The sequence below is a fragment of the Prionailurus viverrinus genome, chromosome A2 (genome assembly GCF_022837055.1).
Source record: "Prionailurus viverrinus isolate Anna chromosome A2, UM_Priviv_1.0, whole genome shotgun sequence".
In the NCBI taxonomy this organism is placed as follows: Eukaryota; Metazoa; Chordata; class Mammalia; order Carnivora; family Felidae; genus Prionailurus; species Prionailurus viverrinus.
Genome location: NC_062562.1, coordinates 114,231,551 through 114,370,252, shown reverse-complemented (window position 1 = coordinate 114,370,252; position 138,702 = coordinate 114,231,551). Strand labels below are relative to the sequence as shown.

Sequence of the window (138,702 nt, the reverse complement as noted above, 5' to 3'; positions counted from 1 at the left end):
GGCTGTTTCTAGCTGTGGGACAGAAAAAACACAAGTTGGTTTTGGAACATGCTGTAATAGCAGAAAGCAAGGAAGCTATCAAATACTTATGAGAGTGTGACAGAATTTTTCAGAAGCCAACTTGAAGAGGCTTCCACTACCTTAAATTTGAGCTCCGGTGAAAATAAAAACTACAACAGCTTGAAATGTTTCAAGTATGTGGCAGTCCACGAATATGTGATGGAATATGCTTCCGGCTTCTGCTTATGATATAGAAATTTAAGAAGAACTTCCCTCCCACCCTTATGACAACAGTGACAAAATATGTAGAGAAATCTGCAAAAATCACAACGTTGCTTGAACTCATCAGAGACCTAAGATTGCAGGGCGATGAACTACACTGAAGAGATGGGGCATGAGTACTTGATTACCTAGAGGTGATACCTCTAGAATACAGAGACTGTTGGGGCCACAGATGTGAGGAGGATCTGTAGCCACTCACAGGCTTCTTTCCATGGACATGGCAGAATTCTCACTAAAACAGTTTGGTGAGAGCCCTGAGATAACATCCTTGCAGCTCAGGCCTGGGGAAGGGAAGCAAGACCCCATTTCACCCCATCTCTCCTGTCTCTTCTGTGCTAGTTTCCACCAGTATCCCTTATCCTCCAAAGAAAATCATATCATCATATATAAAGGTACCAAATCAACACACTATATATCTAAAACTCACACAACGTCATATGTCAATTACATTTCCATTTTTATATACAAATAAATACCCTCCCTTGACCCCCACAATTAATTAATTAATTAATTGATTATTCAACACCCCTTCTATCCAAAAGATGTAGCCTAATTCCCCTCTCCTTGAATCTAAGACTGCATTTAGTGACTCTTGCATTGAATAGAGTATGGCAGAAAGATTGAATGGTGAGGCAGACGTTGAAAAATACTTTCTGGCAAATCAGCTCCACCCTAAACACAAACTAACATTACAGGAACTTGAAGCTTGGGGTGTCCTAAGCATAATCAGAGCAACATTAAACCTCAAGCCAGGTCAATTACACACACCATAACAGAGCTGAAGAATGCTTATGATAAATTCATCAGTAGACTTGACACATCTGAGCAAAGAATCAGTGAACTTGAAGATAGGTCAATAGGAATTACCCAAAATGAAACACAAAACGAAAAAGGAGTATAAAAAGGATGACAGGACATCCAAATGCTGAGGGACATTATCAAACAGTCTCAAACATGTTGTTGGAATCTCGGAAAGAGAGAGAGAATGAGGCCAAATAAATATTTCTTTTTTTTTTTTAATTTTTTTAAACGTTTATTTATTTTTGAGACGGAGAGAGACACAGCATGAACGGGGGAGGGGCAGAGAGAGAGGGAGACACAGAATCGGAAACAGGCTCCAGGCTCTGAGCTGTCAGCAGAGAGCCCGACGTGGGGCTCGAACTCACGGACCGCGAGATCGTGACCTGAGCCGAAGTCGGACGCCCAACCGACTGAGCCACCCAGGCGCCCCCAAATAAATATTTCTTAAAAAAATGGCTGAGACATGGGGCGCCTGGGTGGCTCAGTCGGTTAAGCGTCCGACTTCAGCTCGGGTCACGATCTCGCGGTCTGTGAGTTTGAGCCCCACGTCGGGCTCTGTGCTGACAGCTCAGAGCCTGGAGCCTGTTTCAGATTCTGTGTCTCCCTCTCTCTCTGCCCCTCCCCCGTTCATGCTCTGTCTCTCTCCGTCTCAAAATAAATAAAAATATTTTTAAAAAATGGCTGAGACTTAATTTTTCAACATTAATGAACAATGCTAAGCATAGTTCTAAAAAACTCAAAGGGCAGCAAGCAAGATACATACCAAAGTAAAACGAAGCAAAATAAACAAAACCCTACATACACACCTAGGCATATCCTACTCAAAATGTTTTAAGCAGAAGACAAAGAGAAAAATCTTAGAAGCAACCAGATTGCGGGGGGGGGGGGGGGGGGGGGGGGGGGGGAGGTGGTGGTGGTGTGGGGAACCAAGTGGCATAAAGGAAAGAAGTACAACAGATTTACTTTCAAGCCATAAGATAGTGGAGTGACATCTATGGGAGAAAAAAGGGTTAAACCAGAATTCTATAGCCAGCAACAATATCTTTCTAATTGAAGAAAAAATTAAAAAAAAAACGTTCTCAGATCAACAAAAACCGAGAGAATTCATTGTCTGCAGACCTGCATTACAGGAAGGTGGCAGAACAAGATAGAAGAAACCTGGTTTTCAGGACAAATTGTTGGAGCAGTGCTGGAGCAGTAGAGCAGTACTGTCCTCAAAGCTTTGAACTTGTACATAAAAAACAGAAATAACTTTTTTTTTTTTTTTTTTACTGTGTTTTGGGCCTCTGTGTTGAAGCGTTTTAGTCTACATTCTAATGTGTGCAGATGGGAGCCAATAAGGGTTCTTTAAGGAAAAGAGTGACATGGTTTCACTAAGGTTTTAAAAGGATGATTCTCTCTGTTTGCTGTGACTAGGCAATGAAGAATCAAGGATTATAGCAATAACCCGGAAGAGAGATAATGGTGGTGATATTTAGCAGTGGAAGTGGTGAGAAGTTATGAGAAGTGGTTAGATTTTAAAGGTGTTTTTAATTTTTTTTTTGATGTTTGTTCACTTATTTATTTATTTATTTATTTTGAGAGAGAGATAGAATGCTAATGGGAGAGGTGCAGAGAGAGAGAGGGAGACACAGAATCTGAAGCAGGCTCCAGGCTCTGAGCTGTCAGCACAGAGTCTGACTCAGGGCCTGAACCCAGAACAATGAGATGATGACCTGAGCCAAAGTCAGATGCTTAAACAACTGAGCCACACAGGTACCCCTAAATTTTTAATATGTTTTGAAGATGAAGCCAACAGGATTTGTTGAAAGTGTGGATGTGGGATATACAAAAAGAAAAAAATTATGGTTTAATAGGATTTTTTTTTCTGACAAGAGATTTATTCGAGATGTGCTAAGATAAAGGAACCTGGAGGTAAAACACATTTGAGGAAGGAAACCAGGACGCTGGGTTTGGACATGTGAAATGTCAGATGTCTAGTAAATGTCCAGCTGGAGGTATTGAAATGTCCGTTGGATATATAGTCTAGGTTAAGGGGACAGGTGAAGCTACAGAAATAAACTTGAGAGTCTTCGGCATAGGGACAATGTTTAAAGTTATGAGACTAGAAGAGATCACCTGGGGTTATCTGAGGACCAAACGCTGGGACTAAGGAGGAACCAGCAAAGGAGACAGAGAAGGAGAATCTAATGGTGCAGGAGGAAAAACAAGGAGAAAGCAGAGTTCTAGAAGTCAAGACAGGAAAAAGAAAAAAAAAAGTTTCCAGAAAAAGGGAGTAGCCAACTATACCAAATGCTTCCGACAGGCCAAGTGAGGTGAAGACTGAGAATCAGTTGTTGGACTTACACAAAGTGGTCATTAATGACCTTGAAAAGGGGTTTGTCAAAGGAGTGATGAAGTCAAAAAACTTGGTTGGAATGAGTTTAAAAGAGGATGGAATAAGAAAATTTGGAGACAATGAGTACAGGAAACTCTGTTTAGGAGGAGCAGAGAAATGGAGTAGGAAGTTGGTGTGGGAAGAATTTTCTTTTTCTAGATGTTTTCTTGTTTTCTAAATATATCATTGTACTTTTTTTTATGAGAATGGTTTACTAGAGAGGGAAGCGCTGATGATGGAGAAAAAGGGAAGGGATTGCTGTCTTTGAGCAGGAAAGAAGAGGATGGAATCTAGCGTTACATAGGGATTTGCCTTAAATAGGAATGCAGAGATTTCATCCACAAAAGCAGAAGAAAAGGCAATAAGATATGGGTAGCTTGATACATGGAGGGATGGGAACGTATGGAGGCTCTCTTCTGAGTGCCTATTTTCTGATGAAGTAGCAGCAAAGTCATCAAATGAGAATGCCAATGAGGGAGGAGATGTTCAAGGTTTAATTAAGATCAGTGAAGGTGTGCAAGAGTGTTGGGGAGACAGGAAAAGTGAATCAAATATGGAAGTACAGTAGGTTTGCAGAGCAACACCAAGGGCCCACTTGAGTTTAATTGATATGATTTTCAGTATTTCTTTTCAGCCATATTCAACTGCATGGTTTTTGAAGCTAACTTGCTTGGATTTTACCATGATTGGTTGGTTTTTGTCAGGATAGTTTGATGAAGGGAGATTGGGGCAGGAGAGTTGAGGGTGTATGGAAATTAGTCATTAATATTTTACTACAAATGCAATATCACCTTACACCTGTTAGAAAGTCTATTTTTAAAAAAGATAACAAATATTGGAGAGAATGTGGAGGAAAGAGAATTCTTGTGCACTGTTGGTGGGAATGTAAATTGGTGCAGCCACTACGGAAAACAGAAGTTCCTCAGAAAATTGAAAACAGAACTACTTGGGATGCCTGAGTGGCTCAGTTGGTTGAGGGTCTGACTTCGGCTTAAGTCATGATCTCAGTGGACATGGGTTCCAGCCCCATGTCAGGCTCTGTGCTGAAGGCTCAGAGCCTGGAGGCTGGTTCGGATTCTGTGCCTCCCTCTCTGCCTCTCTCTCTCTCTCTCTCTCTCAAAAATAAATAATTAAAAACGGAACTACCATATGATCCTGAAATCCAACTTCTGGGTATATATCTGAAGGAAATGAAATCACTGTCTATCTGGAAGAGATATCTGCACTCCCATGTACATTGCAGTATTATTCACAGTAGCCAAGACATGGGAACAACCTAAATGTCCATCTATGGATGAATGGATAAAAACAGTTGATACACACACACACACACACACACACACACACATAGACATACACATAAGCACAACACACATATATAAAGAAGGAAATCCTGTCTTTCAAGACAACATGAATGGACCTCGAGGGTATTACGTTAAGAGAAAAAAGTCAAATAGAGAAAGCTAAATATTGTATAGTATCACTTATATGTGGAATCTAAAAAAACTGAACCTATAGAAATAGAGAGTAGAATAGTGGTTACCAGGGCTGGGGGTTGGGGAAAATAAGCAGATGTGGTCAAAGGGTACAAATTCCCATGCATAAGATGAATAAATTCTGAGGATCTAATGCACAGCATAGTGACCATGGTTGACAATACTGTCCTGAACACCTGCCAAGAGAGTAGATCTTGAATGTTCTCACCACACCTAAAACAACAACGGAAAAGGTAATTATGTGAGACGATGGAGGTGTTAACTAACTTCATTATGGTAATCATTCCATACCTATATAGGTGTATCAAATCATGACACTGTACATCTTAAAGTTACACAATGTTACCTGTCAATAAGGCTGGAAGAAATATTTTATTAGGGTACCTAAGCTAAGTAAGGAGAGAAACGAGGGGCAGTAAAAAGGTAATAGAATTAATGGATTCTGACATGGAGAAAAGTGAAAAGTTTGCCTAGAATATTCAATTTCTCCTCTGGGAAAGTAGGGTTTCTGCTAAACACCTCCAAGGATGAATTCAGACTTAGCATTCAGGACCAGCCTCACAAGTAAGAGTATGTGACTGTTTTCAATCTCCTAAAAAGGTTTCCTCTACCGTTTGCCAATGCCTAAAGTCCCCTCATTTGCTCCAATCACACAATTATTCTGTGCAGATAAGTAACACATTTTCACAACTTTTTTTCAAGTAAATAGAGTACTTAAAAGAGTAGGGGGATACCCAACAAATGAAGGAGAAAAGAGCGCCCTGAGGAGAACAGTAGAGGGAAACAGTGAAAATGGAAGATAATTTATCGATCCCCTGATCCCACCAAAAGGATATGTCAGGAATGCTTCAGTTCCCAACTGCAGTTAACCAAAACCCAACTGACAGTGGCATACTATAAGGACGTTTATAACCTCACATAGGTGAAAATGTCCAGAGGTAAGAAAAGGAAACATCTTCATTTTTGAGCGGAGAAAACTTTCCAAAGCCTTCCACAAGACTTCCCCTTACATCTAATCAGCTAGAATTATATCTCAGGCCCACATCTAATCCTTGCACTTCTCCAGGAAAATGAGAACTTCTTGGTTAGTTAAGCTAATCAAGATCCACCTCCAGCCTCTTCTTAAGGATATGGCCACTAGGAGGAGCCTGAACAAAATCTGGGTTCTGTTAGTGAGGAAAAAGGGAAAAGTGTCCATTTGGTAGTTAACCAGTAGACATATTAACCGTGTTTTTTTTCTCAGATGCCACTAATAACATAAGACATTATGGGAAATACCACCTTACACTAACGCAATTTCCCATGAATTACAAAGACTTTAGCACTTTTTTTTTTTTTAATTGTGGCTGAACATTAAAAGAAATTTACCTTGGAGAAACCCTTGACTGAGGCCATCTTAAGATTTTGGAAGGAGAAAAAAAAAAAACAGGACAATACTGAAAAACTATGCAATTTGAGGGATTTTATTATCTGGATATTCAGAGATATCGAGGCATTGAAACCAGTTGGTGAAGGACAAATAGAACAAGAAACTGCTAAGCCCTAACATACGAAACAGGGGAGTAGAGAAGGGTGATACACCAATGAAGAGACAAATGCAAATCACAGACAGGAATATCAACTCATAAGGTCAAGATTATTCAAAGCAGATATAAAACAATAGTTTAGTTATATTTTCTTAAGACTGTTGGTTTTGATTTAAAAAAAAACAACAACTTGGGGCGCCTGGGTGGCTCAGTTGGTTAAGCGTCTGACTTTGGTTCAAGTCATGATCTTGCGGTTTGTGACTTGGAGCCCCACATCAGGCTCTGTGCTGACAGCTCAGAGCCTGGAACCTGCTTCGGATTCTATGTCTCCCTCTCTCTCTGCTCCTCCCTTGCTCATGCTCTGTCTCTTTGTCTCTCTCTCTCTCTCTCTCTCAAGAATAAATAAACATTAAAACAATTTTTTTTAATTAAAAAAAAAAACAACTTAAAATCTTAGCGGAAAGAAATCTTAGCAGCATTACAATGGGTACATCAGCAATGTAAATATAATAGGCAAAAGGAGATTTTTCTGACCTAAATATATGCATGAATTTTCTAGAATATATGCATGAATTTCAGAGTCAAAGGGGGGAAATACAGTAGAAAGCCAAAGGATTTGCAGAAAGAATCATCTCATAGTATTTAGGCAGAAAATACCAAGCTGTACTGGAAATGACTGACAAAAACAAGTAAGCAAGCAAACAACAACCACAAGGCTCTCAGGAAATCCTCACCCGGTACTTGGTGTAATCTCTTCCTGTACCAGTACAATGCACTCTACTTAACATTATAGTTACTTGTGCAGCTTTCTTCTTGTTTTCTCATTAGCAACTGAGCCAGTTGAGGGCAGGAACTGTCAGGGCCTGTGGCATTTATTTATTTATCTCCTACAGCATCCAGCATTGACTCTCTAGCAACACTTTTGTTCAAATACTTGTTGAATTGGAGCAAGCCCTTCAAAACAAGGCCAGCAAAAGGAAGGACTTCTGTTCTCGGAGAGATTTTATTCAGGGCAAACGTGAGGGTCTCTGAAGGAAGACCAAAAAAATAAATCTGTGGAAGGAGATTAATTAAATTGCAGGTGATCCGAACAAGAAAGCAGCTTTATTCTAGGTGCACTCGTTCCAGAGAAGGAAGATTTAGAGATTAAATAAATTCATCACAAGAATATGAAAAGGAGTGAAGCTGTGGGGGGTATAAACACAATTATTCCTGAATATCTTCTAAATCGTATTAAACATTATTATTTCTATTCCTGTCTATCAAGCCTTGCCTTGAAATGAGAGATGAGGAGGAAGCCCAGAGAAGGTGCTGGGCCTCGGGCACAGGTGGGAATTCAGTGAGGATTAGTGACCTCTCCCAGCTCGGAGGCAGCAGACATGTATAATTAAGCCTCGAGTTGTTTAGCGCATAACAGTTTACAAAGCCCTTTCCTAGGAGCTATCTTACTTAGTGGAGAAAGATGTAAGGAGGAGAGCCGTGTGCTTTAGGTCAGAAAAATCTCCTTTTGCCTTTTATATTTACATTGCTGATGTACCCATTGTAATGCTGCTATTTCTTTCTGAACCAGTAAGCATTGCTTGCTTTTCTCCCTAAGTATACACATGTATATATACACATTCCTAATATGTTGGTAGTGAATTGTTACAGGATATAGAATTCCACATCAATCTAGAACATTCCCAAATTCCCAAGGACCAGCGTGTCCTCTTTAATGCCCAAATTCTGTCAGCACCAAAAAGCCGCCACCACTTTCCCTGCAATTCCAGTCCCTTACAAAGAGGGCATCGTCTTTGTGACTCTCTGGAGGGCTGCTAGGGCTGGGACAGGTTAGAGATAATAAAGCATTCTTTCAGTTCACACCAGGGGCCCCTTTCTCAGCCACCCAAGCCCAGCACCCCCCCCCCATGCCAACGAGGATGCAAATACAGTAATCCTCCATGAACCTCAGTACCTTTGTCCTAAAATGGTCAGTAAAACTGTCATTGACAAAATCAAGATCTTTAAGAAAACAGTGTGTTTTTGGGGTGGGGGGAGTGGTTGGGGAAGGCAGAAGGGAAATCGCAAAAATAGCTTAAAGTGTAATTCTTTGTCAATTCTGTGGTACGCGTTTTGCTCACATCTCTAAAATTGGGGCATGTCTTACATTTGTGGTCTGCCCAGAGTCCTGTCGTTGTTACTCATGCCCCACCATACATCTGCAGCAAAGCTTGCAGAGAAATTCCTGGAGTTCTTTTATGAAATGCTGCATCATTAGTGCCGTTAATGTCACAGAAGATGATACTGGTTGAAAACTGAGGACTCCTGGTATGTTAGTTAGCTATTGAGGTGAAACCTGTCCCCAAATGTCGCAGCCCGAAACAACAAACACGTGTTACTTAGCTCACAGGGTCCCTGTTGGTCAAGAATCTGAAGGAGTTTAGCTGGGTGCTGTGGCTCAGAGCCTGTGAGGAGGTTGTAGTCAAGATGGGGTGTGGGGCGGTAGTCATCTGAATGCTTGACTGGGCTGGAAGATGCACGTCAAGCTCACTTATTTGACGGTTGTCCAGAGGTCTCAGTTCCTTACCACGTGGGCCTCTCTCGACGACTGCTTATACCATGGCAGCTGGTTTCCTCCGAAGTGGAGAATCCAGGAGAAGAATTAGAAGGAAGCCACAGTGACTTTCTATGTCCCAGTCTCAGAAGTCCCACCTGGTCACATTCCACTTTATTCTGTTCATTAGAAGCAGTCACGAAGTCCAGCCCACACTCAAGGGGATAGAATTAGGCTCCACTTATTGAAGGAAGGAATATCAAAGAATTTATGAACATAGTTTTAAAATTACCACTCTTGGGCACAAACATGATTGAAAAGTTAGTCACTGAATATGAAGAAGCTGTTTCATTTAGATTTTTTTGAAGATTTTATTTTTTTTAAGTAATTTCTACACCTAATGTGGGGCTCGATCTCACAACCCTGAGGTCAAAGGTCGCATGTTCCACTTATTGGGCCAACCAGCCCCCCCTCATTTAGATTCTTAATGTAGGTACAGGAGAGATGCATGGGAAAATACCTGTCTAAATAAGTCTAATAGAGCTCTCAAGTATAAAAGAAAAATTTTAAGAATAATAAATCATTGTATTGTAGTGTTATTGGCAGGGGTATTTTAGTGATATACAAATTAATATATATAAATAACTGATCATGTCTCAGATTCAATAAATATTATTAACAGGCTTTTAAAGACCAGTGAAAATAAAGTGTAGGAAGCAATCACCTTTGTTGATGTAACAAACCCTTTCTCTTTTAAAATTCCTTTTAAAATTATTTAAGGGGCCCCTGGATGGCTCAGTGGGTTAAGCATCCAACTCTTGATCTTAGCTCAGATCTTGATCTTACGGTCATGCCCTGAGTTGGAACCCAATGCAGGGCATGAAGCCTACTTAAAAAAAATTACTTACGGGGCGCCTGGCTGGCAGGCTCAGTCAGTTGAGCGTCCAACTTTGGTTCAGGTCATGATCTCCCGGTTCGTGAGTTTGAGCCCCGCATCGGGCTTTGTGTGGACAGCTCAGAGCCTGGAGCCTGCTTTGGATTCTGTGTCTCCCTCTCTCTCTGCTCCTCCCCACTTGTGCTCTGTCTCTCTCAAAAATAAACAAACATTAAAAAATTTAAAAAAATTACTTAAGTCATCATAATCCACAGAAACTGTATCTTACACAAATATTACAAGAAGTTTTAAAATCAGTCCTATCTTTAAGTGAAATAACTTTTCCACTTGTATTTGTCTTTGATTTTGTGTGTCTTAGTACAATGCTTATGTAACTGCTTGAGCTTTTTCATAAATTCAGCAATTAAAACGATGTTTTGGGGTCTGGGTTTTTCTATCCCTATATTGAAAGTGTGAAGAACCCACTGTGCAGGGTTCACATTCAGCTGTATAGCCACAATGGTTATTTGGATATTGAAATAATTCCATGCCAAGAAGTAAATAGGCACTGTGGTTCCTGATCTCTCTACTTCTATCCCATGACTTCCCCAGGATCCAGCAACTGAAAGAGTAAAGGCCAGCACTGAGGGGTTGGGTAGGAGTGTGTGGGGATGAAGGGTCAGGGGGAACTCTGGGGCCTTCCTCCATCACTATGTCTAGTATCCTTTCTGACCTGATACATGCTGTGCTGTAACTGTTATAAATACTGTGACTATCAAACATGTATCTATGCTAATGAAAACCAATAATTACTTTTATATTTTTGTTTAAGGGGAATGAACTGAACTTAGGACTAGGGTAACTCTTAGTTTGATATCTGAATATGTCTGAATTTTGATTGAGCTGTTGATTCTGGAAAACAAAGCTGTGTCCCCTGGATTCATAAGCTGGATGTATTTTAAGCCAAGTTATATCTCAGCTACAAAAAATTAAAGCAGGAGGGTTACTTGATCTTTTTACAGCTCATAATTATTTTGGGGAGTATTCTGAACAATGCTTGAATTTAAAAACACCTTATATATTTCTAAGTAAGAGATGTAAGTACTCAAATCATAAATCTGACCAGTATTGCCATTACAATGAAATGTATAACGTAAAGATGAATATTTTATTTGAATATATTCTTTAGTGATTATCAGCTCTTTTCTCATACCATTAATTCTTTATAGAATTTTTCAAGATCATGGATTCAAATAAAGATAATATTTAAAAGAAAACTAATATTTTAAAAGCATTTGACAAACAAGGTAACACTTCTCCTGAAAATGCAGAACAATTATTTTATATCTGCAAAATGATCAATTTAATACAATTCTTTAGGTAGGTTTTCCCTTTTATCCTTTTTTTTTTTTTTTTTACGATTTTATCCTTAAGTAATCTCTATACCCAATGTGGGGCTTGAACCCACAACCTCGAGGTCAAGAGTTGCATACTCCACAGCAAAGGACACAATCAACAAAACTAAAAGGCAACCAAAGGAATAGAAGATCTTTGCAAATGACATATCACATAAACTCAACACACAAAAAACAAATAATCCAGTGAAGAAATGGGCAGAAGACATGAATAGACACTTTTCTAAAGAAGACATCCAGATGGCTAAAAGACAGATGAAAAGATGCTCAACATTGCTCATCGTCAGGGAAATACAAACCAAAACCACAATGAGATACCACCTCACACCTGTCAAAATGGCTAAAATTAACAAGTCAGGAAACAACAAATGTTGGCAAGGATGCAGAGAAAGGGGAACCCTCTTGCACTGCTGGTGGGAATGCAAACTGGTGTAGGTACTCTGGAAACTAGCACGGAGGTTTCTCAAAAAATTAAAAATAGAACTACCCTAATCACCCAGAAATTTCACTACTAGGAACTTGTCCAAAGGATACAAAAATGCTGATTCAAAGGGGCACATACACCCCAGTGTTGATAGCACTATCAACAATAGCCAAAGTATGGAAAGAACCAAAATGTCCATCAACTGCTAAATGGATTAAGAAGATGTGGTATATGGATATATAATGGAATACTACTCGGTGATTAAAAAGAATGAAATCTTGCCATTTGCAACAATGTGGATGGAACTGGAGGGTATTATGCTAAGTGAAATAAGTCAGATAAAGATATATGATTTCACTCATATGTGGGATTTGAGAAACTCAATAGATGAACATAGGGGAAGGGAAGGAAAAAGAAGATAAAAACAGCAAGGGAAGCAAACTACAAGAGACTCTTAAATACAGAGAACAAACTGAGGGTTGCTGGAGTGGAGATGGGTGGGGGGGGTGGATTAAATGGGTGACGGGCATTAAGGAGGGCACTTGTTGGGATGAGCACTGGGTGTCATATGTGACAGATGAAACACTGGGTTCTACTCCTGAAGCCAAGACTACACAGTATGTTAACTAACTTGAAAATAAATTAGGGGCACCTGGGTGGCTCAGTCGGTTAAGCGGCTGACTTCAGCTCAGGTCACGATCTCACGGTCCGTGAGTTCGAGCCCCGCGTCGGGCTCTGGGCTGATGGCTCAGAGCCTGGAGCCTGCTTCCGATTCTGTGTCTCCCTCTCTCTCTTCCCCTCCCCCGTTCATGCTCTGTCTCTCTCTGTCTCAAAAATAAATAAAACGTTTAAAAAAAAAATTAAAAAAAAAAAAAAGAAAATAAATTTAAAAAAAAAAAAAAGAGTTGCATACTCTACCCACTGAGCCAGCCAGGCATTAACCTTTTTTTTTTTTTTTTATGTCAAAGTGTACATTTGTAATTAGATACAAGAATAAAAGCAGAATAAAAGGAATTGGTGGACATACTTATATAGATTTTTAATACAAATTGCCATCCCCGTGTTTTGAAAATCATAACAAACAGAAAAACATAGAAAGACCTGAGACTCTTTCCATAGGTCTCTAAACCCTGTTCTACTCATGATTCATTCTATAAAAATGGGAAGTAAAATAAGGTTATATATTGTCATCAGCATAGGGCTTATTTTTCTAACAGTCTTTTTGTTCACATAATTATAGAAGTGAACTATAATACAAAACCACGGTAACTTATAAATTTACTTATGACTTATGAACTGTAGTTAGAAATAGACATGATGCTTCACCAAACACGCACGTGCTCGCACACGCGCGCACACACACACACACACACACACACATTTCACGTATGCATATACAAATTTGACAAAGAATAAGCCGACATAAAGAAAGCTTCAAAGACGTAAAACAGTTAAGTTAAAGTTGTAACCATTTGCAATATTCCTGAACTGAGTTGGAATCTTTTTTCAGTAAGCTTCCTGTTTGCCTTTAAATTATTTTCCTCAACAGTGTAGTTCAAACTTGTTGTTTCAAACTCAGATTCTCAGAAGCCATGATGCCCTTTACATAACACCATGAATTACCGATGTATTTAATTCTAGCATAAAATTATACAAGCTAGGAACGATTTTACCAGCAGAAAATATAACCTTTATTATGGCTCCCACATCTCAAAAATAATACTACTATCAATAAAATATTTATTAAACCACATTTCATAGCAAGGTAATAAATAACACAATTTAGGCCAAGCCAACCATCTAGAAAGGCATGATTCAAAGATGGATGGGTGATTGAGACAACTTACATTTAATTTCCTCCTCTTCCCTGTATTTGCTTTTGTCTGATCTTTGCTCCCAGGGTCTGACTTCCTGGCTCTCTGACTCTGACTTGAGATGAACCTGTTCATCTTAACTTGGCCCAACATGATCTGAGCCTTGGCTCCTCCCCATGGATTCAGGCTTAATACACTCCCATATCTGCAAGCTCTGGCCAACCAGTCCCCAGGATTGTGGCAAGAGGATCTTGAGGTGCTCTAGAAATCTAGCTGAGGTAGAGATCCAGGGAAACAGGGTTAGTTCAGAAAAGAGGAACAGCATCTCTTGTGCCTGAACCTGGCATGCAATAGGTGGTCAGTAAAGTACCACCTGATTGGAAAAAGCATCCCCAAAAGTCAGCTTGGGAATGAAAAGGCAAGTCAGAGTTAAGAACAGGATCTGGAAGCCAAGGTAAGACACTAAGGACAAGGTGGCCGGAAGTGGAGAGCAGGAAGTAGCCAGAGGTGCCCCTGAGGATGGCAGGACACTAAGCCAGTTTGGACAATGCATTTATTTATATCCTAATTCCACAAAGAAATCAGAACAGCTATGTGAAAGTAGCTTGGAGCTCATAAATTCTTTTTCTGAGAGACTGAAAGGTAGCTTGTTTAGAGTAAGAAAACCTTTGGAAATCAAATTGCACATTTTCTTTTTTGTGGCTATAAGTTGATAGGAAGCTGGAAAACATAGGAGTGCTTTTGCCTTGAGGGCTCAGATTCATTTTGTCTATTTAATAAATGTAGGAAATGATTTTAAATATAGAAAACTTTCCATTCATGTCTACAAAAAAGTTGTTGAACACATGAGCAGCTGTTTTTGTTTTTCACCAATTGGTTTGCTTCTCGTTCACTTGTTTGGTTGTCAGCTATCACTTCGAGGTAGGCAAATTGTAGTTGGAACGAACATTTTAAAATTAGGATATAACTGATTTGAAACTTTCATTTTGTTGAATAGCATTGGGAAAAGACGATTATCCTCTAATTTTGAGATAGAGCACCCCAAACTGGCTCATAAGCAGATAGTTTGAGGAAAACATGCAATTGAATCAAGAAATTCCTACTGAATTTCTCCCTTTTTCCTCTTTGGGAATTGAGAATTAAGTTTTCAATGCATTGTCCACTTCCAAAACTTTTCAGCTTTTCAGCATTGGTCCAACTAGGAAATATTCCATGCTCTTCCCCCCCCCCCACCTTTTGGATTAACTTATAATTAACAATAACTTCTACTGAAAACTGTATCAGAAGCTTGGGAGATTTATTTATTTTTTTTTTTTTTAAGTTTGTTTATTCTGAGAGCACAAGCTGGAAAGGGGCAGAGTGGGGCAGAGGGAGGGCAGAGGGAAAGGAAGAGAGAGAATCCCAAGCAGGCTCTGTGCTGTCTAATGAAGCTGGACGCTTTAACCGACAGAGCCGCCCAGGTGCCCCTTGGTAGAGATATCTTATTTGGTCCTCTTAACAGACCTGTGAGGCGTTATCCTCACTGTGCCAAAGAGGAAAAGAGGATGCAGGACAGTTAATTTGCCCAAGGTTGTGCAGTTAATTAAGCGGCCAAACCAGGAATGAAGCCCACAGTCCTCTGCCTCCTAGTTGGTGATCTCTGCATCACAGGGCTTTGCTGTTACCAGGGAGATCAACCCGCCCCACCGTCACCATCACCGGGCTTTTCTACTCCAGTGGTGAAGATTACAGGGTCTACAGGATGTTGCTGTTCTGCCACCTTACCTCTCTCCTGCTGCCTTTTTGGCTTCTCTAGACTGTCATGCTTTAGCTACAATCCAACCTTCAGGCTCATCCCTCTTGTTGGATTCCTCTTCCTCCAACTTTTCCTCAGATACTGATTGGCAAGGCTCGTTTCCTCATTTCACGTTTTGCTCAGGTATCACTCGGGAAGGCTCTCCGGACAATCGCAGCCTTAGCACTCATCACCTTTTTTCTGCTTGTCCTCCCTACTCTGTAATACGTGTGACCTCTATAAGGGCAGGGATAGGGCTTTCTGTTGTTCTCGATCTCTGATACCCAGATTTGTGCCTGGCACCAAGTAAACAGTATTTGTTCAATGAGAGGAGAATCAAAATTTAACCTCTTACCCTTTGCCACTGTTAAGTTTTATAGGAAATTCAGGTCCAGAAATGGGGGGTGGGGAGGAGGATAGGTAAAAATGCAATTTCATGGAAACTGTTGGTACAAATCTTCAGAGCATTTATTTTAGGCCAAGTGTGTACATTTAGGCCTATCTGTAATTTCTTACGGATTCTTCTTTTTGTTTAAACAGCTTTAGAAACAAAAGTTTTGTTTTGAAGTTTGAACTTCTTAACCTACCCCAAATGTTATGCTGATATATATCTACAATGCTACACACAGCATATATCTTTAAAAATGTTAATTTCATTAAGATCTAGGGAAAAAACCCTCTATGGATTGTGTTTACATTGAGCAAAAATTTTAAATAGTGCCAGTTATGCAAGGGGAGTATTGGTAATTGGGGGAAACACATCTATTGTTTCCTTGAATTAAATTTTTTATTATGGTATTTTTGTTTTTATGAAATATTTCAAAACAAGCTTATGTGAAAATTTTGCTTGACTTTCACCCAATTTTCCTGGTTGACTTCTCTAGGAAATGCACAATGTACTTAAGGCTTCAGTATCTGCACATAATTGTAGGCCGGATAGTGATACATGATTTAGCATAAACATGCCTTTTCTGTTTAAAGAGAACAGGTTTTATGTCACTATGGTCTAATAAATGTACTAATTCAAATCCTTACTATAAACAGTTGCACTCTATGTACATGCAAACATAAATTGCTTTTCTGGGCCAAAGTATTATAAGCAGCATTGTGTTTTTTGTGTTTAAATACATGAAAACTTGGAGTATAATTAAAATTCTAAAATCTAGTAATAACCCTATTAATTGGAACATTTTTTTTCTTCCAGGAGAAATTATCCCAGCATTATCCAAACTATTAGCTCAGACAAAAATGAAGGTTTTCAAGATCTGTCTTCCTTCCTCTCTTCTCCCCTCCTTCTTTCTCACTATTTGTACTTGAGATTACTCTCAGGTATCCACAAATAAATGATTTGATTGCCACCTGCTGCTAGGAGGAACACAGCTGGAGGCCTATGCTAATTAGCTACTCTGCAAAGAACCAAAATACAGTACCTTAAAAATCCTGCGACACAATTACAAGTTGGTTGTGTGCACAGTAAAGTTATTATTGCTTGGGCAATAAATACAGTTAACACATGATTCAGATATATTGAATAAAGTATTTTGTGCTTCTTGCACATACCTTAAGTTCTTGCATTGCTTAAGCATCTGAATTTTTATTTTTTATTTATTTTTTTTTTCAACATTTATTTATTTTTGGGACAGAGAGAGACAGAGCATGAACGGGGGAGGGGCAGAGAGAGAGGGAGACACAGAATCGGGAACAGGCTCCAGGCTCTGAGCCATCAGCCCAGAGCCTGACGCGGGGCTCGAACTCACAGACCGCGAGATCGTGACCTGGCTGAAGTCGGATGCTTAACTGACTGCGCCACCCAGGCACCCCAAGCATCTGAATTTTTAAATAAAAATACTCAACACGTGATCCTTTCTTCTGGACTCGAAATCATCCTCACCAACAGCACTGTGAACCACACTATATTAGTCTTGCTCCCAGCACTGCTTCACCTTTCCCTGCTCATTACCCCAAATGTTTTACATCAATAATCTATGATAAAAAACATTACTTTCGATTTTCTTCCATTCAGTCTTGTTCATAGTTATGTGGTTGAAGTCCCAAGAAGTCCCAAGAATCAAACTGGTATTATCATACTAAAAATTAAAAAAAAAAAAAATTTTAATGTTCCAATTTCACAATCATTTCTTTTATGCAGTATCATCCTGAGGCTTCCAAATGTGACTTTTTCTGGTAATTTTATCATCTTTAATTTGACACAAATTTCTTGAACAATTTATTCCGTAACTGGTCTTGTTTGGCATAATAGCACAAATTTAATCGTTTCTTGATTCAGTTATTGTTATGAACACACAGATACTACACTACACTGAGCTGTAACATAAACATACCTTTACCTTTGGGCTCTCCTGTACAAGGCAACCTATAGAGCTAGCTCCGGATTACTAGATGTAAAAAGACTCTTTCTGGAGTCTTCTGTCAGTGAGCCAGGGGACTTCCCCTGCTGCCTAACCGCACCCCCCCCCCCCCGCCCCTCACTTGGCCATATCATCTAATCTGGCCTGAGCTTGGAAATCTGATAAGTGAAGTTGTTACAATAATGTATTCATCATGTTACTAAGGTTCTTTATGAGATCTGTAGGGCTCTCCCCGGAGGAAAAGACAACAGCTTTTGCTTACAGATTTTGTGGCATTTATGTGGCATACTCTGCTTCTTAGTATTTCTGTGAGCTTAAATAGTATTTTAATTATGTGTTCATTTTTAGCTCTTCCTACAATTTCCTAACATTTACTGCTTTAAAAACATTTAAGTAAAAAATGTCCTAAATCAAATTTTAATTTCCATAAATGTCTAGGGCAATGGCTACAAATTAACATGAAATCTGCATCGGTGTTCTCTGGCAGTATGTTCAGAGAAATGGTGACCAGATCTTATACCAGGAATTATGAAGAGTTGCCAATACGTTTTCTAGTGAGAAGCATTTACTTCCCAGTGTTCACCGTGATAAGAAGGTTGATACTTCAAATAATTTATTGCTGCTTTATAGTATACATAATTAAATGAAGAAACATGTTAAACTCAAGGGAATTTTTAATAGGTTACTTGCAATTGTTATTGCAGGCAACAACTTGTACATGATTTTATTTCCAAATCCACAAAAAACAAATTTTATACAAATCAGCACTGTAAAAATGTCAATTACAGCCCCAGAGGCTTTGCTGGCAGAATAATTGTCTAAATTCTAGGATATGGGAAACAGGTTTTTTTCTGGATTCATCTTTTTTTTTTCATTTTCCTTTTTTTTTTTTTACAAAAAAAATTTACAAGTGAAATGTTACTACAAAACTTTTTATAAGGAATTTTTGCAAAACATTTACATTTTACCATCAACTATTTCTGTTTTAAAATCATTATGTAGATTTAATACCCTATGCTGCACATCAATTTATGTGGGATGACAACTTAGTGACATGCATAAAAAAACACCACAAGGCATTAAAATGAAGACTTAAATACAAATATTGTTGCAATAAAACAGTTATAAAATTGAAAAATAGGACCTAAACATCATGCTTATCTAAGTTTGACAAATTAACTTTTTCTCCTAGATTACACACTTTTATTACTGCTCTCATGAGAGTGTGATAAATAATGACTTAACATCAAGTTCTAATGTAATCAGCAACACATACACAAACCTAACCAAAGAAAGTATACTGTAAGAAAAAACTATTCTAACACTGGAGTTCTACCATGATAAATACATAGCTTTGCACTGATAATTACAATAAAGAAAAGTTTTATAACGGTGGCAAAGGGAATGAACAGTGAAATGCCATTAAATATGACTCTACTGCACATCTGTGCCCTATTACTTATAACAGCTATATCCCACTGAGTCAAATAAAGGACATTGAAATTTACGATTCTTATAAGACAGAAAAGTGGATTCAGAATGGTATGCAGAACAGACTGTCAAAATAGTTCTCATTTCAGTGGTGAAATGTGCACCTGCTAACACAAATTAATGTATTTTATATGCTATAAAGCTATCCAGATTCAGTTTGTTAAATTTATAATAGGCCTCATTGTTGATTAAAAAATAACTTCCATTTCTGATGAGCATACACAGGTATGCATTAAAACCGGTTCATGGAATAACGGTGCAGAGAGCTCATACTTGGTATTAACAACAACGAAAAGTGTCACTTTGAGGAAACATGATTCAAACATTAGGAAAGTTTCTTTGCATAAAAAAATTTATAGCACTGATTGTGTAGCATAATGATAGATAAAATATATATTTGATGTTTCAGCTCCTATATAATAAAATTAAAATTCACACGACCAAATGCTCCTCTGTACCAAACAAAACAACAAACTGATTCTGATGTTTTAAAGCCAGATACATCAGTTGTTAAGAGTACATTAAATAAAATATACAAAACAATTTACAAAATCCAACTAAAATTTAAAGACTTTGTTACAAGTCTACAAAAGCTTTAAGAAACTTGAAATTTATAACCACAGTGTAAAAATTTTTTTTTCCTTTAATCTCAAAGCTTTTTTATACAAACTGAAAGCACAAAAGGCCTCCAGCTTTACAGAGCGCTACAAAGGGCTGGCCCGAAGTGTGCACAGTGTAAACAGTGATCGCTACAGTATTTCTCCTTCATCGAAAAGACAAGAAACACCACGATTCTGGAAGAGAATTCGCAGGAGTAGTACTTTTCCTGAAATAATAGAGAAATGCACAAGAAAACACGTACCTTTATTCAAACGGTCCCCAAACTAATAATGTTAATAAACCAGGCAGTTAAAAGTTTTAGTTTTCAAATGGTCAATTCCAATTCCATTATGTTTCCAGGTAAATACATTTTTAAAGTGAGAAATATCTTACTAATACTTAAACTATTGGTATAATCCAAATTTGTTTCATAGGAGACTTTTGGCCACCTTTCCTAGAAGATCCTTGCATAAACAATAAAATATAATTTTTTTCCTTAGTGATTTATTTGAAAGTTATTCTGATTTTTAAAAAATAACGTGCTTCATAGTATCACATCATTATATATCTGTTAGGCTGTCTCTTTAGGGAAAATTCAGTTATTGGCATAACATAAAGATATTTCTATGTTATAAATTCGTAACCAGCCTTCTAACACAGTACTAGAAATAAAATGGGGTTGGCGAAATTTTAGTAGAGAGGAAAACGGAAATTGTAACGTAGTTAAAAGATAATTTTCTGCTGGCCTTAAAAAAAAAAAGTGTGATAATTCTTTCTTTGGCTACCAAGTCAAAGCATAAAGAATTCTGCACATTGTCAACATAACTCATATTTACAGAATATGAAACTACAGAATGATTTATACTCTAGGCAAATATTTCCAATATAAACATTTAAAATGAATTTTGTGGTTCAACCTAGGGTTAGGAATATCATCAATCCTAACTTCAAAACTTACATATGTTAGGTTGCCTCATTTTATTTTCCTGAAACTATTATGAGTTTGTTTTAACCACCCTCCCCACCCCAGTATTTTCCTAAGGTTTCAATCTAAAATTTAACCTAAAGTTTAGCTCTAAGTTCCTCTTGTGTCTCCAAATGGAGAAAGTAATTGGACTTCACTGATTGTCTGCATACACACTACTATAATGTAGTGGTAATAAAGATCTGAGATGCATCTCAGATTACTTTTGTGGAACTTACCTAATTCAACTGTTGAAGAATTTCTAACATTTAGAAAAGACGGCCAAAACTATTTTCAGTTGATTTTCCAAAAAACAAGCTAAGGAAATAAAATATTATCCCTATCATCAGTTAACTGTTTTCTGTGCTATAGAAAAAAAATCTACATAAAATTATTACTGACTGAATTTATAACAAAGTACTTCCAAAGAAAACAAGTCCACTTAAGGTCCAGCCTGCAAACTACTGAGGTCTGTCTTTTTAAACATGTTAACACATGATGTTAAGAGAGGGGAAAATTCAGTTTAAAGATTATGTGATATATTTCCAAATGGCTACAACTTATAGTATGGAGGAAATAATTTTCTGTTACCAGTACATCAGTTTGCTTTTTGTATTTCTAAAAATTCAACACTTCACATGTTGACCCCAAATCTTGGAATATATAAAGAAGCCAAGAATGAAAACATGATTGATTTCCTACTCTGTAATCCACTTGACCAGCCCATTTCCAGATTTTCAAAGGTGTGTAAACTTAAGTGCAGCACTAGAGGTCTCTGTTATAAATAACTTTTCAGAATTCTTCCATGTTGGTTGAAACATTGGGAGTTGCTGGGTTTGAATCTTGAGAAATGGCTGCAACTGTGACAATTCTTGGGGAGCCAAGCACCTCTGTAACAGATGAGTCCAGTTCTCCCGAGGTAACAATGGCAAGAGCTGTCCCACCACCTTTCTTATTCTGGTGCGTTTTGACATGTTTGGAGAGATGATCACTCCGCATAAACCTTTTAGAACATTCCGGGCATTCAAACCTCTTTTCACCTAAACAAAAAAACAGTGAATGAAGTCATACATACTTTATTTATTTATTTTAATTTTTTTTAACGTTTATTTATTTTTGAGACAGAGACAGAGCATGAATGGGGGAGGGTCAGAGAGAGAGGGTGACACAGAATCCGAAACAGGCTCCAGGCTCTGAGCTGTCAGCACAGAGCCCGACACGGGGCTTGAACTCACAGACTGCAAGATCATGACCTGAGCCGAAGTCGGACACTTAACCGACGGAGCCACCCAGGCGCCCCAAATACATACTTTATTTAAATGAAATAATAATGTTAAATAATTTCTCTTCTGGTCATACCATACTTTTGTTTAACTTTTGACCAGATGCAAAATACTTTCATTCTGTTTTATTTTAAAACGCTATCAAACAAGTAGCGCAGAACAGGAAAAAGAGCATGTGACTAGGAATCAATGAGTTGAGTTAAAGTCTTGGTTCTGCTAAGAACTGGACGTAAAAGCTGAAGCAAGTTAAAAAGCCACTCTGTGCCTCAGTTTCCCCATTTACGAAATGAGGATTTCTTTCTTTTTTTTTTTTTTTTGAATGTTTATTTATTTTGGGGAGCAGAGAGAGAGGACAGAGAATCCAAAGCAGGATCTGGGCAGACAGTGAGTCTGATGCAGGGCTCAAAATCCAGAACCGTGAGATCATGACCTGAGCCGATGTTGGGCGCTCAACTGACTGAGCCACCCAGACGAGTTGAAAGTAAGAGGATTTCTAACAGAATCTCAAAAATCTCTTCCAGGTATAACAATATATAGTTCAAGGCTCATGTCTACTCTTTCCTACCTACTGTCTCTGTTTCAATTATAATGCCTAGAGGCAAGGGCACCTGGATGGCTCAGCCGGTTGAGTGTCTGACTTTGGCTCAGGTCATGATCTCGCGGTTCCTGAGTTCAAGCCCCGCGTTGGGCTCTGTGCTGACAGCTCGGAGACTGGAGCCTGCTTCGGATTCTATGTTTCCCTCTCTCTGCCCCTCCCCCACTCATGATCTGTCCCTCTGTCTCTCAAAGATGAATAAACGTTAAAAAAAAAAATTTAATAATGCCTGGAGGCAGAAAAACTATCTTAGAACTACCTCAAATAAAATCAGTTAATAATTTAATAGTGCACTGAGTTTCTTCACAAGGCAAAAATGAGAGGCGAATACTGCGTTTCAAATTTAATAATCTGTACATCTCACAGAATAAGGCTGTCAGGTTCCCCTATACAAAGTGACCCTGAAATATGCTCTCCTTAAGATGTAAGATAGCTACACAGGAACTAACTACTTCTCTGTTTTGGAATAAAAACAAATTAAATGTTACCTTAAAAGAAAAAAGACATTTCACTTCTGTGTATAATGGATGGAGCACAAAAAAATGTGGTTAAGTGGTGTGTCCTCGTGTTCACAACAGATCAACTATTAGCTTCAGTCCTTTCCTCTAAGTTTGTTACTTAAGGGAAAGAAATGTTTTCCAAGTCTGATACTAGAACTTGAATAATAAGGAAATTCAGTTTGGCTGACTTCTTTACTCGGCCTTGCTTTTGACTTACCAATAGAAAATCTATAGGTTCAAGTCCATCCATATCAGATAATTCCCCCACATCTTTGTGTTTGCTTCTATTTTCTAAAAAAATTACATTGGCAATATCTCATTTAAACTTTCTCTTTCAGTCTTGAAAAATTAAATGAAAGGATAAGTACATGATTTAGACAAAATTCTCAAAAACATTTATTCTTCCTGAATGCTGATACATAGAAAAGGCCAAAAAATGATTAAATGAGGGTGTTAAGATCAACCTTGAACTCCTCTATTTCAAGTCTCCCATTTTACTTCAAAAGAAAAATTCATAATTTACAAATTTTAAAGCTTCAAGATCTTATTTCACATTTTCATTTTATAAATGTGTGAGCTGAGGCTCAGAAATTAATTAATCTTCTTGGGAAATCAAAGAACTTATTAGTATCACAGCAGGATTCAAGGCACTGTATTTCTAGTTTGGGTTTTTAATGCTACACCATCAAAGTGCAATTACAGTCCTCTGTTCTTTTATAACAACAATGGCCAGTAATAATCACAAGAAATCAGGTGGTGATGGCTTGAAGACACAAGATCATTTAGTAAGCCCTGAATCAAATGGGTGATCAACCTGTACACGGTAGTTGTTTAGTAAGTCTTTGTTAGCTGTGGTGATGTTTGTGAACTCATTTTTCAACAAATATTTGTTCAGTATCCACAATGTGCCAAGCAACAGTGATACAAAAATGAACAAGTGAGAGTCTCTGACATTTTAACATCCCATTATCTTAAGATAGTCATTTGCAGCCACATGGAGCTATCAGTAATAATTAAGAAATTCAAGTCCTAGATACTCTAGTGGCAAACTGTAAGATACGTGAGATATCATGGTGACAGCATTTGTATGAGGACCTTTTAGTCTGTCTACTTCTAACTGGTGTGGGTGTCAATTAATTTTAAGCAATGAAAGTTGGCTAGAATCTCAAAATAAGTAAATTACGCTACGCAATTAAACTAATGTTAGGGAAATGATATTTTATTGTGCTATCCTTTTCCACAAAGAAGTGTTTTCTGTGGTGTCAATTTCTAAGTTTCTTATTGTTGGCCAAAATTATCATTACTCTTTATTGCAAGGAAGTCAGAGTTCCTGTACTAATGTAATACAGTATCTTCCTTATATTTATAATTATGTTATTTTATAATTATTCTTAGGAGATTAATACTTTTATAGTTAGCACAAATAAAAACTGAAACTTGATACTAGATTACTTATGACGGGCAGGAATGGCTCTCAAAGGTGTCCATGCCCTAATCCCTTGGAACTTGTGAATATGTTTTATTACACGGCAAGGGATGTAACAAAGATAACAGAGGTTAATACGGGAAGATTATTCTGATTTAACTGAGCGGGCCCAATCTAATCACATGAGCTATTAAAAGCTAAGTTTTCTTCAGGTGGAGTCAGAGTTGCAGAAGGAAAAATCAGAAAGATTAGAAATGAAAGGGATTTGACCTGCTATTGGTGAAGGGTGCCACATGGAAAGTATGAGAAAGAATGTGGACAGCCTCCAGGAGCAAACAACAGCCCACAGCTGAAAGCCAGCAAGGAAACAGGGACTTGTGTCCTTCAAGAGCAAAAACAATTTGGTTGACAGTGTCAGTGAGTTTGGAAGCAGGTTTTCTCCTACAGCTGTCAGTAAGGAATAGCCCAGCTGACACCCGAGTTTGACTTTGTGAGGCACTAAGTGGAGGACCCAGACCAAGCCTACTCAGACTTCTGACTTAAAGAAATTGTGATACAATAAATGTGTGTTCTTTTGAGCTGTTAAATTTCAGACAGTTTGTTATGGCAGCAATAGAAAACTAAGAGTTACTTAAGTCAGAACCTCGAAAAAAATTAAAGCCTAATAAGGAAATAAATGATGGCTGATCTATATGGTTCAAAATCTGTGAAGTATCTTCATTACAGGTACCCAAAGCATGTTAAGGACAAATTCCAAATTTCATTTCTTTTTTATTAAACTTTATTTATTTTGAGGGAGGGAGAGAGAGAGAACGAGTGGGACAGGGGGAGAGGGAGACAGAGAATCCCAAGTAGGCTTCGCACCTTGTCAGTGTGAAGTCAGTGCAGAACTTTAACTCACAAACTGTGAGATGATGATCTGAACCAAAATCAAGGGTCAGATGCTTAACCGACTGAGCCACCCAGATGCCCCCCAAATTTTATTTCTACCACAAAATATCAAGAACATAACTCAAACAATTTTGGTTTAACTGAGTATAGATAAAAGAATTGCTTCTTTTACCTAGGTTATTAAGAGAAGGCCATGTTGTATTACATGATTGTTAAAATATGGTAGTCTTTTAAAAGGATTTAAGTAGAAGATTCATATTTAGAAACTACATTAGATTACTTCTTAGCATAATATTCTCTACAGTAATCTCTCTCAGAAAAAAACCTGATTGTCAAATGAAATCACAGATGTGAATGAATGCAATAAATCAGCTCTTTTAAGCTTTATTTGAAGTACCATCAAGAGCCAATTATCTTGCTATCATAGTTCTGCCTTTCATCTGTTTTCAACATGTTACCCTCAAATCTAAGCTAATATAATGCATAAAACATACTTTATGAATTAATGTTATTTCTAAATTTGTCATTTGATAATATATTTAGAAATTAAAATTAGTTTTTTAGGGGCGTCTGGGTGGCTCAGTCAGCTAAGCAACCAACTCCTGATTTTGGCTCAGGTTATAACCTCACAGTTCATGGGTTTGAGCCCTGTATCGGGCTCCACACTGTCAGTGTGGAGCCTGCTTGGGATTCTTTCTTTCCCTCTCTCTCTCTCTCACTCTGTCTGCCCCTCTGGAGCACGCTCACTCACTCTCTCTCAGACTAAATAAACTTGAAAAAAAATAAATTAATTTTTTATATTTAAATTAAAATTAATTTCAGGAACTAAGTGACTGTATTAGTTTCCCTGGATTTTTGTAAGAAAGCCCATACAAACTGGGTAGCTCCAAATGACAGGTATCTATTCTCTCAAGTTCTGGATGCCAGAAGTCGAAAATGAAGGTGTCAGTAGGGCAATGCTCCCACCAAAGGCTCTAGAGAAGAATTTTTTCTTGCCTTATCCCAGCTTTGGTGACTTCTGGGAATCCTTGGAATTCACTGGCTTGTAGCTGCATCTCTCTAATCTCTCCCTCTGTCTTCACGTGGGAAGTGTCTCTGTGTCGTCTTCCCTTCTCACAAAGACATTACTCAGTAATTGGATTTAGGGTCCACTAGATCCTAAATCTTAGTCACTGTGTGTAGTATGACCTCATCTTTATTTAATCTGCAAAAAAACCTATTTCCAAATAAGGTCACATTCACCAGAGGTTAGGACTTGAACATATCCCTCTGAGACACACAATTTAACACACGACAGGGACATTTTTAAATGTCTGGCATTTGTTATAAGTAAAAAAACATACCCCTTTGCTCATGAAAAACTTTTATCAAATATCCATGTGTAGCATATACAGTTTGACCCTTGAAAAACAGAGGGGTTAGGAGCACCGACCCCCATACCTGCACAAATGAAAATTTGCGTGTAACTTTTCACTGCCCCAAACTTAACTACTAATAGCCTATTGTTGATCAGATGCCTTACCAATAGCATAAATAATCAATTAACACATATTTTGTGTTAAAAAATATTAAATACCGTATTCTAACAATAAAGTAAACTAGAGGGACGCCTGGGTGGCTCAGTCAGTTAAGCATCTGATTTCGGCTCAGGTCATGATCTCACGGTTCATGAGTTCAAGCCCAGCATCGGGCTCTGTGCTGACAGCTGAGACCCTGGAGCCTGCTTCGGATTCTGTGTTTCCCTCTCTTTCTGCCTCTCCCCCACTCATGTTGTCTCTCTCTCTCTCTTAAAAATAAACATTAAAAAATTTAAAAAGTAAACTAGAAGAAAGAAAACATTATGAAGAATATCATAAGGAAGAGAAAAATATATTTATAGTGCTTTACAGTATTTATATATAAAAAAAAAATCCACATATAAGTGGACCTGAGCAGGTCAAAACTGTGCTGTTCAAGGGTCAACCATACACAATTTCTTAGTAACAATAACACCATTTATTTACAACCCACATTAAATAAACAATTTTTCAATTTTTTTCTAAGAAGGCTAGTTATTCAAACTGGGAGGCCTGTTGGCTCCTGTAACCCTTGCCTCCAACACCTTTATAACCTATTGGTCCCTCTGGATACTCTTTTTTACCTACCCAGCCTAGAATATCTAAATGAATCTTTCATGAGTACCTTCATTTCTCCTCTGTCATTACCGGCAGATAAAAGTAAATTAAAAAGGGGAGGAAAAATAATTTCAGATAAGTCATGTGGCTTACATCTTCCCAAATTAGAGAAACTAGGAGTAAAGGGAGGTTGAGTATGAAGGACAATGGAAATAAGACTCAAAAAGACTGAGATGATGATTACTATTATTAAGATTTTATTGTTAAGTAATCTCTACACTCAACACAGGGCTTAAACTCACAACCTGAGACCAAGTCACATGCTTCACTGGTCAAGATATCCAGGCGCTCCAAGTAGATTTAGATAATTATTAAAATAATGTGGAAGCTGGGGCATCTGGGTGCCTTAAGTCGGTTAAGCATCTGACTTCTACTCAGGTCACGATCTCACAGTTTGGTTTGTGAATTTAAGACCCGCATCGGACTCTGATGTCAGCACAGAGCCTTTTTTGGATCCTCTGTCTCCCTCTCTGCTCCTCCCCTGCTCGCACGTGCTCACTCTCTCAAAAATAAGTAAACATTAAAAAAAAAAAAAAAAAGTGGAATCTGACCCCCAAAAAATAGGCTTGCAAGGCTGTTCTGAGTGATGGGCTGAGACTTGAGACTTATAAGGACATCAATTTGCATTATGAGTAAGTTTTCATTTCTTCACTCAGCAATTATCTATTTGAATATAGGAATCATATGGTCAATTTTATCACAAATGCTTTTTTAAAGCAATCTTATCTACTCTAATAGTTTTAACTGTGATCTATAAATGAACAATGGCATCAAGATCCAGATTTCTAAACCCAACTGGGAATTCAACATCTCTGAGATATGCCATTTACATCATTTAAAATATCACAAAATTCATCATTGTTTATTAAAAAAAAAAGATGAATCTTGATTAGAACAGCAAATTTTATGGTATTTTAACTTCCCTAATTCCATCTTAAACTCCCCAGAAGGCCCACTAGCTACCAGAGGGAGAAGAGAGCTGGAACTCTTTCAAAACCTCATTTCCAAGGAATTGCCTTATGTGACCTGTCTAATCTGTCTAGTGGTTCTTTGGAGGGCTTCACTTGAAAACTATTGTACTGAACCTGACCTGGAGGTAGTCCAATGTGGAAAGTCTTTTCAGGGCCAGAAAGGAACAGGTGTTTGTCTAAATAATTGTAGGTAAGTGTTTTAACTTCATGGATGCCCCAGGCAGTGGATTAACACTTGGGACAAACAAAAAGACTGAACAAAAAGCTTAAAAGGAGGAGCTGGGAGATAAAATACCATAGTGGCTTTGAAAAAAAGCTCTGTCATTTCCTTGGAATCTAGATGGCCACATATATACTTTAAAGCGTGAGCCTGGGGGCACCTGGGTGGCTTAGGTTGAGGGTCTGACTCTTGATTTTAGCTCAAGTCATGGTCCTCAGGTTGTGGGATCGAGCCCTGCAGTGTCCTATATGTGGAGTGTGAAGCCTGCTTGAGATTCTCTCTTCTTCTACCGCCCTCCCCAGCTTACACACTCTCTCTCTCTAAAACAAAAAATGAAATGAAATGAAAATGGAAATGAAAGCTGTGAGCCTGCTCAGGAAAAGCCTGAGAAGGCCCAAACTCTCATGTGTGCTTAACTTTTGAGGCTCTGCATAAGCAGAAAGTAAAGGCTAAAACAGAGTCGTCAACTGTCTGGGTGAGTATTGAAGGGCACTCCAACATACACACAAAGAGTGAGAGATTTACTGTTCCAAGATATATAAAGAGAGAATATATGCAGAAAGGATAACTGAAAACTTCCCACATCTGATGAAAAACATTAATGTACACATCTAAGAAACTCAATAAGCTCCAAATAGGTTAAATGGAAAGAGATTACCAGTTAGACATATCACAAACTGCTTAAAGTAAAAAACAAAGAGAATCTACAAAGTAGCAAGAGAAGTGATGCATTACCTACAAAGGATTGTCAAATAATAGCAGCTGATTTTTTTTTTTTTTTATCAGAGCTCATAGAGGCCAGAAAGCACTGAGATGATACAAGGAAAGTCCTGTCAACCAAGAATTCTATATACAGCAAAACTATTTTTCAAAAATGAGGAGAAATTCAGATATCCCCAGATTAATAAAAACTTGAAGAATTTATTGCTAGATTTGTACACCTAGATTATTGTAATATGTGAACTGTAATCCCCAAAGCAGGCAATCACTAAGAAAATAATATATTAACATTATTATAAAGAAATGACATTAAAATAATACACAAGGTCTATTTATTTAACACCAAATACCAATAACAGAGGAATACAGGAACAAAAAAGACAGAACCATACAGAAAACAAATACCAAAATGGTGGAAGCCCTCATCAGTAATTCCATCAAATGAATGTATTAATGCTCCAATTAAAAGTTAGAGGTTGCCAGAATAAATTAAAGACAAACATGATCCAACTATTATGCTGTCTAAAAGAGGCTCACTTTAAACTCAAGCATGAATGGGCTAAAAGTAAAAGGATGGAAAAAAGATATAACATGCAAACGAGAGCTGAAATAGTTGTTTTAACAGACCAATATGATAAAAATAGTAACTACAAACAAGGACACTTTATGATAAAAGACTCATTCCCATCAAGAAGATATAGCAATCATACATATACATGCACATAACAATAGAGCCCTGAAGCATAAGAAACAAAACTGAGAGAAGTGAAGGGAGGTAGAAAATTCTACAATATACTTATTCTTCTCCTGTATTCTCCATTTCATTTGGTAGCAGTTATCATTGGTACCAATTATCTCTTTTCTCACATTTAATAATCACCATGTCCTGTCAATTTTATTACAGGACATTTCCTGGAATGGGTCCCTATATATTGTTACAACTTCTGTTTTACTTAGGATCTTAACAATTGTCTTTGATAATTGGTCTCAATATTACTCCCTGTGAATTTATTCTCCATACAAATACCAAATGGTCTAAAATAAAAAGATGACTACCTGATTAACTGCTGGAAACTTTCAGTGGTTTCCTATTTCTTATGACTGTGGAAAAAAAAATTAAATAGTATATAATATAACATCCTACAGTAACTGGCCTCTGCCAACCTTTTTTGTTTAATCTATTGTCACAAATATTATGGTTCCCAAACACTGAACTGTTTATAGGTCTTGACATACGCTACTTTCTTTTTTTGTATGAATTGGATCTTAGATCAGGATAAAAATTTTTTGATTTTGCTTCACCTACTAGCCATGAACTTTGGGCAACTTCTCTATCCAATTCTTAGTTTCTTCATTTAAAACTAGGAATAACAGAGATACCTATTTTATGTTATTGCTCAAAGGATTAAATTAGAAAATGAATGCAAAAAAGCATTTAGAAAAATCCCTGCACACTGAAAGGACCCAGAAATTTTAGTTACCACATTTACTGCCTGTCTCAATTTGTTTACTACTCCCATGGCTTATTCTTATTAATCATGAATCTCTCAACTTGGCTCAAGGAACTAAGTTTGGGCCTTAGTAAAGAAATCAATCAACCTCCTAAGACTTCAGGTTAGTCCTTATTTATAAAATGACAGGGTTGCACATAATCCTTTTTAGAAGTTCCTCTGGCTCAAATCCTATTATCCTTGGAAGAGTTAAGAGAAGTGTATGATATTGAAGCATATGTATGAAGCATATGAAAATGGCTTTGGATTCTTAAAAAAAAAAATCTCCCTTTTTTTCAATTTAATTTCTCAAAGATAAGACTTTGTCTCACACTTTAAAAACTTTGTTTTAGGGGCGCCTGGGTGGCGCAGTCGGTTAAGCGTCCGACTTCAGCCAGGTCACGATCTCGCGGTCTGTGAGTTCGAGCCCCGCGTCGGGCTCTGGGCTGATGGCTCAGAGCCTGGAGCTTGTTTCTGATTCTGTGTCTCCCTCTCTCTCTGCCCCTCCCCCGTTCATTCTCTGTCTCTCTCTGTCCCAAAAATAAATAAACGTTGAAAAAAAAAAAATTTAAAAAAAAAAAAAAAAAAAAACTTTGTTTTAATTTATATACAGTAAAATTATTCTTGGTACATAGCTCTGTGAATTTTGACAAATGTATTATGTCATTTAGTCATCAACAAAGTAAACATATGGAAGAGTTGCTATCACTTCCAAAAATTCCTTCACAAAGCCTTTCTATAGTTAAATTCTCTTTTTCACCCTTTTTCACCCTAGAAAACAATAATCTGTTCTCTGTCTCTATAGTTTTTACTTTTCCATAATGTCATATAAATGTAGTCATATAATAGGTAGGCTTTTGATGCTAGGATCATTCACTTAACATAATGCATCTGAATTTTATCCCTGTGGTTGTGTATATTAATAATGCATTCCTCTGTGTTGAAGGGTGGTACTCTCTTGTATAGATATGTGTTGGTTCACAAATTGGCCGTTTACACAAAGCGCAAGAAGAAACCAAAAGAGGCAGACCATTCCACATTGGTAGGTGCAAGTTTTAACTTACAAGAAAGGGAACTTACTTATGAGGCTTGTTTTGGATCGCCTTCAGATGAATAGATCTCTACCTACTTGCCAAATCTTAAAAGTTTACACAGAAGTCTTAACTGGGTTCAGTGACATACACTGTCCAGATGGTTTCAACACGGCTCTCTCTCAAGGCTACATCCTTAGAATAGCTCCCAGTGTGGGAAGAGTGGGCACAATGTATATTACAAGGACATGGGAGGGAGGTGAGAAGCCTCTGATTACATAGGTTCAGCTTGCAGGTCAACCAGCAGTCAAGTCCTCTCAATTACCTCTTCCAACAATATAACACAGTTTTTTATCCATTTACCAGTTGAATATTTGGATTATTTCCAATTTAAGGTGATTATAAATAAAATCTGCTATACATATATACATAGCTTTTTGTGTGAATATAGTTTTTATTTCTTTGGGGTGAATACTCAAGAGTAGATTGCTAGGTCGTATTTGCTAAATATATGTTTAACTTTATAGGAAAATTCCAAAATGTTTCCAAAGATGCTGTACCATTTTGCATTTCCAATGGCTTGGCATTCTTGCCAATGCTTCTAATTGTCAGGATTTTGGTGTCCTTGTCTTTAATTTTAGCCATGTTAACAGAAGTGTGGTGGTATTTTGTTGCAATTTTAATTTGCATTCCTCAAATAACAGGTGATGTGGAATATTTTCATGTGCTTTTCACATGTATATCCTCTTTGGTGAAATGTCCAAATCCTTTGCCAATTTTTAAAAACTGGGTTTTTTGTTTACAAATTGTTGAGCTGTGAGAATTCCTTATATATTCTAGATGAAAGTAACATGTCAGATGTTTTTTTTTTTTTCCAAATATTTTCTCAGTGTGTGTCTCGTGTTTTCATTTTCTTAAGAAAATGTTTAACAGAGCAAAAGTTTTTGTCTTTATCAAGTCCAATTTATCAGTTCTTTTATGGATTGTACTTTTGGTGTTGTATTAAAAACATTTATTTGTATGAACAGCCTTTTTTATAGATACCAGGGTTTTTCTAAATAGACAACCAGGGTGTCTGCAAATAAAGACACTTAATTCTTTCATTACAATCTATATGTCTTTTCCTGCTTTAGTGTACTGGGTAGGACTTCCAGTACAATGGTGAAGAAGATTGATTAAAAAAAAAAAGAAAAAGCAGACATCTCTGCCTTGTTCCTTATCCTATGGGTATTAGGTCCTCCATCATTAAGTAAAAACTTAACTATAAGTTTTTAACAAATACCCCTTACCTGGTTAAGGATATAACCTTTAATTCTTAAGTTTGCTGAGAGTTCTTATCAAACCAAATGCAGATTTTCCCAAATGCTTTTGGTGTATTTAAGTAATCATATGATTTTTTTTTCCTTCTCTTGTTAATATGGTAAATTACATTGATTTTGGAATGTTCAATCAGCCTTCATTCTTGGAATAAACACAACTGAGTCATGATATATTAGTCTTTTTAATATATTACTGGACTTGGTTTAATATTTTGTTGAGGATTTTGACATTTGTATTTATGAGGATACTGGTCTGTTAAGTTTTTTTCTTCTTCACTAGTAATGTCTTTCTCTGGTTTTAGTATCAAGTTAATGAAGGCCTCATAAAATACTTGAGTGTTCCCTCATTTATTTTCTAAAAATGACTGCAGAATTAGTATCATTTATTGCTTAATATAGTAGAATTTGCCAATAAGGTTTTCCTTCTGAGCCTAGGGTTTTGTCAAAAGTTTTTAGTTAAAATTCAATTTCTTTAATACATATGGTGCTATTCATATTATTTATTTCTTCTTGAGCAAGTATTGATCATTTGTGTCTTTTAAGGAGTTGATCCACTTCACCTTAGTCATCTAATTCAGAGTGTAGAATTATTCATAGCATTCCTTTACTATTATATTGTCTGTAGGAGCTCTAATAATATCTCCCTTTTCCATTTCTGGCATTGATAAATTTTCTTGGCCAATCTGGCTAGACTTCTCAATTCTACCTTTTCAAAGAAAACTTAGCTTTGGTTTGAATGATCTTCTTTATTAATTTTTCTGTTTTCAATTTTATTTGTCCTCTTTATTGCTTTGTAACTTCCTGTTTTGCGTTTGATTCATTCGTTTTCTAGCTCTTTAAGGTACAAGTTCATTCTATTTAAGAATTATTGACTTAAATGGGGCGCCTGGGTGGCGCAGTCGGTTAAGCGTCTGACTTCAGCCAGGTCACGATCTTGCGGTCCGTGAGTTCGAGCCCCGCATCGGGCTCTGGGCTGATGGCTCAGAGCCTGGAGCCTGTTTCCGATTCTGTGTCTCCCTCTCACTCTGCCCCTCCCCCGTTCATGCTCTGTCTCTCTGTGTCCCAAAAATAAATAAACGTTGAAAAAAAAAATTAAAAAAAAAAAGAATTATTGACTTAAAACCTTTGTTACTAATAAAAGCATTCAATGCCATAAATTCCCTCCAAGTACTATTTTACCTACATCCCACAAATTTTGATATGTATTTTCATTCAACTGAAAATATTTTGTAGTATCCTTTGAGATATCCTCTTGACGCACAGGGTTAGTCAGAAATGTGTTGGTTAGTTTCCAAAATTTGGAGGTTTCCCAGATATTTTTGTTACTGACTTACAGTTTAATTCTATTATGATCTGAGAACATACTTTGTGTGATTTCTATTCTTTTAATTTGTTAAGGTGTATATCATGGCAAAGAACATAATCTTCAAGAATGCTCCATGTACTCATATATAAAATATTCTGTTGCAATTGGCTAAAGTGTTCTATGAATGTCAGTGCAATTTGACTGATAATGTTCTATATCCTTTCTACTTTTCTGTCTACTTGTAACAATTACTAAGAAAAGAGTATCAACTCTACAAGACTAATTGTGGATTGGTCTATTTTTCCTTTTAGTTCCATCAGTTCTTGCTTCATAGATTTTAGAGCTCTGTTGTTAAGTGCCTATTGTATTTAGAATTGTTATGCCTACGTGGAAAGTGAGCCATTCCATCATTAAGAAATGTCTTGTCATATCCAGTAATTTTCATTGTTTTATGAAGTCTATTTTGTCTGTATTATACATAATTATTGATTATATTTAAGTCTATCATTTTGGTATCTGTTTTCCATTTCTGTCCTGTTTTTCATTTTTGTTTTTCCCTTCTCTCCTTTCTTTTGGGTTATTATTTAGCATTCTATTTTAATTTATTCTCCTTACCCCCCCCCAAATCTCTGTATTTTCAGTAGCCGATAAAAGGGATTACAATATGCATATCTAACTTTTCATAACACATATACCAAGTTCTAGATTTTCACAGTAAAACAAGGAAGTTTCAACCATATAGACTCTTTACCCTCTCCACTTCACACTGTATTTACCACATATATTACATTCACATACAATGAAATATACCTGTATTAAGATTTTTATTTTAAACAAACATTTTTTAAAAATTTAAGCAGAGGAGTAATAGTCTGCTATATTTACCCAAGTATTTACCATTTATTTTGCTTTTTTTTTTTTTAAATTAAATTTCTCTGGTATGATTTCCTTTCAGCCTAAAAAACTTTTAGCATTTTTTTGAGTAGATAAATATAAATATTTAGCAGATAAAGATCATAAAATGTCATAAAACATGACAACAAATTCGTAGATTTTCTTCATCTGAAAATCCCTTTGTTTTGCCTTTCTTATTGAGGATACTTTCACTGGATATAAAATGCTGAGTTGGCAATTCTTTTCTTTTTCTGGCCTCCATATTCTCTGAAGAGAAATCATTCATCGTTCAAATTTCTGTTCTTCTATACATAATGTGTCATTTTTTCAGACTCCTTTCCAGATTTTTTCTTTACCTTTGACTTTTAGCAAATTGATTATCATGTATCTGGGCATGATTTCTTGTCAATTCCTGTTTGGAATTCAACGAGCATCTTAAATCTATAATTTACACCTAATAATGGCTGAAGTCTCAGTTCATTATTTTGTCAAAGATTTTTTCTACATCACACTTTTCCTCCTCGCCTTCTGGAACTCCAATGACAACAAACTTTGTAAGTTCCACAAGTCCTTGAGACCTAGTTCATGTTTTTCCCCTGATCTTTTTTCTTTTCTGTTCTTTACACTGTATAATTTCTAGTGAACTATCTTCAACGTCAGTGACTCTTCTCTGTTATCTCTATTTGCTGTTGGGCACATATAACGAATTTTTAACTTTGCATAATGCATTTTTTTTCAGTTCCAAAATTACCATTTAGTTCTTTTTTAGAGTTTCAATTTTGCTTCTGAAAACTTCTGCCTTTCTTTTTATTTCAAACATGTCTACCTTTAGTCCACGAATGATGGTTATAATAGCTGCTTTAAAGTCATTGGTAATTCTAACACGTGGATCATCTTGACACAGTCACAAAGTCACAAAGTCACAAAGTCAACTTTACTTGAGTCACAGTATGTTGAATAATTTTGGGTTGTATCCCAGACATTTTGGATATTACGTTGTGGTGACTTTGCATCCTGTTAAAGAATCCTCTGGGGAACGTTAAGTTTTTGTTTTAGTAGGCAACTGACCTATCTGGTTTCAGACTAGTTCTATCTTGCCCTCTTTACGGGTTCCCATATTAAATCATTTTCAAAGACTTTGTTATGTTTAGGTCTGCTCAGCACATTCTGGCAATCAGGTAGTGGTTTATAAGACAGTTCACTTCTTGAAGCGTTTGCTATGGTTCTTTGGGTCTATTCTGTGCATGTGCAGCTCACGGGTGAGCCCAGAATTTATTCTGTTCCATACATGAAATTAGGGAATCACCTTTCACAGATCTCTCCAAAATTTCCCTCATACTTTCCAACTGATATCCCTTCTTCTTGGTTCCTCCTGCCAGAAAGCCAGAATTTTTGAGGCATCCTACACTATTCTGCACATACACAATAGTGTCAGGGCCTTCAGATTAAAATAGCAACGGAGTAAAATAATAGTGACCCTCCTCATATTCAATAGAAACCAAGGGCCCCATTTCTGGGTTTCTTTGGCCAGAGATGGCAGGTATTTTCTCAGGTTTTCAGGTCTCTGCTGCCACCACTGCAGCACAACCTACAAACAGAGTTGGCCTCAGGGTAGAGAGGCCTCTCTTCTCAGTTCTCAGGCTGGATGTACATGGTGTTTGCTATGTATTACAGCTATTCAGTGCCCACAGGGTCACTGCTAGGAGACAAAGGAGGAAAAATTCCTGTGAAACTCACTTGTGTTATGCAATGCTATATAAGTTTTGATTTTACCAAATTTCTGCAGACTAGAATACAGATTATTAAGGAAGAAGATATATCTAGAAGAGAGCCAATCTGTCTTCTATAGAATTGTGTAGAAATATTGGACTCAAAACGGTGAGAGGGAAACATGGAACATAAAAGAGTAAATTGAAGTCTGTACATAGATCATTAATCCTACTATCAAAAAATTGGGTCAAAACATTTGATGATTTTTATCTACATAAATGTGCCCCCACAAAACATAAATGACTCTTAAATATAGAGAACAAACAGAGGGTTGCTGGAGGGGTTGTAGGAGGGGGCAAATGGTCTAAATGGGTAAAAAGGGCATCCTAAATTCATTGTTGCACCATATGCTAACTAACTTGGATGTAAATTAAACAATAAATTAAAAAAAAAAAAAAAAAAAGAAATGTTGCCCCACAGTACATTACAGTATTTTGGTAATTAGGTATCTTGCATTATAACACAGTATCCCTGCCCAGTTGCCTAAAATGAAAGCCACCAGTTCATAAAACTTCCTTAATCTTTCATTCCAACATAGTTACCAATCACCATCATCAACTTGAATAAAGGCCAAGGACCAGTGGACAATTCAGGAAAGCCTATAACATGGGAAAAAGCAAGGTACAGACAAAAAAAAAAAAAAAAAAATTACCTTGGAGGAAACATAAATATTAAAGAAAATACTTAGCTGGAAAACTCTGATTTTCAGCAAACTCCTGCATCCATACAATGAGAAGAGTATGCTATAAAAAAGAAACAGTAGAAAAGCACTCTTGGAAAAAAAAAATCAGAAGACATATCTGAATATAAACTTAAGAAATCTCACAGGAAATTAAAAGGTAAAAAGCCAAAAAAAGCTGTAAGATGTTAAAAAAAAAAAAATCAATGTAGGGGCATCCCACTTAGACAAAGTAAGACTGCAAAAAGAATAGAGAATAAAAAAGGGAAAATGAGAGAAAAGGTGGAAAGGGGATGAAGGTGAACCCTGAGTGGAAAAGTCCAACAGGTCTGCACAATAAATGAAAAACTATGCAAACATAGTTTTAATTATGCAATTAAAAAAACAAAGATTAAAAGAGGCTCTTACAGTTAAAAAAACAAGACAAAACAAAAGAATGGGGGCATGTCAAAAAGGATAGAGGCAGCAATCTAAAACAACTTCCAACTGGCCAAAGATGGAACAATGTGAGCCAGAAAATAATGACAATATTGGATTATAACCCACAAAATAAAATAAATACTCATGAGTCCATGCTGGATTACAAATAAACAAATAATTGGGGAAGAAGGTATAAATCTTCCTTGTATAAGAATCAAAACTAAAAACTGGAGAAGCAAAAAAGGGAAATAAAAAATGGCCTTTAACACAATAAAGTAATTGCTGCAGGCAAGAAACAATGAGGAATACTAAAAGGGAAACAGGATTTTCTTTACAGAGAAACAGGATAATTGCATAGCCTTGAAGAATACGACCTTCCCCCTGCCCTACCCCCTCTCGAGAAATATTTAGTCATTACAGTGGTTGTTTTACAGTACATCCAAAAATTCTTTGTCACTCTTCCCTCCAAGAGGTAGAGTTTACCTCACCGCCCCTTTAGTGTAGACCGGACTTAATAACTTGCTTCCAATAAACAGTGTATGGAAAGAAGAAACAACTTCACAGTGGAGCTACCTGGCACACAATATCTTAACCAATTCACCAACAATAAGATACACGGACATCGTGTACTTCCTGATGCAATGTGATGAAGAAGGGCAATGATACCTGTGATATTCTTCCCAACAACATTTCGTAACTTCACTCTAATCATGAGAAAATACCAGACAACACAAATTGAGGGATATTCTACAAAATACCTAACTTTCAAAAGTGTCAAGGTGAGCCAAAAAAAAAAAAAAAAAGTACATAAATAAAAAAAGAGTAAGGAAATTTCAGATTACAGGAGACTCAACAGCCATGACAAATAAATAGAATGTGGTGTTATGGATTGAATCCTGGAACAGAAAAGGTATCATTTGTGGAAAAGTCTGTAATTTAATTACTAGTATTATACCAATATCAACTTCTTAGTTTTCATAAATTACAGGAATATGGAAGAGGTTAGCATTAGAGGAAGCTGGGTGAAAGGGATGTAAGAACTCTCTATGCTATCTTCACAACTTCTTCTGTAAAACTATTTCAAGGTAAAAATTATAAGTAAATAAGAAAACAAGCTTTTAAAAGCTAACAAGGGAAATTAGGTCACCCACAAAAAAGGAAGAGAAGAATAACAATGGACTTCAAATTAATAAAACAAATGCAAGAAAATGATAGAGCAGTGCCACTAATGTTTTAAGTATCATTTTCAACCTACAATTCTGTTATATTAGCCAAGCCATCTATTAACTGGGAAAGCAATATAAAGACATTTTCAGACAGGGGTCCAGGATGGCTCAGTCGGTTGAGGATCTGAGTCTTGATTTTGGCTCAGATCATGATCTCTTGGTTGTAGGATCATGGCCCATGTTAGGCTCTGAGCTGAGCGTGCAACCTGTTTGAAATTCTCTTCCTCCCTATCCCTCCTCTGCTTGTGCACACATGCGAGGTCTCTCTCAAAAACTTTTTTTTTTTTTTTAATGAAGAAAAACATTTTCAGACAAATTTACTTCCTAGAGCTTTACTGTAGGAAGCATTTCAAAATGTTTTCTGGCAATCAAGTAAACTAAGAAAAATGAAGAGAGGAGATCTTGAGAACACTGGATCAAAACCAATACAGCAGGGAAGAAAAGTCTCAAGATTATAGTGTGCAGCAGCCTTACAGAAGAATCCGACTGATTAGAAAGCTGGAACCTCCAAGTGAAAGGATAAATTGGACAGAATTAATACTATTTTTGAAAAGGCTAAATAACAAAAGGAGGTGCTAAAGTTAGCCAATGCAAGGGTAAAAAAAGAAATTTAGGCACTTGAAGAAAAAAACAGGAAAAGATATATAATCAGACTCATCACATCACAGTCATAACATTATTATTTATTGGTTTTCTACTTTAAGAACTAAGCTACAAAAAAACGGAAACAGTGCTTATTTAAGAGAAAGTAAACATTTTAACATGAAGAAAAAGAGAAGAGAAATAGGTAAGAGAAGTTAAGAGGTGAATGCTAGTATCTCTAACACAGGGTAGTAAGGTCAAGAGACAGTGTCAGGCCGGCCCTCAGTTAAAAAAAACCTGAATGTCAAAAGATGATGTAAAGTGAGGTAATTTCTTAACTCTTAATGTAAGAAGTCAAGAGACAGTGCCTAATATTGACAGATCAATAACAACATAAGCATATTATTTAGATATACAACAACCATCAGAAGAAGAATAAAAATGTAAGAATAGTTAACAAGACTAAATACAGTCCTCTCGGGGTTAGAACAGGGGATGTGGCAAAGATTCCCCTTAAATGTTTGTAAATGATGTATCTGATGAGGGGGTTAACATCCAAAATATATAAGGAACTCCTACAACTCAACACCAAAAAAAAAAACCTTATTAATAAATGGGCAGAGAAACAGAAAAGACATTTTTCCAAAGAAGACATAGAGATGGACAACAGATAACATGAAAAGATGCTCAACATCACTAATTGTCAAGGAAATGCAAACCAAAACTCCAATGAGCTATCACCTCACAACTGTCAGAATGACTAATATCAAAAAGACAAAAAAATAATTGTTGATGAGAATGGAGGAAAAAGGGAACTGTTGGTGGGAATATAAATTGGTGTAAGCACTGTAAAAAATAATATGAAGGTTCCTTAACAAATTAAAATAGAAATACCATACAATTCAGTAATTGCACTTCTGGGAAGAAAAAGAACACTAATTTGAAAAGACATACACACTCCTATGCCAAGATCTGAAAGCAACCCAAGTGACCACTGATAAAGAGGATATGGTATATACTGACAATAGAATATTACTCAGCCATAAAATAAGAAAGAAATCCTGCCATTTATAAAAGATGGATGAAACTAGATGGTAGTATGCTAAGTGAAGTAAGTCTGATCAAAGACAAAATACCATATGATTTCACTTATGTGTGGAATCTAAAAAACGAAACAAATGAACAAGCAAAACAAAACAGAAACAGACTCATAAATCCAGACAGCAAACTGGCAGTTGCCCGAAGGGAATGAGATAGAGAGATGGGCTTAAATGAAGGGGATTAAAAGGTACAAACTTACAATTATAAAATAAAAAGTCATAGGGAGGTAAAGTAAAGCACAGAGAATATAGTCATAATCTTATACAGTGACAGATGGTAACCACTTACTATGGTAAGCATTTCATAATGTATACAAGTGTCAAATCACTATGTTGTACACCTGAAACTAATGTGTCAACTATCCTTCAAATAAAGATAATTTTAAAAATAATCCCCTTAACATTGTAACCTCTTTTACAATTTAACTTTTTTAAAATATTTTTTGAAGTAAGCTCTATGCCAGGCATGGGGCTTGAACTCATGACCCTGAGATCAAGAGTCAAGTGCTCTACCAACTGAGCCACCATGGTAACCCTATGACTTGATTTTTAAATACCATATACATGTGACATTTGGAAATTAAAAAGGGGTGCCTGGGTGGCTCACCCAGGTTAAGCGTCTGACTTCACCTCAGGTAATGATCTCACGGTTTGTGAGTTCAAGCCCTGCATCATGCTCTGTGCTGACAGCTCAGAGCCTGGAGCTTGCTTTGGATTCTGGGTCTCCCTCTCTCTCTGCCCCTCTCCCACTCATAAATAATAATAAATAAGCTTTAAAAAAAAATTCCCAAAAAAGCAAAAATAATTGGCACTATTTTCAGCAGTAAATAAAAATAACTCATATATTCATTTATAGTAAGGTACTGAATTTCTACTTAGTGTAGTGGTTGCCCCTTAAGAAAAAAATAGTTCAACAATTTTGTGCATGATGTACTGAAGATGTTCGAAACACTGAAAGTAAGCTTAAAATACATTCAATTCTGATTATTCAGGCTAGTAGGTTACAATGGTATTAATAGTTAAAAAAAAAAAAAAAAAAAGAATATATGCCTCCAAATCATTAATTTGGTTTTGAAGTATATGTGTATTAAAGTCCCTGAATAAATTTGTTTTGTATATCTGTATGAATGTGGATATGTGAGACAAGACTTTAGAGACTCATTATTTCTCAAATAAAATGATGAAATCACAATGTGAAGTTCCAAATTCAAAGAAAGCGGCAATTTTTCTTGGCTTCTCTAACTTGTCCCACTGCTAATCCACAGCGGAAACATTGCATCCTGTCATACTGACATAAATGGCAGAGCACTTTTTTAAAACAGACATCAACACTATTATGGGATTAATCACACCATATTTGCCAATATCAATGGTGAGGTGGCACTATTAAAAGTCCTAATGCAGGAGCACCTGGGTGGCTCAGCTGGTTAAGTGTCTGACTTTGGCTCAGGTCATGACCTCACTGTTTGTGGGTTTGAGCCCTACATTGAGCTCAGATTGTGTCTCCCCCTCTCTCTTGCCCCTCCCCTGCTCACATTCTGTCTGTCTCTCTCGCTCTCTCTCACAGAAATAAACATTAAAAAATGTTTTAAAAAATTAAAAAAAAAATCCTAATGCAATACCATATGGAAACCTTTTAAAACTTTTTTCAAACTATGCTAACTCAGGGACTCAGCCAGTATTACTAAGACTCTGCCTACTAATTTATGTACATATCAAACTAAGTAACTTTATCACTTAAATTTAACTATTTTTTCTTCTCTGACACTATTTTCTAATCCATACAATGGAGCTAATTTCTATCTCAGTGTTACTGTTAGAATCAAATGAGACAATTTATTTCAAACATGTGATGTATGGTAGCTGATCAATACATGCCAATTCTATTTCCTCTTTTGTCCCACATGTACCTTGGTACAAGTTAAAGGTTAGTCTAATTTGAAAATTTATCCAAATTACTAATTTATTCAACAATTAAATACTGAAACCCAGATGTATACAGGCATTCTAAGTAGAGAGGGTGGTTGTTCTATGCAAAACTTAGAAAAAGAAGATGAAACTTACACGAAAACTTTAAAACCATTAGAAGAAAATATTTTTAAAAACTTTATGATCTTGGGATAGGAGAGGATTTCATTAAAAGTAAAAAAAGGAGGGGTGCCTGGGTGGCTCAGTTGGTTAAGTGTCCGACTCTTGATTTCAGCTCAGGTCATGATCTATCTCCCGGTTCATGCGATTGAACCCCATGTCTACCTCTGCGCTGGCAGCACGGAGCCTGCTTGGGATTTGCTCTTTCCACCCCTCTTCCGCTTATGCGCATGCTCCTTCTCGCTCCCTCTCTCTCAAAATAAATAAACGTTTAAAAAAAATAAGAAAAGCAAAGGACAAAAGAAAAAACATATTTGACTAAAAAATGTAAAACTTCCATGTGACAAAAAATAGCAAGAAGTTCAAATACTAGCAATATAGGGGGAAATTACAACACATAAATCAGTAAGAAAAAGAAAAATAACCCAAAAGAAAAGTGAGCAAGGAAATAAATCAACAGAAAGTGAAATATAAATGATCAATCAACAAGAAAAGATGCTTAATCTCATGGATAACCGGGAAAACTGCTACTTAAAAAAATAAGGAAACCAGGGACACTTGGGTGCTTGGTCGGTTAAGGGTACGACATCGGCTCAGGTCACGATCTCACGGTTCGTGGGTTCAAGCCCCGCATCAGGCTCTGTGCTGACAGCTCAGAGCCTGGAGCCTGCTTTGGATTCTGTGTCTCCCTCTCTCTCTACCTCTCCCCTGCTCGTGCTCTGTCTCTCTCTCTCTCTGTCTCACTCAAAATTAAAAAAAATAAATAAATAAGGAAACCATTTTAGATATACAAAAATTTTCTTTTTTTTAAAGCAATAAGCATGTTTTTATTTATTTTTTAAAGTACGCTTCACAGCCAACATGGGGCTTGAACTCACAATCCTGAGATAAAGAGTCACATGCTCTACCAAGTAAGCCAGCCAGATGCCACAAACTGACAAAAATTTTCAAAAGTCAACACCAGTCAGTACTGGTGAACACACAGCAAAGTGGAAACTCTCAGTCACTGCTAGTGAAATAGAAATGGTTACCAGCCACTTTAGAGATTCTTTAGCACTTATTTAGCAAAACACATTAAATTCTCTGTGATCCAAAAATTCTATTTGGCACACATGTTCACTGTATGTTCACAGTAGCAAAGTTCATGATAGTAAAAAAAACTAATGATAATTTAAGCAGCACAAGGAATGGATAAATAGTATGGCAGTCATATAACAAAATACTACATAGCAAACATGTATACATACATTTGTATGTACACATATGAACTTGGATAGATCTCAAGACATAATGATAAATGAAATTATGATACTGTATCATTTATGTGAAATTTCACAACACACAAAACGGTATTTTACATACACATGCATGAATAATATATGTAAGAGTATTAAAACTGTACTAGAAACCTACATTTTAAATGCATGGGGGCTGTTGTCTTTGAGAGGACAAAGACGATGTCAACTTTGTAGGATTTGTTTTATTAAAAAATAACAAATATAACATCAACAGCTGTCAATTCTGAGAGGCGTATATTTGTTATATTATTCTTGATACTTTAGTCAATTTTCTAAATTGTAAAAAAACCAAAAACTAATAAAGGTCACCAGTAAGATCAGAATTCAACTCTCTTCACCTATGTAAATACTGACGAAAAATAATATATGTGAATTCAACATGCTAAGAATACAACAGGTTAAGTAAACGGAATATATTCCTTGTTATGTAATTACTCTAATAAACCTCACAAAAAGTGGAATAAAACGTATCCTGGAAATGAGGTAACGATTTTGATTTTTTTTTTTTTTTAACGTTTATTTTTGAGACAGAGAGAGACAGAGCATGTACGGGGGAGGGTCAGAGAGAGAGTGAGACACAGAATCCAAAGCAGGCTCCGGGCTCTGAGCTGTCAGCACAGAGCCCGACGTGGGGCTCAAACTTACAGACTGTGAGATCATGACCTGAGCTGAAGTCGGACGCTTAACCGACTGAGCCACTCAAGCGTCCCACGAATTTTGATCTTAAAGAACTTTCATAAAATCAGTGAAGTGAATTGTCTTTCATTTGCATATTTCCAATTTTCATCTAAGCATTAAAAACATACAAACCCTGCAATAAACCAACTAACCTGTATGGGTTCTTCTATGTCTCTGGAGTTCATCACTCCTTGTGAATCTTTTGCCACAAAACATCCAGTTGCATACAAAAGGTCTTTCTCCAGTATGCCAGCGAAGATGTGCTCGTAGGTGAGATGTTTTGCCATAAACTTTTCCACATCCTTCAATATGACAGATATGCTGTTTCTTTTTTCCTGGTTCATTACTGCCTCTAACAAAAACAAAAACCAAACATTAATTATACTCTTAGACACCAAGCTTATAATTACAGAAAAACAAAAGGGAATCAACGTTCTTAAATGATACACTTCTGAATGGGTTTTTAAAATCATGCCACAACTGTAGTTAAAAATCAGAAAAATTCTAATCAAAAAAGGGTTATGTATGAAACTCAAAACTGTTATGAAAACATGTTAACCTCAGAGAGTTCGTGTTCTACCACGGACTTCATGTTCCTTCCCTAACAGCCTCTTCCCTTTGGAAAAAAATCTCTAAGCTTTTCAAGACACTTGAAAATTCTTCTCAAATACCAAAAAAATGGTAATCTCCATTTAAAAGTGTACGGTTCAGAGTTTAACTCCCAGTAGGAAAGAAAGCATGAAGAGCTCCATTGGCCTAGTCCCTAGTGAAACCAGTGAAAAGTATGAAAACAAAACAAATAATATGTACAGTTCCTGGAAATGGCTCTATGAACATATAGCAAATAAATAAATACTCAAGAAAATTAAGAGTTGGTAAGAAGAGTGAGAGCCTGTGCTATTTGAACCAAGACCCAACCCTCTCTCCCGATTTCCTATCACTTCCCTTGACACATAAACACTGCAGATTGGCGCAGCCAAGAACAGGGTTCCCTTTTCACACCTCCTAGTTTGAGCTTATCTCCCTAGGAAGGGGCAAGAGGTCAGCATTTCTTATTCCACCCCCAGTTACCTGCTGCTGAGGCTGTTTCAGGCAAGTGTGACTGACAGGTAGGGAACTCTCTTCTACCCAAACCCAACTCCTGAGACCTTGGCTCTACCTTGGACAGGGCACAGTGAAAACACTGCAGTCCAGTCACCTTTGACTCAGCTCCTTTGTAGTGCATACATCAGAACTTCCAAGCCAGCAGAGGCAAGTCAAGAAAGCCTGAGGCCATTGCTGCTGCCCTGCCACCAAGCATTTAGCTCTCAGAGCAGGGATGCCACTCAGAAAGAAATGTGCCACTATCCCAACCCTATGTTCAGGAGCCATGACAAAGAGATGTTGGCTAGAGACAGCACAGCATATAACAGAATTCCAAATCTCTTCCCAAGGAACTGAATTCATTTGCAAACAAAGTGTGGAAAAACTTCAGCCTATGGGTGCTCTTAAAATCAGTGGAGGCGGTTGCAAAATGAAGTTGGGAGAGGACTAATAGATACAATGGAGAAATAGGCAAAACTATGCTCACTAGGCTGACTGAAAGAAGGGACGGGACGGATGAGGCAGCTGGGAGTAGCCCTACAGAGTCATAAATCTCAAAGCACAGGCCTGTTGATCTAGTCCTTTAAAAAAAAAAATTTGATTGGATCACTTTGTAGAGCAATATACATTTCAGGGCTTTGAAAACAATAGAGCAATCAGTGGACAATTAGTGGAGGTTAACAACTGGGTGTGGTTAGGGACAGGACATTAAAGATCTCTGCCCAAACCACTGTCCTCCAGGGTCACTGTAAGCATACCCAATTTTGCATCCACTGAGGAGCAACATACTTCATGGCGACAGTGAGCAACATGCTTCATGGCGAGTTAAGGGAAGTTCACCAAAATAATCCAGCCAGTCACTAAATAAGCAAGCAAACAACAATAAACCAGGGGTGGGGGGATGGGGGTGGGCAGTACTAAGAGTTGCTACAATGTATTATCTAAACCATCCAGCTTCCAACAAAAAATCTAAGACATGCCAAAAATAAAACAGAGGAATATGACCCTTCACTAAAAAAAAAAAAAAAAAAAAAAAAAAAAAAAGCAGGCAAGTGAAACTGGGAGAGCAGATTTAACAAGACTTCAAAGTAGCCATTTATAAATATGTTTAAAGAACTAAAGGACACCATGATTAAAGAAGCAAGAAGATATAATGACAATGTCACATCAAATAGAGAATATCAATGAAGAGTTACAAATGGTTAAAAAAACTACCAAGAGGAAACTGTGGAAATGAGAAGTACAACTGAAATGAAAAATTCACTAGAGGGACTCAAAAAAGGGAAGGAATAGTAAAATTAAAGATAGATCAATAAAGACGATGTAACTTAAAAAGAGACAAGAAAAAGAACAAAGGAAAATGAACAGAGTGTCTGAGAAATGTGGGACATCCAAGTATCGGTGAGGGAAGGAACGGGGAGGACAGGGGAGAGGAGGAGGAGGAGGGAGAGAAGGAGAGAGAGAAAAAGTGCCAAAGAAAAAATATTCAAAGAAATAATGACTGCAAACTTAATTAATTTACTCAAAAACATGAATCTACACATGCAATAAGCTCAACAAACTCCAAGCAGGCTAACTGCACAGATCCACAAGTAGACATCTTACGTACTAAAAAATCCTGAAACCCAAAGACAGGACAAAATCCCGAAAGCGGCAAGGGAAAAATAACTCCTCACTTACAAGGGAACTGCAGTAAGAATAAGAACTTGCTTCTCAGCAGAACAATGGAGCTTAGAAGGCAGGGTGAAAACATATTCAAAGCATTCAAAGAAAACAACTCAAACAAGACTCTATCTAGCAAAACTACCTTTCAGAAATGAAACAAAGATATTCCTGGGTACCCAAACACAGAGAATTTGTTTTGAGCAGACCTGCTTTGCAAGAAATAGTAAAGGAAGATCTTCAGGTTGAATCAACTGGATGCAGAAAGTAATTACACAATTAAGATGCACACAAACAAGCAAGAGATCACCAGCAAAGGTAATTATGTAATTACAAAGGACAGTGTAAGTGCGTATTGCTTGTCTTACCTGATTTGAAAAGTAATTTTAAAAACACTACGTGTAAAATGTATTGTTAAAGGCCATAACATTACAGAAATGTAATATATTTAATATATTTGCCATTAACAGCACAAAGCAGGGAGGTGGGAGCAAAACTCGACTGGGCTAAGAAAATGATGCCAGAAAGGAACTCAAATATCCAGAACAAACAGAGAACTACTGATAAAGTTAACATAGCAAAAGTTATATATGCTTGCTCATCTTCTCTCAATTTCTTTACGAGACATTATATAAAATAATAATTATAATAACGTATTATTGGGTTTGTAACACAGGTGGATAATATATATAATAACATCACAAAAAGAAGTAAGCTATAAAGAGAGAACATTTCTATAATTCACTGGGATTAAGTTACTATAAATCTTAAACTGATAATGATCAATATGTATATGATAAGGCCCAGAGCAAGTACTATGGAAATAACTCAAAATAATATAAGTGAAAAAATTATTAACAAAATTAAAGTGCTATAGGGATGGCTGTGTGGCTAAGTTGGTTAAGCATCTGACTTCGGCTCAGGTCATGATCTCCCAATTTGGGAGTCTGAACAGCTCAGAGCCTGGAGCCTGCTTTGGATTCTGTGTCTCCCTCTCTCTCTGCCCCTTCCCCACACATGCTCTGTCTCTTTGTCAAAAATAATTAAACAATAAAAAAAAATTTTTTTAATAAGTAAAAAAATAAAGTGCTATATTATATTCGCTTAATGAAAAAGAGAGTAACAAAGGAGGAAAAAAGACATGGCACACACAAAAAACAAGCAAACTGAAAGACAAATTCAACCATATTAATAACATCAAATGCAAATGGATTACACAATCCATTCAAAAGACAGATTTTGTCACAGTGAATTGAAGAAAAAACAAAAAAACACTAAGACCCAAACTACATGCTGTCTACAGGTGACATAGGTCACAAAGACTGAAAGATACAGGGAGATTAAAGTAAAAAAGATGGAAAAAGATATGCAAACAACCACCACAAGAAAGCTGGAGTGGCTGTACTAATAATACCAGACAAAATAAACTTTAAAAACAAATGTTACTGAAGACAAAGGGGGAAATTTTATAGGGCTAAATGGGTCAATCCATCAGGAACATATAACAATTATAAACATACGTGCACTTAGAGTAACAAGAGAACACCTAAACAGATGAAGTAAACTGACAGAAATGAAGGGAGAAAGAGACAATTCAACAGTAACAGTTGGAGATGTCAATACTCTATTTGCAATGATATTTTCATAAAACAATTAAGCAGAAGAGCAACAAGGAAAGAGCACACTTGATAAACTTGACCTAACAAATATCCATAAAACACTCCACTAAACAGCAGCAAAATACACATTCTTCTCAAGTGAACATGTAATGTTCTCCAAGATAAATCATATGGCTTGGCCATGAAACAAACCTCAACAGAAGACAGAAGTAATGCAAAATATGTTTTCTGACCACAATGACATAAAACTAGAAATTATAGCAGGAAATTGGAAAATTCACAAATACCTAGAAATTAAATAATACACTCCTAAACAACCAATGGGTCAAAGAAGAAATCGAAAGGGAAAGCAGGAAAAAGCCCGAGATGAATGAAGATACAACATAACCAAATTTAAGGGATACATGTAAAGCAATGCTTAGAGAGAATTTTTTAATTTTAGAATTTATTTATTGGACAGAAAGAGAGTACACACATGTGCACAATCTCACGTGAGCAGGGGAGGGGTGGAGAAAGAGGGAGAGAGAGAATCCCAAGCAGGCTCCACCCTCTGAGTACAGAGCCCAACTCTGGGCTTGATCTCCTTAACTCCAAGATCTTGACCTGAGCCAAAATCCAGAGTCAGACACTTAACTGACCTGAGCCACATAGGCACCCCAGAGAGAAATTTTTAGCTGTAAATGCCGACATCAAAAAATATCTTAAATCAATAACCTAACCTTCCATCTTAAGACAACGGAAAAAGCAAATTAAATCTAAAATAAAGCAAACAGAACGAAGGAAATAATAAAAAATAGAGCAGGAACTAATGAAATAAAGAATACGAAAACAACAGGGAAAAAAAATCAATGACACCAAAAGCTGATGTGACTTGACTTTTGAAAAGGTCAACAAAATTGAACAAGCCTTAAGGTAGACTGACCAAGAAAAAAAGAGAAGACTCAAATTACTAGAATCTGAAGCGAAAGAGGACATCATTACCAACCTTACAGAAATAAAAAGGATTATACAAGAATACCAAGAACAGCTGTATGCCAATTACTTAAATAACTTAGATGAGATGGACAAATTCCCAAAAAGACATTAAGTACCAAAAAGTGATTCAAGAACAATCAATCAGAAAAACCCTTAAAAGTAAACAGATAAATTAGATGAATTAGTAGTCAAAAAATACCCATAAGAAAAATACCCACAAGCCTAGGACTTAGTTTCACTGATAAATTCTACAAAACAGATAAAGAATTATTCTTCACAAACAGTTCTTCACAAACTTTTTAAAAAATAAACTGGAGGAAACACTTCCCAAATCATTCTATGAGCCCAATATTATCCTTTCCAAAAGCAGACAAAGACATTACAAAAAACTACAGACCAATATCTCTCATGAACACAGATGCAGAACTTAACAAAATACTAGCAAACTAAATATAACTGTGCGTGTGTGTGTGTGTGTGTGTGTGTGTGTATAAAATTACATACCATGACTAAGTTGGGTTTATTCCACAAATGCAAAAGTACTTTAACATCTGACAATCAATTAATACCAATAGAAAAAATATAGAAACTACATGATCATCTCAACAGATACACAAAAGCATCTGAAAAATCCAACGTCCTTTCATGACAAAAACAAAATGAAGTAGGGATAGAAGGGAGCTTGCTTAATTAAAGGCATATAGGAGAAAGCTCAGAGCTAGCAACATACTTAATGGTGTAACACTTAAGATCAGGAACAAAACAAAGATGTCCACTTTTGCTACTTCTATTCAACATTATACTGTAGATTCTGGATGGAACAATTAGGTTAGAAAAAGAAATAAAAGTCATCAAGACTGGAAAGAATGAAGGAAAACTATCTCTTTTTGCAGATTACATGATCTTACATATAGAAAAACCCTAATGAATCCACTAAAAAAAAAAACTATTAGAACTAATAAAAAGAGTTCAGTAAGGTTACAGATACAAGATTAATACACAAAAATTAATTGTGTTTGTATACACTTGCAATGAACAATAAAGAAAAAGATCCATTTATAATAGCATCAAAAAGAACAAAATACTTAGGAATAAATTTAACAAAGAAGTACAAAACTTATACTCTGAAAACTACAAAACAGTGTCAAAAGAAATCAGAGAAGATCTCAAACAAACTGACAAGCTGACTGATTCTAAAATTCACGTGGAATTGCAAGTGTCTCTGTACAATCAAAACAATACTGAAAAAGAATAACAAAGAGAACACATAGTGCCTGATTTCAAAAGTTCAGAGAAGGACAAAGTAATCAAGACTGTGTGGTAGAGGCATAAAGACATATAGTTCATTGGAATAAAACCAACAGTCTAGAAATAAACCTATTTGGCTTATATGGCCAACTGATTTTTGACAAGGGTGACAAGACCATTCAATGAATGGGGAGGGGAGAGTCTTCAACAAATGGTGTTGGATGGATCCTTACCTCACACCATACACAAAAACTAACCCCAAAACCGATCAAAGACCTAAATGTAAGAGCAAAAACTATAAAACACTCACAAGAAAATGAGGAATCTCTGTGACCTCAGATGTGACAATGGATTCTTAGACAGGACACCAAAAGCAGAAGCAACCACACACAAGGCTGAATTTCATCAAAATTAAAAACTTAGGTGTTTCAAAGGACACTATCAAGAAAGTGAAAAGACAACTCTCAGACTGGGAAAAAAATATTTGCAAATCATGTATCTGATAAGGGACTCGTATCTAGAATACATAAAGCTATTACAATTTAACTTAAAAAATCTAATTTAAAATAGGCAAAAGATCTTAATAGACATTTCTCCAAATAAGACACACAAATGGCCAATAAACACATGAAAACACACCTGACTAATGAAGTCATCAGGAAAATGCAAATTAAAACCATACTGAAATACCATTTCACACACACAAGGAAATCTATAATCAAAAAGCCAAATTATAACAAGTGTTGGCAACGAACTAGAACCCTCATACACTGCTGGTGGGCACATAAAATGGCACAGTTACTTTGGAAAATAGTCTGGCAGTTCCTCAAGTGGCTAGACTTAGAGTTACTACATGGAGCATTAATTCCACTCCTTGTCCACTCCTTGTCCATTTCAAGAGAACTAAAAACCTATGCCACACAAAAATTTGTATAAAAGTGTTTATAGCAGCATAGGAGCCAACTGGTGGAAAAATTCCAAGTGTCCACCAAAAGATAAATGGGTAAGTAAAATACTGTGCATCCATACAATGAAACGTTCATTTGTTCATTAAAAAGAATGAGGTACTAATATGTGCTAGAATAGATAAACCTTGAAAACATTATGCTACGTAAATGAAACCAATCAAAAGATCACATATTGTATGATTCCATTTATATGCATGTCCAGAATTGCAGAAAGACAGAAATTTGTTCAATGGCTGCCTTGAGTTGGGAAGAAAGGGGGCCGAGGGGGTTGAGGGCTAAAGAAGTCAGGGTTTCTTTTGCAGGGTATCAAAATGTCCTAAAATTGTGATGATGGATGCACAACTTTGTGAATATACTAAAAACCAATGAAATGTACACTTTGAGTGAAACTGTACAGTATATGAATTTTATATCCATAAAATTAAAATTTTTGCATAACAAATGAAACAAGAAAGCCACTAAAAAAAAGTAGAAGGCAGAAAGTGGAGGACCGCTAAAACTCCATTCCTAAACTAGCTCAATTTAATCCCTGTATAACAATATTGTATCTCAACTTCTGGGCTACAGAGCCAGTGACATTCTAGTGATCCAAGGACCCGGCCAATGGCTTGGTTTACCTATTTTATGCCTTCCAGAGAGATAAAGTTGGTAACAGAGCATTTACCTTCCTTCTCCTTCCCTACAATTAGGACAGGAACAGGCAACTCTTCGAAGCCTCTTGCCAGGCTGCACCTCTTGATCAGAAGCTTGCTGGCCTTGCTGCAAATGCACTTGTGTGAGTTGGTCAGGACTAACAGCACCTATCGTTGCGTTAGCAATTCCTCCAACTGCTACAGTTACAGGAGCTATCGTGGCTTGCTGGACCTTTACTCCATCTTGTCCTTGCTGCTGACCTAAAAATTGGGGGTGAGGGGGAAAGAGTATTATAATGTTTTCTATTTCTAAAGAAAGGATAAAAAAAAATTCCATGTGGACATTTAAAAACTACCATATTTGTTTTAATAGTTAATCTGTGTAAAATACAACAGCAAAGGGGTTAATGATTTGTATTATGCAAACCCTCCTAAAATACAATATTCTTATTAAGTAGTTCAGGCTGCCTCTCTGGTTGGTGGGACTACACATAAATCATTTAACCCTCTCATGGCTTTAATTTCCTCATCTGTAAAAATGAAGACAACAATACTTGCCACCTACCTACCTCACCAAAGTGCTGTGAGGATTCATGAGACATTATTTGAAAAGCACTCTGAGATCCTCAGATGAAGGATGCTGTATCCATTTCCACAGTAAACAACGTATCTCATTCACTCCAAGAAAATACAGGAGTAAAAAGTAACTAAACGAATGATTAAGTTTTATAGATATTTCTCATTCCGAGATACTTTAGGTTAAGCAAACATTTCTTTACTAAGGAAATCTTTTTTTATTATACACACTGAGTTACGTAGTTTTTTAAAGTGTAAAAACCACCCATGATTATTACAGACTATCACTATAATCATAAAATAGACATTTAGGACATTACTACTTTATTCACTCATGTAGCTCAGACTTCACCTCTCAGGTTAGTACATATACCAACTTGACTTCTTCACTTAGGGAAAACTATGATAAATAATACATAATATGACACAAAAATATCTCCTGTGAAATGCACAGGAGTATGCTTTATAATCATCCTTTCTCTCAACACAGTTCTTTCTCCACATCAGTTTTGGAAGGGCAGCTAAGAAACACCTATTTATAAAGGAATGTTCCCACCTGTGAGAGTTGATGTAAGAATTAAACAAGTTAATTTTTATAAACTCCTTACCACAGGGCCTGCCACAGAGTTCATTATTGGTTATTTGTTATTATTTGTTAGCTATTATTACTGCTACGAGTGTCCATTGAGTTGGGTGGCAACACCAGAATAAAATATGGTAGCAGAAATAAACACAAGAGAATTGGGTATAAAATAAAGGGTTTATTTCAAAGCTGCATATGTAGTACTTTAAACATTCAGAGCTATCAAGAAAAGATAATAAAAATCAGCAAGTGAAAACTAAACCTCTAATTCTCCTAGCCAAAGTCAATCTCATTCTCCTCTGTGTATTCAAAGCACTCTGAAACCTTTGGTGCAGCATCAATATTTGTAATACAAATAAAAAAAATACGTATTTTGTCATTGTTTTAATAAGGATACATATTTTAGTTTTCCTCCTAACAGTTAAATTTTTGATCATCTTTGAATTAACATGGTGTGATAGGTAAAACAGTGCAAGTAAAACCCAAAGTTCTGAATTCATGTCCCATTTGGTGACTGTGCACTTGGGATACCCTCAAGTTATCTCACCTCTAATAATGCTGACCTCCCTTAAATTCTTGTCCCTTATCTACTTCAGAGAGTTCTTTCTGACGATCCTAAAGGGTAAAGACTGTAAACTATAAAACAATACGTACATGTAAAGTATAACTATTATGTCTCTATGTGTCTTTTGAGTACTTAAAAGTTGTACATATTCAGTAAAACCAGATTCCTTACGGATGCCCAAGGCGAAGTAAACTTTTCAAACTACTTGTGTATCTAGAGTCACAGTGATACACATACTCCCTGTTTACTGCAAAATAAATGCACTTATAGAAACAGGAATTCTACCTGAACCAGCACTATACAAAATCTTTATAGCTTGGTCCCTATGGAGTGTGGGTATTTTAATGTGGTAAGTATTCTTTACATTCCTTAAGTCATGAGATATTTCTGGCCATAATTTTTGCAGCTATTGCTCATACAACACTTGGTCATGCCTTTCAAGTTGTAAGGGTATTAGATGCAATGGTAATGCATGTCCTTCATTATGTCAAAGAAGTGCTAGGAATCCCCTGATCACTGGCTGCTCATTTTCCTCAGTTCCTTTGATCATTTCCTCGATAGACTCCTCAAGTCTCCACATTATGGGCATTTATCTGCTCAATGCCTACACAACTTGCCAAGTTAGTCCAATGAATAATACCAAATACCTGAATTTATAGATTTAAGTCTGACCAACTCTCTTGACTTCTTCACCTAAATGTCCTAGATCATTCAAGTTCAACATAGTTCAGTATTACTTTTCTTTCATTTCCACTGCTGCCAGTCAAGTATAAGCCACTGAACTCCTTACCAAGGCTTCCAAGGCCCTGCTCAAGTTTAAACCCACCCTGTCAGACCTCACCAATTATTATTAGTCTCTCCCCTCTCACTCTGCCTCTGACATAGTAACCTTTCTTTCTAGCCCTCAAACAAATCAAGCTCATTCCCTTCTTATGGCCACTGCATATACTCTCTCGTCTGAATGGAAATGCCGTGCCACCTAAATCTTTGCACAGCTGACTCCTTAGTAATATTCTAAGTTCAAAACTCTCCTCTTTAGAAATACCATTCCTGACCACATCATCTAAAACGGTACCTTTTAGTCCATTTCTGTATCATCACCAAGTTTTGTCTTACCTGGTTTAAATTATCTTATCCTTTTTAACTTTTTTCTATCTTTGCCTCCTCATTTCTGAATGTTAAGTGCTATGAGAAAAAGGATCTTGCCTGTCAAGTTCACTGCTGTTTCCAGCCCATGGAACACCACCCAACACATAGTAGCCACTCAGGAACAAAAGCTTAATAAAGGAATTTTTAAAAATTAATTCATCTTCAAAACTGCTTCTACTAATGTTTCTGTTTTGATAAGTGCTAATTACTACCCTCCTTATTACTACACTCAAAACAGTAAAACGTCAACTTTTAGGCTACTTCTCCTTTACCATTACATCCATGTGATAGCTAAGTTAAAAAGTGCATAACAGGGTAACAGCTCTTGGATTCATCTTATCTTTCTATTACCAGAACCATAATCTCGGTCCAGATCCTTGTTACTTTGTGCCTCTACCAGCCTAAATGGGACCCACATCTCCTACCTCATCCTTCAAACTGCTTCCAGAAATTTAAAAATGCTCACTGACTTTCAGTCATTCACCATCGGCCAAAGTCTGGCATTCAAAGGACTCCACCACAAAGACTTAACTCCTGGCTCACAGACTTCCTCTTCGTAGCCAAATCCAATGTGAATTTTCCCACTGAGCAATACATGATTACCCTGCCTCATGTGACACAATCAACCACTCTTTCCTTCTTAAAACTTGACTGAAGAAGCTACCTAATTTCCTACATTCTGAGAAACCCCCTCTTCTTTGTTAGCTATTACCAGCATTTAAATCTAAGCTTCTGTCACATTTTTATTTTTAAAAGATTTTATTTTCAGGCGCCTGAGTGGTTCAATCAGTTAAGCTTCCAAATCCAGCTCAGGTCATGGTCTCGTGGTTCATGGGTTCAAGGCCCGTGTCAGGCTCTCTGCTGTCAGCACAGAGCCCGCTTTGGATATTCTGTCCCTCTCTCTCTCTGCCCCTTCCTCCTTCCCCCTTTCTCTAAAAAATAAATAAGGATATTTAAAATTTTTGAAAAAGAAAAAAGAAAGTAAAAGATTTTATTTTTAAGTAATCTCTGCACCCAATGTGGGACTCAAACTCACAACCTCAAGATCAAGAGTGACATGCTCCACCGAATGAGCAAGCCAGGTGCCCCTGTGTCATATTTTTAAAAGATTTATCCACATTGGTTACCTTTACTCCTTTCCCATTCTTTCCTCAAACTACTAAAATTCCATGTTGAACCTACCACTCTACTAAAATCATGACAGAACTAACAACTTCTTCATTCATAAACCCAAAGATACTCTTCTTTTTGATCCTGTTTCATGTCTCTGGAGCACCTGAAGCTGCTAATCCTACACACTGCTCGAAATCCTACACGCCTGTGCTTCATTGGTAGTACTCCCACTGGTGTTCCTCCTACTTCTCTCACCATCTCCACGCTGATGTCTTTCTTAGGCCACTTTCTGGTTTTCCGTCGTTTCTTCTAACTCCCTCCCTCCTTGGGTTATCTCATCCGCTTTCATAAATTTTACTTCTATTTTAAGCTGAGGTCTCTCAAATCTGTATATTTGGCTTAAATATCTCTCAAGTGTCAGACTCTTATTGTCATCTGCCAGGGAACATGGCCAACAGCTGTCTTGCAGGCGATGTGTCCAAGAATCATACAGGTTATCCTCCTCTCCTAAACTAGCTCCTTCTCATTGCCCAAACTGAACACTTGGAAGTCGTTCTTAACTCTCCTCCATCTCCTCCATCCCCACAACGGTAGCTATCATTTTATGCTTATTTACTGGACATCTTACAACTATTACTTCACATACTCCTCACATCCCAATGGACTGAATACTACTGTCCCAATTTTAAGCTAAGAAGACTGAAGTTCTGAGAGGTACATAAAACACCCAAGATCACAAAAGAGCTAAGTGACAGAGCTGGGATTTGAATCCAAGTCTAGCTAACTCTAAAAGCTATTCTCCTTCCACTGTATTACTTACATTGACCAGTAGTCTTGTTGAGTATACCTTTTCAAGTATCTCAGATTTGTCCATTTTCTCCATCCCTATTGCCTATATAATAGCACAGGTCCTTATCACCATTATGCCAGTTTTGCCCTTTCCAATCCCATACCGCATATACAAATGGGTTCCCAAAAAGTCTATGAGTCTTCAATGAATTCACAATACAGTCAACATTTCTTGGCACAGTACATAATCTAGTTTTCACTTACTTTTATAGCTTCATCTCAGTACTCTTCCTCCATTCCCATTCGCAACACCAGCTACATTGAACTCCTACTTCTTCAAATGTTCCATTCTTGATTATCTCTGGGCGTTTTGACTAACCCCCATCCCAAATCTCCATCTTTGTTGATCTTGGAAAAGCTGATTCATCTTACAGAACTCAATTCATGTGTCATTACCTTTGGGAAGTCTTCCTGTTAAGCGTCTTTCTGAATCTAGGTCAGATACCTCTTCCTTCTTTTCACATAATATCCTGTGCATAATAATCTTGTTATATCAGCAGACAAATTATATGGTGAATGCAGATACTATAAATGCTTATTTGTTTTGTCTTTCTAAAGGATCATATATTATGGTCTCTGAGGAGCTAAATACACCTCTCTGTTTTCCATTCTTAAAAACGTATTGCCAGGGTGTGTCAGACTTAAGAACAAAGGACTGGCCCATGTGCTAGTGGCTGCTGTCACTGTGTTGAGCTGAAATTTCTCCTCAACTGTCACTTTTTTTAATAGGATAAGTTGGGTACAGCATGATTTAGACACTAGACAATGAAATCCACATTAATGAGACCACCACTGCTTATAATTCAATCAGGATAATAAAAAAAAAAAAAATAAGCACAGGAAAAAGCTGTTACATAGGGAAAATGGTTGGTTTGTTGCAATGACTTTCTGTTCAATTTGTCAAGGAAAAATAACAAAGATGTTTAAAAAAAGATGTTAAATATAAGAAGCTGTGCCAATGATAGTGCTGGTAAAAATGGGAAAAGCAAGTAATTATAGAAACAAACTATACATTTATGGCTACAAAACACCTTCACTATTAAAATGTCTGAAGGGGGGCGCCTGGGTGGCGCAGTCGGTTAAGCATCCGACTTCAGCCAGGTCACGATCTCGCGGTCCGTGAGTTCGAGCCCCGCGTCAGGCTCTGGGCTGATGGCTCAGAGCCTGGAGCCTGTTTCCGATTCTGTGTCTCCCTCTCTCTCTGCCCCTCCCCCGTTCATGCTCTGTCTCCCTCTGTCCCAAAAAAATAAATAAACGTTGAAAAAAAAAATTTTTTTTTAAAAATAAAATAAAATAAAATGTCTGAAGGAAAAAGCTATTAACGCTCTTTTAAAACTCTTGTCTCTAACCTCTCTGTCATCACTTAAACTGTTTCATAACATGATCTTACAAATAACTCAGAATTTCTTGGAAATATAACTATGCATCACGATGGTACAGTGGGTGACCCTTTCTTTTCCTTCCATGCTACCATAGGTAAAAAACATTCCAAGGCTGCTTGGAACAACCAAGCTATCTTTCCTATTCCTTTCCTTTTTTGTTCTGCTCCCTTTTTCAAATGTAGGAACTGGGACAAGGGTAACAGGGACCAGTTGGTTGGCAGGTGGCATGGTATTAGAATGCTAGATATTCAAGAACATCTAGAATGGGTATTTGGGAGAAACTTTGTTTCTTGCACATTTTCCTTTAGCACCAGCTGGAATGGTCCTTTGCCTCAATACAGTACTAAGAGACTTGAATTTAAGCTTCAGAAAGGAAAGCAGATTTAACTAGTAAAGAAAGACAGCATCTTCCATATAGACTAAACCTAGCTCTCTGAATTCTGAGATGGAGGGGCCTACACCTAAGCCAATAAAGTGTTACTCTGACTTGAATTTCAGTATACCTAGCTCCCTAAGAGACCTTAGGGAGGGAATTAGAATCTGAGTATTCCTGCTGCCTCTTATCAGATAACCCTCTCATTCCATCACAATATTAATCACAAATTATTTCTAACAAAAGCTGCTCAGAACAGAGGGCCTCTGTGTGGTTTTACGTCCTTTGCCCAGCAAAGTTCCTGGCACACTGGAAGTACTCAATGAATGTTTCTTAAATAAAGTGAATGGCAATCTAAAATCCATACAAACACAGCAAGCGTTCTTATGAAAGTAGGCCAGCAGCAGATCACAAGGCCACTACTAGATGACACCTACCTTTCAAAAGACATGGAACACGGGTGGTAAGACAGTAAGAAACAGGATAAGGTGGACATTCACCACAATTCTCTCCTGCTTCATTGATCTGGAATTCAGATCATTTAGGAGTACATCCCGAAGTATAAATCACAACCTGCCACTGAAACTACTGTTTCTTTTCTCTCAGGTATCAGCTTTAGCCCAGAATCTGCGTTACCCACATTCAACAAGATCTTTTTTGAAGAATATAATAAAGTCTACTTTAAAAAATAATTATAACCAAATGACATTTAATAAAATAGGCTAAGATTTCTCCCCTTCCACATATTTTGAAGAAGGTAAACATAGCTTCGAATTACAGATACATACACTTTAAGTTTTTTCTTCTGATTTTAACAACACATGCTCACCACAGAAAAGAATTAAGGAGGAAACAAAATCATCCATATAGTCATTATCCACAGATTATCAATATTATCATTATGGTGTCTGTGCTTCTACTCTGTTCTGGCATTTTGATAATGATGCAACTCTACTAATAAACAATTCTGTTGCATTCTGTTCTTTTTTACTTAAGAATATAAGTGCTTCCAAGTTATTGCAAATTCTTTTAAAATAGTGTAATGATTGGGGTGCCTGGGTGGCGCAGTCGGTTGGGCGTCCGACTTCAGCCAGGTCACGATCTCGCGGTCCGTGAGTTCGAGCCCCGCGTCAGGCTCTGGGCTGATGGCTCAGAGCCTGGAGCCTGTTTCCGATTCTGTGTCTCCCTCTCTCTCTGCCCCTCCCCCGTTCATGCTCTGCCTCTCTCTGTCCCAAAAATAAAAATAAATGTTGAAAAAAAAAAAAATTAAAATAGTGTAATGATTGTATAATATTCCATCACATACATATACCACAATTTACAAAACCATTACCCTAGTATTAGACATTAACGTTATTTTGACACACTCCAAGTAACGCAAAAGCAACATAAATAATGAGCAACGTGAACAAAAATATTTGTTCTTATTACTTCCAAGAGATGGAGTCCTAGAAGTGAGATTATTAGGTCAAAGGATATGAAACACTCTTAAGACTTTATATACACATTAAAAAATTATAGAGGCATATATAAAGAGTTACATTCATTTACATTTCCACTGAAAGTATATAAGAGTACTTTTGCATACCATGCACAAGAGAGATTCAGTAAGATTAAGAAAAAAATTTAATAGACAAAAAATTGGTATCTCACTGTGGTTTTTAACAAGTGATTCCTACTCTCACCTATAGTATTCTATATACTGTGAAGGTGTAAGTCAATGCGATAGGGTAAATAACAAATCTGTATGAGAAAAGAAAAAGAAACTCTACAAAATCAACAAACTATTAGAACAAATAAGACATTTCAGCAAGATGGCCAAATACAAGATCAACATTAAAAACCAACAGCTTTCCTCCATAACAGCAATAATCAACTGAAAAAAATAAAAGAAAATGGGACGCGTGGGTGGCTGAGTCAGCTATGCATCCGACTCTTGGTTTACGCTCAGGTCCTGATCTCATGGTTTTGTGAGTTCAAGCCCCGCATTGGGCTCTGGGCTGGCAGTGCAGAGCCTGCTTGGGATTCTCTTTCTCCCTCTCTCTCTCTGCCCCTCCCCCACTCGTGCTGTCTCTGTCTCTCTCAAAATAAATAAACAAAAATAAATAAAAGGAAAAAATATTCCATTTACAACAGCAATAATAACCATCAATACCTAAGAATCAATCTAATTAGAAACATGCAAGGTCTTAAGGAAGAAGACATAAAGGACATAAATTAAGACCTGAATAGAAGGAAATATGTTTTTTTAACGTTTATTTATTAATTTTGAGAAAGAGAGAGACTCTGAAGTGCATGAGTGTATGCCTTCTAATGATCCTTTCTTTCAACATAGTTCTTTCTCCATATCAGTCTGGAATAGCCGGGGGGAAAAAAAAACAACAAAACAACAACCCAATTTATAAAGGAATGCTCCCAACTCCAAGAGCTAATGTAAGAATTAAACGAGTTAATTTTTACAAACCCCTTACCACAGCGCCTGGCACAGAACTGTTCATTATTTGTTAGCTATTATTATTGCTGTGAGTCTCCATTGAGTGGGGTGGCAACACAAGAATAAAATGTTACTCTTCTGAATAATACTAAAATGAGTCTTAACTCAGACTGTTGGGATTTATTTCCTCTACAGATGAAACTTGGGAGTCTGCCTAAACAAATGTCTAAGGGCCTCTAAACGTATACATAGGAAAGAATGTAAGTCTTGTATTTCAAATAGTTTTCAATAAATAATTATACTCTGAAATAGAAACTGGTTTGCTTTATAATGATTTAAAACAGACAAGCAGAGTGTATATTCCTAAAAATAAAAAGATAACCAGGTATGTCTAGGGCTCAGGGACAGGGAAGAGAAATGGGAAGTGACTGGTAATATGCCTGGGGTTTCTTTATGAGGTTATGAAAATGTCCTAAAATTAGATTGTGGTAATGGTTGCACAACTCTGAATATACTAAAAGCCACTGAATATAAATTTTAACTGGTTGAAGAGTATATGACTTATACCTCAATAAAACTGTTCAAAGTGGGGGGAGGGTAACTAGAAAAAAAAATCTACTTTTCGTGGTTCTAAATCTCTTTAAACTAGTGGTTCTCAACTGGAAGTAATTTTGTCTTCCAGGGGATATTTGACAACGTCTGGAGACATTTTTGGTTGCCACAACTGGGGGGATCATTTACTCGTATTTAGTGAGTTGAGGCCAGGGATACTTCTGAACATCTTCCAATGCACAGAACAAATTCCCCAATCAAAAAATATCTGGCCTAAAATGTCAACAGTGCTGGGGTTAAGAAACACTGATTAAAATGAGCTCCCAAAAAACTCAACTAACCTTCATGACTCTCATATACTCATAACATAACTATAACCAAAACAGAAATTATGAAAATATGGTACATTTGTAGGATACCCATAAAAACTACATGAGTCTCCATAAAAAAAAAACAAAAAACAAAACAAACAAAAAAAAAAAACACTACATGACTGAATTAAAGTCTTTACAAAGAGAGTAAAGTAAAAAAAAAATTTTATAATGTCCATAAATTTAGGAATGGGGAGCGCCCACATGGCTCAGTCAGTTAAGCATCCAACTCTTAATTTCGGCTCAGGTCATGATCTCATGGCTCTTAAGTTCCAGTCCCATACTGGGCTCTGCACTGACAGTGCAGAGCCTGCTTGGGCTTCTCTGTCTCCCTCTCTCTCTGCCCCTTCCCTGCTCCTGCCCCCTCTCTGCCTCTCTCAAAAATAAATAAACATTAAAAAAAATTGGGGAATGGGCTTTAACACATTTGGCAGATAATGGACTTGGACAGATCCCTATAGTATAGTGGCAACACAGAAAATAACATACTGAGTTTGGGAATTATGCTCATTACCTACAAAATACGTTTACTTTATTCAAGAACTGTAACAAAGTCTTGTCTATAGACGAACTGTAACTTGAGAATATTAAGAAATTATTCAGTGCTCTCTCTACTTTTTTTATATAATTTTTTAAACTTTATTGCATTCAGTATAAGCTACCATGAAGGCAGAACTTGCTTTTTAAGATTTTTTATTTATTTTAGAGAGACAGAGCATGTGTGGGGGAGGAGGCAGAGAGAGAGAGAGAGAGGGAGGGAGGGAGGGAGGGAGGGAGGGAGGGAGAGGGAGGGAGAGAGAGAATCTTAAGCAAGCTCCATGCTCAACACAGAGCCCGAAACAGGGCTTGGTCCCACAACACTGGGATCATGACCCAAGCTAACATCTAGAGTCGAATGCTCAACTGACTAAGCCCCCCAAGTACCCCTCTCTGCACTTTTTAAATGAAGATGAGCTATATTAGCCACTGACTTCCAAGATTATTTACACAGCGTGGGACATACACAATTTTTAAACCAATATTGAGGTTCTGAGTAGGCACAACAGATAGTTTAGCAGATTTAGTTATATTATAGATTTAACAAAGCTTTGGACTCAGATTTATCTCTGAATTCTAATCCTCTCTAGTTTCTTTCTTTGAGGGCCTGGGAGTGGTGGGAATTAACTGAGATAATGTAGCGTTGTCTACAGATGAACTATAACTTGAGAATACTAAGAAATAACACTTAGTATGACACACTAAGTACAATGTTTGCAATATAATAAACACTCAACAGAAATGTTAACTTCACTACATCTAAAATTGCACAATTTTATTAAGTACAAATACCTAATAACAGTCAGTCAGATTTTTATAAATCTTAGATCTTTGAATGAGAACCTAGGGTACAAGTGAGATTTATTAATTCAATAAACATTTCCTGAGTACCTGCTACGTGCTTAACACTGCTGGGTAAATAAAGATGACTACAATCTGACCTGAAACTCACCTGTAGGGATGACGAGCAAATAAGTATAAATATATATAACATTAAAAAAATGACTAAGATGCTTAAGTAGTACAGAGGAAAGAGATATAATGTCAAGAAGAAACAATGAAGGCTTCATGGAGAAGAAACCGCTTACTGGTAGAAAGAGTAAAGGCAAATAGGAGAGCCACAGGAAGAGTATATTTATTTTATTATTTAAAAAAAAAATTTTTTTTAACGTTTATTTATTTATTTTTCGACATTCATTCATTTTTGGGACAGAGAGAGACAGAGCATGAACGGGGGAAGGGCAGAGAGAGAGGGAGACACAGAATCGGAAACAGGCTCCAGGCTCTGAGCCATCAGCCCAGAGCCCGATGCGGGGCTCGAACCCACGGACCGCAAGATCGTGACCTGGCTGAAGTCGGACGCTTAACCGACTGCGCCACCCAGGCGCCCCATAACGTTTATTTATTTTTGAGACAGAGAGAGACAGAGCATGAACGGGGGAGGGGCAGAGAGAGAGGGAGACACAGAATCGGAAACAGGCTCCAGGCTCTGAGCCATCAGCCCAGAGTCCGACGCGGGGCTCAAACTCATGGACCGCGAGATCGTGACCTGGCTGAAGTCGGACGCTTAACGGACTGCACCACCCAGGCGCCCCAGGAAGAGTATATTTAAAGGCGTAACTCTGAGACAGCATATTGCTAGAGATTAAAGTTTAAGGAAGTGAGGCACTAAAGAAAGAGTTGGAGGAACAGATCAGGAAGGGCCTTATTCAATTTCTTACAACACTGACTTTTGGCGGTGGGCGAGGAGTGGGTCCTTGTTAAGGTATCACGCCCATCCCTCCCATCCCCAATTCCGACAACAGCTATAATAATTATTTATGTTTACTAAATGGCCAGAACTATTCTCAACTAGTTTACACTCACACTCTTGTCATCTAATGCTCTCTCCAAAGGCTCTGAAAGATTATATAAACTTCCCATCACATAGCAAAGCCAAGGTGTTAACCTAAATCCAGAGCCCTCTAGTCCTCTATAGGCTATACCATCCTCCCTAGAAACCAGAAATCTTATTTGGGCTTTGGAGGCAATAGAAAGTTATAAATGGTTTTAAGTAAGAAACTAATTGGTTCAAGACCACATTAAGACACAACACTGCCAATTACTCTGAATGGAACTGAGAATGGAAGTTCTATTCATCATTTTTAAGTAAGACCTATAGAAGATCTATCATATCTTCTACATTACATTACAGACATGATTAAATCAGTATGCTGATATGACCTTTGATCAAATTAGATAAAAAAGGTGCTTTAACCTGGGCATGCAAGCTGGTGCAGCCACTCTGGAAAACAATATGGAGGTTCCTCAAAAAACTAAAAATACAACTACCCTACAACCCAGCAATTGCACTACTAGGCATTTATCCAAGGGATACAGGTGTGCTGTTTCAAAGAGACACATGTACCTCCATGTTTATAGCAACACTATCAACAATAGCCAAAGTATGGAAAGAGCCCAAATGTCCATCGAGGGATGAATGGATAAAGATGTGGTTGGGGCGCCTGGGTGGCGCAGTCGGTTAAGCGTCCGACTTCAGCCAGGTCACAATCTCGCGGTCCGTGAGTTTGAGCCCCGCGTCAGGCTCTGGGCTGATGGCTCAGAGCCTGGAGCCTGTTTCCGATTCTGTGTCTCCCTCTCTTTCTGCCCCTCCCCTGTTCATGCTCTGCCTCTCTCTGTCCCAAAAATAAATAAAAAACGTTGAAAAAAAATTTAAAAAAAGATGTGGTATATACATACAATGGAGTATTACTTGGCAATCAAAAAGAATGAAGTCTTGCCATTTGCAACTACGTGGATGGAACTGGAGGGTATTCTGCTAAGTGAAATGAGTCGTCCAAGAAAGACAAAAATCATATGACTTCACTCATATGAGGACTTTAAGAGACAGATGAACATAAAGGAAGGGAAACAAAAATAATATAAAAACAGGGAGGGGGACAAAACAGAAGAGACTCATAAATATGGAGAACAAACTGAGGGTTACAGGAGGGTTACGGGAAGGTTACGGGAAGGTTATGGGAGGGGGGATGGGCTAAATAAGGGGCAGTAAGGAATCTACTCCTGAAATCATTGCACTATATGCTAACTAATTTGGATGTAAATTTAAAAAAAATTAATAAAACAAGTTAAAATAAAAAAACAAAACAAACAAAAGACACTTCAAAAAAAAATGGTGCTTTAACCAAAAATAGGTATAAACGTAACATGCGGGGTTTTCATTAACTTTTATTTAAAAAAACCCAACTAGGTCAAGCTTCATTTACATGCCAAACATCTCTTAAAATTAAGGATCAGAAATTCAACAATGCCTAAAACATAGTAGGCTGCAGTTCTAGAGTAAATACCCCAATGGTATATATATATAAAATCTGCCTATCAATTTTGATGCTTGAAGGTGCTGCTCTTTTGAACCTGGAATTAGGAAGGAAAGGCAACACCAGACACTTAGAATCTGCTACTGGTGAGGAGTGGTAGGTGTTACTTAAGCTTTTTTCTTCCCATTGAAAGCCCCAGACAAGTTGCCATTATTCGTGAAGAGCAAATGTGGACCATGAAGAACAGATGTGGATGACATTTTTAAAATGTAGGGGCGCCTGGGTGGCTCAGTCGGTTAAGCGGCTGACTTCAGCTCAGGTCATGATCTCACAGTCTGTGAGTTCGAGCCCCGCATCAGGCTCTGTGCTGGCAGCTCAGAGCCTGAAGCCTGCTTCTGATTCTGTTTCTCCCTCTCTCTCTGCCCCTCCCCTGCTTGCTCTCTGTCTCTGTCTGTCTGTCTCTCTCTCAAAAATAATAAACATTAAAAAAAAATTTTTTTAAACGTAGCCTAAACATCATGATCTGATACCTATCAAATTCAAGAAAGTGTAAGGAAGAAAGAACATATTCCTAACAGAAGGAATCACTTAGAAGGGACATTTAAAAAGAATTAAGAAGCAAGCACAAAGAGTGCTGATTTTAGGAAAATAAACAATAGTGGACTCCAAACTTTACTACATAATGCCACCAGGAAAAATACCTTAACTTCACAACCTAATACATTTATTTATAACTAACATGCATATAATAAATGCGTATCAATGAATACATTATAAAATAAACATAAGAAGTAGACACTTGCAGTTATTTGATCAGAAAAATAAACTCAATATTTTCTTCCTACTTTCTGTTTTAGAGATGTCTTTCAATACAATATGAGTAAGGCATAAACAGAAAAGTATTAAAAAAACAAACAAAACCCACCTAGACACACACACTGGCAGAAGTTTACCCATGGAAACTGCAAAAAGCTCACAGCTAAGTTTGCTCAAACCCATTGTATTCATATGGTTTGAGATGTTTATGACTGATTTGGAGATCTATCTAAAAATGTTTAAGGAAAAAAAAAAGCACTGTACCCAAGAATATGGAGAACTGGTGGCTGCCAGAAGGGAGGGGGTGGAGAACTGGCAAATGGGTGAAGGAGAGTGGAAGGTACAGGCTTCTACTCTAGAATGAATAAGGCATGGGGATGAAAGGTATAGCATGAGGGATGCAGTCAATGGCATTGTAGTAGTGTCGTGTGGTGACAGATGGTAGCTACACTTGTGATGAGCACAGGATAATGTAGAGGGTTACCTACAGAGTTGTAAGAACCACCATGTTATACACCTGAAACTAATGTAACATTGTGTGTCAACTATACTTCAATAAATAGTAAAAGCAGCACAGTCATCATGGGAGATTGTACATTTCCCAGAAATATCACACCAAGATTTGACAACACTGCTAAAGTACATCAGCATATAAAACTGCTTTGGACAAGAAGGAACATTAGATTGAAACAGTCACTGTGAAAATAATTTTCCTTACAGAATTCCACCTGCAGCATTATAACTAAAATTTAATTAATTTCAAGATGTTCTTCTTGAGGAAATCTGATGTCATTTTTTTTTAAGTTTATTTATTTATTTTGGGGGTGGGAGGGGCAGAGAGAGGAGAAGAGAATCTCAAACAGGCTCTGTGCTGTCGTGTTGTCAGTGCAGAGCCCAAAGCAGGCAGGGATCGAATCCATGAACTGTGAAATCATGACATGAACTGAAAGCAAGATTGGACACTTAACTGAGTCACCCAGGTGCCCCTGATAACATTTTTTCTGTTTGGTATAGCATATGGGAAAAAGTAAACAGTAAGAATCTATCACTATTTAATCTAGTACTATCATACAAAAAAAACACTAATTGGAAGGCAAAAATATTCTAGTTACTAGATATAGAAAGATGAACTCTATATTAACAGATATAGCTTCAGTCCCGAGGAAAATCGTTAACAACCACATCAGGTACCATGTTAAGCACTTTCACATATTTCACACATAACCTGCTGAGACAGGTTATTACTCCAAAAGACTATCTACCTCCTAATGCTCTGACTTTATGCTCACCAATTAATTCCAATTATTACTTGGTTTCTCAGGTCCCTTGACACCAGGAATAGAAGATTAACAGCCTTCCAGTAATTGGAAAGATTTATCTCTTAGCTTATATTAAAAAGAAAAAACAGGGGCACCTGGGTGGCTCAGTCTTGGGTAAGCATCCAACTCTCGATTTTGGCACAGGTGATGATCTCACAGTTCATGAGATCAAGCCCCATGTCAGGCTCTGTGCTGACAGCATGGAGCCTGCTTGGGATTCTCTCTCTCCCTCTCTCTCTTGGCCTCTCCCTACTCATGATGTCTCCCTCTCTCTCTCTCTCAAAATAAACAAACTTAAAAAAAAAAAAGAAAAACCAGTATTCTAGTTCATAAATCAGCCTTTTGTCAATCCTGATTTCATAAATCAATTTCTCTAGGATCTGAACCTGAAAAACAGTTCTTGAAATTTCAAAGACACAAACTAAATCACAGACTATTTTGACTCTATCAGAGAATACTTTAGAAAGCCATAGTCTCAAATAGGTAAACTACCTAATCATCTTAACTACAAATAATTACACACACACACACACACACACACACAAATGCTTCAATAATGCAATACATAATTTAACTTAAAAGGCTGACAACTTTTTAAGTTTTTATAAACAAGTATAGTTTGCAAATTATACAAAAACACAAAACACGTATTAAGTCAAAAGGATTTAATGTGCCTGTATAACTCTGGGAAAACAATGTTACAGACCATCAAATTAATACCCCAGGAACTGGCAATACCCTAGTCTCATGAGAAAGGTAACAGTCTTATGATAAAGGTCCCTAAATGGCTAACAAAAAATATGACGGTGGCTCTTAAATCAGTTTCAGTGTGTCCACTTATTTTCTAAAGCCCATGTTCCACAGAACACCATATATATATATATATATATATATATATATATATATATATATAACTTGGAACAGTACTGTTCCTACAATCTATCACTGGAATAATGATTTTTTAATGATTAAAACCTGACTCTAGTTTGTAATAAAAATTAACATTTTCAAAAAAAATTACATTTTCCTCTAAAATTACTTGATTACAGAATATTATTAGGCAGTTCTCGGGGTTACAAATTAATAACTGGCACACAAATAAAAGGTCTCAATTTTTATTCTTCCACATCATAATTTAGAAGGTCAATACACAAATAATCCAATGGATGAAGCAGCTCCGCTCCATGTATTCAATACAATTTACTAGTAATTGCTTATTAGTAATTACTGAGTGCCTCCCATAGGTTAGGAATACACAGATGAACAAAGCAGGAGCTGAGAAAAGCTTAGTCAAAACAAAGACATACATTTATCTTTGACTCCTAGTTATTTCGATTTATTCTGGCCTTAATCCAGATTAAGGATCAACTCTTCTCAACTCTTTGTCTACATAGGGAAAAGTTTACATTACAGAATCCCTTCCCACAGGGCAAACAACTGACCCCAAAGGATGTGAATATTTCCTTTAAAATTTCAATATTAAAAAAAACCCAAAAAACAAAAAACAATTTCCCTACATCCCATTCATTCTTTATTGAACCATACTCATTTAAGAAGGTGGTAGAAAAACAAAACAAACAAAAAACAAAGGAAAATCTGACCACTTCTACACGGAATTCTAATAGTTTTAAAAATCTGAAGTTTGTTTCAGTTCTTCAGAGGTAGACAGAGTTACCATAGATTGTCCTGAACTGAATTATAGCCATTATCACAAACTTTATTCCACATTAGGCTCTCTTACTTCTTGAAAATGAAATGCATAAAAGTTTAATAACTTGAAAAGTTTGCAATTGGAAACCTATGAAGGATTTGAGGAAGGGAATAGGAGTACATAATCAAGTCTGGGTTTTAGGAAAACTCCAGAATGTCAAGCATGTGACAGAAAAGCTAGAGGCAATGAAGCTATTCTACTTTCTAAATGACAAGGCCCTGGAAAAGAACACTGACAAGAGAGAGAACGAACTAGATATAATGATAATAATAATAATAATAATAATAATAATAATAGCTACTAAAAAAACTTCTCTGTGTTCTAAGCACTGTGCAAAGCACTTTACACCTATCATCTCACTAAAGTAACATGATTATTGACATTTTATACATAACACTCATCTAGAAAAACACTTGATTAAGGTGCACCTGGGTAACTCAGTCAGCTAAGCATCCGACTTCAGCTCAGGTCACGATCATGAGTTCGAGCCCCACATCAGGCTCTGTGCTGACAGCTCAGAGCCTGGAGCCAGCTTTGGATTCTGTGTCTCCCTCTCTCTCTGCCCCTCCCCTGATCATACTGTCTCTCTCTCAAAATAAGTAAACATTGAAAAAAAAATTAACAAAAAAAAATACACTTGATCAAGATTTAAGTGGCAAAACCAAAACGTGAATCAAGGTTTAATTGCAAGAGTCAGGCCTAAAACTAAAAATCAATGTTACGAAAATCAAATCTGTCTATAAGAATTCTAGTCTGGGACAAGGAAAAGATGATTAGCTGAGACAAAGGAACTCAGCAAGAGAAACAGGTTTGAAAAGGAAAATCGGTTCTAGGCTCAAGTTGTCTCCCAGCTCAGGGGAGCCTGGGTGGCTCTGTCGGTTGGGTGTCTGACTTCGGCTCCAGTCATGATCTCACAGTTTGTGGGTTCGAGCCCCGCATCGGGCTCTATGCTGACAGCTCGGAGACTGGAGCCTGCTGCTGATTCTGTGTCTCCCTCCCTCTCCCCACCCCCCCTCCCCTGCTCCTGCTCTGTCTCTCTCTCTCAAGAAAATAAACATTAAAAAAAATTAAAAAAAAAAAAATGTCTCCCAGTTCAAACTCTGTCACCAATTAGAACTGCTCCACTTCCAAGAAGTCACGCTCAGCGCTGTTTCGTCTTTGACTGCTATCATTTAACCTTCTACCATCCTCACTACCAACACTTTGGAACTTCATCTCCATTCTCCTCTTGTTTTCTCATCATGTGACTGGACACACATTCTCCATCCAGCAACCTTCCTGACTTCACTTGGCATCCTTAGCTAATCCGTTGCCTCTTTGAACCTCTATCCGATACGGTGCCAATTCTCCTCAGAAATCCCTCAGAAAACAATAGGCTTTCATCTCTTACTACTGCCTCAGAAAACATACTCAGTTTTCCCCTCAGCCTCCTCTCTCTCTGGTTCTTCCCTTTCCTCTGACTCTATGTTCCTACTCAACCAACCTGCTTAAAACTAGATTAGCCTCCTCTCATCCATATCCAAACTGTGCAATCCAAAATGTAGACGTGACCATGATACTCCACTTCTTCAGGCCCTCTGAAGGCTCCCCATTGCTTTCAGAATACCATTTAAACTCCATGGCAAGGAAAGAATCTCTGTAACGTGCGCTTGCCACCATGACTACAGCACATGAACTCTTGGTGTGAACACACAAAACTATCTGTGTTCCCTTCCCTGATCAAATCTGCTATTTTGTGACTCTGCCTTTTGCCTGGAATCCTTTCTCTGCCAACCTGGCTAATTTCTAGTCATTCTACCTGAGCCATCCTGTATCAATCATCTCCTCGAGGAAACATTCCTCACAAATTTCCTCATTTGATTACACAGTAGACTTTATGTATCCACAGAAGATGAGTCCTGCTGTTTAAAGCATTATCACAGTATATCCATAACTCACTGGATTTCTAACCCCCAACATTCCTGCTCCAATTATATACCTACACACGTTTTAATAACTTAAGCATCGTGGTGTCTATACCTAGGCACAGTACTTCATAAATAATATGGTCTCAATAAATATTTACTGAATGAATAAATCATAATCATAGTCTTAAAAAGCTGTTATCCCGGCACCTGGGTGGCTCAGTTGGTTGAGTGTTGGACTCTTGATTTCAACTCAGGTCATGATCTCACAGTTCACGGGATAGAGACCCAGAGCTATTAGTGCACAGCCTGCTTGGGACTGTCTCTGCCTCTCTTTCTGCCCTACTCCCTCTTGTTCTCTCTCAAAGTAAATAAACATTAAAAAAAAAAAAAAAGACTTTAAAAAGCCTTTCTCAGACCCCAAGATACTATCCTCTTCCTGTTTTCATCAAATTTTTCCAAATGTGCCCTATACTTGCTAGGTCAGTATTTTCACCACTCATTCACTTAAATGCTTTCAATTTTGCTGTAGCATCTCCTAAGTTTTGTAAAGTAGTTCTAGCCTATGCATCTTTCTGCAAGAATGAAAATGTTCTGTATCAGGGCTGTCCAATATGGCAGGCTCTAGCCTGATTAGAGAGGTCCAGTTTGTATTGGCTATTAGCTACTGAAATGTGGTCAGTGTAACGGAGAAAATGAATTTTTAAAAAAAAATTTTTTTTTATGTTTATTTATTTTTGAGAGAGAGAGAGAGCAAGCAAGCAGGGGAGGGGCAGAAAGAGAGGGAGACACAGAAGGCATAGTAGGCTCCAGGCTCTTGAGCTATCAGAACAGAGAGTGATGCGGGGCTCAAACTCGTGAACCGCGAGATCATGACCTGAGCTGAAATCGGCCACTTGACTGAATGAGCCACCCAGGCGTCCCAGTTAAATTTTAATTATAATTAATTTTACCTTAAATAGTCAAATGTGGCTGGGGCTTTCGTAATGAACAGCACAGTTCTCGGGTCTTACCAAATGATCCAAACACTATTCATGAACTCTTCCCAACGCTTACTCTCCAAGTCATCCTTTGAACATTCAACACTCTCTGAGATTCCTCTAGCTGTTGACATACCACCTGTTCTCTTCCAATCTCTCTGTTTTCACTTTTCTAGTTTTTTTTTAATGTTGATTTATTTTTTTTGAGAGACAGACAAAGCATGAGTGGGGGAGGGGCAGAGAGAGAAGGAGACACAGAAACTGAAGCAGGCTCCAGCTCTGATCTGTCAGCACAGAGCCCAATGTGGGGCTCGAACTCATGGACAGTGAGATCATGACCTGAGCCAAAGTCAGACACCTAACCGACTGAGCCACCCAGGTGCCCCATCTGTTTGAATGGACAATCTCTTTTGTCCCCAAAAGACTGAGTGTAAAGCCTAAGGCTAGTTCTCATCCTTCTGCACTTCAAACTCGAAACTGCTCCCTCATCAATTTCACACACCGCCATAATTTCAATAACCATCTGTATCTACAAGACTTGCAAAACCAGGGGCGCCTGGGTGGTGCAGTCGGTTAAGCGTCCGACTTCAGCCAGGTCACGATCTCGCGGTCCGTGAGTTCGAGCCCCGCGTCGGGCTCTGGGCTGATGGCTCAGAGCCTGGAGCCTGTTTCCGATTCTGTGTCTCCCTCTCTCTCTGCTCCTTCCCCGTTCATGCTCTCTCTCTGTCCCAAAAATAAATAAACGTTGAAAAAAAAAAAAAAAAGAAATTATTATAAAAAAGACTTGCAAAACCAGATGCCAACTCTAATCCCTCTTCTCAGATTCACATTCCAAATACAAACTGGACATTTCTAACGAATGTCAAAGTTAACAAATATAAAAATTCAGGCTCATCACCTTCTTTTTCTCAATGTCATTTCTTTTAATGGTGAAATCACTCTCACCTAAGCTCAAACTCTTAAGAATTACCTTAAGTTGGGGTGCCTGGGTGGCTCAGTGAGGTAAGCTTACAACTTTGGCTTGGGTCATGATCTCGCAGTCTGTGAGTTCAAGCCCCACCCCACATCGGGCTCTGGGCTGACAGCTCAGAGCCTGAAGCCTGCTTTGGATTCTGTGTCTCCCTCTCTCTCTGCCTCTCTCCTGCTCGCCCTCTGTCTCTCTCTCAAAAATAAATATAAACACAAAAAAAAAGAATTACCTTTATTTTTCTTCTCCATATTCATCAATCATATCCTGTCAATTGTTTTCTTGAATTCTCTTGAATTGCACACTTTACACCCAAGTTCAGATTTCCCATTACTGATATCTGAACTCACACTATGGTCCCAACACTGGCTTTCCTGTACCTCCTAGGTCTACTAGATAATAAAACTAAAACACCATTTTATAAATGAAATTTCCTTTCCCCTAATCCTTCAAAAATATACACATTCACACACTCCTTCAATGATTTGTCACCTGTCCTTAATCTGACACTGCCATTCTAAAATCAGACTTGTACCAACCTTGCCAACCTCATCTTCTACCATTTCCCTCAAAGTCGCCACTAACTTAAATGGCCTACCAATTTTTTTCTTTAATATGTAAAGCATATTCCAGCTTCCTCTTTTGCACCTCTTGTTTCTTCAGCTTATAATGTCTTCCCTCTTTATTTGTGTTTTTGGGGTGGTGAGGGGAGGCTTTCCTTTCCCTTAAGAATTGGTTCATGCCTCCAAGGCTTCATGAACCTTTCATTTCTGCCCTATCTCTCAGTGGCTTCTTCCTGCTCTTAATTTCAGTATTACTGCCTTTTACCATTCAGTCTACTTTTAGCACATAACACTGCGTATTATTTCTACATACGATCTTTAATTTTAATGAACATTTTGTCTCCTCAACTAGAACAGAAGCTTTTAGAAAGCAAAGACTGTGTCTTATACCACCCTTTTATGTTCTATGAACTTAGCCCTGTGCCTGTACTTAGTAAGAACAAAGGAATAATCACAAAAAAATAGATATGTTGAGAGGTTGTAAGTAACAAGAAAAAGTAAATCAGCAACCAAGAACACTACTAAATGTATAAAACAGGAAATAAGAGGGGAAATAAGCAGTCTAACATGAGAGCCAAGAATATGGGAAAAGGCAATCACAGAACCAGGCATTAGTGTAATAACCACCTAAAAACAGCAAAATCTTGTAACAATCATCATCAAATGCCTCTAGGTTTTCCTGTTTTACAGGCAGTTCATTCAAACAAGCAATGCTCAAAATAAATAGGTAAAACACAGTATTTGTGTTTTAAGTAATTTTTTTTCCTATAATGCTATTTATTTTAACGAAATCCTATATATTAAGGCGAGCTAGCAGTTTGTGCAGGTGGGTAGAAGGATTTCCCAAACATCAGAATGATAGCCTTAATTGCATAGAAATTTATAGCTGATCTGTCCAGCCCTGGAAATACAGAACTGGCACCCAGTGCTATGAGGGTACAGTATGCCCTGTCAGTTCTTAAGGTCACAGCTTAAAATAGTTACACAGTTCAGGGCCAAAAGAGGCTGGGCCAACACTCTTAGGCTGTCATGGATCAGTCTAACCCCACAGATGTCTATTTTAAGCTACATCTCTAAACAGCAAATTGAGCAACCAGGAAATACTAGCTTTCTACTTTCAACTGCAGATGAACAAGCCATAGATTTTCTTGAAAAATGTGGACAGGATCATTCCAACCATGTGAGACCCAACTTAGATTGTCTACCGTGCAATCCAGACGCATCTTCAGTTGTGGGGAATTTAGTTCTAGTCATCTGTTTGCACTTCCAATACAGATGAGAAAACTATCAGCACATCTTTGTGGGGAAAAGAGGATTTTTAAAAATTACATTGACTTTCTTGGTACACAAATAACTTTTAGCATGTTTGGTGGGGGGGGGGGGGTTGGTTAGAACACAGGTAAAAAAAGGTTTTATTCACTTACATGAATTCACAATGATTCTTTAAAAAAATTCATTTATATAAATAAACTTTAAGAAACAGATCAGAGAACTATGTGCATTTGATAGAAGAGACTAATTTAAATAAAGATATGTGAAGACAAGGAAAAAAATAAACTTTACTGTAAAATTTCAGTCAAAGCCTAATACTTTTAACAGAGCTCTACATTGCCTCTTCAAGTTATTAAGAACCTTTAAGTGTAACTATTTTGTCCTTTTAATTTCTTCATCACAATAAAGCTCCAAAAGACCATTAATTTACAATACCTATATTACTGTTTTAAATTAGTGGTTTACTTCATTCATTGCTCACAGCTAAGATCTAAAGATTATTTCCACATATATGCACTTGATTATGATATATGGCAATAGACACGAAATAAATTACCATAAAAGAATTACTGAAAAGAAAAAATAGTGGATCACATTTATATCCCTTTCCTTTGACCATATTAGGGAGTTTATTATTTTATATTTCTATTGTGCTGTCCCTTGTAAGAACTCAATGTGCTTTATCAGCTTGGGCAGACAATAATCTATTCATTATCAAAGAATACTCTTTGCCACTATCAAAGAATACCCTTGATGATTCTGAAAAGGAAAGGAACTTGCACATTTCTAGACTGAGTAAAGACTATATAAACTTAATAGCTTGAAAAAAACAAAGTTACATTTAATTATTTTTTAGGAAGCCTAAAAAGTTTCTGGCTTAGGTTGTTCTAAAAGGCTACCAGTAGATGTATATCACATTAAAATTTTATTTTCAACTAATAAAAATTTTGAATGATTTTAAAATCCTAAACAAAAAAGTGCCAAATTTGGCCAGATTTACAATATCTGGAGTATAGCTCTCTGGCTGAGTATCTAACATTTCAGTACAAAAAGGAACTATAGTGCTAAAACACAAGAAAAAATTTAATGGTTTAACGTTAACTTTTATTAGCAGTTACAAAACACAAGGTCAATTTAGAAGTGAACATATCAGGGGAGCCCAGGTGCCTCAGTCAGTTAAGCGTCCAACTTTGCCTCAGGTCATGACCTCGTAGTCCATGGGTTCGTGTCCTGCGTCAGGCTCTGTGCTGACAGCTGAAAGCCTAGAGCCTGCTTCAGATTCTGTGTCTCCCTCTTTCTTTGCCCCTCCTCGGTTCATTCTTTCTCTCTCTCTCTCTCAAGAATATACATTAAAAAAATTAATAGGGGCGCCTGGGTGGCGCAGTCGGTTAAGCGTCCGACTTCAGCCAGGTCACGATCTCGCGGTCTGTGAGTTCGAGCCCCGCGTCGGGCTCTGGGCTGATGGCTCAGAGCCTGGAGCCTGTTTCCGATTCTGTGTCTCCCTCTCTCTCTGCCCCTCCCCCGTTCATGCTCTGTCTCTCTCTGTCCCCCCAAAAATAAATAAACGTTGAAAAAAAAATTAAAAAAAAAAAAAAAAAAAAATTAATAAATAAATGTGATACAGATCATTACATAAGATCAGAAGATTTTATATTAGCAGAATATGGAGATTTTCATGCTACCAGAGGATTAATAAAATGATTATCTTTTATTCAAATTAATGAAAAAGGCAAAGCATTTCCAAAAGGTAAAATGCAAAGTTTACAATAAATATCAGTCCTTCAAGTAACTGACAAGTTTTGAAAAATGCCCACACACTTATGGAAAATGAAATCGAATCATTAAATATAAAACAATTTTTTCAACAGACCTACAAATCTTTAACTAAGCAGTGACTATATGCAAGGCATTGCCTATAGATACTGGAAGAAGCCAGGATGATCACAGTACTAGCAGAGGTAATACAGTGGACCATTACTTAGCTCCACTCATAGCTGTTTGTTTTTCACTACAAAAACTGAAAGCTATGGCAATAAGCACATCTTAGAGCCTCTAGGAGATCTGGTACAACAGCTGGCAAAAAAAAAAAAAAAAGGTAGACAGGAAATCTGTCAGGGAATGGAAAACTTTCTTGAAAATCCAAATGAACTCGATTATTCTGTATCACTCTTACATGACTTAAGGTTATTCTATAATGAAGTTGCTAAGTGCTTTATTCTATGATCAAAAAATAAAATTTCTCTTATTCAGAAAATTAGAGGATCCCTGGGGAGCAGGTGACATGCAATTCTAAAATAAGCTAGAATGACAGATTTTCATGGGCAGAGGTTCAACAATCTTCTTCAGTAAGTCATACCTTGTTCAATTACTTAATGTATTTCTTTAATTTAACCTAAATTTCACCTTCCAACATAATTACATTTTGTTCAGTTTCCTAAAGAAATAGACAGCAATCACTAGTATCTGTATGGAGAACCAGTTTAAAGCCACCTTTCAGGCTTTCCTTTCTTTGTTTCTTTCAAAGTGGAAAACCAAAATTGATCCAATATTTACATAAAGATCCAGCAAAACAGAACACAGCAGAAAACAATTTCACCACAAATCTTGTATATTTACTTCCTAATATTATGTCTACTGAAAAATAAGAAACCAAAAAACCCACTAAGAAAAACTCACTATAATTCACTGTTCTCTCAATTTCTCCTCATATTATCTCATTCACAATATAATTACATGACCCAGTCAAATATATCATTAAAAGTACAAATACTAGGAAAATGTGTACAAGAAAATATCTAGTTTAAAAGCCATCACAAGTTTCTAAGCTTGTGATTCTAACAACAAAAACAAAATTAAAAAAAAAAAAAAGAGCTGAGATACAACATGGGTGAATTCTGAACATAAAACATCCAGATTTGGATGTAAAATATCTGAATATCTGTGCATAAAATATCTATTAAAATAGTTTATGAAATAAATAAAATTTAAATAAATACATTAGATGCTAGGTGAAAAAAATTATATAAATAGGAACAATTACTAAGCAACCAAACCACTGCCACTTGGGACAGGAGAAAACAAAATTAAGATCTTATTCCCTTGAGAAAAGGAAGAAAAATTTGCCTATAATTTTCTTCCTAATAAAAAAACTTGTAACACTCACACATCTATTTAAACCTGAAAGAGTCAGACCTAGGTTACCCTGGGTTTGCCAACAACTATAGGTATGATTTGGGTAAACTATATATCCACTTTGGGCCTTAATCTTCTCATTTACAAACAAAAAGAGCTGAACCAAAGACGGTGTGTAAAGGTAGCTTGGAAATCAGAATTTGTCATCTTTCCATGAAGTTTTAAAAAGGTGTATATACATACATACATATTTGTGTATACATATACATACATATGCATGCACACATTTAATTACCTACACACATACATATCTCAGTATCATTCTGAATATTCATATTACTTCTTAAGAAAACTTCAAATTTAACAATATTTAATACTATTTCTTAATAAGATTCTTTGCCATAAGCATTATAAAATAAATCAGCAGCTCACTGTTTTAAATATAATGTATCAGTAGAAAATGTGAGTATAATAAGGCTAACAGATGAGAAGACCGGCTTGGAAAGACAGTTTATTATTCACAGTTCCCAAGAGGAAGGGGCAAGCCATGCCACAGGGGGCTACATAGGAAAGTACCAGGGTTAGTCAGAAGGCAGACGGAGGGATTAGAATGAAAGACAAGAGCCACAGTAAACTATGGTTTCCACAGGAAGGAAAAGGCAAGACAAGGGAAAGAGGTTTAGAATTGGCTAGCTTGAATAATTTCAGAGGGCTCAGGAGGTAGAGAGGCTGTCCCTGGTTGTCTGGTACCTGGCCCTGGGGTGGGTAGGACAGGCAGATGGTGGCCTGAAGTGTGAGGGCCTATCAAGGATAGATTGGGGAGTGGGGTCCAGATTGGTTGGTTTGTATTTGAAAAGCATACACAAGGGGGGAGTTGTTTACTATCTCTAGGAAATGATTAATCCTGGAAGGGGCAGTGCCCTCCAGGGGCAGCAAGACCCTAGATGTCAAAGCATCAGAATACAGAAAATAAAACCACAATTAACACATGCAATTAAGCTAAATAACAGAGAAGTCTCATTGCTGCTGGGTATTTATTGAACACTCAGCATATATCAGCATTGCACTATACACTTCAGATACAAAAATGACCATGTGGTAGAAAATGAGACTGCAAAATGCTAAATACACACACCTGTTAATTTAGAAGAGAAAGGATAAATTTATGATTAATAATAGTTTACATCTATTTAATACTTTCGTATTTATAAAACATTTTCACACATCACTCCTCACACATTAATCCTCAGAAAAACTGTGCAGTAAGCAGTTTAATATTCATTTTACAGGTGTTTACTAATCGCTCAAGAAAGCTGAAAGGCATCACTGTATCACAGACAGTAACTGGCAGACCATGGGACTGAAGCCAGGTCTTGATTCTTGTCCGTCACTATTTTCACCCACACCACAACGTCTCCTTCATTTTAAGTTAAAGCTATAGTATTATTGTGTAGAAAAAAATAGTTACGGATTCCTAACCACTGAGGATTAACTGCTCACTGGCCTTTACTGTAACAACTGGGCTAGCATACTGAAAAGCATGCAGGATTCTTAATAACTAATGAAACATAAATTCCTTACTGGGGTACTTGTAATAGTATTTGAGGGCACAATTCTGTGTTTTTCTTTTGAACTTTTGTGTAAGAGTAGAGTGCTAGACCTCACATAACCTAAGACATCATTTCCAAAATAGCTTTTATTTCTCAGCAATCAGGAGTAACTAAACATATACTTTTAAAAGTGCTTCCATAAATTTAAATTTATTTACCAAATAGAATCCAAGAAAATATTATACTTAAAATTGTTTTTGAGGGGCGCCTGGGTGGCTCAATCAGTTAAGCATCTGAATTCAGCTCAGGTCATGATCTCATGGTTCGTGAGTTCGAGCCCCACGTCAGGCTCTGTGCTGACAACTCAGAGCCTGAAGCCTGCTTTGGATTCTTGTCTCCCTCTCTGTCTGCCCCTCCCCCACTCAAGCTCTATCTCTCTCACAGATAAATAAACATTTTTTAAAAATCGCTTTTGAAACTTCTGTTTAAGAAAAATCCATTTTATCATTACTTAATTAAAAAAAAAATCATCACAGATGACATTCTACAAAAGCATCTTGACATTAGTACAATCCAGCATTTCAAGTAGTACTTTCTTCCCAAGGTAACAACTGGAACCTCTTATTAAACTCCATGTGCCGGTAGTTGTGATGCTGAAAATGGCATTCTCCCTGCTATAATACTTTCAAGCTTAAAATTCTAAAGTTCCAGCAGATGAAGATCCTACTGCTCTCATGAGACATCTTTGGTCTACAAATCAGCTGTCATATGCTTCACCTTCTAGAATAAGCAGTAACAAGTTTTCTCCTTTGAAGCCAAGATATTCAAAGACCCACCTAACTTCTTCTACTTCTATATTTCTAGATTTTACTTTATTGTCCCTGATGCAGGCATCTAAGTCATGAGGTAGTAAGGTAATAAAATAGGTAAGTTGGGATGATTACTGTTAAGTTGGAGAGCAAGAAGGCAACAAGGACTGTGGTGAAATTGTTGGTCTGAAGATCAGAACCTAGCTTTTGGGAAGGTTAGGAGGTAATGGATTAAAGAGCTCTCTGTGAAGTCACTGTAGCTGCAACATGAATTCTCACAGGGCTAATCTCTGCTGCTTGTTAGCTAGAGAAGCTCAGACCTAAGCAAGCATACTCCCTGGCTTAAAGGGCAGCTGGTCTTTGACCAGGCATCTTCCATGTCTATACCCACTGGCAAGGGCATTTTGAGTAGTCAAATGAGCTCCCAGATGGCAGTCTGAATGCTCAAGGGTTTAGGGGCCTGGCCCTCATTTTTGCTGTTGCTAAAGGCTAGGCATGTGCTTAGTTTAAAAGGATGGTGGCGAATCATTTTCTAAAAATTCTGTAAATCCTTACTAATAACTCAAACTTAGATAGATGACTGACCTTCAAAGGACAAGACCGTTAGACTCAGTATTAGATGTGGCCTCGAAAATTTGCCAAAACAAAAACAAAACCTTACATATGTGGAGATACTGACATATCTCATTCAGTTTTACTCCCCAAAGTAATAAACTTGACTTAAAAACTAGAAACACTGGTAAATGGTATTTTCCCTGAGTTTTCCTCTTGGCTCACTGAAATAAAATTTAAGTTCGATTTGGTTTCCACAAACTTGTGCTTAAAATTATACAATTTTAAACACTAAAAAATATCTCAAATATTTCACTTTACAAAATACACAAACATTTTATTGTAACAAAAGGAAAATACCAAGACCTCCAATCCCAAAGGTGACCCAACTATTTAGTGGCAGAGTTAACCTGCTACCCAGCAACAGAGCTCTTTTGTTAAATATATCATGGTTACCTCTGCTCATCAAACTGCTTATGGAATAAAACATGTTTGCCTTCCAGTTTGAAAATTATACATAGTTATCACTACCTGTTCAGATAGCCACCAAAGAATCTTTTCAAAAGCACACTGAAAGCTGTGAACACTATGATTTCAACAATCAAGTTTTCTTTGTGACTTGGGATAAGGGTGGGAGAGTGGGAGGAAGTATGTTATTTTTTTCCGAATTACCCAAAATGAGTTGGTAGACTTGAAGGATAATGATGAAAGAACAAGGAAGGTGACAAATAGGTCCCAAACGGAGAATATAATCTCAAGTTTTTTCTCGATGTTTATAATGATTAAATATATATATGTAAATGCATACACACACAAACTTATAGACAAAATGAACTCAATCACATCCTTTCAAAATATAGAGACTATAAACTTACCCCATTCTCGTATACTATAAATTTACTCTGGTCTATCAATCTCTTGTAAAATGTAAATTGGTCTTTAATTTTCTTTGATAATTGGTTACTTTAAAAATGGGAAAAAAAAACAAAACAAAAAAACAACCTTTTAAAAACTTTTCACAGAAAGTAATTTACCCAGGGTGCCTGGGTGGCTCAGTCAGTTAAGTGTCTTGACTTCTTGAATTCAGCTCAGATCATGTTCCCAGGGTCATGGAATCAAGCCCCATGTCAGGCTTTATGCTGAGCATGGAGCAGACTTGAAAATTCTCTCTCTCTCTCTGCCCCTGCTCATGCTCTCTCGCTCTGTAAAATGAATGACTGAATGAATGAATCCCAGTGCCAAGGAGTAAGAATTTTGAAGCCAGATGGAATCTGAGTTCTTTTCCCAACATACCCATGTATTAATTCTGTAACGCTGGGCAAATTACTTAACCTTTCCTTTACTCATCTATTAAAAATAGCAATAATCTGGGGCACCTGGGTGGCTCAGTCAATTAAGCATCCAACTCTTGATTTGAGAACGAGCCCCTTGTCAGGCTATGCTCTTGGGATTCTCTCTCTCCTTCTCTGCCCTTCACGTGCAAGGGCATGCATGCACTCTCTCTCAAAAGAAATAAACTTAAAAAAATAGGAATAATCTAAGACTGAGATAAAAAAGAACTCACCTATAATAAAGTATAGGACCCATGATTACAGAACGTGTCTATTTTGGCTCCCCACTATCTAGAACAATGTCTGGTATACAATGGCAGATATTTGAATATTTCTTATTATTTATCCACTAGACAACAATAATAAAGTTAAAGCACCATCCCTGTCAAATGAACTAACACACGAAAATGACAAGAGAATTATCTAATTAACATAAATTCTATACATATAATTCTTATTGTTTTGGGGTTTTCTTAAAGTCATTTCTTAGTATTTCCTTCAGGAAGTAAATTCCTGTCTATTGACATGTCACATGCTGATCAAGAAGCAACTCATGAGGGGCGCCTGGGTGGCTCAGTTGTTTAAGCATCTGACTTCAGCTCAGGTCATGATCTCACAGTCTGTGAGTTCGAGCCCCACGTCAGGCTCTGTGCTGACAGCTCAGAGCCTGGAGCCTGTTTCAGATTCTGTGTCTCCCTCTCTCTCTGACCCTCCCCCATTCAGCTCTGTCTCTCTCTGTCTCAAAAATAAACATTAAAAAAAATTAGAAAAAAAAAAAGCAACTCATGAAATATAGACTTCATAAAGCATACACTTTTTTACATACCTGATATTTTTATTAGTTTTTGTTATCAGCATAATATAAATAACATTAAATTAGTATAAATATTAATTACCATATACTGATTATATTTAATAATGCATGATATATTTATATTGTTACATATTAATATTACCAATATATTAAATGTTAACATTACTATATTATAAACATTAATGAAAATGAAATATAAGACTCCTCTATGGCTTATATTCTTAGACTCTGTCTTTAAAAATTCACTCAAAATTGATTTATGGTACACATATATTTAATGAAGGAAATGTCTTTGCTGGCCTCAAATTCCCAATCAACATAGGATACACAAAGTAATACAATCTTTTTTTATTCTAATCCTCTTTATGGCATTTATGCCCTGTGTCTCGAAAGGAAGATGAAGAGTAGACTGCTCAGCTATACAGAAATCAATGCCTTACTGAATACACTACAATAATTACAACAAATTACTTACAATAGTTACTTAGCTGTAAAGGTAGGTGATAGTCCTATTCACCCAGAGCAGCCTTATAAAAAGTACTTTCACTTACTAGCTGTCTAACATATTGGCTGTATGACCTCGGCCAAGATATTAACTTCTGATGGCCTTGGTTTCCCATTTTATCAACCGAGGTCACCATCATTACCTTCTTCAAAGAATTCCAAAAATTAAAAGGGTTAATATATATATAATATTTAAGCAGTGTCTGATACACAAAAAACAATGAACGAATTCCACAAATGATCACAGGAAACACACACTGTAGCACATAGAGCATATACAGTGAGAGACAATTTAAGTGGTAATGGACAAAGTGCAAGGTCCTACAGACAAACTGTGTCTGGATTTTGTGATCTTGGGCAAGTTTGTACCACTCTAGGCATTAGGTTTTGCACCTGACCAGAATGCTTAACTTTATAGGGTGTTCTGAAGAGTAAATGAGTCAATATATCAAGTGTAGGATACAGTATCTGGCACACTATAAATATGCAGTAAATGTGACCCGAAATATAAAACAAGCATAGGAGTTAAGAACTCTTTTACTTAATTCATTCATAAAAGAACACTAAATTAATTTCATTCCCCATTAGAACACTACGGAAGAGGGAGGTCAGTCCCATGTTATTTTACAAGGAACACATCAAGCCTCACAATAAAGATGCTGAGTACCTGATTGCTGAATTTAGGAATGTAGGCTCCCAGCAGAGAAGCCATGAAATGGATGAAAGCCTATCAAGAGGTTACCAGAACCATTTACCTGCCCTACCATTAAAATCAATATAGGTATTGACATCCTGCCAATGAGAACAAAAGATGACAGAAATTCTAGAAATAATAATTCAATGAGATTTAACTTTATAAAACTTCATTAATTAAATCACAACTAGGATAAAATCGTATTACTGCTTCAACAAGCACATTATCATAATTTGTAGTATTTATGACAAATAATCTGTCGAATGTTAACGTCTCCAATTGGTTCATATGTAGATTTAAATATAAGGGAAAACGCAGAAGATTTAAAAACCACTTTAAGTAGAATCATTTCTCCTATATAAATTCAATTAGTATTTGTCATCATCTGCATCTACCCTTTTCTTCTTCCCTCTTCTTCCTGAACTCATTGGCCTAGACATCCTCAACTACAACGAAACAAGGATTTTCCGCCCCCTCTCCCACTCCCACGCCAGGCATAGGTACCCACTTACCACAGCACAGATCACTATCTGGTTCCTATACTCCTGTGCAAAAGCAGCTCCGCTTCTGTGAACAAAAAGCTATGGTGACTTGACTCATTATTTACAGAACTGTACTAAACTCTCTCTGGCCGTATTATTAATTCAGAGGAACATAATAAATTCAGGGGGACAGAAACAACCCGTAAACTGTAAGTACTTTTGGATTCTCCTCAAAACTGCCCTCATTGCTAAGATTCTCACCTGCAATTTGTCTACCAAAACACAGGAAACAATCAGATGTGAGTTCCTTTTGTTTCATTTTACTAACCACTTTTCCTTTTATGATCGTAACTCTCTCGTTCCTTTTTTAAGTATGCATCTTGAATCTATTCCAAGGACCTATTGATCTCATTCTCCTGTGAAATCAAAGTTCTCCTTCCCTCTAGTTTAGTATCAGGATTTTAATGTACCAAACGATATCCATCAATACGTAAGCAGAAAAATACCATATAGCATATAAGACACAGCTTCTGCCCACAGGAAGTTTACAATTCAACTTCAATGTATGTTAATACTTCTTGATCCCAGCCTGAAGTTTGCAACATTTGTAGAAAACTCCTTAAATCAATTTCCAAACTGCATGTAAAATCCAACATAACCTACAATGGCCCTCCTCAACCTGACCTGGCAAAATTTTAGTAATCCATTCCCAGCTCAGTTATAACCCTCTCCATAAAAACATTTCCAGAACCCTAGAAGAAAGCAGAACTAGTGTTTCTTTCCTGTGGGCTTCTGCAACCTCACTCATAGCCTTTATTAACCAAATTCCATGTTGTAATTAAATTAACTATATATTCATCACATTCTATTGTCTCTAAGAAGCAGGGATTGTAAGGAAAAAAAGATTCCACTAATTATAACATGCCTTTGACTGTAAGGTACATTTCAATTTTGAAGACGTTGAAATGTTTAAAAAAAAAAAAAAAAAAAAGGATCTTTTGGCAGCAAAGAAATAAAATACAGTATGTCCCTGCAAGAGATCATATATTCTGAGAGCATCAAACATGTCTCACTTCATCCTCAGTTTCTCAATGCCTATTACGATACTTGATACAGAACAGAGAAAAAGAACCAGCAAATCTGATGTTTTTACCTAACCTGTTACCACTTCTTTCAGGTCAACATTCTCTGTACTAAAGGGAAGTTTGACAACCTGTGTTTTTTGTATTAAGCAACTTCACTGCCACAGTCCTTCTAAAGGCCACTGTAAATTCATGACTAAATCACTCCAACGACGTACTTTCTCCTGGACTCCTAACTTTTCCACACTTTCACCTAGAGAGAAACACTTTAATAGTATCATTTGCTTCCTAAATCTTTCCATTCAATCGCTTTCACCCAGAAGATTCACGTGTTTGAAACTAACTTTTAGTATTATTTTGGCAGAGTCCCTTCTTCAACTAAATGTTAGGAAACAGTCCAACAAACACACAACTTCTCTGAAGCAGAGGTGGCAGGCCGCTCACGTGGTATACCTTGAGCCTCTCTGTGAGACGGCTGGCTGCGATGGAGCACAGACGAGGGAATGCCACTCGCTGTGTTAGCCACACGCCTCCATGTGAGCGCTTTATGCTTTTCAAAGTTCAGCCGCTTGGCTCAAGACACCTCTGTCTTCACTTCTCTATCATCAGTCTCAAACGTCCACTTTCCAAACCAATCTTCGAGGCCTGGTTCAAGACCTATCTTCAACACTGAAAGCCTTCCTCGTTTACTCCAATCCACTGATTTCACTTGTCTCTGAGCTCTCAAAACTTGTTTTCCAGATCTCAAAACCTAGTATTGAAGGATAAACTCTCATATGCAACTGTAAATGCCTTGTAATTGTTTCATGAATGTAAGCCTCACATCCCCAACATGATGAGCATCCTTTTAAGACAGGTGAATACTTTCGGAGTCTAACACAGACTGAGCATGCAGCACTTAGATCTCGTAAAATTAACATACTGCTTTTTTTTCCACCTATAGATACACCTCTCTCCATCCTTAGTTGCACTGCAAAGGTTTCTGATATTCCTTTTATACAACTTTCTTATCTGCATCTGATATTTAACTCCAGCTAATATCCGTATCAAAAACTACTCATTCTCCCACTTTACTACTTCACATTCAAGTGGATGAGAATAGAGACTTTAGCAGCTTCCAACTTTCATATATAGTTGACCCTTGAACAACATGGATTTAAACTGCACGAGTCCACTTACACACAGATGTTTTCAATAAATTCAGTACTATAAATGTATTTTCTCTTCCTTATGATTTTCTTAATAACATTTTCTCTGGCTTAAGAATACAGTATATCATACATACAGCATAAAAAATATGTGTTAAGTGACTCTGTTTATGTTGTAACTAAGTCTTCCACTCAACAGTAGGTTATTAGTAGTTAAGTTGTGGGGGAGTCAAAAGTTATATGCAAATTTTCGACTGTGTGGGGTCAGCACTTCTAAGCCGGATGCTGTTTAAGGGTCAACGGTATAGTTTTCTTCATAATAGTTAAGCTTTTTTGTACCTATTATGTCATCTCATCTTTGCAACTCTACGAGGTAAAAAGCGAAGGAATTAATATGACCATTTTACAAATGAGAAAAGGAACAAAACTCCAATTATAACATGTTTGTCCAGCATGGAAAAGCTAATGGGGAGCAGCACCCAAGCAAAAATGTCAGAGTTCTAATTCTTGGTCCTGTTGTAATATAAATTTTAAAATGTTTTCCTGCTGCCTGCACATCTCCTCAAGCAGGCTGTGAGCACCCTGCCCAGGCACCCCCAGTATGATAAGGGGGTGGCCCCTGCCTTGAGTTTCCCTTCCTACCATCCCCTGACTGGGACCTAGTAACATTTACGTGCCTTTTCTTATGTACTCCATCCTGACCACCCAAGAAAAGCATCTGCCCATGGGTCCTCGCTCTCTCTGCTCCCCACCTGCTTGGCTGAGCCAGCTCCCTTGGTCTCCTCTCCCGTGTGATCCCCTCTCAGTGTACAGTGACAGTCTCTCTAGGACATGTGAGCATAATAAACTTTTTTTCCTGTGCCTCTCCTGTGTCTCCTCTTTGGGCCACACCTGAATAGCACCTGGAACACAAAATACCTGTGCTCTAGGAAGCCTCTCAGTACTGATGTCTGCAGCAATAAAACTACTACTTACACACCACTCATGAAACAGATAATCGCTACTCCTAACTTTATTATTGTACCTAAGGAAAAGAGAACCTTCATATATCTCAAGTAACACTTTCTCTATTTAAAAGAGTCTCAAGTCTCAATTTTTTTGAAGTCTTTATCCTCTTTATTTTAGCAATGGGTTGTGGAAAACTGTGATTTTATCTTGAACGTGAAAATATTTCAACGCACAGTGATCTTGCCTGATGGATTTAGTATTTTCTGCATAATTTTTAAAAATTTTTTCTTATGTTTATTTATTTTTGAGAGCGAGAGAGACAGAGCATGAGCGGGGGGAGGGGCAGAGAGAGAGAGGGAGACGCAAAATCCGAAGCAGGCTCCAGGCTCCGAGCTGTCAGCACAGAGCCCCACATCGGGCTCAAACTCACAGACCACGAGATCATGACCTGAACCGAAGTCGGACGTTTTAATCGACTGAGCCACCCAAGTACCCCTGAATCTTTTTTTTTTTTTTTTTTAAACACCTGTGTGCTAGATATTCTGAGCCAAAAAGAAAGACCTACTGGATCTGTTCACTCCACTGGGTAAATTAATAAATTCGAAGTTGTAAGTGCATCCAGAGTTTGAACTTTATTAGGATCCTAATTTTCCAAATGCTCTCCAATTCCACTAAAGTAATCACATTGTTGGTACTAAAGTGACAGTATCAGAAACATGACTAAACATGGCTAAAGAGCTACTGAGATGAAATATCCTAACTACAAATTCAATGTTGGACGACAAAGTACATGTTTAAAATACTAATGCTTTGCAGTCACCAAATAAAAGTGCAAATAACAGAAAAACATCTTAGAGTGCAGTAAGTCTAACAATGAAGAACAGAAATCTATTTATGAAGTAAAATATTACATTTATTGCTTAAGAGAATTCACCTTAATTATACTCCCTCTGTAATAAGAAAAATGATAAATGTGAACCTCAACCCCCACCCTCTAAAATCCTTAAATACTTGGTCAGTCATGTAAGTTTAACTAAGACTTCCAGAGAATTCTCACCATATGCTGGATGGAAGTACCCAGAATAGGACCACATAATCAAATATTCATAGAATCTTCAATTTTAGAAGACTTGCAGTTTACCTAATCAAACTTCCCATACAAGAAATTCTTCTACATTCTGCAGTGTCTCTGATAGATAGACATCCAGCCTTTAATACAGGAAGGTCACTACTTCATGAAACAAACCATTCCATTACTTTACAGCACTAGTCCATTTGTGTATATAGACATATTCTTCTATTGATTTCCAAGGGTCAAACAAAACAGATTAAAAAACAACAACAACAAAAACAAAACTTTTCCTATATCGAAAGACAGCAGTCACACTTCCTCTTGTTTTAACAATAAAACCCCCCACTCTTCAATGCTTGCTAGTGTGAAATGTTTTCCGCACTCTGCATTCCAGGAATCCCTTCTGATACGCTTGCCAGTTTGTCAGTGTCCATTTAAAATGTGCCACAACTAGCAAAGCACACAATATTGCAGAAATGGTCTGACAAACACAAAGTAAAGGAGGAGCTTTACTCTACTCTTGATTCATATCAAGCCAATAAATCCCAAATCACCTTCACATGTCCTGCAGTCAACCGAGGTTTTTCATCTTGTAGGTACACAATTTCCCCTACCCTTTTAAACAGAGGATCTGTTGTATTTATCTTGCTAATTCTGACCCCCAGCATTCCAGACTATTAAGATCAGTTCGAATCTCAAGTCTATCCCCATCATAATTATTAGCAAAGTCTCCCAGCTTTGCCTCATCTTTAATTAAATAGGCCATCCTTCGGTACAGTATTTGAAAAAAATATTTAACAGGATTGTATCAAGGATAGAAACCTATGCCATAATACCAAGGACGTCTACTGAAATAGACAATCATTTCTCATACAATTGAGAAACCAGGTATGAATGAGCCTTTAAAGACATCATGACTATCAATGCTGAAATCAAAATATATTGTGGCAGCATTATTTCTTTTCTATACTCATCTGAAAACCTTAGCAAGAGAATACATAAACCTAGTTTCTTAGTGAAGCCATATGGGTTCCCCATGATCCCTGAATTCTTTTTTAAATGCTCAGAAGCCAACTGCTGGATAATTCACTCAGGGCCTTTGTTAAAGATGTTATCAAACTCATCTGTTTGCACTATAGGATGTTTTCAAACAGTGAGGTGTTTATTCATGCTCAATTTTTCCATGTGCATAATTTTTAAGTTACGGATACTGGCCTGAAACTGAATTTGAAAGTTCCTTCCAATCCTAGGATGGCATTTATCTGGATCATTCTAACTTCCAAAAAGCAAATAAATGTCCCTTATCTACTCACTAACTTTGCACAAATAATCTCAGTGAATACAGGTCCAGTTATTTTAACTGGAACTGAATTTTTCTTGCTGGTTGACAGCAGCACAGCCCAGCAGCTGTCTTTTCTCCATATTACATCATTTTGCTCAGGCAATACGTGTCTTTTGCTGTGATCTGAAGCCTTACAAGTTGTTTAAAATTATTTTAAAAGCCTACTTTATTATGAGTTTCTGCTTTCCCGACATTATTCTTAAAATGTCAAGCTGCTCTTTGTTTTCATTCTTTTTTTAAAATGTTTATTTATATAATTTTGAAAGAGAAAGAGAGAGAGAGAGAGAGAGAGAGAGGCAGAATGCAAGCGAGGGAGACACAGAATCCGAAACAGGCTCCAGGTTCTGAGCTGTCAGCACAGAGCCCGACGCAGGGCTTGAACCCACGAACCACAAGATCATGACCTGAGCTGAAGCTGGACACTTAACCAACTGAGCCACCCAGGTGCCCCTCTTTGTTTTCATTCTGAATCCTTTGTCCTTCCTTCTACCTTCCACGTATACTATTTTAAAATCTGAGTTTAAAAACAAGGTCTCCACACAGCCACACTAGTTTCTATTCACCATTTCTTTTACTACTTTTAGTCATAATTATCTGTCCGTGCTACAGAATGTTAGAGCTAGAAGAAACTTTAACTGCAGAGTCAGCATTTCAATTTTCAAAACCACTTACCCTTTACAGGTCTTAAGTTTACCTACAGACACAAAAGGATAAAAAATAGCCTTTACCTCTGAACTCATCCTTTTATGTCTCCTAAACAAAAGACTCGGAATCAATAGATGATTTTAAATCATGGCTCTACCACTAGGGCAAATTTTTTCTTTTTGTTTTTTTATTTTTTTAATTTTTTTAATGTTTATTTATTTGTGGGAGACAGAGTGAGAGTGAGAGAGAGAGAGAGAGAGAGAGACAAAGTGCCAGTGCGGGAGGGGCAGAGAGACAGAATCTGAAGCAGGCTCCAGGCTCTGAACTGTCAGCACAGAGCCTGACACAGGCCGGAACCCAGGAAAAGAAGATCATGACCTAAAGCAAAGTTGGACATTTAACCTACTGAGCCACCCAGGCACCCTGGATGGCAAATTTTCTTAAAGAAATTAAAACTCATGAGGCTATCTGTAAAATGGGCACAATCAGACCAGCTTACAAAGATATTGAGGATTTTAATGAAATAATATAAAATACCTAACCTAGCACCTAACAAGCTCTAAGGTAAACAATAAATGTTTGTTTTATTCCTCCACAAGTCTCATTTAAAAGAAAAAAAAAAAAAAAGGAGGCACCTGGGTGGCTCAGTCGGTTAAGCATCTGACTCTTAGCTCAGCTCAGGTCATGATCTTGGGTTCATGAGTTTGAGCCCCCAGCACTGGGCTCTGTGCTGATGGTGTGGAGTCTGCTTGGGATTCTGTCTCTCCTTCTCTCTGCCCCTCCCATGCTTGTGCTCTCCCTCTCTCTCTCTCTCTCAAAATAAATATACTAAAAAAAAATTTGTTTTTAAATCGATACAGTAGCTTGACAGCCTGAGGATTTGCTTAACCTACATATAGAGTTTACCAATCTCTTTAGTTCTGAATTTGCTCTTTCAAGAAAGTACAAAACAATGCGACTAAAATTCCAACATTAAGCTCATTAACAAGGCGACCTACAGAATTGTGCTTTTTACCAACACTCTATTCAGTATACTAAAGCTGAATATCCAGTGACAACAGACAAAATCTATCTGGGAGAACACAAAGTCAAGCTAGATACTCTCCATCTCTGGTCCCTAAACTTCAACTATATTTACTCACTAGCAAAAGATCTGAATAACAAAGCCAGCAATAGAGCAGAAGCAGCAGTCAAGATTCTAGTGCTCACTTTGCCCAAAAGTACAAGAAAGTCATTCAACTTTTCTGGGCTTCAGTTTCTTCATTTCTAAAATACCACTAAGGAGTAAGAGGGTAGAGGAGAGACGCTCAATTATCTTTAAGTTACCTTAATTATGGTTTCATTAAGCCTTTATCTCACCACACACATACATAAGCAATTTGTGGTTCAACAGGTTTCCCTTTGCCACAATCTGCTCATTCATTAGGTAGCAAACTGACAGGCATTATGAACATCCAATCGTAACTAAATCAAGAGAGTACAGAAAAGCCCACATAAAAGTATGGTTTGGTATCAGGCCAGGTTCCCCCTTTCGCTGTCAATTCTTACTATGTCATCCCCAAATACTTAATGTAGGACTGTGAAACTTCTGAAAGCCTATTTCTGCTTTCACTTGTAACAGAAAAATACAAAATCCCTTCATAAGTAGACTTTAGCAGTGATATCCAATGGCTACAAGTGGTAAGCAATAACATCAAAGATCCTTTCAAACTAAAATTCTACCATCTTGTAAATCTATGTTATTTCTATGAGATCTATGTATAGCACTTTCCCCCTATCTTCTTTCTTAATCAAGCCTCCTTTTCCTTCTCTTCAACTTGCTTTTATGCCTACTCCAATATTCCTTAAGTATTACTTATTATATGTTTCCTGATTCAGATTCAAAAAGGAGATAATTGGGGTGCCTGGGTGGCTCAGTCAGTTGGGCATCTGACTTTGGCTCAGGTCATGATCTCGTGGTCTGTGAGTTGGAGCCCCACATCAGGCTCTGTGCTGACAGCTCGGAGCCTGCAGCCTGCTTCGGATTCTGTGTCTCCTTCTCTTTCTGCCCCTCCTCCATCATGCTCTGTCTCTCTGTCTCTCTCTCTCAAAAATAAATAAACGTTACAAAAATTTAAAAAAAAGATAATTAAAACTCTATCTTCCCTTGCACCCCCCTCTATTCTGAAATCCCCTAAAAGATGCCCTTTTAAAAATTAATGTGGCTCTACACTGGATACCTTTTCATCTTCCATGAAGAACTTAAAAATTGACAATGATGTTGTTATGTCATCATCGACAAATCTTAAAGGTCATGCTTTATGTTATCTAATGGTAAAATCAACTTGGTAATTCAGAACCGAAATCACTTGTACAGGGTACAAGATGTAAGTTCTTCATAATGAATTCTACATGTAACAAACAGTACTAGAAGATTTTAGAGAAATAAAATTAGGAAAGCAAACCTGACTTTCTAAAAGAAAACAAAACAAAACAAAACAAAAAACCCCAAAATTAACAACCAAACACAGCAGGCATACGTATAGCTCTACACACAAATATGTATATATGTTTATAAATCCACATACAAGTATAACACGTGTATAGATTAAGATGCCTACTAAGACAATCCAAATTAATAGAATAGCAAAAGAAATATTAGTATTAAACTTCAAGTCAATTTCTACTTTTAGTAGCTCTATAAAAAAGTATGGTGTGGGTAGCTGAGTGACTCAGTGGCTTAAACATCTGACTCTTAATTTTGGCTCAGGTCACGATCTCAGGGTTGTGGGATGGAGCCCCACTTTGGGCTCTGCCCTGACAAGTGCTGAGCCTGCTTAGGATTCTCTCTCCCCTCTCCCTCTCTCTCTCTCTCTCTCTCTCTCTCTCTCTCTCTCCCTCTTTCTCTCTGCCAACTCCCCCTGTCCCTACATTCTCTCTCAAAATAAATAAATAAACATTAAAAAAAAAGTTGACTGTACTAAAGTTTCCAAATTAAATATATATATATATCAATTCTTTTCTTTGGCCCCCATTTTCCCTAATTATGAAGAACTGGCCTTCCCATTGATGATCCCCAGGTTTCATACTTTAAATCCAAAAAGGTAAAGGAAGGTTGGAGAGTCAAGTTCTTAAAGGGCCAGCAACATCTTATCTTCAAGTTTGAACTTCCTTTGTGTAAGAATTAGCCTTAAAATGTTAATTACCACTAACATTGACAAAGAAATATCCATCCATCAAGCAAACACAGGTTCTTTGGCCAATTAAGGCCAAAACCAAAGAAAGTCACTAGCCAATGCAAGTTAATTACAGATTTAGATATCAATGGTCCCTACATGTTCTAAATTGTTTAAGAAGGTGTAGCTCCTAATGTTCATTTTACCTAGGGCTCTTTGACTACCTGAGCACACTGTGCAAACTGGTAGTCCTTTTAGAACAAAAATCTTACTTTCCTCACTTAGTTAAAGGATGTTCTTAAACCAGAAAAATGATCCGTTACCTGTGCTCTTTAAAAGGGATTTCTGCTTTTCCTTCAGTCAAAGTCAAACTCATAATCCAACAAGGAAACAAAGTATATAAGTATGTAAGGGCAACATGTACTTAGTTCCTACTATAATTCCAACTAATTAAATGCTAGATACTCAGCCTGGAAAGTCAAGATTCTGAGAGGAGACCAAACCACAGAAACACATTATGTCGAATTCAATACCATGGCAAGAGATTCCCCCTAAGTTGTCACTAACATTCTCTTTTCATAAAATCAAGTATGAAGCTCCCTAGCCTCAAGAAATGGTTTCATTTGATCTACCTTATCCAATTTTTTTTCCTATCCGTATCATCCAGAACCTTCCCGTATCTCCAAGAGTGACACGAGGATGGATGGCAGATAACTTTTAGCCCCTGGGTATTGACTGAGTCATTGCATTTTGTCAAAGCTATTAAGAATTTTTTCAAGGGACACCTGTGTGGCTCAGTCAGTCAAGCATCCAGCTTCAGCTCAGGTCATTATCTTGCAGTTTATGAGTTCAAGCCCTGCGACGGGCTCTGTGTCTCCATCTCTCTCTGCCCCTGCCCTGCTCTCTCTCTCTCTCAAAAATAAATAAAACATTAAAAAAAATTTTTTTAAGAATTTTTTTCAAGCCTCGTAAAAGCTGTCATGAATATTTAGAGCAAAAATTTTCCCCACGAATTAAACAAAATCAATACTATTTGGGGGAAGGAAATAGATATATAAAACAGTCAAAAAGTAACAAAAAGTAAATGGGGACACAAAGTAAAAGATCAGAACTTACAGGACTCATTTATAAAAGGGATATGTACGTACTTTTTGCTCATTCTCCCTCTTCTAGAGAGAGTAAAGCACCTGGTGTCTACTGTTGATGTCTTAAAAACTCAAAGCCAAAAGACATTAATGAAAATAAAGCCATTTCACCAGCTTCATTAAAACCACTCCAGGCCTTGCTCCCAATTCCAAACTGCTATCTTCTCCATCACCTTCTATGCCTTAATTCAGCAAACATTTGTCAAGCACCTACTACAGCAAAAAAATAAAGTAAAAATCTATGAACGAGTCTCAGATGAACTGCATTGACTTGCAAAAATTGGTACATAAAAATTGGTACATTTCTGATCTTTGTAACATGGTTATCTTCTTAAAATGATTGAGCATATCTATTTGAACATAACCTCTTCAACATCAACAAAATTTAAAATCTTTGGTTTCAAGAGAAAAAATCCAACTACATAAAGTTTAAATTTCCTTATACACTTAAGCGACATTCAAATCATGTAAACTCTTTAAAAAAAAAAACCAAAAAACCCAGAAAATGGAAGACTAAACATACCTATTGGGAGTACTCAGCATGTGGCTAGTCAATACATGCTTGTGAAATAAAAACTGTAAATTCTTTTTGTCATTAAAATCCATTCTTTGAGGAATACATGAACTAGGTCCAGCACCCATCTGCTTCCATATTTTGCTTTATGGTTCACTAGTAATGATTAGATCCTTCCTTGGTTCTCAAATTTCAACGAGAATTTAGAATGACCTGCAAAGTTTATCTGATAAGCAAATTCCTTGACCACACCCCCAAAAGTTATAGTTCCAGAAAGTGGATGCTGCATTCATAATAATACAACATTCAAATAAATCTGAGTTACGTGGTCAGAAGATCATACTCTTAGTATCAATGACTCACCCTCATAATAGGCAAGGGGCTGTAACTGATACCAATGAGAGTACATAAGAATTGACTATTCCTGACCTAACTTATAAATTACTCAATTCTCTTAAGCATAATTCACAACTAATGCTTAATAGGCAAATCAAAATTTAAGTGAACTAACTTTTGCTTTGATAATGCAAACTGTCAAACAATCCACCAAAAACAGGTATTTTTCTCAAATACTTAAGATACTGTCAACGTTTAGGAAAAGAACAGGAAGAAAACAATCTATGGACTGTAATACAGAGAAACACTTATATAATTGTCCTGCAATAGTTTTAGGGGGAAAAGTACCACACTCAAAATACTCTTTGATTAGGTTACTGTCCTGTCAATACAAAAGCCACTAATCACGTGGCTATTTAAGTTAAAATTAAATGAATTAAAAATTCAGTTCTTCAGTTGCACTAGCCACATTTTAAATGCTCAAGAGCCGCATATGGCTAGTGGCTAACACACTGGATAGGATGTACAACACTTGTTCATCACAGAAAATTCTACTGGAAAGATCTGGTTTAGAGGTTATGGGCATCTAAATATAACACGTAATCTCTATTCTTCCTGACAAGAGAGCTCTATTTGGCAATTTCCAATCATAAATATATACAACTACTTTAGGTATTAACTGTAAAACAAACAGTTTAGCATAATTTTTCTGAAACTTATTTCTAGAAAGGTCATTAAAAAGTGATGTGCTCATTCATATTATCAACATAAAAATATTTAACTAGAGACCTGACACTATCAAAGGCATGAAAACCACAAGTAGGTTTGCACCTAATCAGAATCAGTAAAAAGTGTTTAATTACTAGAAAACAAAAAGTATTAGGTAAAATAAGACAAGTCAAGAAAATTTAAAATACTTAGTAAGTCTAGTTTCGCAAATACTTCAGAAATCTCTTTACATACATAACAATTGCTTTATAATTGGTTTTTAAAATGACCTTACTACAATTAATTCAAGTTAGTGACATTTTACTATTTTCATTCTTAATTGCTTTTCAACAACTTCACACTAAAAAATGCCTAAAAATAACAGAACCATAAGATTTATATACAATTTTATATGCGAATAACTACTAATACAAAATCCTGAGAAAATGCTGGTTTTAACAGAAAAGTAGACATAAAAAATTAATCAACTTGCAACTTAAAACTGTATCTCTAAACTGCATCAAAACCTAGTTTAAAACAACACTGTGTAAAAAAAACGCAAAAGCACGAGCAACAAGATGCTGAATGAGAAATAACTTCCAATTGAAGAAAAAGTCAGACTTATTACAAAGCAGAATTAAAACTTCAACAGATGCACAACCACGTATTCAACTTTCAACCTACTTTCTTTTAAAGATACAAACATCTTTAACATCTTTTTTATTAGAGTTCTTTCTGAAGAGTTCAAGAGTATTCAAATATCTCTAAATTACAGAAGACAATTTTGATTCTAATCAGGAAGTTTTCCTCCATGGAAAAATAAGTTGATAAAACTGTCTAACAAATATAACTTCTACAACCTAACATTAAAACGTACAGACGCGAATGGGTCACACGATGACTAGTTACGGAAGTTAACATTCCTGTCATTTTAGATTCCCTGTGATTATGTTTATTTCAGAGGTCTTCAAATCTAAGTTAGCAAAGAAAAGCAGTAACTTATTAAAAACTGTATGAAAGGATCTTACAGAGAAAAGATTGTGGTAACTTACCTGCAACACTAGTGATTGTAACCGGAACTCCTTGAACTTGAACACCTGCAGCACCCAGGTTGGCAACACTCACTGTCTGAAGGTTAGGCACTGATGCAAGCTGGGCAGTATTCAAAGTTATTGGGGCACCAGCAACAGCCACAGGAGCAATTTGAGCAAGGGTTGTGCCACCACTTGAAGACACTGGGGTGATGGTTAATTGTTGGGATAACCCAGCATTCTGAACTTGCAAATTTGAAAGACTCTGAATATTCTGAACCTGTACAGTTTGCCAACTGATTTGCCCTGAAGGTGTTAAAGTTGGAGCCCTGATAAGCACCTGAGTCGGATTTACTGCTTGAAGTTGAACATTCTGCAAAGGCTGCTGCTGGATGGTCTGAATTGTCTGCCCTGACTGAAGTTGAAATGACTGCGGCGGAATAGCCTGAATAATCTGTTGCTGAGGCTGTTGGATCTGGATCTGCTGTAAGATAGGCTGGCCTACAATCTGCACCTGCTGAAGAGAATTTGATTGATCCTGTGTGTTCTGTATTCCATTAGACTGAAGCTGACTGGAGCTCTGCGCTTCAGACTCAGTAGCAGCAGGTGTTTGAGATTCTTCAATAGTGCGTTCAGAACTACTGGCTGATGTGCTTGCATACTGGCCCGTGTCTGCTGAGCTCACTAACGTGTCACTGCTTGTCAGAGACGTCGAAGCAGTGGTTGTGCAGGTAGTGGAGGAGGAGGGAGATTCCGGCATAGTACTGGCAGAAGCAGTGGTAGTGGTGGGTGTGGAAACTAACTGACTCCCGTTGGAAGTCCCACTATCAGTAGTAGTAGCAGGCTGGCCAACCTGTCCAGTCCCTCCTCCAGCAGTCACGTTGTTTATCACTGGCAAAGCTAAAGTCACTCCTCCAATGTTAATTGGTAGAGTTGTTACAACTTGAGCCTGAGTACCAGGAAGGGTCTGTAATTGCAGTGGTATTGAAACACCAGGTCTAATTTGGACTGGAACGGTCTGATTTGCCAGGTTTTGAGCAAGAATATTCCCAGAAGCTGTCCTGTTAGCAGCTGTGAGTATAGCTTGATTATTACCTGCAGAAATGAGCTGGATTTGACCCTGCAAATCCTGTAGAGATGAACTACTAGCTGGATTGATTTGAATCTGCTGGCCTTCCACTGTCTGAAGTTGTGGAATCACTTGGTACTGGACACTACCACTCGGATTTTGTACTTGTATGACTTGAAATTGACCAGGGGCGGAAGAATTACCTGATTTCGTTTTTGTAGGAGATGCACTCCCGTTATTACTGCTGGAAGAACTAGATGAACTAGAAGCTGGTTGAGAAACGTTATTTTCTTTTGAAGCGGGAGGAGTGGAGGCAACAAGTTGCCAAGTGTTTCCAGCAAGTTGTGTTGTTACCAGTTCTAGCTGTTGTGGTTGATTTTGAAGTTGCACCAATCCTTGGCTTGGATCTATAATAATTTGTTGTTGTCCAGTTGCTTGATTTTCACCAGGAGTCCCTATTTTGCTGCAAGTAGCTGCCAGTAAAGCCAGAGGAGAGGGCTGAGAGTCCTACCCAAAAATGAGATGATAAAGGAGAGGGGGAAAAAAAAGTGGGCGGATTTAGTGGAGGCCAGTAGATGGAAGGGGTTTGTTTGTTTGTTTATTTATTTATTTATTTATTTTGACAGCTCTACATTTCAGAACTTACTTAGGCAATGACAGAAATCAAAAAGAAATAGTAACAAGAGCAAGAAGATAGAGGAAAAAAGGAAACAGGTACTGTAATATAAAGTTCAAATAAAAAGAAATTTCTAAGAAACTTTTGTAAAGTATATTCTCATAAACTCAAAATGCCCTTGGGAAAATACACACCGTTTTCTACTGGTCTGAGTTCCTGATGTAATTTTAAACAACGTTATCCCTTAAACATGTGAAATCTTTATGAATTTACAATTTAACTTCCTCACTCTCAGAAAGATGCTTTGAGTGGATGAACATTTGTATTCTGTTCTTCAGTTCTGGGCAATTAAAGGACATAACTCCCTCTCTCCCCTTACGTTTCGTGATGAATTTTTTTATGTTTGCTTTTACCTGGGAGCCTGAGGTTTTGGGTTTTTTATTGTTATTCTCTGGCTCAGAGGTTTTCCCTCCTTCTGTAGCCATCGCCGCTGCTGCTGCTGCCGCCGCCGCCTCCTCCTCCTCCTCCTTCTTCTGATCTGCAACAAACCCCCCCCCCACGACAACAGGTTATTAGGATTATTATTATTCGTCTTCCCCCTCTCCTCCTCTTCCCCTCCCCCCGAACATTAATCTCCATAAACCCGCGATCCACGCACACCGGCAGGGGGTGGGGGAGAAGGAGGGAAGGGAGGAGGGGGATATCACAAAACGTGGTTTGAAACCCGACCCATCCGCTCCAGAGCAACACCCAGAAGGTTGTTCTCTCTCAGACATTAAGACAAAACACAACCCTCCTTCCCTCCCCCTGATACCCTCCCTTCCTCTCCTCCTCCCCTTAAAGCATCTCAGCGGCCCCGGGGGAGGGGGGAGAACCGAGCAGGGTCTGGGGAGGGAGGGAGGGAGGGAGGCGGTGAAGGAGACCGAGGGGGGTGGAGAATACGTACCGCTCATCCCGCATTAACAGGACAAACCCTCAGACGGAGACACAGGGATAGAGGTGGGTGGGGGTGGGGGCGAGGCGGGAGGAGAGGCCGGTCCCGCCCGCCCGCGGTGGCTCGGAGGAGGCTGTAGCTGGCACAGGCTCTGCCTCTTTTTCCGCGAATGGCCGCCGCTGGGCTGTGGCGTAGCAGCTCCTCTCTCCGCCCGAGCCCGGCTGACTCGCCCTTGATTGACAGCGGCGGCGCGCGGCGCGGGCGGCGGCGAGGGCTGGGGGCGGGGCCAGGGCGGTGCGAGCCCGGCCGACTCCCCACCCCCCTCGGCCTCTCTCCGCCGGAGCCGCCGACTCTCCACCCCTTCCCCCAGCGGATTGGCCGCCGACCTGCCGGGGGCCGGGGCGCTGGGGCCGCCTCCTCTCCACCCCCTTTCTCGGGGTTATCCTTTCAGCCGCTCTTCTTTTCCTCCTTTGGCTTCTCCGGTACTCCTTCTCTCGGCGTTCTAGCTCAGGCTCGCTGCCGGTAGGCCCTCCATACAGCCAAACTTGTTGTCTCAGGATATCCCGCCCCCTACTCATTTCCCAGCGCCCTCCCCTCAAAAACCTGCTCCAGCATCCCTCGGAATTGCCACTAAAGGAAAAAGTAGGGCTGTCGCTCAAGGGAAGCGAATGGGTCGGATGAGGGGACGTGCGGACCACCGACGGCTTGGCGCGCCGGGTGAAATGCCCGCTGCCCCTGCGCAGGGAGCATGGCTTTCCTGAGGCGCATCCGGACCCGGGCGCCCTTTTTCCCTGGCTCGGTCCCCATTGGCTGAGGCCCTAGTGACGCGCGCTGAGTGGTGGGAGAAAGGGGGCGGCTCGCTGCCGCAAAGCCTATCGGCCCTTGTAGTTTCCGGCGGCCGCGGCGGCCCCTCCGAGGCACCGCCTACCCTCCCGCCCCCGACCGAGGCCTGGCTGCGGAGCGGAAAGCTGCCCGAGGGGGCGGTGGCGGCAGGGCGTGGCCGGGGCCGAGTGGGAGTTGAACTAAGCGAGGGGGAGGGGGAATGGGTGTTGTTTGCCTGGGCCTATCCGCCGCGCGGGGCTGCCCAAACCACCTCTGCCACCGCCTCCTCGGCTCCAAGCCGCTCCCCGCAGGGAGAGCTCACACCCGGAGCGCTTGGCGATTGAGCGGGCGGCGGCGTGGGGAGGCGGGGTTTGCTGTCCTCCGGGTTTGAATGAACCCGGTTTCTAGGAGCCGTGCCTTCGCCTTTCCTTTCTTTGCTTACCTCCCTCTTTCAGGCCTTCCGCTTCAAATACGAGGCCTGCTTTACCACAGAGAAGCATCTTCCATTTTATTTGTTGTCTCTAACTGGCTTCTGGAACAGAGCAATGACCCGCCTTCTAAGGTTGCATCGTGTTTTGCCAAGTAGCCCTTGTGGTTGGCGGACTTCTCACTCTTACTGGTCTCACAAGATTCTAGAGGCGAAGAAAAACCCAGCTCCGTTTGGGTCAGCCCTAGTCACAGTTCAGCATAAGCTTCTGGGCAGGTGGAATTCACATCTGGCTGCACAAAGCATTTTAATGTCAAATGCACTTGAGCAGTCTTCAAAGCTGTCCTTCAAAGTCCTGAAGTCAGGATGGTGCTGTGGAATATAATAGGTGGCTGATTAAGTGTACCAAAGGTGGAAGTGAATCGCTAATGTAAACATTGGCCCTGGGGACAAGGTGCTCTTACACACCCAAGCTCACAGTCACCCATTCCCATTTAACCTGGGCTCACACAGCTTTGAGCGTTGTTGTCTCCTCCTTGAAGCCTAGGATGTTGCAAGGGTGAGGAGGTCCCAGGTGCTACACTTGACTGGCATTTCCTTTGCTTGTTAAAATAATTGCAACATTGGCTGATGACAAAGCCAGCAGTGCAGAAAGACAAAGCACTTCAAATAAAGAATTACATAGTATTGTCTACCCCTTCTTAAAAAAAAATGAGACTAAGATCCTTAAATAACCTGCTTTCGACCCCACCATGTACAATACAGAAACTCAAAAGTGCTTCTTGCATTTACAGATAAACTCTATCCTCGAGTCATTTTTTTTTTTTTCCTCCAATTCATTATGATAAATGAAGGAAGACATTTTGCAGTCTTATGAATTGGGACATTCCTTGGCAGTTTTCTTACAAAACCTGCTCTGATCAGAGGGACAGTGTCACTGACTCTGAACCACAGATTTTAAAAAGAATGCTTAGGGGCACCTGGGTGGCTCAGTAAGTGTCCATACTTGGCTCAGGTCATGATCTCAGGGTTGGGGTTCCGGTCCTGCTTCAGGCCCCCCCATGACTGAGTGTAGCCTGCTTGGGTTTCTCTTTCTCAGTCTCACACTCTGCCCCTCCCCCACTCATGCTTTTTTTCTCTCTCAAAATAAATTTTAAAAAATTAGCTGAAAGAATATAATTTAAAAATAAATAAACAAGGGTGCCTGGGTGGCTCAGTTGGTTAAGTGTCTGACTCTTGATTTCAGCTCAGGTCATGACCTCAACAGTTCCTGAGATCGAACCCCGCATTGGGCTCTGCTGACAGGGCACACAACCTGCTTGGCATTCCCTCTCTCCCTCTCTCTTGCCCCTCTCCTGTGCGTTCTCTCAAAATAAATAAATAAATACTTAAAAAAATAAATAAATAAGAATGCTTATCCTTTCAGTATGGATCTACAAAGTATTGTAAATATTCTGTACCCTATAGATAGTGGTAATCCTGGTATTCATGAAACATACTGTAGAGGAGGAAAGATCATTTTTCCTCTACCCTCTGATTTCTTAGAAGAGACTTCTGTAATAATTGACAACAGCAAGGAATTCCAGAATTTTATTAACATGTATACCTCATGTATGCATGGGAGATACCCAAGAAAAAATGAACAACTCCCAAAATAGCTTAAAATTCAGAGTTAAATATCGTAATAGGGAAAGGGGAAGGGGGATGTAGGCCTCTTAGGGGGAGGGTAAATAATTATTAGGAAACACAGATTGGCCTGTAGCCAAATAGATGGAAGGTATGATAGTTTGTGAAAGTTTTCTGGGTATGGTATAGACTTGTAGTCTCCTCTCCTGTAAGTCAGTCTTCCCTGGTTGATGAAACTCCCTGGGGGGGGGGGGGAGGGGGGGGCAGAGGGAGGTTATGAAAATTGAGTTCCTTTTAGGGGCTATGTCTTTAGGCAGATAAGGGGATTGGAGGGAGCATCTCTCTGTATTTGCTGTTTTTCAACTGCATACAGCTCAAAATAATATGCCAATGTAGCAGTATTTTGGAATGGCACATTCTGCTACCCTTCAATAGTTATCAAGGCCTGCTTTCTATCATGGACCAAAAGCTTCTCATCCATGGCTGAGCTATAAGACCTGGGGCAGGTGATCTAAATTAATCTGTTCTCAGGCACCAGCATTTTGTCTAATAGAAGGTTTACCTAGATGAGACAGTTCCAAAATTATAGTCATTCTTATACCACCTTCCTAACTTAAGCTGTGAATCATCTATACTATGATATACTTAATATTTTTCTTTAAAGCACTTTAATTTTAGTCTTAATATAATTAGTTTAAGAAGTTGATATCATCATGGTAGGTGGAAAGCCAGGATCATTCTCTGTGTAGGTAAGTGTAAATAGAAATTCAATAAAATTCTCAGCCTTAGGCCTACGAGGCTGGTCTCTTGGAGGAAGTAGTTGGTTTAAAATGGTTCCTTCCTGGGGCGCCTGGGTGGCTCAGTCGGTTGGGCGACCGACTTCGGCTCAGGTCATGATCTCACAGTCTGTGAGTTCAAGCCCCGCATCGGGCTCTGTGCTGACAGCTTGGAGCCTGTTTCAGATTCTGTGTCTCCCTCTCTCTCTGACCCTCCCCTGTTCATGCTCTGTCTCTCTATGTCTCAAAAATAAATAAATGTCAAATAAAAAAAAAATTAAAAAAAAAAAAATGGTTCCTTCCTGGGGTGCCTGGGTGGCTCAGTCAGTTTGAGCATCTGACTCTTGATTTTGGCTCAGGTCATGATATCACAGTTTGTGGGTTCCAACCGTGTGTTGGGCTCTGCACTGTCTATGTGGATCCTGCTTGGAATTCTCTCTCTCTCTCTCTCTCTCTCTCTCTCTCTCTCTCTCTGAATTAAAAAAAAAAAAAAATTTCCTTCCTACACTCATATTGCCCATAGAATAGTGGTTCTAACACTATTTTATACTGACCTAATGTGTATACATACACACATACATACAAAGAGGAAAATGAGCATTTTTATTCAAAATATTTAACAACACTGAGCACTGACTACTCACATAAAACACTGCCTCCGAGATCTACCAGTGTGCTAGAGGACCGCTGCCATGCATTACCCATGTAGTTTCTGAGTGGAGAGCTCCAAAGAGTGGAGAAACAATGCTGGACATGGGGAGGGGACTTAGACACTCTTTATTTGTCCAGGGGAAACAGTTTTTAGAGCCATATTAATATATATTCGTTGCATGTCAAACAATCATATTAACTGAAGCGAAGCTTCAGGAAAAAAAAATACTTAGGTCTTCTTACTCTCCCTACTTAAAAAAAAAAAAAAAATCTAGTAGTATCCCAGAATTTGAAAAAATAGTGTCCTATGGACTTTTTTTTTCTCCCTACCACCTTTGTGGAGCAGAAAGTTCGTATTTCCAGTTACACTGCAGAACAAGCCTAGAATCTAGGCAGATTTCCTGTGCATTTAGAATTGCAATTCTGAATCAATCTACATTTGGAACAATGTTGCTGGAATTTTTTGTTTGTTTTTGTTTCTGGAATTTTTAACAGGTCTCTTTCAGATATAAAATATTTTCTGGTCCCCACTTTCTAGGACCTGGTATTTCTCAACTGACCTTTCAATCAATAACTCTTGAATGCTCAAAAGATCGCAATGAAACCACCAGTCTCCTTTTCCCCCTCCCTGCCAAGAATAGCCCTTAGCTCTCTGAGGGCAAAGGCCAGGGCTTTAATCCCCTGTAATGCTGAGGATACATTGAGTAAGACTTTAATAAATATGCTTATAGATGAATGATACAAGCAGCTCCAGAGGATACTTGAATATTATAGGAAAAGAAACTGAGGTGACTTGAATGAAAGCGACCAATTCTGAGCATTTCCACCAGGAAGCTACTTGCTGAAACAATTAAACTGTTTGATTTTGTCTTTGAGAAGCAGAAAGCAAAAGTTTGGAGAGGCCACAAACCACAGAAAGATCAAAATTTAACATTCACCTCTCCTTCAAAGTGTGTTAACTGGGAATGTACACAATTAGGAAATGGACATAGGTTCAATGAGCATTTTGTTTAGAACAAGTAGCTTCATTAGTACATCTAGGAGACCATGCATAGTTGCTATCATAATAAAACCCTGGTAAGGTACAAAACCACCTTAGTTTTGTATTTAAATTTAAATTTAAAATAAAATTTAAATAAATTTAAAATAATTTAAAAAGAAATTTCTTAAATACCAGTAATAATTGTTTTCAGGAAGCAGAGAAAGTTTTAGAAATGTAATTGTAATGTAATTAGGGCCTGGATATAGAACATTTATGGGGAAATAGGTACAAGACGTGATATACATATACAAGCCTTTTAAAGTAATAAATTACGTTTGTAACCAACATTGTCAAAAAGTGAATAAAGACAGACCTTCAGACTGTGTTTTCTCTAGCAAGAGTTGATGGCATTGTTGTTCCTCATATGCACTTACAGCTGTTTCATGGTTTGTTCATGTAAAACTTACTAAGATTTAACTTACAGTTTTTAAATGTGTAATGTTTATGATTTTAACCCAGTTATATTTATTGTTAATTTATATAAGAACATAATTAATAGTTATTGGCAGTTAATGCATATAGTATAAACATGTATTCAATTTTTTATATCAATTTATATGTGTAAAGGAGTATGAGGCTCACTGTTACCACAAAATGGAAGATATTTGGTTAAGTGTGGAAGTTAAGACATAGATAAATTAATTTTCTTAAGACTGCATATAAAATTAGTGATTAAACATCATGGAAATATGCAGCACAGATGCCCAGTGTGTTTGCAATTGTAACTTTCCAAAGCATGCCAATTCCATATGCTCAATTTATATTTTTTATTAATAAAAAAATCTTTCATTGGATTTTTGTTTAAAGAATATAAGCATTACAATAAAACTACTTGGATTTAAATTCTGGTCTGCCTTTACTATAAAAGTGCAGCCTTAGACAAGTGACCACCTCCTCTGAGCCTCATTCCTTTGTCTATAAAATGGTGAAGATGATAATATTACCATCTCATAGGATTGTGCCAAGAATCAAATGAGATTAAAAGCTCTAGGACAGAGGTGCCTGGCTGGCTCAGTGGGTAGAGCCTGCAACTCTTGATCTCGAGACTGTTAAGTCTGAGCTTCATATAGCAGGTAGAGATTACTTAAAAACAAAACCTTAAAAAAAAAAAGTTCTTAGGACAGTCTCTGCTACATGGTAAACTCTCATTAAATGTTACCTATCATTTTTATCATCATTATTAATATTAATAATGATAATTACTTTCATTATCATTATTAATATTATTGCTAAGATATATTAGTTGCAACAAGCCAAACACAGAGTAAAAACCTCTTTCCATCTGCCTCCATTCCAAACACTAAATTAAGCAATAACTAATTGGCAAATGCTTTCTCACTTTTATCTGGCTTACATGTGTGCATTAAAAAAAATTTTTTTTTAATGTTTATTTATTTCTGAAAGACTGAGACAGAGCACGAGTGGGGGAGGGGGAGAGAGAGAGGGAGATAGAGAATCTGAAGCAGGCTCCAGCCTCCTAGCTGTCAGCACAGAGCCCGATGTGGGGCTCCAACTCACGAGCAGTGAGATCATGACCTGAGCCGAGGTCAGACACTCAAACGACTGAGCCACCCAGCAGCCCCTCATGTGTGCATTTTTAATGTAAAATTTCATGCATGCACGCAACCTACAGAAGTATATATGCACTCGCTTTTTTTTACTTTAATATATAATGGTCGTTATCTCCAGTTCAAAATGTAGAAATCAAAATTACTGTTTTCATAGAATTTACTGTTCTGCAGCATGAATATATTTTATTCAATAAAAATATCCCTGTTGATAGCTTTAAGTTGTATACTATTTTCCCCCCAACGTAAATAACTTGCAATAAACTTACTTATATTAGTACTTGCTAAGATAATGCTTTTATGTTAGTATTTTGTTTTAGCAGAAAGATTTCCAACAGTGGGAATGCTGTCCCTAGGTGATGCATATTTAAAATTTTTATACATACAGTAAAATCATTGTACAAAAAGTTATTTCATTTCACAATTCACCTGGTAAGTGTGAGTACTCACTTCCCTATAATTTCTCTAGCACGGATTATTCTGGCCTTGTAAATTACTACAGCTCTAATGGGTGAAGAGTGTATTTACCTGGCTATAGAGTGGTTGGGCCTCTTTACATTTGCTTAGTGGCCAAGTTGCCCATTGCCTTTTTAATTTCCTATGGTATTGTTTTTATGTTTTTGTTATCAATTTCTAGGAACTGAATATATATGGTAATATTAAGCATTTGCTTATCATTTATATTCCAGTATATGTCTGTGGGTTTTTGCCATATATTCTGTATAATAATATATTTTGTACCCTATTTCACAAAGGATAATACCAACCTAAATGAACGCTTTGCCTAGCTCATTAAAATATTCTTTGCACATGGATAAGATACCTTTTGTACTGTTTAGGTAGAATGGTTTGCTCCACTAGAGTAGGAGTGGATTATTATCCCACCCATACCCCTATCCCTCCACAACCCACCCTTCCCCGATTAGGTGCACACATGATCCTAAATGCACAGGAGAATGCCCAGACTATCATAAGCATTCAATATATATTTATTTAGTTAGTGAATTTTAAAGTTTCAGTACCTGATCTGTAAAAATAAAATAAAGTGACCCTGTCACAGCAAATTGGCTGGAATTATCTCATATCAAATTTGGAAGATATTTGGAATGGTTTGAATTAAAACCGACTATGAAATTCATCAAGAGTGGATTAGAGATATGTATACCTACAGGAGCACCCTAAATATTATAAGTAGTTATTCTCCCTAGTAGCTGCAAGCGTTAATTTTTAATGATGATTATGGATTCTCTCAACTATCCCAAGGACAGCTAGTAATAATAATATTCAGCTCAATTTTCTTATTTATTTTCATTGATAACATTTTTCTTTGCACAAGGATCTGAGTCATATGTAATAAAATAGTGAAATATAAGTTGGTATAAAAACCAGGCCTGGGGTGCCTGGGTGGCTTAGTCGGTTAAGCAGCCAACTTCCACTCAGGTCATGATCTCACGGTTCATGAGTTCAAGCCCTGCTTCGGGCTCTGTGCTGACAGCTCAGATTCTGGAGCTAGCTTCAGCTTCTTTGTCTCCCTCTTTCTTTGCCCCTCCACCACTCATTCACACACCACTCGTTTGCGCACTCCTCTCTCTCTCTCTCTCTCAAAAATAAACGTTAAAAAAAAAACAAAATGAAAAAGAGAAAACAAATATGATCACCAATAGTGTCAACAGATAGGTTTTATCTGAGCTTTAATTTTGACGTTGAGCTTCTTAGCAGCCAGAGCATGTAAGGAAACACAATTAGTTGTACAATTCCCATTATTAGAAAACAGGAAAAAGGAAAAAAAAGAAAAAGAAAAGAGCGAAATGCCGGTTTCTCAGAGAAAGTAAAACTCTTCCTGGCTCCAAAGACTGATACCTGTTTTGAAAATGCCACTTCAAAGTTAGGGTTGTGAATTTGCCATTTTAAGTATTTACAATGCTTGGAAGAATTAATTATATTAAATTTCAGAATGTGGTTTGAAATATTTAATGAATTTAATTTCCTATGTGAGATTATTTAGACAAATTATATGTTCTTGAAATTAATAGAGCATGAATCAGAGATCAGGTAAAAATAATCTTATTTTATTCAAATACTTCTAGATTTTGAAACTGACCAAAAATAAATAAATAAACAAACAAATAAATAAATAAATAATAAAAATTGACCAAGAAGATTGAAAGCCTGAGAAAAAGAATTATGACTTTAATAAATTGAATGTTAATTTAAAACCCAAGGATCTATAAATTTATTATTCCAAACTGTCCAAAAGTCTCCCTCGGAGATTTAAAGAACTCACACTAATACCCCTAAAATCACTAAATGAGTCAACTCAAAACCAGATATCTGAGAATTTATGTCAGTGCCAAAGATTTTAATGTTTACATTTTCATTTTAGTCCTTCTTTCTAGAATATCAGGAGCAGTTATTTACCGAGGCCACTCTGTTTTGTGATAACACCAAATCCTTTCTCTAAGTATATTAGCCAAATAGGGCTCAGGGGAACAAATAGCCAGGTAGTCTAAAAATGAATTCAGAGTTTTAAAGATCTGGTATAAAGAAGAGGTAAGGAATATGAAACTTAGTATTCATTTTAAATTGCTCAGGATTGTTTTCCAGGCTGTCAAGCTGCTACTCTTCCTGACTCCCCAGATTCTTGTGGTGTTATGAAAATGCAGGTGTATTAAGGACATTAATAATGGAGTTCATGCAGTTTGGCTAATAAACATTCTAGAATTAAGGGAGGTCAGGGAGGATGCACACTGGCTACTTTAGAACTTGGCAGGAAGTGCTGCCATCTTGGCTCCCAGGCCAGTTGCTTAACTGCCTTGAGTTTCCTCATCTATATGTAAAATCTTCATAATTATTCCTTCTATACAGGTTATTAGGAAAATTACATGAGGTAATCTCCATGGCAGGCACTTAATAATTTGAATTTCTTTCATTTCTAGTTCACAGTTTTTTAAATTATCCTTCACAAAAATTAAGTCTTCATTTTGCTATTCTTCTTGTTCTAAAATATAGTGAGCAATCTAAGTGAATGAAAAGTGTTTTCCATGAGCAAATAGCCCCCGGGGTCATCAGTGGCCTTTTTGGGTCTCAGCATCTATATGTATTTATTTTTTTAAAGCAATCTGCTATAAAGCTTTCAGAGAAGAATTTAATTAAAATGTAATTGGGGAAAAAACGTCTCCATTTATGTCCAAAAGACTCTGACCTCTGAAGTTTACTAACTTCCCTACTTAAAAGACTGAGTGAGGAGTCTTTTCCGACAAAAGTAAAAGGCATGAGGTAGATAGGAGGGAATCTGGTAGATATAAAACAGTGAGGAAGAAAAGTGGGGAAAAGGGCAACCAGAGAATGAAAGCTGAAACCTTCAGGGAATACATTGTTTGGCTTCCTTCCAAGAGTACATATCACCTGAGTGTGATGTGCTCACTCGGTGTGTAAGATACATGGGCTTAGGGCACTTCTCTGCTGCTACATCACCAGGAAAGGAAAGAAGGAATCCTAAAAATAAATAAATAAATAAATAAACAAACAAACAAACAAATAAATAAAAGAAAAGGTAAAACGATTGACAGCAATTCATGTAGAAAAGAATATAAATAGCAAATGTGACAAAAAAAAAGGGAAAAAATCATAATTATCTCGCTCACTGAGCCTTTCCTATGAAGATTATTTTTCAAATCTTGAGAAAACCTAGATTAAGAGTATGAACTTGGAGGGGGGAATGCCCACCGAGGGGTACAGACATGGTCATATTATATGCAGGGACAGTAGATGTGCTGTCTTCCCATAACATGTGTCTGGAATGTTCCAGGAAGCCTTCTTGCTAAGTCCTGCTAAATCCAACTCCCAACAGATCATGTGATGTGAATAACACCGTGACAAGAAAAGCAGGAAGCATCTCTTAAGAAGATGAAGGCTGGGGAAAGAAAATAAGGGTACAACATGATTGGGAAGTTACAACAAAGAGTCAAATATAACAGGGATGGGGCGCCTGGGTGGCACAGTCGGTTAAGCGTCCGACTTCAGCCAGGTCACGATCTCGCGGTCCGGGAGTTCGAGCCCCGCGTCAGGCTCTGGGCTGATGGCTCAGAGCCTGGAGCCTGTTTCCGATTCTGTGTCTCCCTCTCTCTTTGCCCCTCCCCCATTCATGCTCTGTCTCTCTCTGTCCCAAAAAAAATAAATAAACGTTGGAAAAAAAAAATTAAAAAAAAAAAAAAAAACAATATAACAGGGATGATAAATTTCCACCGCGGTAAACGCAAAGTCCTCAACAAATAAGTATAACAAGGAGGTTGCTTTATTCTGTCAATCAAGACACACCTAGAACGCTCTTTAAGAAGGAGATCAACAACTAGAAAAGAAGGTGGTGGGCCAGGATGGCAAGAGGTGAGAAACAATTTTAAGCATTGAGGATGACTTGGGAGAAGATAATACTATCAGATCTGTCAGATGGGGAAGAATTAGGTTTACTTTATGTAGGTTCAGAAGGCTGAACTAAGATCGATAAGTGGATGTTGTTACTGTCCAGAGGTAGATTTTGGCATGATATAAAAAGAACTTCCAAAGAATTAGAACTATCTGAAATGAAACAAACTCCCTGTGGGGCGGTGAGCTGCTCTTAATTGGAGAAATTCAAGTACAGGCTGAGCTACTACTTACTAGGAATATTGTAGGAGATTTCTATATGTGATGGCAACAGAAGCAGATTAAGACTTTATGGAATCCCAATTTTTTAAAGTTTAGGGAACCCTTTTAAGAACAAAGAATAAGACACCTGGCTGGTTCAGTTGGTAGAGTGTGTGACTCTTGATTTCAGGGTGGTGAGCTCAAGACCCATGTTGGGCATGGAACCTACTTCAGAAAAACAAACAAAAAAAAAAGATTACAAAACTGTGAATAAAAATGAGAGAGCCATGGAAGGTACTTTTCCAAGTCAGGAATCTTTGAAACTTAAGCATCAATAGCTTTGTCAAAAATTCACATCAGTGGAGTCAATTGATAACAAACAAATGTGCAATTTAAATTTGTTTTTATTTTCATTAAAAAATTTTTTTTTGAGAGAGAGGGGGGTGGGGGAGAGAGAGAGGGCATCTTAGGCAGTCTCCATGTCTAGTGCCGAGCCTGACGTGGGGTTCAATCCCACAAACCATGAGAGCATGACCTGAGCCAAAATCAAGAGTCAGGCGCTTCTATCAACAATAGCCAAATTATAGAAAGAGCCCAAATGTCCATCAACTGATGAATGGATTAAGAAGATGTGGTATATATATGCAATGGAATACTATTCAGAGATGAAAAAGAATGAAACCTTGCCACGTGCAACAACGTGGATGGAACTGGAGGGTATTATACTAAGCAAAATAAGTCAGTCAGAGAAAAACAGATATCATATGATTTCACTCATATGTGGAATTTGAGAAACTTAACAGATGAACATAGGTGAAGGGAAGGAAAAACAAGATAAAAATAGAGAGGGAGGCACACCATAAGAGACTCCTAAAAACAGAGAACAAATTGAGGGCTGGTGGGGATGGTTAAATGGGTGATGGGCATTAAGGAGGGCACTCTTTGTGATGAACACTGGTTGTCATATGTAACAGATGAATCATTGGGTTCTACTCCTGAAGCCAAGACTACACTGTATGTTAAAAAAAAAAAAAAAAAAAAGACTACACTTTATGTTAACTAACTTGAGAATAAAAAACAAGAATAAAAAGAGTCAGGTGCTTAACTGAATGAGCCACCCAGGTGCCCCTAAATTTGTTGTTGTTTTTTTTAAGCTATTTAATTTTTTTTAATGTTTATTTATTTTTTAGAGAGAAAGACAGAGGAGGGACAGAGAGAGAAAGAGAGGGGGAGACACGGTGTCTGAAACAGGCTCCAGGTTCCAAGCTGCCAGCACAAAGTCCCACACGGGGCTGAAACTCAGGAACAGCGAGATCATGACCTGAGCTGAAGTCGAACACTTAACCGACTGAGCCACCCAGGTGCCCCCCTAAATTTGCTTTTAAAGAACAAGACTTCTCAATTTTGAAATAATTATTTTGCTATCTTTGGGACAACATGGAGGTAGTAGAAGGAGAAGTGAAATTAGACTTACCTAGCCTAACTCTTGTGTTTTCATAACTGGATAACCTTGGGCAAATTACTTAACCTCTCTGAGTCTCAATTCTTTCATCTGTCCAATGGAGGTGATCTCTATTTTGAAATACTGTTTGGAGGGTGCCTGAGTTGGCCCAGTCAGTTAAGCATGGGCTTGAGCCCCATATTAGGCTCTGTGCTGACAACTCAGAGCCTGGAGCCTACTTTGGAATCTGTGTCTCTCTTTCTCCCCTCCCCTGCTTGCACTCTGTCTCTCTCTCAAAAATAAATAAACATTAAATATATATATACATATACATATATGTATATATATGTATATATATATATACACATATATATGTGATACATATACGTATATATATATATAATTTTGGAAAAATGGAATAAAGTTCTGTATGTAAAGCACTGGTATATAGAAATTGTGTAGTTGCTGACAGCTAAATTGAAGGACTAATAAGATTTGGGTGATCATAAGGAAAAGGCTTTACTTTTTTTTTGTTGTTTTAAGTTTTTATTTATCTATTTTGAGAGAGTGAGAGAGAATGTGCCTGTGTGGGGAGCATGAGCAGGAGAGGGGCAGAGAGAGAGAGAGAATGGGAGAGAGCAAGAGAATTCCAAGCAGGCTCCAAGCTGTCTGTGCAGAGCCCTAGGCAGGGCTTGACACAGGGGGAGGGGGGGAAGGGTGGGGACTCGAGACGGGGCTTGAAGTCACAGTGAGATCATGACCTGAGCCAGAATCAAGAGTCAGACACTTACTTAACTGACTGAGCCTCCCAGATGCTCCAGGAAAAGGCTTTAAAAAATTACATTTAGGGTTGTCCTCTGCCATCCTGAAGATAATGAATGACATTGTTCCACAGCTCCTCCTTTAAGACTTGAACTGTCACCAATGTACAATGTTCACATTAGGCTTATTTGAGACAACTTTAGCTTTTGGGTAGACTAGAAAATCACTCACAGGACTGATTGACTACTATAAACATCTTTGTCCTCCTCTACACCCTTTCAAAATCTGGAGTCAGAATGAGGGACTGGGACATTTCTTGTTACTCCATTTCCAAGAAGCAGGTTGGCCAAGGTCAAGTGTACTCAGATGGGTCACACTATCTAGAGGGTAGTAACTTAGCAGGAGTCCTTGTGCATCACTCAACTCTAGGTCACCATTTATCTGGAAGACTCTTGCTACTCTAAGAGAGGACCTTGGCCAGCAGGAATAGCATCACCTGGGGCTTGTTAGAAATGCAGAATCTCAAGCCTACCCTTGTATTGTAACAAGATCACCAGGTCATTTGATGCACAGCAACGTTTTAGAAGTGCTAATCTAGACTCGAAGGCAACTGGTGCTGTGTGGTTGAAGTCCTCTCCTTTGGGCTCCTGAATGCATTTTGTTTTATGAGGTTAGAGAAGGTGGGAAGAAGCAAGGGGGTTACTTGCCTCAACTCCCAGGGAGGAGGCCCAGTCCACCTGATTCTTGTTGACCTTTTACACCTTGGGGTGTCTTCCTTTCCTATAACTCATGAGATTGGAATAGTTCAAACTTGAAATGGCAAATTATATGTGAGAGAAAATCCAGCCATTTCTCTCTAAGAGACATATTTTTCTAAGAGCAGAACAGAAAAGATGGGACCAGGGTATAGATCCGATGTCAGATCCAATGTCAAAACCACTTTTCCTCTTCTCCTTTCTCATCTATCCCTTCCACTGCCACCTCACACCTTTCTTCTACTGGCTAGGCAAAATAAACCAGGGAATAAATTATTTGGGAATGACTCCACCAGCCCTGGGAAGATCCAAGTGGCAGACCCAAGCAGCGCTGGGACTCACTGTCTACATCTTTATCTAATTGGTGTGTTCTGAGTCTACCTTTCCTAGCCTTGGCTGTGGCCTTAGAGAAAAGGAGAAAGAGGAAGAGCAAACCTGCAGCCTAGACAAAGTGAGTCCCCCATCTGTCCCAGATCCTCCATGTGTCCCAGGGTGCACTGGTATTTGGGAAGGCTAATCTAATACCAAAGGACATGCCTTTGCTAGCATTGACTCTGCATGTATTAATAGTAAATGCCCAGTTAGCACACACTCATACTTATATATAAGCACTTCACATACATTTACTCATGTACTCCCACAGTAACCCTACAAGGTAGGTACTATAGTTGTTCCCATTTTACAGATGTGTAATCAGAGGCACTCAGAGGTTACATAATTTGCAATGTCACCCAGAAAATAAGTAGTAGAACTGGGGGGATTCGAACCCAGGCAGCTCAAGCCAGAGACCTTGCTCTTAACCTGCCTCTCGGTCAGGAATCCGGTAGGGATGGTTGCCCGGTGTGGCTGTTCTCACTCCCCCAGCCAGTTACTGTCCTAATCGCATTACCATTCCCTACAGAGCTCCATTGTCAAAGCACAAGAACAGGTTTTAAACCACAAAGATGTGTATGACTGTACTTGTTTGTTTAGTACACCAACCAGATTTGCAAATGAGGAAAGGAAGTGTATCAAGGGCTCAGAACAACTTCCCACAGCACTAGTAGTTACAAAAAAAAAAAAAAAAAAAAAAAAAAAGAAGGCCTTGTAAGATAATCAGGATAATCCAATCAACGTGAGACAAAGAGTTACTCTTAGCCTGAAGCAAACTTTCTAAGGGTAAGATTTTCAAAACGGAACAAATTAAATTTGTTTCCTGCCCTGAACCACAGTTCCTTCTTTGGGTAAAGCAAGCTTGCTGTTTAAAAAGTACTTTCACAGATGTTTACTCCTTGATCTTTATGGCACCCCAAGAGGTTAAGTGTCTTGCTTAAAATAACATACAAACCATGTGGCAGAGTTTAGACCATAACCAGGTCTCCTGAGGTAGACACCAGAGTCTTCTAGCTTCATCCCACCCTCCTTCCTTAGTGGTGAAAATAGGGTGGAAAGAGGTATGAGAACCTCATATTTTAAATATGCAAATTTCAAGTCACCCACACAAAAAAATACTAGTAAGTATTGAGGGCTTTATTGTGCACCAATATCAACCTAAGAATGTCACATGGCATAATTCACTTAGTCATAATTAAATCACAATAAGTCAATGAGAAGCATATTATTATAATCCCCACTTTGCTCATAAAGAAACTGAGGTGTGGAAAAGTTAAATAACTTGCTTAGGCTCACCTTCCCAGCAAGGGGCAGAGCTCATATTCAAACCAGGACTTCTGATTCTGGAAACTCTTATCCACCAAGCTCTCTGTGGCTAGAAAATTAAAATTGAATTGTTCAACAGAGATCCCAACAGCATCAGTCCACAGAATCATCTGTGAATGGAACAGGAGAGTACGGGGCACCTGGGTGGCTCAGTCCACTAAGCGCCTGACTATTAAGGCTCAGGCCGCGATCTCATGGTTGTAAGTTTGAGCCCCACCTCAGGCTCCGTGCTGGCAGTGCTGAGTCTGCTTGGAATTCTCTCTCCCTTTCTCTCAGCCCCTCCCCCGCTCGTTCTGTCTCTCTCTCTCTCTCTGAAAATAGATAAATTTATCTAAAAATTTTTAAAAATGGGAGAAGGCATAACATGTTTATGGTAAGAATACGTAATATTACAGTGTCATTATGTTAAACCATTTGAAGGAAAATAGAACTATCATTTGGATATCAGCATGGAGTATTAATAATTAATAAATTAAAGTGGAGCAATTTATATGGTCTAAATACCTTCTTTTATGCTTATTTTGTTTATTTATTTATTTTGAGAGAGAGAGAGAGCACAAGCAGGGGAGGGGCCGAAAGAGGTGGAGAGAGAAAGGATCCGAAGCAGGCTCTGCACTATCATCCCAGAGCCTGACGAGGAGCTTGATCCCATGAACCCCAAGATAGTGACCTGAGCCAAAATCAAGAGTTCGACGCTCAACCAACTGAGCCACCCAGGTGCCGCTGATCTGTGTACCTTGTATGTGTCAGGGTTTCTGTCAGATAATATGGGGTCTGCAAAAACAACAAAACTTGCCCTGCCTTCAAGAAGCCTACAAGGAAGCTAGAGAGACAGCAAGGCACCATCACATACACACACACACACACACACACACACACACACACACACTTTTTTAAAAATTATGCAACCCAGGGGGCGGCTGGGTGGCTCAGTCGGTTAAGCGTCCAACTTCAGCTCAGGTCACGATCTCGCGGTCCGTGAGTTCGAACCCCACATCAGGCTTTGGGCTGATGGCTCAGAGCCTGGAGCCTGCTTCCGATTCTGTGTCTCCCTCTCTCTCTGCCCCTGCCCCGTTCATGCTCTGTCTCTCTCTGTCTCAAATATAAATAAAACGTAAAAAAATTTTTTTAAAAAAATTATGCAACCCAGAAGGTATAAATAAGAGTTCGATGCAACCACTGAAGAGATGTCACAGGGCAGTAGGTGATTAAATGATAAGTGAATTCTACAGTCAATAAGCACGAAGGGAGCATAAGGCAAGGAACAAATCTCTAGCCTGGGGGTGTAAAGGAACACTCTGTCCTGGAGATAAGGCTTGAGTTGGGTCTTAAAGGATGCCAAAAATATGACTAGTTCTAGGGGAAGGGAAAGACATTCTGGACAGATAGCAGTGTGAGCCTAGGTGTGGAGGCAAGAAAATGCTGGAAGCTCACATTTGAAGTGGGGACAGTAAAAATTAAGCCTGACAGCACCTGACATGATTTTATTGCCAACCCCTCACCCCTCAGAGCTGCTGCTGTGGAGATCTCTTGGTAAAGTGCCCTGGTACTAGCCAGTGTCTTACTACTCACCTGAGCCCTGTGAGCACAGGGCTCCCAGGGAGCCCTTGGTAACACATCCATCCACAGGATGGGCAAGAAATCTTCCTCCCACACCCCAATGGCTGCTGTTGTCTCTCATGAAAATTTCTTCAGAAGTACAAATCAATCCAGATGTACAATCCAAGGGCTGTTGGTTCTAAGTCGTTTGGGAACTCTAAAGCCAACAAATGTCACCACACCTCTAATCCCTGTTCTTGTCTTGGGAAACTTCCCAAAAGGCAAATTCCTCCAATCACCCATTCTTGCTGTGAGGGGTTGGCAATAAAATCATGTCAGGTGCTGTCAGGCTTAGTGTTCCCATACTGGTCCAGGCTTCCTCTCACTGATCCATTGCCCCACCAACACTTCGCAGAGTTCCCACTGGACACCCATTGCATGGCAACGACCCCCTCGACATGCTCCCATGCCTCCCTCTGCACCTTCCCCTGCAACTCTCTCACCTACTGCCTTCTCACAGCCCACTGCCACTGCCTTCATTCAAAAAGATATTTATGTATATCTCCTGTGGCATATAGCAGTGAACAGAATGACACCAAATCCTGCCTTCAAGTAGCTTCCATTCTTGGGAGAGCGTTGCTAGGGGGAACAAAAACTGAATGTGTCAAGTCAGATGATGATGAGTGCTCTGGAGGAAAATGAAGAAGAGGTATAGAATATGGACTTCCTATAGGAATAGGCACAGGAGGAGAGCAGGAAGGTCTTGCTGAGCAAGTGAGAAGTAAGCAGTAAGCAGAGAGGGGATGAGCACAGCCCTGGGGAAGAGGTGTCCAGGCATAGCCAAGAGCAAGTGAAAAGGGTCTGAGGCAGGGACAAGTTTTGCATGTTTGGAGACAGCAAGAAGCTGGTGTGGTTGGAGCGGGATGGACAGGAAGAAAAGTAGTATGAGATGAAGTCAGAGAGGAAAGATAGGCAGGACAGCTAGTGAGGGCCAAGGTGGGCATACTGGAGTTACTCAAAGGGAGGTGAGAAGCCATGAATAGACAATTAACACGATCGGAAGTGCATTAAAAACGGCAAAAAAAAAAAAAAAAATGAACCTGGGGTGCCTGGGTGCCTCAGTGGGTTGAGTGTCCGACTCTTGATTTCAGCTCAGGTCATGATCCCGAGGTTGTGGGGTCAAGCCCTACACTGGGCTCCGTGCTAAGCATGGAGCCTACTTAAGATTTTCTCTCTCTCTCTCTCTCTCTCTCTCTGTCTCTCTCTGCCCCTCTCCCACTCACACATGCTCTCTCTTTCTCTCTCTAAAATAAAAAAATCAACTCAACTGCTGTATGAAAAATAGATAGTAGAAGCAGGGAGATGGTTTCTGAATCATTCTTCCAGTTTTTTGTAGACATTTTGCATCTTTTTAAAAAAAAAATTTTTTTTTAACATTTATTCATTTTTGAAAGGCAGAGAGAGACAGAGCACAAACGGGGCAGGGGCAGAGAGAGAGGGAGACATAGAAACAGAAGCAGGCTCCAGGATCTGAGCTGTCAGCACAGAGCCCCATGCGGGGCTAGAACTCACTGACCTCGAGATCACGACTTGAGCCGAAGTCGGCCACTTAACCGACTGAGCCACCCAGGTGCCCGACACTTTCCATCTTTACGGGTCATGTCATCCAGTTGTAGAATCTTCTTCACCTGACCATTACCTTCCAAACTCTCCTTCCTCTCCATCATTCCTGAGGACTCTAAGCCCTTCTTTCACAGTTTTCTTCTTCTCCCTAAGACTTGCCACCAACTAGGGGAATTCGCCGGACACCTTGATGCTCCGTTCAATTCACTGGCCTCTCAGTTCATTGACTTCCTCGTTATCACAAATACCTTCACATCGTTTCCCCAATTAGCCACTAAGTCTCACTGCTAGGTCAAGATCTTATCGTCATCTGGGTTTGATCTGCTTCTGAAGTCATAAAACAACACATTCCTTTCTCAAAGGCCAATCTCTTTATCTTTGCGCAGTTTCTTACTTACTCCTAAGTTAGCTGGTTACCAACTTCATGGAAAACACCAGTTCATTTGCCGTTCCCTCTATCATTCCTACTCAGTCTTTCTACAATCATCATGGATGGCTGTTTCATACATTCCCTATACTCTGCAAACCATCTACCTGATTTGCCCCCTCATTTCCTTGGGCAAATGAAATCCATCAAATCCCTGCCATCCTATTTGCCACATCCATCTTCTCTCTTCCTTCTAATCCCCCAGAATGAGGTTAAAGGCTTCAGTTTCTCAGCCTCTTTCACATTAGGCCCATTGCCCCACAGCCCCTCCCTCCACCCTCTCCTGACTCTGCCTTCTTCCCTTTAGCATTTACACTTGTTCACACCTCTCTTATCTGAGAAACACACACACATAAAGACTCCAAGCACTACCCCCAGCACACACCCTCCTTTGCCTCTTGCCTTATCTTTCTCTCCTCTTCACAGCCAAGCTTATTGGAAAAACCATAAATCCCCTTTTGTGTATACTTTGTCATTTCTCATTGAGTTTGACTCCTGCATTATTCACTGAAACTCCTCAATCTACTTCCACCAGATTTCCCCACGAAGCCTCATCCCTCTGCGCCCACTTTTACTGATGGGTCCCCACACTCCTGTGATACTTTTCTCTCCACTACACTTCTACTCATGGGGTTTGTTTCAGAAACTTTTCCAGCTTTGGACTGCCTGGGTGGCTCAGTCGACTTCAGCTCAGGACATTATCTTTCGGCCTATGAGTTCAAGCCCGAGCCCTACAGCAGACTCTGTGCTGACAGCTAAGAGGCTGGAGCCTATTTTGGATTCTGTGTCTTCCTCTCTCTGCACCTCCTCAACTCGCACTCTGTTTCTGTCTCTCAAAAATAAATAAACATTAAAAAAAAAAAAAGTGGGGCGCCTGGGTAGCTCAGTTGGTTGAGCGTCCGACTTCAGCTCAGGTCATGCTCTCACAGTCTGTGAGTTCGAGCCCCATGTCGGGCTCTGTGCTGACAGTTCAGAGCCTGGAGCCTGCTTCGGATTCTGTGTCTCCCTCTCTCTCTGCCCCTCCCCTGCTCATGCTCTGTCTCTCTCTGTCTCAAAAGACAACAGCAACAACAACAACAACAACAAAACTCTTCCAGTCTCAGAAAAGCTATTTCTAACACACTCACTCCCTACACTCTACCCCAAATTACTGGGTAAAATGCGCTCTGTGCTGGCATAGCAGCTTGAGCTTATTCTTTATTGACACTAATCACACCCTTTGGAAATTTCTTTTTTACTCTCAAGCTTCCCTTGCAAGACCATAAACTAGATGAAGTCAAGGTCTGTATCTATATCACAATTTCTCATATATTGAGTATGTGCTCTTTTGAATTAAATTTACAGAGAAAGTTGAATTATGAGTAACAGCATATAGAATTTGGGTTTTCATCTCTGTATATTAAAGAATAATTGCGAGTTGTTAACCAAAGGTGTGACTTGATCAAAGGGGTAATTTATTGAGTCTCTTTCATTTCTCTGTTCTCTTTGCATCTATAAACCTTCTCATTTTATTGGGCCCTGTGAAACCACTACCATACTGTGTGCAAAATTGACCTGAATCTTAAAGTCTTAACCATTTTTCAAGATAGGGAGTAGAAGCTGATAAGCTGGATGGAGAAAGTGCAAGGTTGGGCAATTTAGTTTAGGACATGTGTGGGACAATCAGATGGAGATGTCTAATGGGCAGCTGAATAATTGGGGCTATGCTCAGGGAAGGTCTGAGCTGGGGACATATACTCTGGACCCAGCAAAATGTACGTAGCAGCTGAAACATAAGACGGCGTGTGCTCACCAAGAGAGAGCATGTGGAGAAAGAAGAGTAGAGGGCTGGCATGTGGAGTCCCTGAGGACACAGACATTTGAAGGATGACAAGAGAAAGGAGACCAAGAAGGAATGATCAGAGAAGAAAGAAAAGAACCCCAGGAACGACATACGCTAACCAAAGTCTGCACCCTTTGGTGCAAGTCTTCCAGCCTGTTTTCTCTCTCTGTCCTCCAGGCTCTGGGCTGAAGAATGCTGACCTTGCAGGCTTGAAAGTCCTGAATGTGCACACAATCTTATTTTAATTGGTTTCTCACCACTGGACAGAAATAGTTACCCTTGGCAAGTCCTACCACACTTACCCCAACAGCTATCCTAAACCTTCACTCTCCCAAGGACACTAATCATTCTCTATCTCCACCCTTTTTTTCAGTAACAGCTTTACCGAGATATAACCATTCAATATACCCATTTAAAATGCATAATTCAATTTTTTGAAAAAGTATATTCACTGAGTGGTGCAACTATCACCAGAATCCATTTCAGAACATTTGTCAGTCCTAAAGGACGTCTTGTACCCTTTAACTGTCACCACACAAACCCTATCCCACAGCCCTCCAGCCCTGGGCAATTTTTCATCAGTCTATTTTCTGTCTTTATAGACTTGTCTATTCTGGACATTTTATATAAATGGTATCATACAATATGTGCCCTAACTTGATTCCTTTTCAGGAAGACACATACCTGAATAATATTCCATTGTGTGAATATACTATATTTTCTTTATCCATTCATCAGGTGATAGACATTTGGGTGTTTTTACCTTTTAGCTATTATGAATAATGCTGCTTGAGCATTTGTACACAGCTGTTTGTGTGGACATATGTTTTATTTCTCTTGGGTATATACTTAAGAGTGGACTTACTAGGTTATATGGTAACTCTATGTTTAGTCACTTGACAAACTGTCAGTCCCTTTTCCAAAGTGACTTCCCCATCTTAAATTCCCACCAACAGTGTAGTGTTATGAAGGTCCCAATTTCTCTACATCTTTTCCAACCTTTGGTTTTTCAAATTTTAGCCATTCTTGTACATATGAAGTGATATCTCATTATGGTTCTGATATCCCTGATCACTAGTGATATAGAAAAAAAATTCATGGGGCGCCTGGGTGGCTCAGTCGGTTAGGCATCCGGCTTCGGGTCAGGTCATGATCTCACGGTCCATGAGTTCAAGCCCCACGTCGGGCTCTGTGCTGACAGCTCAGAGCCTGGAGCCTGTTTTTGATTCTGTGTCTCCCTCTCTCTCTGCCCCTCCCCTGTTCATGCTCTGTCTTTCTCTGTGTCAAAAATAAACGTTAAAAAAATTTTTTTTTTAAAAAAAGAAAAAAATTCATGTGTTTACTGGCCATTTGTATGTCTTCCTTGGAGAAATGTTTATTCAGGTCCTTTGCACATTTTCATTCGGATTATCTTTTATTACTGAGTTGTGTATTAGTCTGCTTGGGCTGTCATAACAAAATACCAAAAGACTGTGTGGCTTAAACAACACAAATTTATTTTCTCACAGTTCTGGAGCCTAAAAAAATCCAAGATCAAGGTCTGGCAGGTTTGGGTTCTGGTAAGAGCTCCCTTCCTGCTTTGCAAATTAATTCTTTCTATTCCATGGCCTTTTCTCTGAGGAAAAAGAGACAGAAAGATGGAGAGAGGGAGTTTTTTTGCTGTCTCCAGTGCTAATGCTATTGGTTCAGGGCCCCACCCTTATGACCTCATTTAACCTTTATTACATCCTTAAATGCCCCATCTAATGGGCCTAATGCCCATAGAGCCACACTGGGCATTAGGCCTTCAATATAGGAAATTTGCAGGGACGCAAACCTTCAGCTTATAATAAGTTGTAGAAGTTCTTCAATTTGTTCTAGATATAAAATCCTTACCAGATACAATTTTTAAATGTTTTCTATCATTCACTGGGTTGTTCACTTTCTTGATATTCTTCAAAGCACAAAAGTGTTTCATTTTTATGAAGTCCAATTTATATATATATATATATTTATTTCTATATATATAATTATAATTATATTATATATAATATATATTATACATATTATACATATTATACATATGTATACATATATACATATATGTATATACATATAATATTATACATATTATACATATAATATAATACATATACATATAGTATACATATACATATAATATTATACATATTATAATTATATATTATAATTATTTATATATATATTGTTGTTGTTGCTTGTGGTTTTGGTATCATATTTAAGAAATCATTACGTAATGCAAGGTCACAAGGTTACCCTTTTGTTTTTTCACATGTTGTTCTACTCTCATAGTTTGGTCCTTTGGAGCACCTATTTCAAAGTAGTGAAAGACTGGGTTTGAGCCGTGCTTCCTTCTCTATCAGTTGTTTAACCCTAGGCAAAGCGTGCTTAACTTTTCTAACTTTTCTGAAGAGAAAGGAATGAATAAAAGAAAGGTACTTCAGAGGAAAGTTTTCAGGCTCCGCTGAGTTAGTATTCATCAAACGCCTAACACAGTGTTTGGCACATGTAAGGGCTCTATCAGTGTCAGCTGTTAATGACCACCAACTGTAGATTCTCAATATTTGCTTACCTGCATCTTAAATGTCTCTGCCTTCCCTACACTTTCATATCAGAGCAAGGGTGTAATTGACTTTCAAGTTATTTATTGCTAATACTATATAATCACAATTGTATTGTTTAATGTGTCTTCTATTATCTAAAACTATGATTAATACTTTCCAAGAACTAACTTTTGGGTGCATTCCTATGTTTGTGTAATGCAGGATGTCACATTATATTGATCATTTTAGCATTCCCATACAAGCTGTGTTTTTCATGAAATGTAATTATGGCAATTTTACATTGCATTACATAAATCAGAGTGTAATACAGCTATTAATTTGGATAATAACAACAGCCTATTTATACAGAATAAATGAAAAAGAAAAAACCCCACCAAAACATTTTGTTTCCATATAATTATACAGTACATTTATTTATGGAATAAATGACCAGCTAACAGTATAATCTACACTGAAGCCATAATTCTTCATGAACTCGGATGGGAGTTATTCGGAGCAATGACTCCATTTTCTTCTGACAGATCAATAATGTGAACCATAATAAAGTATGTTTTCAAGAGTCTGGCTAGTAAAGTTCATTTCCAGTCTGCTCTGGATCGTGGTTCTCAAACTTCAGTTGCATCAGCATCATCTAGAAGGTTTGTTAAAACACAGATGCTGGGCCCCAGCCCCAGAGTTTCCACTTCAATAGTCTTGGGGTGAGGACCTGAGAATCTGCCTTTCTAACAAGTTTCCAGCTCTTGCTGATGCTGCTAGTTGGAGTCCAGACTTTGAGAACCACTACCCTAATACACAATTAACACACAGTGGGAATATCTGATCTACATTTCTAATTTGGCCAGCATCCATGGGATTCCATGGGTCTCTAGACACCATCACATCTACTAGGGCTCCCTAGAGGAGCCATGGAACTCCAGACATCTCACAGATTCCTTGGACTTCCAGAAATAGTTAGGAACATTTAAAAAATTTGAGGGATAGCACTTCTTAAATTTCTAGGAAAGCATCAGGTCTGTGGAGACTCTGTTGATTCCTGAGTCCAGACCATAGAATTAGTCTGCAGTCTAACTAATAATGTGCTTTGTCCAACTGATTTTGTTTTGACTTGTTCTCCATTGCAGGGCAGATCCTGTAACTGGCTTTTAGCATCCTACCCCTGTCCAATTATTCCTTCGTAATATTACAGGTCTGTTATATACATTCCGAAGTTTACAGCCATTTCAGTGGGTTTTATGATGATTATAATTTGCTTGCTGATCCCTCTTATATTAACTTTTTTGGCTAACAAGTTTTTCTTTCTTTTTCTTCACTAGTTGTTTTGTTTTTTCTGCCAACAGAGGTAGGCATGTGACTGATACTTGGCCAATTTCCTTGGTCATGTTTGGAGTTGGAGTACAACCACCCGAAGCAAAAATTAGTGGAGCAAAATTGTCTTTCATATGGACTACCGGTGTGGACTACTCTGGGACCATCATTAGCTATTATCTCTGTAACATGGAGACTGCCAACATACAAAGACAAGCAGAGCCAAGAGAAGTTGATGATATTGTTTGAACTTGGATTAACTCATGTGTGGGAACAGAAATACCATTATTATGGATTATTTGAGCCAATATATTTCTATTCTAAGTAAGCTAGTTTAAGCTGGGTTTCTGTCATTGCTAAAAAGTCCTGACTATATAGATCCTGAAATTAACTACTGTAGAGGGAAAATACATTCCTGTGTTTCTCCTCTAGTCTCAATACTATACTCTACTCACAGAATACTTCACCTCTGACCCTTCTGGTCATCAAACATGTGGCAATATTTCTCCGTACTAAGCAATTCTCTGATTCTCCCAACACCAGCTGGGTGTCCTACAATTTAACTCAACTCTGCCTCTATATATCTCGAGTTAACATCAGTTCCCACCATTATGAGTTCAATCCCACAAGACTGCTCCTTATCTCCCTTCAGATGTCAAACACAAGTCCATGCTCTCATCTGGGCTTCTGACCTATCAACTGGCTATAAACATGATCCCCTCTTCAAGTTCAATTACTTCCTAGAATGGCTCACAGAACTCAGGGGGAACATGTCACTTACTATTAATGATTTATTACGATGTTAAAAAAAGAAAGGAAAAGAAAAAGATACCAATAACAGGACCTCAGTGGCATTACTTGCTCCTAAGACAGCAAACCAAGACTTAACTGACTGAATGTGACCTTTAACCAGTCAATGTGGAATTTCCTGACCCCACTAGTGAGGTCATCTGCTCTTCCCCCAAAGGAAGGTGATCTTGCCTGAAATGATGCTTTCTTTTCTTTTACTAATAACTTCCTGTCCTGCCCTGTTTCTGCCTCCCTTTTGTACAGCTCCTAGGAGCAACTTTCTATTGTTACATGGGAGGATGCCCAATTCAAGAATCACTGAATAAAGCCAATTAGATCGGGGTGCCTGGGTGGCTCAGTTGGTTGGGTGGCTGACTTTGGCTCAGGTCATGATCTTGGGGTCTGTGAGTTGGAGCCCCTCATCAGGTTCTGTGTTGACAGCCTGGAGCCTGCTTTGAATTCTGTGTCTCCCTCTCTCTCTGCCCCTTCTCCATTGGCACTCTGTCTCTCTCTGTCTTTCAAAATTAATAAATGTTAAAAAAAAAAAAAGCTAATTAGATCATCAAATTTACTAATTTGAATTTTTGTTTTTTAACATAAAGGATATTTCAAAGGATACAAATAAACACCCCAATGGAAGAGATGCATGGGTCAAACTATGGAAGAAAGGCATGAAAAAGATTCTTTGCTTGACCAAATGTTAGGTTCCCCTGAACCTTCTCTCCTACAAGGCCCATCCCTTGGGCTGTACTGCCTTGTAGAACACCCTTTCCACAGAATCCAGATAAGTCATTTTAGTGAGAATTCCCCATTCTTGATGTCCCAACTCTGAACCCTCACTATTCTGCAGCCCCCCCCCCCCCCACACACACGCGCGCAAACACACACACACACACACACAGCACACAGACGATATTTGAGCACCCTGGCCTGCCTTCTGCAAGAGTCATCTTAGGTCATTTCAGCTAGAATCTCCCAGAATTAATGTCTGCTATTAGTAATTTCCATCCACCAATGCTCCTCCCTTCAACTTGTTCCTTGGTTATAATTCTCCACTTGTTCTGGTTGTATTTGGAATACAGCCCAGTTCTATTCTAAGGAATTTCTCTTCCTCTATTGAAATAGTTTTGGGGTTTTTTTTTGTGTTTTATTTTAAATAAAATCTATCTCTATCACTTTAACTTCTATTCTCAGCTCATGACATGGAACCCCCATGGCCTCTCCAGGCATGCTACTCTCCCAGCACCTCTATGTTATTAACAACCCAGAAGCTCTGTGAATCTCATCCTTTTGAATTCTTATGGAGGCTTTATTACAGAGGCACAATTGATTAAATCTTGGCCATTGATGGTTAATTCAAAATTCAGTACCCCCCACACCCACCCACCCAGAGGTTAGAAGGTGGGACCCAAAGCTCAAATCCCATAATCAGGGAGTTGGTTCCCCTGGCAACAAGACACCATCCTTAGGGGACTTCCAAAAGTCATCTCATTACCATAAACTCAGGTGTAGTTGAAAGGGCCTTGTTATGAATAACAAAAGGTGCTTTCACCTTTATCAATCTGGAGCAGTTTGAAGAGGAGAGACCAAAACAAAAGACGCTTCCATTGTTCCTATCTTTGAGGAAATTCCGAAGGTTTTAGGAGTTTGGGACCAGGAATGAGGAATGTAGATCAAATATATATTTCTTATTATAAATCACAATATCACAACTACTAATCAAAGATAATTTTTTCATGAGAAAAGGTTGAATTATGCCCGTAGAATACAACCAGATTACATTTGTAGTCTGTAAATGAAGTGTTGACCACCCTATTTTGAGACTTACTTAGTTACTACTATTACTAAAAACTTTTATTTATTTTTATTTATTTATTTTTGATTTAACTTTATTTTTTAAAATATACATCCAAATTAGTTCGTATATAGTGAAGCAATGATTTCAGTAGATTCCTTAATGCCCCTTACCCATTTAGCCCATCACCCCTCCCACAACCCCTCCAGCAACCTTCGGTTTGTTCTCCATATTTAAGGGTCTCTTTTGTTTTGTCCCCCTCCCTGTTTTTCTATTATTTTTGTTTTCCTTCCCTTATGTTCATCTGTTTCATCTCTTAAAGTCCTCATATGAATGAAGTCATATGATTTTTGTCTTTCTCTGAGTGACTCATTTCACTTAGCATAATACCCTTCAGTTCCATCCACGTAGTTGCAAATGGCAGGATTTCATTCTTTTTGATTGCTGAGTAATACTCCATTGTGTGTGTGTGTGTGTGTGTGTGTGTGTGTGTGTGTATCACATCTTTATCCATTCATCCATCGATGGACATTTGGGCTCTTTCCATACTTTGGCTATTGTCGATAGTGCTGCTATAAACATGGGGGTGCATGTGTCCCTTCAAAACAGCACACCTGTATCCCTTGGATAAATGCCTAGTAGTGCAATTGCTGGGTCATAGGGTAGTTCTATTTTTAGTTTTTTGAGAAACCTCCATACTGTTTTCCAGAGTGGCTGCACCAGCTTGCATTCCCACCAACAATGCAAAAGAGATCCTCTTTCTCCGCATCCTCACCGACATCTGTTGTTGCGTGAATTGTTAATGTTAGCCATTCTGACAGGTGTAAGGTGGTATCTCATTGTGGTTTTGATTTGTATTTCCCTGATGATGAGTGATGTTGAGCATTTTTTCGTGTGTTGGTTGGCCATCTGGATGTCTTCTTTGGAGAAGTGTCTATTCCTGTCTTTTGCCCATTTCTTCACTGGATTCTTTGTTTTTTGGGTGTTGAGTTTGATAAGTTCTTTCTAGATTTTGGATACTAATCCTTTATCTGATATGTCATTTGCTTATATCTTCTCCCATTCTGTCGGTTGCCTTTTAGTTTTGGTGATTGTTTCCTTCGCTCTGCAGAAGCTTTTTATTTTGATGAGGTCCCAGTAGTTCATTTTTGATTTTGTCTCCCTTACCTCCGGAGACGTGTTGAATAAGAAATTGCTGCGGGCAAGATCAAAGAGGTTTTTGCCTGCTTTCTCCTCGAGGATTTTGATGGCTTCCTGTCTTACATTGAGGTCTTTCATCCATTTTGAGTTTATTTTTGTGTATGGTCTAAGAAAGTGGTCCAGGTTCATTCTTCTGCATGTCGCCATCCAGTTTTCCCAGCACCACTTGCTGAAGAGACTGTCTTTATTCCATTGGATATTCTTTCCTGCTTGGTCAAAGATGAGTTGGCCATAAATTTGTGGGTCCATTTCTGGGTTCTCTATTCTATTCCATTGATCTGAGTGTCTGTTCTTGTGCCAGTACCATACTGTCTTGATGATTACAGCTTTGTAGTACAACTTTAAGTCTGGGATTGTGATGCCTCCTGCTTTGGTTTTCTTTTTCAACATTGCTTTGGCTATTTGGGGTCTTTTCTGGTTCCATACAAATTTTAGGATTATTTGTTCTAGCTCTGTGAAGAGTGCTGGTGTTACTTTGATAGGAATCGTGTTGAATATGTAGATTGCTTTGGGGAGTATCGACATTTTAACACTATTTGTTCTTCCTATCCAGAAGCATGGAATCTTTTTCCATTTCTTTGTGTCTTCTTCAATTTCTTTCATCAGCTTTCTATAGTTTTCAGTGTATAGATTTTTCACCTCTGTGGTTAGATTTATTCCTAGGTATTTTATGGTTTTTGGTGCAACTGTAAATGGGATCGATTCCTTGATTTCTCTGTCACTTCATTGTTGGTGTATAGGAATGCAACCGATTTCTGTGCATTGATTTTGTATCCTGCAACTGTGCTGAATTCATGAATCAGTTCTAGCAGTTTTTTGGTGGAATCTTTTGGGGTTTCCATATAGAGTATTATGTCATCTGCAAAGAGTGAAAGTTTGACCTCCTTCTGGCCGATTTGGGTACCTTTTATTTCTTTGTGTTGTCTGATTGCAGAGGCTAAGACTTCCAATGCTATGTTGAATAACAGTGGTGAGAGTGGACATCCCTGTCTTGTTTCTGACCTTAGGGGGAAAACTCTGTTTTTCCCCATTGAGGATGATATTAGCGTTGGGTGGCTCGTATACAGCTTTTATCATTTTGAGGTATGATCCTTCTATCCCTACTTTCTTGAGGGTTTTTATCAAGAAAGGATGCTGTATTTTTTGAAATGCTTTCTCTGCATCTATTGAGAGGATCACATGGTTCTTGTCCTTTCTTTTATTGATGTGATGAATCATGTGAATTGTTTTGTGGATATTGAACCAGCCCTGCGTCTCAGGTATAAATCCTACTTGGTCGTGGTGAATAATATTTTTAATGTATTGTTGGATCCGGTTGGCTAATACCTTGTTGAGGATTTTTGCATCCATGTTCATCAGGGAAATTCATCTATAGTTCTCCTTTTTAGTGGGGTCTCTGTCTGGTTTTGGAATCAGGGTAATGCTGGCTTCATAGAAAGAGTGTGGAAGTTTTCCTTCCATTTCTATTTTTTGGAACAGTTTCAAGAGAATAGGTGTTAACTCTTCCTTAAATGTTTGGTAGAATTCCCCTGGAAAGCCATCTGGCCCTGGACTCTTGTTTTTTGGCAGATTTTTGATTACTAATTCGATTTCCTTACTGGTTATGGGTCTGTTCAAATTTTCTATTTCTTCCTGTTTCAGTTTTGGTAGTGTATATGTTTCTAGAAATTTTTCCATTTCTTCCAGATTGCCCATTTTGTTGGCATATAATTGCTCATAATATTCTCTTATTGTTTTTATTTCTGTTGTGTTGGTTGTTATGACTAAAAACTTTTAAAAGAAATCTAAGTAGTCATAAAGAAGGACCAAAGATGTCAAGAGGGTCATTGATTTATTGTTAAAATTATTAGGATAAATATTAGTATGATTTTCCTAATACGCCATTGAAAATTAGTAATCTCAAATGGTGTTTGTAATATGGAATTTCTAATTTGAAAATATTGTATACCTCTACAAAGCTCTCAAATTTACATACCATTGTTTAACTGACATAAATTCATACTACTCATAGAAGTGTCATTAGCATGGTTATATTTACCTCTGTAGTAGTTAGATGTTCAACTTTATTCTGAAGAAATCAGAATGCATGTTGATTGCATGTTGTTGGCACACTTGCAACAACAAAATGGTAGCTACAGATGTTCATTTAAGACTGATGATGAAATCTACCTTTGAATTTGTCTTTTTAAGAGCTTTCATGAATTACCAATATTATATTTTACTCAGTAGTGAACAAGTCAACGCAATTGTTTTTGTAGAATTCAGGCCTTCGGTTGTTTTGTTGTATAAGTGAATACTTTCCATTTTGGTTTACAGGTCCTCTTATGATAGGAAAAGATAGGATAAAATAGGCAGAGAGGGAAAGGATAGGACCTGAGGTCCCTGGGTGGGGGAAAAACACATATTTTGGAAAAATGCTGGGAGTGTCTGACCTCAGCAAACCCCCTCAGGCTTAAGGTTCCTTTTAAGAAAGTAACAGACACCACCTACTCCCCTCAGGTTTCCCTCAAGAATTTGATCAAAGACCTGACGAAAAATAAGTAGACCATAAAACCTATGACCCATAAGGAAGGTATGGCCACAGCCAATCAAGAATGGACTACACAGCACCTAGAGTTATCCAGCCAGTAAGGGTAGAACTTGAGAAGGAACAAGGGGGAAGGGGAGGGGGGCAACTAGAACCTTATAAAACAAGGACCCTTGCCTATTGTTGGTGGGCATTCACTTCAAATGTCCCCTCTCTGTAAAGAGAGAGTTTTCCTACTAGTCTTACTTTCTAGTGTTATATTCTAATGAACTTTTGCCCGCTGCTCATTTTGTGTCCACCTCTTCATTTTTTGAAGCGTCAGGACAACAAACCCCAGATCCTGCAATACTCTCTCATGATACCCAGATAATCTGAACTCAGTCCCACAGCCAGCTGCAGACAGAGCTGAATACTTCTCCTTCTCCCCATTTGAGGCTCTCATAACTCTGCCATTTGCCCTTCTACGCCGACGTTCTCAGCAGTCTGTACAAAAACTTGCCCCTGATTCCTGCTCCGTGGAGCTTCTGCTATTCAGTTACCTTGATCTAGTGTAGGATATGAAGTGGGGTTGGGGATAGGGTGCTTCATAATCCCCAGACTACTGTAACTCATCAAGGATGATCTTCTATCTACTTACTGGAGGGGTATCTAAAACCCGATTGAGGAAAGGTTGTTTGAACTTTAAAAATTCAATTCATATGTCTGTGTTAAAGTAATTAACCAAGGAGGTCATTAGACAGAGATGGTGTTGATACCTCAGCAACCTACATCAGCAAACCAAAACCTAAGCCAGGAAATGCCTCAAGGCTAAGAAATAAAAAACTATAGGTAACCAATCACAAACAGTCAACTAAACTTTTCTAAACAAGGCAAGGGCTTAAACTATAGCCAATCAAAAGTTTTCTTTGTTTTTTTTTTCTGCCTTTTCTTTACAAAACTCTTTGCTCTGGCTTCTGCTGGGAGAGTACTCTTAACCACTTCCGGTTTGGCCCTGCCCAATTCAAATTGGTTTTTGATTTAGAATGTTACTAAAACCCTTAGATAATACGCCTCAGGTTATCTTTTAATACATGTTATCATACCTTTCTTAAGTTATGCATTTTTATTTCTTTTTTTTCTTTTAATTTTTTTTTTTTTTTTTGTCAGAGAGAGGGACAGAGCATGAGTGGGGGAGGGGCAGAGAGAGAGGCAGACACAGAATCCGAAGCAGGCTCCAGGCTCTGAGCTGTCCGCACGGAGCCCCATGCAGGGCTCAAACTCACAAACCTCGAGATCATGACCTGAGCTGAAGTCAGATGCTTAACCGACTGAGCCACCCAGGCGCCCCTGTGAGTTTTTGTGTCTTAAGAACACAAAATGTGAGAAAGGGAAAAAAACAGAAAATAATAAAAAAGATCAATCAAAATGTCAACTGTTAAGATTTAGACAGTAGGTGAAAAAATAAGGAAAAATTTGCATATAGTTGTCTTCTTTGATTCTAAGATAATTAACAGTAAATACTGCAATTGTGCATGTGTCTCTCCATTCACAAAATGATTAAAGGCCTATTTTCTCTAGTGTGTGGTATACACCTCAACAGAGAGCCATCTCTGGTTTTAAAGCTACGGAGAATTTGTGATTTTAAGAATAGTACACGGATGGGGTGCCTGGGTGACTTAGTCGGTTAAGCATCCGTCTCTTGATTTCAGCTCAGGTCATGGCCTCTCTGTGGGTTCCAGCCACACATCAGGCTCTGTGCTGACAGCTTGGAGCCTGTTTGGGATTCTTTGTCTCCCTCTCTCTGCCCCTACCCCCTCATGCATGCACACACACACTCTCTCTTTCAAAAATAAATAAATAAACATTAAAAAAAAATTATACATGGAGTCCCCCAGAAAGGAAAGCACTTTAGACAATAGTGCGTAGAGCTTGAAATATTGAGCATTTATTCCTTTCCCCAATCCCACGGAATGCTTCTCACTTGCAAAGGCAAGTGAAGGGCTCAGATTCAAAAACTATAGAGAAAGCTTTCCTATTTCCCTTCTTGATTGGGCAGAAAGTTACTAAAAAAACAAAACAAAATTAAAAAACCAACATCTCTTAAAAAAATTTTTTTTAATGTTTATTTTTGAGAGAGTGAGACAGAGTATGAGCTGGGGAGGGGCAGAGAGAGAGGGAGACAGAATCTGTGGTAGGCTCCAGGCCCTGAGCTATCAGCACAGAGCCCGACGTGGGGCTTGAACTCATGAACCTCAAGATCATGACCTGAGCCAAAGTTGGGCACTTAACTGATTGAGACACCTAGGCTCCCCTAAAAAACCAACATCTTAAACTTCTCAATCATTAATAATAACTTATACCAGGAAGGCCAAAACTACAACAAATCAAATAAGTTTTGTTCATTCTTTGGCCCTAATATCTACAATTCTGTCCTGGTCCCATTAATTGGGGGTGGCAGAATATTTGGAAATAAGCTTTCATTGAACTACGTAGGACAATGAGGAGAAAGGAATTTTGGGGTGTAATATTTTTACTATAAGAACACTTCAGCAATAGAGGAATCAAGTAAGGCACACTATTGCTGCAGTAGAGACATGGACCACATATTTAGATTATAGGAGAAAGACTTAAAAGAGGTAGGACTCTAAAATAAAGTATGGGGAACTCTTTTAATTAACATTTTGCAAAGGAATAAAGATGGTATAAAAATTTTTGTGATGGATTCTCTGTCAAGGTCAAAAGAGCAAATAAAATATGTATACTCTTGAAGAGGAACCACTTTATAAGCATTGTATGATTCCTGGAGAGAGACACTCCCCATAGCAGGTTGGCAACTGCCTTGATCTGCCTAAGATAGCTTAGATACTGCACTGAGAATTTATCTAAGATAAAATGGAATCATTTGTAAGACAATTTAAGATTTTTGACCTACACTTTGCCAGAATGATAGAACACAAGAATAGCTAACATAGTGTTTTGTTGTCTGTTATTGTTGTGGTTTTAAAGAACCAGAAAGACTTCATGGAGGTTCTCAAGCAAATGAAAGATGGGGGCTGTGCTTTCTATTGGAATCATCGCTGGAGAGATACGGGTAAAGTCCCTCAACTTAATTTTTTCCTCTATCAAATTTTTCAATAGACTCCACTGAGTGGATTCTTTTTCCCTCACAAATACATAATGAAATGAACGATTCAATTAAAGGGAATCAGTTCATTATATGTAGTATTATCTTACAGAAGGCTTATTACAAATGCATTCATTCCTCAAATTTAAAGAACCTCTGTAATGTTTTATAAATATAACATTGATTGTATTGAATTATTTTAAGTAGCTCTGCAAAATATTTTAGAACTTAATACCATTTGGTGTTTTATAACATACTTACTTCCTGGTGATTTCTTTTTTGCATTTACTAAGGTTGGGTTGCTAACTATGATTTTGACTTATAATAATAATAATTATTATTTTATTATTATTTTTTAAATGTTTACTTATTTTGAGAGAGAGATAAGAGTGAGCAGGGGAGAGGCAGGGAGAGAGGGAGAGAGAATCCCAAGAAGGCTCTTCACTGTCAGCACCGAGCTCGATACAGGGCTTGAACTCACAAACTGTGAGGTCATGATCTGAGCCGAAACTGAGTCAGAAACTTAAGTGACTGAGCCACCCAGGCACCCTATCATAATTTTTTTAATCCATAATATGTGTCTAGGTGGCTACTGTTTCCTTTTTGGTAATGTCTACAACGTTCCAATGTGCCCTAATTCTAATTCCTAAATTTTTAGTCACAAAAGAAGAATAATTAGGATTATCAGTCGGAAAAAGAAAATGTAATAATTTTAGTTATTTAATTTTCTGACTATTTAATAAATACATTGCTAATTTAGTACTTCTGTGACTGTATCTAGTCAATAATACCATCATCTAACCTGAGTATTTTGATTCAGGTTGATGATTTGCTTAATTCAACTGAATTTATCCAAGTTCATTTATGTGTTATTTGCTTAACAAGTGGATGAGTTAAAGGTCAAAGAAAGAAAGCAATCCACTCATTCATAGAAACAATAAAACCATAAAAGCATTAGGATAAGTAAAATAGGTCCAATGTAAGTAACAACCAAGGTGGTTAAGGTGTAATTAGGTGCTAGGGAACCTAGTCTAAGGGAAACTATTTAAATTCAGCTGAACTTGAGTCCCCATTTTGGGGACAGCCAACTGAGAATAATATTGTGATGTTTTATGGACCATCCATATCTGTGTATCAAGATGAATAAACTTCCCTACCTTAGGGAAGTATATATCCTATAGGGATCCTGGTGGCATAATAAAAGGTTTTCAGAAGGATTTTTAAGAGTAGAATAATTTTATCCCACTAAAATTTTAATCCCACTA

At 38.1% G+C, this 138,702-nt stretch overlaps 1 protein-coding gene across 2 annotated transcripts; it reads right to left on the bottom strand.

The window, feature by feature from the left end:
• Positions 1–18,341: 18,341 nt before the first annotated feature.
• Positions 18,342–102,666, bottom strand: SP4 (Sp4 transcription factor). Of its 2 annotated transcripts, none has more exons than XM_047849871.1 (6): positions 102,547–102,666; positions 102,014–102,138; positions 99,937–101,491; positions 53,621–53,849; positions 45,554–45,753; positions 18,342–21,780 (listed from the first exon to the last, which is right to left on the bottom strand). In XM_047849871.1, exons 1-6 carry the CDS (start codon positions 102,551–102,553, stop codon positions 21,533–21,535), a joined length of 2,364 nt encoding a protein of 787 aa, XP_047705827.1. In that variant the 5' UTR covers positions 102,554–102,666; the 3' UTR covers positions 18,342–21,532. The 2 variants fall into 2 exon arrangements, with proteins under 2 accessions (XP_047705827.1, XP_047705828.1); XM_047849872.1 differs by having other exon boundaries at positions 102,014–102,133; positions 102,547–102,649.
• Between the last annotated feature and the right edge of the window lie 36,036 nt (positions 102,667–138,702).

What these genes read in the sequence shown, in the direction of transcription:
- SP4 (XM_047849871.1), bottom strand. An exon ending in CCAAAACCTCAGGCTCCCAG is followed by an intron (nt 101,492 to 102,013) that starts GTAAAAGCAAAC and finishes ATTTTTGGGTAG; the next exon opens with GACTCTCAGCCCTCTCCTCT. An exon ending in TACAATCACTAGTGTTGCAG is followed by an intron (nt 53,850 to 99,936) that starts GTAAGTTACCAC and finishes CCCAATTTTTAG; the next exon opens with GTCAGCAGCAAGGACAAGAT.